Source organism: Pogoniulus pusillus, chromosome 33 (assembly GCF_015220805.1).
Source record: "Pogoniulus pusillus isolate bPogPus1 chromosome 33, bPogPus1.pri, whole genome shotgun sequence".
Lineage (NCBI taxonomy): Eukaryota > Metazoa > Chordata > Aves > Piciformes > Lybiidae > Pogoniulus > Pogoniulus pusillus.
In genome coordinates, this window is record NC_087296.1 from 14,261,264 (window position 1) to 14,376,263 (window position 115,000).

At 54.9% G+C, this 115,000-nt stretch overlaps 1 protein-coding gene across 1 annotated transcript; it reads left to right on the plus strand.

The window, feature by feature from the left end:
* The first annotated feature begins 39,814 nt into the window (after window positions 1-39,814).
* Window positions 39,815-105,054, plus strand: TMEM200A (transmembrane protein 200A). Its single transcript, XM_064170418.1, has 2 exons — window positions 39,815-40,461; window positions 100,885-105,054. Exon 2 carries the CDS (start codon window positions 100,901-100,903, stop codon window positions 102,368-102,370), a length of 1,470 nt encoding a protein of 489 aa, XP_064026488.1. The 5' UTR covers window positions 39,815-40,461; window positions 100,885-100,900; the 3' UTR covers window positions 102,371-105,054.
* The last annotated feature ends 9,946 nt before the right edge of the window (window positions 105,055-115,000 follow it).

Genomic DNA, 115,000 nt, shown 5'->3' on the forward strand with positions numbered 1-115,000 from the left:
CTGAGCTGAGCACTGCCCATGTCTCCCAAACTCACAGCCAATAGAGAAGCTGGAGGCTGTCAGGGCTGGCCAGGAGACATGTTCTGCCTGTGACTGTAAGCCTGCTCTGAGCAAACTGCTTCTAGGCACTGAGCAGTAAATGTGCTACACAGCACTCAGGAGCTACAGAGCCTGCTTTTTTAGGGAGGGTAAATGTGTAAATAAACCTGCACCAGGACATCACTGCTGGAGGAAAGCAGCTGGACTGTCATGGTGGGAAAATGGGCAATGGGATGCATTAGGAAGGCCATTTGGTAAGCAAACACCTTGAGGAAAGGCAGACAGGACATATGGACCAGGCAGACCAGCAGAGGGTGGGTTCTCACGGCAGGATCAGGTATTTACAAGGCATAACAGCCTCTGTCGTAGCAACAATACAAACACCAGGCTGGCAGCAGCCAGCAGCCTGCTGGTCCCGAGAGACAAAAGCAGGAAGAAGGAAAATACATTTATTGAATCATCCTCTGCAGCCCTCTTGCTGTCCCCACAGAAAAGCTCCACTGCAAGATGAATCTCCCTGGGAGAACACAGTGCTGGCAGTGCTGACCCTGGAGCTGCTAGCAAGAACTTACTCCACTGAGGAGACCTCCAAAGCTCATCTGCTTAAACAGGCACAAGTTCGGTGCGAGATAAATGCAATCATGCAGTTGCTGCATGCACTCACTCTTTATTTTTGTGTTTAAACAACCTTCCTTGATATTCACAGAGCCACAGGATGGTAGGGGCTGGAAAGGACCTCCAGAGATCATCCAGTGCAACCTCCCTGCCAGAGCAGGGGCACCCAGGGCAGGGCAACAGGGACACATCCAGGTGGGGCTTGAAAGTCTCTGCAGAAGGAGACTCCACAGCCTCTCTGGGCAGCCTGCTCCAGGCCTCCAGCACCCTCACACCAAACAAGTTTCTCCTCATCTAGGTTCCAGTTTGTGTCCTTTGCTGCTTGCCCTACCCCAGGACAGCACTGCACAGAGCCTGGCCCCTGCTTCTTGCCCCCCAGCCCTCAGCTATTTGTAACCATTGCTCAGATCCCCTCTCAGCCTTCTCCTCTCCAGGCTACCCAGCCCCAGGGCTCTCAGCCTCTCCTCCTCACAGAGATGTTCCAGGCCCTTCAGCATCCTCATAGCCTCCATTGGACTCTCTCCAGTCTATCCCTGTCCCTCTAGAACTGGAGAGCCCAGAACTGAACACAATCCTCCAGATGTGGTCTCACCAAGGCAGAGTAGAGGGGCAGGAGAACCTCCCTTGCCCTGCTGGCCACACTCTGCTTGATGCAATAGTGAGTTTCCTGTCTCTCTCTTTGACCAAACAGCACTGAATTTAGAATCATTGCCTTCAGAGTTGTCTCCTTCCTCAGGCCTGTGGGCACCACCCTAAGGCTCAGAATGCAGCACTTGCCTTTTGCAGCATGAAGGAACCATCTGGTTTTTCTCCTACACATTTCAAACTGCCAAAGTGCTATAGCAGAGCCTGTTTAGCACAGCTGTTAGGACTGTCTGTCTACACAGCAAACACTGAGGCACCCTGAGCCAGTTCACCACTGCTGATAATCCATAACAGCACCCACAGACCCATCTGGAGCAAAAGTGAAGATGCACTGGGATGGATCTTCGGGGGGAAAACCCCAAAACACCTAAACCCCACCCCAGATAATTTCAAGTTCTTTTTCAGATTGCCTGAACTGAATCTGAGGCCTGGAGCACAGCCCTGTGAGGAGAGGCTGAGGGAGCTGGAGGTGTGCAGCCTGCAGCAGAGGAGGCTCAGGGCAGAGCTCATTGCTGTCTGCAGCTCCCTGCAGGGAGGCTGTAGCCAGGTGGGGTTGGTCACTGCTGCCAGGCAGCCAGGGACAGAAGAAGGGGACACAGCCTCAAGCTGTGCCAGAGCAGGTTCAGGCTGGATGTTAGGAAGAAGCTCTTCACAGCAAGAGAGATTGGCATTGGAATGGGCTGCCCAGGGAGGTGGTGGAGTGCCCATCCCTGGAGGTGTTTAAAAGGAGGCTGCATGAGGCACTTAGTGCTAGGGGTTAGTTAATTAGAACCTAAACCTCCCCTGCCTCAACCTGAGGCTGCTTCCTCTTGTTCTGTCCTTCTCTCACCAGAGATTAGGGAGCAGAGCCCAGCCCGCACCTGACTGCAGCCTCTTCTCAGGGAGCTGCAGAGAGCAATGAGCTCTGCCCTCAGCCTCCTCTTCTCCACACTGCACACCCCCAGCTCCCTCATCTGCTCCTCCCCAGCCCTGCTCTCCAGACCCTTCCCCAGCTTTGTTGCTCTTCCTTGGAGTGAGGGGCCCAAAACTGAGCAGTGAAGTAGTTAGTGTTAGCTGAACAATCTGTTTGTGCCCTGCTCAGAAGGTAAGGGAACTGTAGTGAACGCAGGAGAAGCTCACTTTGCTTCAGCACTCTGCACTCACTCAGTCCTCCAGCGTTTTTGGGTAAGCAGAGAGAGTGGTTCTGTTCCACAGCAGCTGGGGAGTGCAACAGTGACCTGCCTGCAGCCCTGCAACTAAACAAAACCAAACAGCAGCAATGGAATGAGAGGGGGGGAAAGAGAGGGGGGGAGAAAAGGCGGTGGGGGAAAGGGAGGGAGAAGGGGAAGAGAGGGAGTAAAGGAAAGAAAGGGGGGAAAGAGGGCGGAGAAACGGGGGGAAAGGAGAGGGGGAGGGGAGGCGGGGGTGGGAGGGACGCAGAGCTGGGGGAGAAGAGGAGAGGGAGAGAAAAGCTTTCACTGTCAGGTTTTGCACAGCTTGCAGAAAAGAGGTGTTTTAGGGCTGTAAGGCAGCAGTGGCCGAACCAGAGAGGCATTACCCTGTCACATAGTCACAGGTTTGTCTGATGCTGAAGGCTCTCACCAGAGTCAGTTCAGGGCTGAAACGTGAGGAATCAAAAGGAGATCTGTAACTAATGCTGCCTAGAGATGCACCCAGCTGCAGAATGCCAGAGGAGAGGCTACCAGCACCTGAAGGGGGTATAGGAGAGCTGGGGCTGGCAGTGCCAGGGTGAGGGACAATGGCTTTGAGCTGGGGGAGGGGAAAGGGAGACTGGAGATGAGGGAGAAATTCTTTAGAGTGAGGGTGGTGAGACACTGGCACAGGTTGCCCAGGGGGGCTGTGGATGCCCCTGCCTGGAGGTGTTCAAGGCCAGGTCGGATGAGGCCTTGAGCAAGCTGTGCTGGCAGGGGGGTGCCCCTGCCTATGGCAGGGTTTTGGAGCTGGATGATGCCCGAGTTCCTTTCCAGCCCAAACCATTCTGTGATTCTCTGATTCTGTGCAGTCTTCTCAGGGCTGCAGGGGAGCTGCCAGCCTCAGGGCCTGCCTTTGCCAAGTCTCTAGGACTTACCTACCATTAAATGTTCAAGGGGTGGGGAGCAAAGAGTCTCACCCAGTGTTGTAGGGCAGTTTCCATTCAGCTGAACCCTGACCCCTTGCTTTGTCTGGAGGTTTATCTTTCTTCAACCTTTGACTCAGCTTTGTGTTATTATTCCAATCACCAGAAGATCCTCAGATGCTACCTGGGCTCTTGTCCTGCCTTTCCTGATTACTTACTCCAACTCCAGTCTGTCATTAGCACCAAAAACTCCAGGTACCCACTTCCCTCTCTGGCAATCCAGACACTGCTTCCCATGTGACCTTTGTGTCCACTTCTCTCCCTCCTCTCTGGTGAGTCCCCACTTGGGATGCTATCTCCAGCTCTTGAGTCCACAACACCAGAGAGACGTGGATCTGTTGCAGGAGGACAACAAAGATGATTAGAGGGCTGGAGAACCTCCCCCATGGGGACAGCCTGGGACAGTTAAGGTTGTTCAGCCTGGAGAAGGCTCCAGTGAGACCTTAGAGCAGACTTCCACTACCTGAAGGGGCTCCAGGAGAGCTGGGGAGGGGCTTTCAACAAGAGCTGGGAGTGACAGGAGAAGGGACAATGGCTTTGAGCTGGGAGAGTGAGAGTGGAGATGAGGAAGAAATTCTTTAGAGTGAGGGTGGTGAGACACTGGCACAGGCTGCCCAGGGAGGTTGTAGATACCCCTGCCTGGAGGTGTTCCAGGCCAGACTGGATGAGGCCTTGGGCCAGCTGTGCTGGCGGGAGGTGTCCCTGCCCATGGCAGGGATCGGAACTGGACATCTCTAAGGTTCCTTCCAACTCAAACCATTCTGGGATTTTATGGTTTTGCTGTTGCTTGTTCTGTTGGTAGGAGCCAACATCAGCAGCTCTGCCTTGCACCAGTGTGAGAGGCAGGGGCTGCTCTCTGCAGCCAGGAGTTCATGGGAGCCAGCAACCTTTCCAGTTTTGTTCTTTGCTTCTTTTCTGTTCCTCATCTCTTCAGAACTTCCAAAGTCAGAGATGTTTTCTAAGCTCTGCATGCCTCAGCTGCACTCCCACATGAAAAGCTGTTCTGGGAAGTGCCACTGACATTTGGGGAGTTTCTAGTGGAGGACTCCTTTTGGTGAGTCAGTCCATCTTCTGCAGCTAGCCACTCAAAGCCAGCCACATCCAGTCTGTGTTCTCTGTGTGCCCCCTGGACACCACTGATCTTGGAACTGGAAAACCTCTTGATACTTACTTGGACCACCTGTATGAGCTCCTCACGGCCACATAAACACAGCTTCTGCTGCATGAACTAGAAGGCTTCCAGCTTACCAGCAACAGACACAAGCTGCTGTTCCTGTGTCCTAACCATAGCTGCTGGAGATGTAAGCCCCATCTGGAGTCCTTTCACAGGTCCACTGCTTCCACACAGGATGTGTTCAGTTATCATACTCAGAGCTCCATGTCCAGCCAACAACTTCATTTCTGTCCCTAGCAGAGCGAGGAGCAGAGCAGGCAGAAGTGCTGAGGGCACCTGAATCACAGGGGCAGCAGCCAGGAGTGAGCCAACCAGCCCAGGGAGAGCATTCAGGAACCCTTGAAGGTCTTCTTGTCCAACCCCCTGCAGGCAGCAGGGACACCTCCAACTAGGTCGGGCTGCCCAAAGCCACATCAAGTCTGATCTGCAATGTCTCCAAGGATGGAGCTCTGCAACCTCTCTGGGCAGCCTGCTTCAGTATTTCACCACCCTCACCATCTTCCTGATGTCCAACCCAGATCTCACCTGCTCCAGTTTCAAACCATTGCCCTCGTCCTGTCTCCACAGGTCCTTCTGAACTGCAGCACTGCAGCCTGGGCAGAGCAGGGCAGGAAGAGCAGGGCAGGAAGGGAGAGGTTGAAGGGGACTGAGCTGCCTGACAGCCACCTCTGCTCCTGTGCTCCCTGGAGCCTTCTCTTCTCCAGGCTGAACAAACCCAACTCTTCCAACCTGTCCCCATAGCACAGGTTCTCTAACCCCCAGATCATCCTCAGCAGCCCTCCTCTGGACCCTCTCCAGCAGGTCCATGTCTGTCTTGTGTTGCAGACTCCAGAGCTGGCCCCAGCCTTGCAGATGAGGTCTCCCCAGAGCAGAGCAGAGGGGCAGGATCCCCTCTCTCCATCTCTGCCCATGCTGCTTTGGATGCAGCCCAAGCTGCCCTTGGCCTTCTGTGCTGCCAGTGCCCACTGCTGGCTCCTGCCCAGCTTCTCCCCCACCAGCACCCCCAAGTCCTTCTCTGCAGGGCTGCTCTCAATCTCAGCATCCCCCAACCTGGAGTGATAATGACAATTGTCCTAAGCCAGGTGTATGACCTTTACTTCACCTTACTGAACCTCATGAGGTTCAACAGGGAGATACAACATGGAAATACTGCAGACAGCTCCTGGAAGCTTCACAGCTGACCCAGAAAGAGAGAACTATGGTGTTGGTTTCTCCTGTGTCCTGTGGCCAAGCAATGCCTTCGCCACCCTGGCCCTGGACATTGCAGAGTGAACCAGTTCTAGGAACTAGCCTGACTCAGAAATAATTCAGTTGAACAGAAAAGGAGATTTGGTTTCCCCTGGGCTTAAGCACAAGAGGAGCTGAGCAGACTTTGCTGTCAGAGTAGTCCCTGGTCATGGAAGATCCATGTCCTGGCTTACCCAGGCGTGACCCCAGGGTCCCCTTCCCTCTGCTGGGGGGAGCAGAGCGCAGGGAGAACACAAAGGGCTTGGAGACAGCCACTTGGAGGGCCCAAGAGCTGCCCAGGCTTGTTCCTCCCAAACAGGGGTGAGCAAGCTCCTGACTTCACCCAACGTACTCAGGCTTGCAGGGTGCCCTGCTGCCTGCTGAGTCTCTGTGGCCAAAGGGCCACTGCTCTCGGGCCAGCATCCACAGGCTTTTGCCACATGCCTGCTGCTGCTCTTGCTCTGCCTGCTCTGCCCTGCCACGTTCTGCTCTGCTTTGCCTGCAGTGGCTTTGGAGACACCCACAGAAGTCCTCTCAAGTGTTTGGGTGCTGTCTGGTACTGTTGTGGGTAAGCAGTCAAAGCTCTCTGTAAGGAACTCTGTCACTAGAGTCTGTTGTGCCTTCTGCCTTCGCAGCAGGAAGGAGCCTCTCCAGTCCCCTAGGGGGCAAGAGGTGTCCTTGAGCCCCAGAACCTCTTCCCAGCTCTGAGCTGAACGTTTGCATTTGCTGGCTGTTTCCTGAGTGCTCTACTTTTGCCTGTCCCCTCTGTGCACAGATAGCCAAACCCTGCCTTCCAAACCTTGCAGCTAAGGTTCCTGGCCAGAGGTACTGCTAGGAAACAATTGCCACAGTTATTTCAAACCACATGAGCAAGAGAAGCTCTCCAGAGGCAAGCAGGAGCAGTCACAGCTCCCACCTCAGAGCATACAGCTTGTGGGTCGAGAACAAAACACTCTCTGTACTGCAGGAGCTTCTCCTCATGCTGCACCCCAAACTGCACAGGAGATCTTTGTTCTTGCCTCATCCAAAGCCACCTGGCTGAAAGCATTTCTTCAACCAGCTACAGGTTTATTCTGTGGTCACAGAATCACAGAGCATTAAGGGTTGGAAGTGCCCTCAGCAGATCAGGCAGTGCAGCCCCTCTGCCACAGCAGGATCACCAGGGGCAGATCAAACATCCACTCCTTCACTCTCACAAAACACAACTGTTTCAGAAAGAGCAGCTTGGTTAGGCCTCACTGCCCTGGGAAGAGAATCAGTCAGAGAATGGTTAGGGTTGGAAGGGACCTTAAAGATCATCCAGTTCCAGCCTCCTACCGTGGGCAGGGACACCTCCCACCAGCCCAGGCTGCTCAAGGCCTCATCCAGCCTGGCCTTGAACACCTCCAGGGTGTCAGTGCCTCCTGAACTTAATTGTGCAGAACTTCCTCCTGCTAAATCTCCCCTGCTCTAGTTTCAAACCTTTGCTCCTCACCCTATCCCCACAGGCCCTTATAAAATGTCCCTCTCCATCTTTCCTGTAGCCCACTTCAGGTTCTGGGAGTCATCTATGTGGTGACATTTTCTTCTTGCATCACACACACCCATTCCCTCCAACAGTGCAGGATCATTCACCCAAGAGGTCTCATCAGTGCTTTCTCAAGGGCATGAGGAGCTCTCTGCAGCAGCAGTTTAGCTCTGCTCATAGCTGCAGTCTGGTTAGAATTAACCCACCCATCACCATTTACCATGCTTTGGTTTGCACTGTGGAATCATCTCAGGGTGCACAACCTGGGCACCTTTTGGATGTGGGGTGATCGACAGATGTACTCCTGGGCTGGTCCTGTGCACCAGTGCTAGTCCTTCACCACAAAAGCACTGTGCACCCATGGCAAGCCAAGCTCTCAGCTTCTTGGGCTTAGAAGAGACCACTCTGAGAGGTCAGCCAAGGCATGCAAAGAAAGCAGACCTGAAAGAGTTAGAATACAGGATCACACAGGATCACACAGGATCACAGGGGTTGGAAGGGACCCAAAGAGCTCATCCAGTCCAACCCCCCTGCCAGAGCAGGACCACACAATCCAGCTCAGGTCACACAGGAACACATCCAGACAGGCCTGGAAAGGCTCCAGGGAAGGAGACTCCACAGCCTCTCTGGGCAGCCTGTGCCAGGGCTCTGGGACCCTTCCAGTCAAGAAGTTCCCCCTTGTGCTGAGCTGGAACCTCCTGTGCTGCAGCTTCCATCCATTGCTGCTTGTCCTATCCCAGGGAGCAGTGAGCAGAGCCTGTCCCCCCCTCCTGACCCCCAGCCCAGATAGTTATAAACATTGATTCAATCCCCTCTCAGTCTCCTCCAGACTAAGCAGCCCCAGGTCCCTCAGCCTCTCCTCACCAGGCAGTGCTTCAGTCCCCTCATCATCCTCATAGCCCTTCACTGGACCCTCTCCAGCAGATCCCTGTCCCTCTTCAACTGGGGAGCCCAAAACTGAAGGCAGTACTCAAGATGAGGTCTCAGGAGGACAGAGTAGAGGGGGAGGAGAACCTCCCTTGATCTACTGGACACACTCTGCTTAATGCCCCCCAGGATCCCATTGGCCCTCTTGGCCAGCAGGGCACATTGCTGTGCCATGGATGTTCTCCCCCAGCACCCAACCCAAACCCAAAAAGCTCCACCCAACCCACACCAGAACATCCAATGATGACAGCAAAATAATACACTCAGGCCCTGTGAAGGGAGACTGAGAGCCCTGGGGCTGTTTGGTGTGGAGAAGAGAAGGCTGAGAGGGCTCCAATCAATGTGTACAAGTATCTGAGGGGTGAGAGACAAGTGGAGGTGACCAATCTCCTTTTGCAATGACAAGGAGCAAGGGATACAAACTTGCACACTGAAGGTTTCACCTCCACATGAGGAGAAACTTCTTTACAGTGAGGGTGACAAAGCCCTGGAGCAGGCTGCCCAAGGGGGTTGTGGAGTCTTCTCTGGAGACTTTCAAACCCTTGCTGGATGAATTCCTGTGAGGACTGCCCTGGGTGGTGCTGCTTGTGGCAGGAGGTTGGACTGGGTGACCCCTAACCCTAAGCCTTCCAATCTCTAATATTCTGTGATTCTGCAACCTCTGCTCCCTCCCACACAAAGCAACCACAAATGAACAAACCTTAACCAACAGACACTTTCCTCTGGCCAAATCATGGTGGTGCTCCAAGAGCTGCAAGCATTCCAGAGCAAGTACTTCAAAAGCTTCATGAAGAAATAAGCACAGCAAATGGGAGCTGCAGGCACAGCCTGACCATGCCTCATCCCGGTGCAAACTGGGTCCTAGGACTGGCAAGCAGAGAGCAGTTTGCTTTAATCAGGGGCAGTGTGCAGGGATGCTGAAGGTAGCCTGCTGAAGAGCACAAGCTAATGACCTTATCTTGCATTGACCATGCAGTTAGAGGTACCCAAAGTGTAAGAACCAGTCCCAAGTGGCATCTGAAGAGACAGCAAATGCCAGGTTAGGGGGCAGTGAGAAGCCAGCGATACCCAGACTGGGGTGTTCTGGGCCATGGCAGACTCACCCACTGAGGGCTCCTGGAAGTCTCAGAGAAGCTGTTTCACAGCAGCAGGTGAGGGCTTCTAGCCCACTGTTGGATTGCTGGTATTTGTTAATCAGGCCCATCAGCACTGCCTGGTGCCCAATCTGCTTCACCAGCTGCTGCCCCATACGATGGTTGAGAGCCAGGAGAGCTGCTCCACTCCCTTCTTCTTCTGCAGATTGAAGGGGACTGGGAATTACTGCACAGCAGCCCCATGGGCACAGCAACACTCCCAAACAACCTGCTGGTGGGGGACAGGTCACAGGCAAGAGTCACAGAATGGGAGGGGTTGGAAGGGACCTGCAGAGCTCATCCAGTCCAACCTCCCAGCAAAGCAGCATCACCCAGGACAGGGCACACAGGAACACATCTAGGTGGGTTTTGAAGACCTGCAGAGAAGGAGACTCCACAATCTTTCTGGACAGCCTGGTCCAGGGCTCTGTCACCCTCACACCCAGGAAGTTTTCCTTCATGTTGAGATGGAATTTCCTGTGGTTGAGTTTACATCCACTGTCCCTTGTGCTATCCCTGGTGCATAGGGTTAACCCTCCAGGGGGAGTAACCCTGAACCTGACCCTAGGTGGTCTTGACCCCTCCCCAGGGGTGGGTCTGAACACCACCAGGTGATGGTTAGCTCACTCCCCCTTCTTGTCCCATAAAAGCAGGGGGGCTGCCTGTGTCTCACTCTCTGCATCACTCTGCTCCATGTGTACCACCATTACCATCTGCTCCTGGGTTCTCTTTGTTTCACCTCATGGCCATCACCCACAAGGTGGACAAAGCCATCACAGTTGGGTTGTATTTATACATTTTGTATTTGCTTTCCCTTCCCTATATCCTTTGTAACTTCCCTACCTCAGATACCTCTTTTAAGTTATGGTTAAACCTTTTCCTTTTTAACTTCCAAATGGAGTGAGATTCATTGATTTGGGTGTGCTTACCTCCCTCTCTCCCTCTCTCTCTACTTCTAATCCCTTCCTTTTGGGAAAGGAGGGGAAGAGGGAAGGGCACTCTACAAATTGTTATTGGTTCTATCACATTTATTGGAGTCTGGGAATTTAAATTAGAACCAAGAGACCTGGCTAACACTGCAGAGAGCCTGGCCCCATCCTCCTGATGTTTGCAGGTAAGGTCCCCCTCTCAGCCTTCTCTTCTCATAGTATCATAGTATCACAGTATCATCAGGGTTGGAAGAGACCTCACAGATCATCAAGTCCAACCCTTTAGCACAGAGCTCAAGGCCAGACCATGGCACCAAGTGCCACGTCCAGTCCTGCCTTGAACAGCTCCAGGGACGGCGACTCCACCACCTCCCCGGGCAGCCCATTCCAGTGTCCAATGACTCTCTCAGGGAAGAACTTTCTCCTCACCTCCAGCCTAAATCTCCCCTGGCACAGCCTGAGGCTGTGTCCTCTCGTTCTGGCGCTGGCCACCTGAGAGAAGAGAGCAACCTCCTCCTGGCCACAACCACCCCTCAGGTAGTTGTAGACAGCAATAAGGTCTCCCCTGAGCCTCCTCTTCTCCAGGCTAACCAATCCCAGCTCCCTCAGCCTCTCCTCGTAGGGCTGTGCTCAAGGCCTCTCCCCAGCCTCGTCGCCCTTCTCTGGACACGCTCAAGCATCTCAATGTCCCTCCTAAACTGGGGGGCCCAGAACTGAACACAGCACTCAAGGTGTGGTCTGAGCAGTGCAGAGTACAGGGGCAGAATGACCTCCCTGCTCCTGCTGGCCACACCATTCCTGATGCAGGCCAGGATGCCACGGGCTCTCTTGGCCACCTGGGCACACTGCTGGCTCATGTTCAGGTGGGTATCAATCAGCACCCCCAGATCCCTCTCTGTCTGGCTGCTCTCAGCCACTCCGACCCCAGCCTGTATCTCTGCATGGGGTTGTTGTGGCCAAAGTGCAGCACCCTGCACTTGGAGCTATTGAAGCCATCCCCTTGGACTCTGCCCATCTGTCCAGGCGGTCAAGGTCCTGCTGCAGAGCCCTTCTGCCCTCCAACCCAGCCACATCTGCCCCCAGCTTAGTGTCATCTGCACACTTGCTGATGACTGACTCCATGCCCTCATCCAGGTCATCTATGAAGATGTTAAAGAGGATGGGGCCCAGCACTGATCCCTGAGGGACACCACTAGTGCCAGCTGCCAGCTGGATGTGGCACCATTCACCACCACTCTCTGGGTCCGGCCCTCCAGCCAGTTCCTAATCCAGCACAAGCAGCCCACAATCTCCAGACCAAGCAGCCCCAGGGCTCTCAGCCCTTTCTCATATGAGAGAAGCTCCATTCCCTTAACCATCCTCATGGCCTCCATTCAACTCTCTTAAGCAATTCTCTGTCCCTCTGGAACTGGGGAGCCCAGAACTGGACACAGTATTCCAGATGTGGTCTCACCAGGGCTGAGCACAGGAGAAGAAAGATGATTTCTACTGCTGCTGGTCTTTTTCAACTGCTGAAATGATGTTTCAGCTACTGTCCTTGCCCAAGCAGTGCCAGGAGTCCCAGGCACTGGCCAGACAAGGCAAAAAGGCAAGTCTGAGACACAGAAGCAGGGAGCTGGCTGCTTTAATGCTTTCAGGCAGGCCTTGCTCAGACCACAGCAGACTGGGACTTTGTTAATGAGGGAAAGCAAACTTCCTAAGAATCAGAGAATCAGAGAATTGCTTGGGGTGGCAAAGCCCTCTGAGGTCATCCAGTCCAACCAGCAACCCAACCCCACCATGGCCATCAAACCATGGCCCCAGATGCCGTGGCCACACTTTTCTTGAACACTTCCAGGGGTGTGGGCTCCAGCACCTCCCTGGGCAGCCTCTGCCAGTCCCTGACCACTCCTGCAGCAAACAAAATTTTCCTCATCTCCAACCTAACCCTCCCTTGGCACAATTTCAGGCCAGTTCCTCTCATCCCATCACTTAATACGAGGGAGCACACAGCAAACTGCCTGCTCACATAGCAGCTTCTCATGCACTAAGAGCATACAAACCCTCTACAAAGCATTTACACACTACAGTGTACTACACTGTCTCAGGTTTGTACAGCATACAGGCCCTGTCCAGCCTGCTCAGCTGCCAGCTCTGCTCCAAGGTGCAGCTATTCATATTCAGGCTTCATACCATCCCCCAGCACTTCTCAGAGACACAATAAACCTGCACTCTCCTTTTAGCAAATCTCTGCCAGCTCTTACCTGTAGCACTATCACAGAATCAGAGAGTCACAGAATCACTCAGGGTTGGAAGAGACCACAAGGATCAGCCAGTGCCAACCCCCCTGCCATGGGCAGGGACACCTCACACTAGATCAGGCTGGTCAGAGCCTCATCCAGCCTGGCCTTAAACACCTCCAGGCATGAGGTTTCCACCACCTCCCTGGGCTACCTGTGCCAGGCTCTCACCATCTCATGCTCAACAGCTTCCTCCTGATATCCAGCCTGAATCTCTCCACCTCCAGCTTTGCTCCTACAAAGTCCCTCCCCAACTTTCTTGTAGCCCACTTCAGACACTGCAAGGCCACAAGAAGGTCACCTGGGAGCCTTCTCCTCTCCAGACTGCACAGCCCCAACTCCCTCAGTCTCTCCTCACAGCAGAGCAGTTCCAGCCCTCTGCTCATCCTCGTGGCCCTTCTCTAGACACCTTCCAGCTCCTCCATAGCCCTCTTGTCCCAGGGGCTCCAGCACTGGATGCAGTCCTCCAGGTGGGGTCTCAGCAGTGTGGAGTAGAGGGAGAGGATCACTTCCCTCCACTATCTATAAAGTCTGAATTTGGCACATCTACACAAGCCCCAGATCAAGGCAGGCTGTGTCAGTTAAAAGCAGAAATACTACCCCCTCCCCCAACCCACCCAGGTGCTTACCACGGAACCTGGGGACCAGTTCTCCTAAATTGCTCTGTCTCAACCAGCTGCAGACTTGATCCACTGTCCAGTTTTCCATCTTGAGCTGGATCAGTGCTAATGGCATTGTGAAACCAGAAGAGAGATTATTTTGATGCTGAACTCCAATTGCACTTAGGAAATAAAGTCATATTTACCTGCCCTGAGTAAAAGCAGTGCAAAATAATCCAGCTGCTGCCTGTTGAAAGCAGCTGCTCCCTTGGATCCCTTTCTTCACTTCTCTCCCTTTCCTGCTCTAAGAGACAGGCTCATTGCTTATAAAGCAGGACCTGCTCCAGCAGCATTAGCAGGCAGGTGTCCACCAAGAGAAGAGAAAGAGAAAGAGAAAGAGAAAGAGAAAGAGAAAGAGAAAGAGAAAGAGAAAGAGAAAGAGAAAGAGAAAGAGAAAGAGAAGAGGTGTGACATTCCCCACCAGCAGCTCCTGGCGTTTTACAGAGACAGACCCCCCCAGGCACCACCAGACGAGGGTTGGGCACAGAGATGCTGACAGCAGACCAAGCTCCTTAACCCTCTCTGCGCCACCCAGCAGGTTCTCCAGCAAATACTAACCCTGAGTACCAAGAATTAGGGGCAAAAAAGCTCCTGGGAAATGGAGGGGGGGGGAAGAATTAGTGCCCCTGTTGTTTGCTTGTCCACCCCTTCAGGCTCCAGCCCACCCCAACATGCAGTGGGGGCCCCGGGGAGGAGGAGCTGCAGGAGCCCTGCTCCATCCCTCTTCCCAAAGGAGATCACTTAGGCAGGGCTGGTCCAGCTCTGCCTACACCTCCACAGCAGCAACCTTCTGAGGCTGGTTTCTTCACTTACAGTTTTCAGCTCTCCTTGCTGCAGGAGGACCATGCTGGCAGTCCCCAGAGAACAGCAGAGGAAAGGGTTCCAGGCTGTTCTGCAGCTGAGAGCACATCTGCTATCCCTGGCCTCACCTTCCCCTCCTAAAATACATCCTAGGAGCACAGAATCACCTGGCTGGAAAAGCCCAAGTCCAGCTGTGACCTGACACAGCCTGTACACATCTCTGAGACCTTGTCTCTGAGCTCCTCACCCAAATGTCTTTCACACACCTCCAGGCGTGGTGAATCCAGCACCTCTCTGGGCAGCCTGGGCCAGGGCCTGATGAACCTTTTGGTCAATTTATTTTAGAACCTCTCCTTGTGTAACCTAAGGCCATTTCCTCTTGTCCTACCTCTTATTACCCAGGAGAAGAGACCATTCTCCTCCTTTCTACAGCCTCCTTTCAGGGAGTGGAGAGCAAAGAGCTCTCAGCCTCCTTTTCTCAGCCTGCAGTGGACTCCAGGCCAACATGAGGATTTCATAGAATCATAGAACCATAGAATCAGGCAGGTTGGAAGAGAGCTCCAACCTCATCCAGTCCAACCTAGCACCCAGCCCTGCCCAACCAACCAGACCATGGCACTAAGTGCCCCAGCCAGGCTTGGCTTCAACACCTCCAGCCACAGCCACTCCACCACCTCCCTGGGCAGCCCATTCCAATGCCAATCACTCTCTCTGACAACAACTTCCTCCTAACATCCAGCCTCAACCTGCCCTGGCACAGCTTGAGGCTGTCCCCCCTTGTTCTGCTGCTGGGTGCCTGGCAGCAGAGCCCAACTCCACCTGGCTACAGCCTCCCTTCAGGCAGCTGCAGACAGCAACGATTTGCCACCTGATCTTCAGCAGGACCTGGTCCACTGCACTATAAAGAAAAATGGTCACCACCCTTCCATAAAAACCACTTCCAGTTTCACCCTTCAGCATCAGAGGTCCCCCAAAATAGCTGTGTTCCATCTCAGACTCCTGAGCCAGCAGAGACTGAAGCCAGATGACCTTTAAGGTCCCTTCCAACTCAAGCCATTCTGTGTTTCTGTGCTTCAGCAACTTAAAAGGGTTAAGCTGAAGAACTTCCTTCTGAGTGACACCAGTGGGTTTAAATTGATATGACAACAGTAGCCATGCAACTCCTCCTCCAGGCTAAGCAGCAATAACAGGGTGTGAAAAGTCATTTGCTGAGAACTCTGGTGTAAATTAAAATCACACCTTGCTGTCACACTGCTTACTTCCTGGCAAGGAATGGGTGGGGGAAGAAAAAACCCAAACTCCCCAAACTCCAAAACATAGAAGAGAAAACTAAGAGCAAAGCAGATAGAGCCTTGCCTTAGCCCAGCTCTGGGAAAGCAGAGCTACAGAGAATCAGAGAATGACACAATCATAGAGTCACACAGGTTGGAAGAGAGCTCCAAGCTCATCCAGCCCAACCTAGCACCCAGCCCTGGCCAAGCAACCAGACCATGGCACTAAGTGCCCCAGCCAGGCTTGGCTGCCTGCTCAGTGCCCATCCTTTGTGATGGTAACATGACCTGTATCAGGCATTCATCATCTGGCATATGATGGGAGCAGAGCGAGAAAGGAATATCTGGAGAGCTACCAGGAGAAAGGACAGCACAGAAGTGGCTGAGACTTCTTAAGGCTGAGCAGCAGAGCAGAGTCACCACAGAGCTGCTGCTGGCAGTGTGCAGTGTCCTAATGGCCTGAATCTCCCCTTCACAGAGTCACAGCACTGACCAGGCTGGAAAAGACCTCTGAGATCATCCAGTCCAACCTAGCACCCAGCCCTTCTAATTAACTAACCCTGGCACTAATGCCTCATGCAACCTCCTCTTAAACACCTCCAGGCACAGAGACTCCACCACCTCCCTGGGCAGCCCATTCCAATGCCAATCACTCTCTCTGACAACAACTTCCTCCTAACATCCAGCCTGAACCTGCCCTGGCACAGCTTGAGGCTGTGTCCCCTCGTTCTGTTGCTGGTCTGTGTAAGCATTTGATGCAGTGACAAGGGGTAAGTTTCCCAGCCTGAGGATCTGCTCAGTCAGTCCATCCATCAGTGGGCCCAGTGCCTGCTGTCACCTGCACTTTGCACAGCTTCTGAATCCTGCCTGTGAAGAGGACCCCTTCACTTTCAGAGGTTCACTGCAGCTTGCCCCAGAGGCTGTAGCTTAGCACACAGGAGACATGAAAGCTGCCCTTAAATCCCTGCTTCAATTGCAGAGAGGAGGGGGTTGGGCTCTTCTCCCCACTCTTGCCTTAGAGGGGTGAGAGGAAATGGCCTGAAATTGTGCCAGGGGAGAGTTAGCTTGGAGATGCTGCCAGGGCTGGAGCAGCTCTGCTGTGAGCTCAGGCTGAGGGAGCTGGGGGGATGCAGCCTGCAGAGGAGAAGGCTCCAGGGGGACCTTAGAGCTGCTGCCAGTGCCTGAAGGGATCCTGCAGGAAGGCTGCAGAGGGACTTGTGCTGAGGGGGTCTGAGACAGGCCAAGAGGCAATGGTTTGGAGCTGAGCAGAGCAGGGTGAGACTGGAGCTGAGGAAGAAGTTCTGAAGTGTTAGGGTGGTGAGACTCTGGCACAGGCTGCCCAAGGAGGCTGTGGCTGCCTCCTCCTTGGAGATGTTCAAGGGCAGGTTGGATGAGGCCTTGAGCAGCTGAGTCTAGCTGAGAGGTGTCCCTGCCCATGGCAGGGAGGTTGGAGGCTGTTTCCCCAAAGAGCCAAAAGCAGTCAGCTTTGTGATTCAGCAGTGCATGAGGGAGGAGGGAAGGGTTCACTGATGGAGCTTTGTTGTGCTCATCCTGTGCCTCCTGAACCCACACACTGTATAAATAGCTCCTCTCTGACTGCAGGTCCTGTGTGCACTGCAGGCAGGCTCCAGCCAGGCAGCGCTGAAAGGGGGGAGAGATTCTTCTGCGTGGGGCTTAAGCAGAGTGCTGATGGCAAAGCATCACTCTGGGGTCAAATGCATGCCCCAGACAGCTGCACACACTGTAGGGCCTTTGAGATCCACACTGGGCAAGGCAGGAAAGCAGACTTTAGGTACATGGCTCAGCAGTCAAGCACAAGCAAGACACCAAGACCTTCCCCCAGGTCACACTGACCTGCTCTGATGAAGGCAGGGATGAAGGCAGGGCTTGGTGCTGGCACCACTGCTGCTCCACATCTCTGCCAGGGACATGGACACTGGGGCTGGGGCACCCTCAGCAAGTCTGTGGATGACACCAAGCTGTGTGCTGTGGTTGACAGTGCTGCAGGGAAGGATCTGTCCAGAAGGACCTGGACAGGCTGCAGAGCTGGGCCCAAGACAACATCATGATGTTCAACAAGGCCAAATGCTAGGTCCTGCAGCTGGGTCAGGGCAATCCCAAGCACAAATCCAGGCTGGGTGGAGAATGGCTGAGAGCAGCCTTGAGGAGAAGGCCTTGGGGGTGTCAGCTGGTGCCAAAGTGCCCAGGAGCCAGCACTGGTTGCTGGCAGCCCAGAGGCAGCTGTGTGCTGGCTGCAGGCAGAGCAGGGAGAGCAGCAGCACAGGGAGGGGATTCTGCCCCTCTGCTCTGCTCAGCCCTCACCTGCAGCACTGCCTCCAGCTCTGGGAACAGAGCACAAGGATCTGGAGCTGCTGGAGAGGGTCCAGAGGAGGCCACAACGATGCTCAGAGGGCTGGAGATCCTGTTCTGTGGAGGACAGGATAGGCCTGAAATTGTGCCAGGGGAGGTTTTAGGTTGGAGGTTCAGGAAGTTTCTGTACTGCAGGAGTGGTCAGGGACTGGCACAGGCTGCCCAGGGCTGTGGAGCAGTCCCCATCCCTGGAGGTGTTCGAGGAACCTCTGGCCATGGCACTTGGGGCCATGGTTTAGTGGCCATGGAGGGGCTGGGCTGCTGGTTGGACTGGGTGATTTTAGAGCTCTTTTCCAATCCTCACAGCTCAGTGACTCCAGGAGGCAAAGCAGATTGCTGAGAATGCCAAATTGGCTTTGCTACCTGAGCTAAAATGACAGAAACAAAACACTCATGGCTGGGAGCAACAGGGGCAAAAGTGACAACTTGAGATGTTCAAGAGCTACAAGAACAATGCAGAACAGAAATGGCTTTCAACAGCTCACAGCCAAGAGTGAGCCAAGATCCTTTGTGCCAAGAACCTGGCACAGGTAGTGCTGCCTTTGAGCAGTGATCAGCCCCTGCAGCATTTCAGCACCCTGAGAGGACACTGCTGGAGCCTTTGACAGCACAAACAGCTGCTTACAAACCAGGGGCATGATCTCAGGTGTTGCTGACAGTGGATCTTGGCTCGCTGCCTTCCTCCTCCCCTGGCATCATATAGGGCATCCTCGTGTCTTTGGCAAGCCATTTATTCCTGCTGGGCTCCATGGGCTGCCAGTGTGCCCAGGTGGCCAAGAGAGCCAATGGCATCCTGGGCTGGCTCAGGAGCAGTGTGGGCAGCAGGACAAGGGAGGTTCTTCTGCCCCTGTGCTCAGCTCTGCTCAGGCCACACCTTGAGTGCTGTGTCCAGTTCTGGGCTCCTCAATTCAAGAGAGATGTTGAGGTGCTGGAAGGTGTCCAGAGCAGGGCAGCAAGGCTGGGGAGGGGCCTGGAGCACAGCCCTGTGAGGAGAGGCTGAGGGAGCTGGGGGGGTGCAGCCTGCAGCAGAGGAGGCTCAGGGCAGAGCTCATTGCTGCCTGCAGCTGCCTGCAGGGAGGCTGTAGCCAGGTGGGGTTGGGCTCTGCTGCCAGGCAGCCAGCAACAGAAGAAGGGGACACAGCCTGGAGCTGTGCCAGGGCAGGTTCAGGCTGGATGTTAGGAGGAAGTTGTTGTCAGAGAGAGTGATTGGCATTGGAATGGGCTGCCCAGGGAGGTGGTGGAGTGGCTGTGGCTGGAGGTGTTGAAGCCAAGCCTGGCTGGGGCACTTAGTGCCATGGTCTGGTTGATTGTTTGGGGCTGGGTGCTAGGTTGGGCTGGATGAGGTTGGAGCTCTCTTCCAACCTGCTTGGTTCTATGATTCTGTGATTCTATGCTGCTCTGAGTTCTCCCCAGAGCCTTCTCTTCTCCAGGCCGAGCAGCCCCAGCTCTCCCAGCCTGCTGCAGCCCTCTGATCATCTTTGTCGAGCTCTCTGCAGCCACTTGGACAGGTCCAAGTCCTTCTTGTGTAGAGGACTGCAGGGCTGGACACAGCAGAGCTCTTTGGACTCATGCACCTGCAGAACTGTACCCCAGGGCGACAGCAGTGGAAGTCACTGCTGCTGCTGCCAGAACCTTGCTGGGGATGCCTTCTGAAAGAGCTCCTCCTGAACCCAGAGAGCAGCCAGCCTGAGCTTTCTGCTTGCTGTTGCTGCTAGTTAAGAGCTTTCCTAAGTGCAGAAGTGGCTGTGAAGTCTGTGTGAAGGGGCAGGTCAGTGCCATGCTGCATGAGGTTAGCACACTCCGTGGCCCTGGCTCCCAGGGTGCCAGACATTCCCACCTTTGGGATTACCTGCCATGCTCTGCCACTGGCTTAGCAGAAATAAAAGCAGGTAGTTGCCTGTTGGGAAGAGGCAGGTCTGGGAGAGCTTACACTGCCTAAGGAAGGTTCCCAAAATGTTTGACAAACCCAAGAACTGCTCCTTCTCCTCTTCCTGTTTTCAGCTGCTCTGAATAGAAACCAGCAGCCTTTGTTCCCAGGAGCCTTTCTTCAGTGCTCCACAGCTGCTTTTGAACAGAAAGGAGGTGAAAAATAACTCCAGCAGTTGATGTCTTTGTTAGGCTAAAAGACAGGGCACAGCCATTAGCAACCAGCCCTGCAAAGCAGGAGTGCTTCACAGGTTTAGCCTGGCTTGCATCAGCAGTAGCCTGGCAAACAGCTCTAGGGCTCTGGTGGTCACCCTGCTCTTGGCACTGGTGAGGCCACACCCTAAATACTGGGTTCAGGTTTGGGCCCCTCACTGCAAGAAGGACGTTGAGGGGCTGGAGAGTGTCCAGAGAAAGGCAACCAAGCTGGTGAAGGGCCTTGAGCACAAGTGCTGAGAGGAATGGCTGAGGGAACTGGTTTTGGGAAGCGCAGGCTGAGAGGAGCCCTCCTCACCCTCTGCAGCTCCATGAAAGGAGGCTGGAGCCAGGTGGGGGTTGGGCTCTTCTTACATGCAGCAAGTGGCAGCACAAGAGCAAACAGCCTCAAGCTGTGCCAGGGGAGGGTCAGGTTGGATATTAGAAACCATTTCTTCCCAGCAAGGACTGCCCAGGGAGGCACTGGAGTGCCCATCCCTGGAGGTGCTTAAGAGCTGTGCAGATGTGGTGCTGGGGAACATGGCTTAGAGGTGGACTTGGTAGAATAGGGTTAATGGTTGGACTCAATGATCTTACAGGTCTTTTCCAACCTAGAATGATAGAATCATGTCAGGGGCTGGAAGGGACCTCCAGAGCTCAGCCAGGCCAAGCCCTGCCAGAGCAGCAGCACCCAGAGCAGATCACACAGGAACACATCCAGGCAGCTCTGGAATGTCTCCAGAGAGGGAGACTCCACAGCCCCCCTGGGCAGCCTGTACCAGGCTCTGGCACATTCACAGGGACAAAATTCCTCCTCCTGTTTCCATGGAACTTCCTCTGCCTCAGCTTCCACCATGGCCCTTGTGCTGTCCCTGGCATTACCAGCAGAGCTGGCTCCAGCCTCTGGCACTCAGCTGCACATCCTTATAAAGGGTGACCAAAGTGGTTCTAAGATTCCTATTAAAAAGCAGTTTGGCAAACATCTGGGTCAAGCCTTGCAGCTGCAGCAGAAGCCCTTTTGATTCAAGGGAATGGTATCTGCAGTGCTTTAGTGGTGTAGGAGCCCAAAGATGGTGGGTAAAAGGCTGATGTTTGAGCCATTAGAGACAACACAAAGACTGAACCCAGACAGTTACATGTCAGAGAATTTATGATTATGATATTTGCCTGCTCCCTGGAGGTGTTCGAGGCCAGGCTGGAGGAGGCTTTGAACCACCTGTGATAGTGGGAGGTGTCCCTGCCTAAGGACAAGCCCTGCAGGAGGCTGGAACTGAGCAATCACAGAATCACAGAATCGCAGAACTAACCAGGTTGGAAAAGGCCTCTGAGATCATCCAGCCCAACCTAGCACCCAGCCCTGGCCAATCAACCAGACCATGGCACTAAGTGCCCCAGCCAGGGGCATTGAACACCTCCAGGGTGTGCTCCAGGCCCCTCCCCAGCCTTGCTGCCCTTCTCTGGGCACTTCCAGCACCTCAACATCTCTCTTCAATTGAGAAGCCCAGAACTGGACACAGCACTCAAGGTGTGGCCTGAGCACCCTGGGCTGGACCATCAATGCTGTGGCCAGCAGGAGCAGGGATGTGATTTGTACCCCTTGGCACCAGTGAGGCCACATCTCCAGTACTGTATTCAGCTTTAGGCTCTTAAAGAAGGACACTGAGGTGCTGGAGCATGTCTGGAGAAGAGCAATTGGAAAGGCTTTGGACACAGGTTCTGTGGGGAGCAGCTGAGGGAGCTGGGGTTATTTACTCTGCTGGTTGCCTGGGAGCAGAGCCCAACCCCACCTGGCTACAGCCTCCCTTCAGGTAGCCGTAGAGAGCAATGAGCTCTGCCCTGAGCCTCCTCTTCTCCAGCCTAAATCCATCCTAATCTTTAAGGTCCCTTCCAACCCAAACCACTTTACAATTCTGTACTTTTTTATTTTTCTTTAGTTCTGACCCCTTGGATGATGAATTTTGGGGGTACAGTGTGGGAATTTTGTTGACCCTTGTAGGATGCTCCTAACAGTGAAGGCTACCAAGAGTGAGTGAGCTTGGAGCAGGAGCATTTTGCTGCAGCTGTGTCTGGTTATTTCCAATCCATTATTAAAGGAAACTCTTTTGCCCTTCATAAATGCCAATCCTCTTCTTTTCCAGAAGCACTTCTCCAAACAGGCTTTCCCTGTCCTCAAAAACAAACCAACACAAAAAAGGAGTCATTGAATCAACCAGGTTGGAAGAGACCTCCAAGCTCTTCCAATCCAACCTATGAACTGATGCAGTTTTCTCCTGTCCCACAGTCCTCTCTTGCACGGTTGCTGAAGGACTCCTACCTTAATGAGAGGGAGAAGCTGCTGTTAAGACACAGGTTTTGTCAGAATCGTGGTGGTCTGCATTGAACTGTGATGAGTGCAGTGACTTGCAGCGTGGGTTGCTGCCAGTGGTTGCCCACTGGATCCAACTCTGCTTTCTTAAAACATTACCAAATGAAAACTTGCATTGCCAGGTACTGTACCAGCATGTCCCAGTCTCTGCAGGCTGAAACAGTTCTGCCTGCAACAGGAATGAGAAGCCTCAATGATCTGCTCTGGAAATGGCTGTAAAGCCAGGAAATGCATGCACTGAGCAAGCCAGCCTGGCTGTGCTGTGTCCCAGTGAGCAGCCTGCCCTGTGCTGTGTCCCAGGGAGCAGTCTGCCCTGTGCTGCGTCCCAGTGAGCAGCCTGCCCTGTGCTGTGTCCCAGTGAGCAGTCTGCCCTGTGCTGTGTCCCAGGGAGCAGCCTGCCCTGTGCTGCGTCCCAGTGAGCAGCCTGCCCTGTGCTGTGTCCCAGTGAGCAGTCTGCCCTGTGCTGTGTCCCAGGGAGCAGCCTGCCCTGTGCTGTGTCCCAGGGAGCAGCCTGCCCTGTGCTGTGTCCCAGGGAGCAGACAGCCTGCCCTGTGCTGTGTCCCAGGGAGCAGTCTGCCCTGTGCTGTGTCCCAGGGAGCAGTCTGCCCTGTGCTGTGTCCCAGTGAGCAGTCTGCCCTGTGCTGTGTCCCAGGGAGCAGCCTGCCCTGTGCTGTGTCCCAGTGAGCAGTCTGCCCTGTGCTGTGTCCCAGGGAGCAGACAGCCTGCCCTGTGCTGTGTCCCAGTGAGCAGCCTGCCCTGTGCTGTGTCCCAGGGAGCAGCCTGCCCTGTGCTGTGTCCCAGGGAGCAGCCTGCCCTGTGCTGTGTCCCAGGGAGCAGCCTGCCCTGTGCTGTGTCCCAGGGAGCAGACAGCCTGCCCTGTGCTGTGTCCCAGGGAGCAGACAGCCTGCCCTGTGCTGTGTCCCAGGGAGCAGTCTGCCCTGTGCTGTGTCCCAGTGAGCAGCCTGCCCTGTGCTGTGTCCCAGGGAGCAGCCAGCCTGCCCTGTGCTGTGTCCCAAGGAGCAGACAGCCTGCCCTGTGCTGTGTCCCAGTGAGCAGACAGCCTGCCCTGTGCTGTGTCCCAGGGAGCAGACAGCCTGCCCTGTGCTGTGTCCCAGGGAGCAGTCTGCCCTGTGCTGTGTCCCAGGGAGCAGCCTGCCCTGTGCTGTGTCCCAGTGAGCAGACAGCCTGCCCTGTGCTGTGTCCCAGGGAGCAGTCTGCCCTGTGCTGTGTCCCAGGGAGCAGACAGCCTGCCCTGTGCTGTGTCCCAGTGAGCAGCCTGCCCTGTGCTGTGTCCCAGGGAGCAGCCTGCCCTGTGCTGTGTCCCAGGGAGCAGCCTGCCCTGTGCTGTGTCCCAGGGAGCAGACAGCCTGCCCTGTGCTGTGTCCCAGGGAGCAGACAGCCTGCCCTGTGCTGTGTCCCAGGGAGCAGACAGCCTGCCCTGTGCTGTGTCCCAGGGAGCAGTCTGCCCTGTGCTGTGTCCCAGTGAGCAGCCTGCCCTGTGCTGTGTCCCAGGGAGCAGCCAGCCTGCCCTGTGCTGTGTCCCAAGGAGCAGACAGCCTGCCCTGTGCTGTGTCCCAGTGAGCAGACAGCCTGCCCTGTGCTGTGTCCCAGGGAGCAGACAGCCTGCCCTGTGCTGTGTCCCAGGGAGCAGTCTGCCCTGTGCTGTGTCCCAGGGAGCAGCCTGCCCTGTGCTGTGTCCCAGTGAGCAGACAGCCTGCCCTGTGCTGTGTCCCAGGGAGCAGTCTGCCCTGTGCTGTGTCCCAGGGAGCAGACAGCCTGCCCTGTGCTGTGTCCCAGTGAGCAGCCTGCCCTGTGCTGTGTCCCAGGGAGCAGACAGCCTGCCCTGTGCTGTGTCCCAGGGAGCAGCCTGCCCTGTGCTGTGTCCCAGTGAGCAGACAGCCTGCCCTGTGCTGTGTCCCAGGGAGCAGACAGCCTGCCCTGTGCTGTGTCCCAGGGAGCAGCCTGCCCTGTGCTGTGTCCCAGTGAGCAGCCTGCCCTGTGCTGTGTCCGAGGGAGCAGCCTGCCCTGTGCTGTGTCCCAGGGAGCAGCCTGCCCTGTGCTGTGTCCCAGTGAGCAGCCTGCCCTGTGCTGTGTCCCAGGGAGCAGACAGCCTGCCCTGTGCTGTGTCCCAGGGAGCAGCCTGCCCTGTGCTGTGTCCCAAGGAGCAGACAGCCTGCCCTGTGCTGTGTCCCAGGGAGCAGACAGCCTGCCCTGTGCTGTGTCCCAGGGAGCAGCCTGCCCTGTGCTGTGTCCCAGTGAGCAGACAGCCTGCCCTGTGCTGTGTCCCAGGGAGCAGACAGCCTGCCCTGTGCTGTGTCCCAGGGAGCAGCCTGCCCTGTGCTGTGTCCCAGTGAGCAGCCTGCCCTGTGCTGTGTCCGAGGGAGCAGCCTGCCCTGTGCTGTGTCCCAGGGAGCAGCCTGCCCTGTGCTGTGTCCCAGTGAGCAGCCTGCCCTGTGCTGTGTCCCAGGGAGCAGACAGCCTGCCCTGTGCTGTGTCCCAGGGAGCAGCCTGCCCTGTGCTGTGTCCCAAGGAGCAGACAGCCTGCCCTGTGCTGTGTCCCAGGGAGCAGACAGCCTGCCCTGTGCTGTGTCCCAGGGAGCAGACAGCCTGCCCTGTGCTGCACATCTGGGCAGGTCTGGGTCACACACTGCAGGCTGCGGCACTCTGCGCTGTGCCAGCAAGAGCTGTGAACTGGACTGGGAAGTGCCTCTGCTCTGAAACCCTGATTTCACCTGTGCGGTAGGAAGCTGCTGTCTACCCTCTCTCTGGAGAGCACTGCCAGGTTCCCAGGACAGCCTCACTAGGTGGCAGCATGGGTAGGAACTGGCTGGAAAATCCACCTCGCAGACCGGTCAGAGCCTCCTGAGCACTTCTGGGCAGCCTGCATGTAACAACGGAGGGGAACAGCTCCTTGCAAAGCCACTCCGAATAAACCACACTGAACCGAACCAAACTAAACTCAAGTCAACTAAAACAAACGACTAAACTAAACCAAACTGAACTAAACTAAACCAAACGGAACTAAACTAAACTAAACTGAACTAAAATCATAGAATCAAGCAGGTTGGAAGAGAGCTCCAAGCTCATCCAGTCCAACCTAGCACCCAGCCCTAACCAACCAACCAGACCATGGCACTAAGTGCCTCATCCAGTCTTTGCTTGAAGACCCCCAGGGACGGTGCCTCCACCACCTCCCTGGGCAGCCCATTCCAATGCCAATCACTCTCTCTGGGAAGAACTTCTTCCTAACATCCAGCCTAGACCTACCCTGGCACAACTTGAGACTGTGTCCCCTTGTTCTATTGCTGGTTACCTGGGAGAAGAGGCCACCCCCCACCTGGCTACAGCCTCCCTTCAGGTAGTTGTAGACAGTAATAAGATCACCCCTGAGCCTCCTCTTCTCCAGGCTAAACAGGCCCAGCTCCCTCAGCCTCTCCTCATAGGATTTGTGTTCCAGGCCCCTCACCAGCTTTGTTGCCCTTCTCTGGACATGTTCCAGCACCTCAACATCTCTCTTGAATTGAGTGGCCCAGAACTGGACACAGCACTCAAGGTGTGGCCTGACCAGTGCTGAGTACAGGGGCAGAAGAACCTCCCTTGTCCTGCTGGCCACACTGTTCCTGATGCAGGCCAGGATGCCATTGGCTCTCTTGGCCACCTGGGCACACTGCTGGCTCATCTTCAGCTTACTATCTATCAGCACCCCCAGCTCCCTTTCCTCCTGGCTGCTCTCAGCCACTCTGGCCCCAGCCTGTAGTGCTGCTTGGGGTTGTTGTGGTCAAAGTGCAGAACCCTGCACTTGGCCTTGTTAAATCTCATCCCATTGGCCTCTGCCCACCCATGCAGCCTGGCCAGGTCCCTCTGCAGGGCTCTCCTACCTTCCAACAGCTCCACACCTGCTCCTAGCTTGGTGTCATCTGCAAACTTACTGATGCTGGACTCAATGCCCTCATCCAGGTCATCAATAAAGATATTGAACAGGACTGGGCCCAGCACTGATCCTTGGGGCACACCACCAGTGACAGCTGCCAACTGGATGTGGCACCATTCACCACCACTCTCTGGGCTCTGCCATCCAGCCAGTTCTTGATCCAGCACAGAGTGAATCTGTCCAAACCATGAGCTGCCAGCTTGGCCAGGAGCTTCTTGTGGCGGACAGTGTGAAAGGCTTTGCTGCAGTCCAGGCAGACTCCATCCACAGCCTTCCCCATATTCACCAGGCAGGAACCTGATCATAAAAGGAGATCAGGTTGGTGAGGCAGGACCTGCCCTTCCTAAACCCATGCTGGCTGGGCCTGAGCCCTTGGCCATCCTGTAGATGCTTTGTGATGGCACCCAAGATGACCTGTTCCATGCCCTTGCCTGGCACTGAGGTCAGGCTCACAGGTCTGTAGCTTTCTGGCTCCTCCTTACGACCCTTCTTGTGAATGGGTAAACTAAACCAAACTGAAACAAACTAAACTAAATTGAACTAACCTAAACCAAACTGAACTGAACTAAATTCAACTAAACTAAACCAAACTCAATTCAACTAAACTCAATTCAACTAAACTAAATTAAACCAAACCAAACTAAACTAAACTCAACTAAACTAAACCAAACCAAATTGAACTAAACTAAACTCAGTTCAACTAAACTAAACCAAACTGAAATCAGCTAAAGTAAACTCAACCAAAGTGAACTGAACTAAACTAAACTGAACTAAATTAAACCAAATCGAACTAAACTAAACCAAACTGAACTAAACTAAACCAAACTGAACTAAACTAAACCAAACCAAACCAAACAGAATTCAACTAAATGAAATTAATCTAAACTGAACTAAACCAAACTGAACTAAACTAAACTGAACTAAACCAAACCAAACTAAACAGAATTCAACTAAATGAAATTAAACTAAACTGAATTAAACTGAACTAAACTAAATTCAACTAAACTAAACTAAACCAAACCAAACTAAACTAAATTAAACTGGATTCACCTAAACTGGACTGAACTGAACTAAACTGAAGTAGGATGTGTGCAGATTTAGACTGTAGCACCCCAAAGTGAGAGGGACCTGGAGCTGTTGGAGTGGGTCCAGAGGAGGCCATGGAGCAGGTCAGAGGGCTGGAGAACCTCCCCTGTGGGGGCAGGCTGAGAGAGTGAGAGCTGCTCAGCCTGGAAAAGAGAAGGCTGCAGGGAGACTTCTAACTCAGTCTGGAGGTTTGGGCTGGAAGACAGCTTCATGATCATCCAGTTCCAACCTCCCTGCCATAGGCACGGACACTTCCCACCAGCACTGCTTGCTCAAAGCCCCATCCAGCCTGTCTTGAGCATCTCCAGGCAGGGCCATCCACAGCCTCCCTGGGCAACCTGTGCCAGTGTCTCACCACCCTCACTGTCAACAATTTCTCCCTCATCTCCGCTCTCCATCTCCCCTCTCCCAGCTCAAAGCCCTGTCCTGTCACTCCCAGCCTTGCCAGAAGTCCCTCCTCAGTGTCCTTGCAGCTCCTCTGCTCAGCACATTCTGTGCTTCTGTGCTCCACAACCTCCCTGGAGGTGCTGAGGACCAGGTTGGATGAGGCCTTGAGTGCCCTGTTCTAGTGGAAGATGTCCCTGCCTATGGCAGGGAATTGGAACTGGCTGAGCTCTGAGGTTCCTTCCAGCCTGAGCCACTCTGTGACTCTATCATTCCCAGTGTAGTTCAGGGCAGTTTCTTGTGGCCTTGGCAACTCTCTTTTTGCCCTGGGAAGTGAAGCAGCTTGGTGGCTGACAGACAGCAGCACAATCCTGAGTGAGCTAAATGCCAGTCCTTGCGTTTAATCCCAGGGCTTGGCTACCATCCACACTGCTTGAGCTGTGCACTTGCTGTGCAGGATCTCAGCATCAGCCCCTGGTGAAATGACAGTGGTGTGCAGTCAGGACTGACTCATGCTTCTAGGCTGCTGGTGAGCAGGAGACCTATGGCTCAGAAATCACAGAATCACAGAGTAGTTTAGGCTGGAGAAAAGCCTTTAGGATCCAGGCCAACAGCATGGAGGAGGCTGCAGTTCCCACAGCTGCATCTTCTCTGTGAAGCCCTCTGGTTCCAGCCTCCCTGCCATGGGCAGGGACACCTCCTGCTAGAACAGGATGCTCAAGGCCTCATCCAGCCTGATCCTCAACACCTCCAAGGAGGTCATGAGCACAGAAGCACCAAATGTGATTGAAGATCCCATTCTATGCTTCTGTGCTCCACCACCTCCCTGGGCAAACTCTGCCAATGTCTCACCACCCTCACTGCAAACAACTTCTTCCTGACACCCAGTTTCAGTCTCCCCTCTGCCACTTCAAACCCATTCCTCCTCCTCCTGCCATTCCCAGACCTTGTCAATAGTCCCTCCCCAGCCCTCCTGAGCCCCCTGCAGATCCTGCAAGGCCACTCCAAGGTCTCCTCCAAGCCTTCTCCTCTCCAGGCTGCAGAGCCCCAACTCTCTCAGCCTGTGCTCAGAGCAGAGCTGCTGCAGCCCTCTCAGCATCTTGGTGGCCTCCTCTGCACTGGCTCCAACACTTCCATGTCCTTGGTGGTGTGACCAGGTCCAAATTGCAGTGGCACACCTATTGGAGGCTTATGGCACATCCAACTTCTGTTGCCTATGGCATGCTGTTGTGCTGGTGTCCTGAGAATCCCTTTTGTGCCCTGCACAGCCATTTCTTATCCAGAGCTGGCACTTAGGATGCCAGGGGGGGCTCACTGCCCTGCAGTAAAGGACTTCCTCTGTTGACATAATTGATGTGGTCAATGATTGACATAATTTCCACAGCAGATCACTTCCTGTATTTACATCATTGACACAGTCAGTTTGACTCCCATCTACACTCAGAGCACTTCATTACAGTGGGATATTTCCCACTGGAAAATTCCTACAGACCCTTGTTGTTCCCTGTGGTACAGCAGATGACTACTCTGAGGGCAAACCTCCCCTGCTGCCCCTAATGCCATTGCCTGTGTAAAGGTTCCACAGAACCAGGGGGGTTGGCAAAGCCCTCTGAGCTCAGCAACCCAACACCACCATGGCCACCAAACCCTGTCCACAACTGCCATGGCCACACATTTCTTGCACTCCTCCAGGGATGAGGACTCCACCACCTCCCTGGGCAGGGTGAGCCAAAGCTGGTGAAGAGCCTGGAGGAGAAGTCATGTGAGGAGCAGCTGAGTGAACTGGGGTTATTTCACCTGCACAAGAGGAGGCTGAGGGCAGAGCTCATTGCTCTCTACAGCTCCCTGAAAGGAGGCTGCAGCAAGGTGGGGGTTGGGCTCTGCTCCCTAGTATCAGGTGATAGAAGGAGATTCACAGGCTCACAAGATATTAGGGGTTGGAAGGGACCCAGGGAGATCACTGAGTCCAAACCCCTGCCAGAGCAGGACCACATAGTGTAGCTCAGGTCACAGAGGAACACATCCAGGCAGGCCTTGAAAGTCTCCAGGGAAGGAGACTCCACAACCTCTCTGAGGAGGCTGTGTCAGTGCTCTTGGACCCTTACAGTCAAGAAGTTCTCCCTTGTGTTGAGGTGGAACTGAAATTTCAGGTGGCCTGAAATTGTGCCAGGGGAGGGTTAGGCTGGAGAGGAGAAAATGTCTTCTGCAAGAGTGGCCAGAGACTGGCACAGGCTGCCCAGGGAGGTGGTGGAGTCCCCATGCCTGGAGGTGTAGAAGAAACCTGTGGCCATGGCCCTGTGGGACATGGTTTGATGGCCACAGTGGCCTTATGATGGCAGTTGGACTTGGTGGTCTTAGAGAGCTTTTCCAACTGGAACAGCTCTGTGCTGCTGTGATCCACGCTGAAGCCCATGGGGCCGTGGGTGCGGGTGGGCATGTAACCAGCTGCACAAATACCTGCACCACAGCTGCTCTCCTGGGGAAGGTGTTTGGGTCCAGCTGCGGAGAAAAAAGCCATCTTCAGAAGAGACAGCAAAAGCCCCAGACAGCTACTGACGAAACTGCCGTGCTTCATCTCAGCACAAGGCATGAGCTGTTGTTTTGGCACCCCCCGCAGCAGAGGCTGCAGCCCTCCCGCAGGGCGCTTGCCTGCAGATGTGCTGGAGCCATTAGCAAGCTCTTAACTCGGTTAAGCTCATTCTGCGGAGCAGTTTGTTCCAGAGGCTCTCCTGTGACTCCCAAACGTCTTTGGCAAAGTGCTTTAAAACCTCTTCCACAGGAGGTTCGTTGAAGCTTTGCTTCCCCTAGTACCAGGTTCATCTCTTCTGTGGAGTCTCCATCTCTGGAGCCATTCACAGGTTGCACTGGGTTGGAAGGGACCCTCAAAGGTGGTCTTGTCCAACCCCCTGCAGGCAGCAGGGACACCTCCAAGTGGAGCAGGCTGCCCAGGGACATATCCACTCTCATCTTGAACGCCTGCAGGGACAGGGCCTCAGTCACATCCCTGGGCAACCTATTCCACTAGTTCATCACCCTCACTGTGCAGAGCTTCCTCCTGATGCCCAACCTAAATCTGCTCTGCTCCAGTTTCAAACATTCCCTCTCCAGCCTTCCTGTAGATCCTCTTCAGGTACTGGAAGGCTGCTCTAAGGGCTGCCTGGAGCCTTCTCCAGGCTGAGCAGACCCAATTCTCACAGCTTGTCCCCACAGCAGGGATTCTCCAGCCCTCTGATCATCTTTGTAGCCGCCTTTGGACCCTCTCCAGCAGCTCTATAGCTCTATGTCTCTCTTGTGTTGGGGGTCACAGTGCTCTAGATGAGGTCTCACCAGAGCAGAGGGGCAAAAGTACCTCTCCATCTCCTGGCCACGCTGCTTTTGATGCAGCTCAGAATGCATCAGACATGGGGGACAAGACAAGAGGGACATGGACCTACTGGAGAGGGTCCAGAGGAGGCCATAAAGATTACCAGAGGGTTGGAGCACCTCTCCTATGTGCACAAGCTGAGAGAGAGTTTCATTTGTTCAGCCTGGAGAAGAGAAGGCTTCAGGCAGACCTTAGAGGAGCATTTCAGTATCTGCAGGGGACCTACATGAAGGCTGAGAAGAGACTGTTCAGAAGGGTTTATAGCGATAGGACAAGGGACAGTGGTTTGAAGTGGAGCAGGGCAGAGTTAGGTTGGACATCAGGAGGAATTTCTGCACAGTGAGGGAGGAGAAATACTGGAACAGGCTTCCCAGAGAGGTGGTGGAGGTTCCATCCTTGGGGACATTGAAGATCAGACTTGATGTGTCCCCGGGCAGGCTGCTCTAGTTGGAGGCATCCCTGCTGCCTGCAGGGGGTTGGACAAGAAGTCCTTTGAGGGTCCCTTCCAACCCCAAGCAATCTGTGCAGCTGTAGCATGTAATTACTCAGATGCTCTACATGATCAGGTTGACTTTCTTCCTCGGAGCTGGCTTGGTTTGCTGCCCAGGTGGGCGAGAGAAGGTCTGACTGGCTCCAGTGCTGGCTTGGGGCCACCAGCTACCCAGTGCCAGAGACAGGAATGCTCCTTGCTCCTCTGGGGGACTGAAACCAGCAATGCTGCACATCGAGGGGGCCATGAAGGCAGATTCTATTCACAGGTACGTGAGAAAAGAACTCACTCTGAACTTCAAGGAGAAAAGGTTTATTACAAAAGAAAGGGAAGCAGCACTGAGTGCGGAGCAAAAGCGCTGGAAGCACAGTGCTAAAGGCAGGGAGAGTGCTCCTGTAGGCGAGGGTGTGCCACTGCCTCACCACCCCCAGCCTGTGCCACTGCCTCACCACCCCCAGCCAGTGCCACTGCCTCACCACGCCCAGCCTGTGCCACTGCCTCACCACGCCCAGCCTGTGCCACTGCCTCACCACCCCCAGCCTGTGCCACTGCCTCACCACCCCCAGCCAGTGCCACTGCCTCACCACCCCTAACCTGTGCCACTGCCTCACCACCCCCAGCCAGTGCCAGTGCCTCACCACCCCCAGCCTGTGCCACTGCCTCACCACCCTCAACCTGTGCCACTGCCTCACCACCCTCACTGCAAAGAACCCTTCCCTAACAACCACTTTCAGTCTCCCCTCTGCCAGTTCAAACCCATTCCTCCTCGTTCTGGCATTACCAGACCTTGTCAATAGTCCCTCCCCAGCCTTCCTGGAGCCCGCTGCAAGTTGAAAGAGAGCTCAAAGCTCAGCCAGTTCCAACCTCCATGCAACAGGCAGGGACACTTCCCACTAGAACAGGTTGCTCAAGGCCTCATCCAACTTGGTCCTGAACACCTCCAGGGAGGTTGTGGAGCACAGAAGCACAGAATGGGCTCCACAACCTCCCTGGGAAACCTGTGCCAGTGTCTCACCACCCTCACTGCAAACAACTTCTTCCTAACACCCAATTTCAGTCTCCCCTCTGCCACTTCAAACCCATTCCTCCTCCTCCTGCCATTCCCAGACTTTGTCAATAGTCCCTCCCCAGCCCTCCTCTAGCCCCCTGCAGATCCTGCAAGGCCACTCCAAGCTCTCCTCCAAGCCTTCTCTTCTCCAGGCTGCACAGCCCCAACTCTCTCAGCCTGTGCTCAGAGCAGAGCTGCTGCAGCCCTCTCAGCATCTTGGTGGCCTGCTCTGCACTGGCTCCAACACTTCCATGTGCTGCTTGTGCTGGGGGCTCCAGAACTGCCCCCAGGACTGCAGGTGGGGTCTGAGGAGAGCAGAGCCAAGGGGCAGAATCCCCTCCCTTGCCCTGTGCCCACACTGCTCTTGCTGCAGCCCAGCACAGGGTTGTGTCTGGGCTGCACTCCCACTGCAGGCTGCTGTTGAGCTTTGCCTCACCCCAGACCCCCAGGGCCTGTTCCTCAGGGCTGCTCTCAGCCATTCCCCACCCAGAATACCTGCACAAGATCATTAACAGTGAGACTGTTTCATACTGGGGAGACTTTTTCTTTCCTCTGTATTGAAATTTTCATTCAGAACAGCAGCAATGTTCATCCCAAACAGAGTTCTGCTTCACTTGCTCCTAATTTCCTGTAAGCCCCCAGTGGAGTTTTATATGGAGAGAGCATGAGTGCTGCTCACCACTCTGCCTGCATGGGAAGGCTGTTATGAAACCAGCACATGAAAACAAGAGGATTGTTGCTGGGATTAGCCTCCTGATGAAAATTCCTGGTGCACAGTGAGTTTAGATTAGTCATTAGGAGAAAGTTTTTCAGAGATTGGTCAGGGACTGGAATGAGCTGTGCAGGGAGGTGGTGGAGTCACCCACCCTGGCTGTGTTCAGGATGGTTTGGATGTGGTGCTTGGGGCTATGGTTTAAGGTGAATCTTGTAGAGTAGGGTTACAGGTTGGACTTGGTGATGCTGAGGGGCTGTGCCAGCCTGCATGTGTGACCCATGGGACAGGAATGTGCCCTTGTGGCCAAGAAGGCCAATGCCATGCTGGGGTGCACTAAGAAAAGTGTGTCCAGCAGGTCCAGGGAGATTCTGATCCTCCTTTACTCTGCCCTGGTGAGACTACACCTGGAATCAGTATCCAGTGCCCAGTTTTGGGGCTCCCCAGTTCAAGAGACAGGAATCTGCTGGAGAGTCCAACAGAGAGCTATGAGGCTGCTGCAGGGCCTGGCACAGCTGTGTGAGGAGGAGAGGCTGAGAGCCCTGGGGCTGGGTAGCCTGGAGAGGAGAAGGCTGAGAGGGGATCTGAGCAATGGTTACAAAGAGCTGAGGGCTGGGGGGCAAGAAGCAGGGGCCAGGCTCTGTGCAGTGCTGTCCTGGGATGAGACAAGCAAGCAGCAATGGACACAAACTGGGACCCAGGGAGTTGCACCTGAAGATGAGGAGAAACTTGTTGGGTGTGAGGGTGCTGGAGCCTGGAGCAGGCTGCCCAGAGAGGCTGTGGAGTCTGCTTCTGTGGAGACTTTCAAGCCCCACCTGGATGTGTTGCTGTGTGCCCTGCCCTGGGGGATGCTGCTCTGGCAGAGGGTTGCACTGGATGAGCTCTGCAGGTCCCTCCCAACCTTTAGCACCCTGTGATTCTGTGGACAGCTCTTCCAGCCCTCTGATGGTGAGGGAAGCTGGCATTTGTTTGAAGAGCCAGACAGTGGCAGGCAGGCATAGAGCCACCCATGAAAACAACCACCCCTGTGGCATCACTCCTCTCATAATCATTTAACAGCCTCAGCTGAAGGCAAACCAGAGTGGAGCCTACAGAGGCATTCTGAGTGCTCCAGAGGTAAATTACAGAAACACCTACATTGTTAACTCCATTTCCTGCTGGAAAACATTGGGATGATTCAGACCCTTTAGGCTGAATCCTGGTGACTAGCTCCTGCCTCCCGATGACTTGCAGCAGGCTTGTGCTTTCATGTGTAGTCTATTTGGGGCTTTGATTGCTCAAGCACCTCCTCATGCACAGACTAAAGACCCCAGATATTGTGGGGGCAGAAAGCAGCCACCAAGCCAGGGACCTGGCCATGGTTTGCAGTTACACTGTTATTAGTCACTAAGTAACATGCAATTTATTCTCACCGAGGAGCTCTCCATGCCATTATTCACTCCTTATTGTCACTGATTACACTGGGGGGGAGGCATAAAGGAATCAGGACGAACGAATGATGGAGTGGAGATTCATTTCATGTCTCAAGCTCAATTAAAGAGATGGCTTTAGGCTGTTGTTTTATTTGGATGCAATCTGAAAAGTGAGCTCTGCAAGGGAAGTGATTCACATTAAAGCAAAGGAAAACAACAGTGTGGTTAATTCCCATTAATTAATTAATCAAGCCCAGGCTTGATTACAGCTCTTCACCTCTGGTGGGGATCCTTCAGCTCTCCAGCAGAAAGCTGCCTGCTCATGCCTTGGTGGGGTGGGTGCTTGGCTGGGGGAAGAACTGGCTGTGTGGTCAGGCCCACAGAGCAGTGGGGAGCAGAGTCACGTCCAGCTGTGGGCTGGTCACGAGTGGGGTTCCCCAGAGCTCACTGCTCTTTAATGCCTTTACCAGTGACTTAGGGGGTTGAGGCACCCTCAGTAAGTCTGACACTAAAGTGGGTGGGATTTTTGACATGCTAGAGGGTAGGAAGGCTCTGCAAAGAGATCTGAATAGGAGATGGATGGGTGGGCTGAGGCCAGCGGGACGAGGCTCAACATGGCCAAGTGCTGAGTCCTTTGCCTGGGTCACAGCAATCCCTCCAATGCTCCAGGCTTGGGCCAGCAGAGAAGGACCTGGGATGATGGTTGACAGCCTGGGTGATGGCTGAAACGTGAGCCACTGTGTGCCCAGGTGGCCAAGGCCACCAGCATCCTGGCCTGGATCAGCAACGGTGTTGCCAGCAGGAGCAGAGGTGTGATTGTCCCCATGTGCTGGGCACTGAGAAGGCCACAGCTTGAATTCAGTTTTGGAACCATCCCTTCAAGAACAACATTGAGGGGCTGGAGCAGGTCCAGAGAAGGGCAGCCAAGCTGGAGAAGAGTCTGGAGAACAGGACTGGGGAGCAGCAGCTGAGGGAACTTGGGGTGTGCAGTGTGGAGAAGAGGAGGCTGAGGGCAGAGCTCATTGCTCTCTCTACAGCTCCCTGAAAGGAGGTTGCAGTGAGGTGGGGGTTGGGCTCTGCTCCCTAATCTCAGGTGATAGAAGGAGAGGAAATGTCGTGAAATTGTGCTAGGGGAGGGTGAGGTTGGAGATGAGGAAGAACTTTGCTACAAGTGATGAGGGACTGGCACAGGCTGCCCAGGGAGGGGGTGGAGTTACCATAGCTGGAGGAGTTCAAAAAACGAGTAGATAGGGCATGTCAGGGCATGGTCTGGTGGTCACGGAGGTGCTGGACAGAAGGCTGAACCTGATGATCCTAGTGGCCTTTTCTGACCTTAGCGAATCTGATTCTGCATTTGAAATGCCAGCACTTCCCAAAGGACACAAAGCAGCTGAGAAACATCCCACAGCACGAGGATGTGTGTAGAGGTATGGTGATGCTGCCCCTGCTCCAGTGATGCTGCCTCTGCTCTGGAGACACTGCCCCTGCCCCTGCTCTGGCCATGCTGCCCCTGCTCCGGCCATGCTGCCCCTGCTCGGCCATGCTGCCCCTGCTCTGGCGACGCTGCCCCTGCTCCGGCCATGCTGCCCCTGCTCGGCCATGCTGCCCCTGCTCGGCCATGCTGCCCTGCGATGCTGCCCCTGCTCGGCCATGCTGCCCCTGCTCCGGCCATGCTGCCCCTGCTCGGCCATGCTGCCCCTGCTCTGGCGACGCTGCCCCTGCTCCGGCCATGCTGCCCTGCAATGCTGCCCCTGCTCGGCCATGCTGCCCCTGCTTGGCCATGCTGCCCCTGCTCGGCCATGCTGCCCCTGCTCCGGCCATGCTGCCCTGCAATGCTGCCCCTGCTCGGCCATGCTGCCCCTGCTTGGCCATGCTGCCCCTGCTCCGGCCATGCTGCCCTGCAATGCTGCCCCTGCTCGGCCATGCTGCCCCTGCTCCGGCCATGCTGCCCTGCAATGCTGCCCCTGCTCAGCCATGCTGCCCCTGCTCGGCCATGCTGCCCCTGCTCCGGCGACGCTGCCCCTGCTCCAGTGCAGCAGGAACCTGGAGGGCTGTAGCAAGAGCTGTACAGATGATTTTCCTTGTCGATTTTCAAGCCCCAGGCTTTCCAGAGAGAGTGCAAGAGCAGTGCTGAAGCTGGCACTGGCTCACATCACATCCTTGGTCCACCTTTTATCATCTACTGGCAGCACAGGAGAGTGAAGTTTGCTGATCTCTTCCACAGCAACATTTTCCATAAACCACTTCCATAATCCATTTCCATTTCCCATTTTCTGATTTTTCACTCGCAGAGCTACTGGATCTAAAAGATTTGGTGGGCATATCTAATCCTCTCATTCATTCCCTCTGTGGGGCACAGCTGGCTCCTACAGTGTGAGGCCTCTGATGTGCACAGCTAGCTGCAGACCTCTCCTCTCAGCAGCTGACACCGACTATGTTTTGTCATGCACCAACCAAACGACAGATCCAGCAGCAGCTGAGCAAACAGCAACCTGACGCCCCAGCGTGATTCTTGGCTCCTTGGATCAAAGTATGGCAAGCAGCTGGGAAGGCAGTGCTCCACCTCCCGAGGAACTGACTTCCCTTTGCCAGTTCAGATGGCTGGCACGTGGCACGTGTGTCTCCTGCTGCAGACAACATGGATTCAGTGTGGGAACTCAGGCAGTATAGTCATAGGACCCTACAATGGCTGGGGCTGGAAGGGACCTTAAAAATCATCCTGTTCCAACTCCCCTGCCGTGGGCAGGGACACCTCCCACCAGCACAGCTTGCTCAGGGCTTCATCCAGCCTGGCCTTCAATACCTCCTGGCAGGAGCATCCACAACTTCCCTGGGCAACCTGTGCCAGTGTCTCACATGCTAAAGGATTTCTTCCTCCTCTCCTCTCTCACTCTCCCCTCTCCTAGCTCAAAGCCATTGTCTCTCATCTGGTCACTCCCAGCCCTTGTTGAAAGTCTCTCCCCAGCTCTCCTGGAGCCCCTTCAGGTACTGGCAGGCTGCTCTAGGGTCTCCCTGAAGCCTTCTCTTCTGCAGGCTGAATAGTCTCATCTCTCTCAGCCTAGAATCATAGAATCAGTCAGAGTTGGAAGGGACCACAAGGAGCAGCCAGTTCCAACCCCCCTGCCATGCCCAGGGACACCCTACCCTAGAGCAGGCTGCACACAGCCTTAGCCACCCTGGCCTCAAACACCTTCAGCCATGGGGCCTCAACCACCTCCCTGGGCAACCCATTCCAGCCTCTCACCACTCTTCTGCTCAACAACTTCCTCCTCACATCCAGGCTGAAATCTCCCCACCTCCAGCTTTGCTCTGTTCCCCCCAGTCCTGGCACTCCCTGGCAGCCTCAAAAGTCCCTCCCCAGCTTTTTTGTAGCCCACTTCAGATACTGGAAGGCCACAAGAAGGTCACCTGGGAGCCTCCTCTTCTCCAAACTGAACAGCCCCAACTCTTTCAGTCTGTGCTCATAGCAGAGGTGCTCCATCCTCGTGGCCCCTCTCTGGACACTCTCCAGCATCTCCACATCCCTCTTGTCCCAGGGGCTCCAGAACTGGAGGCAGTACTCCAGGTGAGGTCTCACAAGAGCAGAGTAGAGGGGGAACCTGTCCCCATAGGGGAGGTTCTCTAGCCCTCTGATCATCTTCATGGCCTCCTCTGGACCCATTCTAGCAGTCTCATGTTCTTGTGCTGGAGATACCAGAATTGGATGCAGTGCTCCAGTTGGGCTCTCAGAGCAGAGGAGCAGAACCCTGTCCTGCTGCTCTCTCCTCATCGGATGCAGCCAGCACACAGCTGGCTCCAGGCTGCCAGCTCCTCTTCAATGTTTCACAAACTAACATCTCCAAATCCTTTTCCTTAAGACTGCTCTTGAGCCATTCTCTACCCAGCCTGGATTTGTGCTTGGGTCTGCCCTGACCCAGGTGCAGAACCTTGCTCTTGGCCATGTTGAACTTCACGAGGTTGGCCTGTCCAGGTCCCTCTGGATGGGATGACAACTCTGAAGTGCATGCCGAGAGCTGGCAGCACACCACACAACCACAAAGGGACAGCACAGCCAGGGTTTGAAGTCCTACGGCAGGGTGGCTGGACGCTCCTGAGTCACCGCTTGTCTCGAAGGGAGCACTACCTGAGCTAATGTTTGATGCACTTACTCACAGCTCTGCGTCCTTCTCTTTTGGGATGCACTGGGTAGAGTTTTGGTAAGCCACAGGGACGGCAACGACACTGCACGACCAGCTTTGGAAAATGAGGGCAGCTGCCGACTCAGGATAAGCGCAGGCTTGGCTTTGTTCGATCCAAACACAGCCACTCTCCCGCGCAGGCTGCTCTGCCCTCTCCCAGCCCCACCTTCTGCATTACCTGGCCCGAGAGGTGACAGCAGCCGGAGAGGTTCAGCTCCGCCAGCCCTGGCCGGACACGGTGGGGGACAGGCACAAAGAAGTAAGACACACTGAAACCCACCCAGCAAACCCGGCTGATTCACGAGAGCAGAGCTGCCTCCCACGTAGCCCCCGGGCAGCGGTGAGCCGCTCCGCGCCCCGCGGTGCCCGTCCGGCTCTGGCACGGGAAGCAGGGCGGGCACCCCGCGGCGGCACCCGCGCCCCCGCCGCCCGCCAGGGAAAGCCCTCCCGCCAGTCCGCGGCTGCCAGTCCAGCTTCGCCAGTCCGCGGCTGCCAGCCCAGCTTCGCCAGTCCGCGGCTGCCAGCCCAGCTTCGCCAGCCCAGCTTCGCCAGTCCGCGGCTGCCAGCCCAGCTTCGCCAGCCCGGGGCCGCCAGTCCCTCCGCCGCCAGCACAGCCCAGCCCCGGCCGCGGCGGACCCGCGCCCCCCGCGCTCGCCTCCTCCCCCGTGCCAGCCCTGCCGCTAACTCCTCCTTCCCTCTCGGCGCCCTCCGGGGCGGAACCGCTGCCCTACAAATCCTCGCCGCTCCGGCGGGGCCAGCGCAGACCGGCACGGGGAGGTTCTGCCCTGGGAGTGCCCCCGTCCGCTGGCTCTGGCGCGGAGAACCTTACCGGCAGGCGGGAGCTGGCGAAGGAGCTGCGTCCCCGGCCCGCGGCTCCGCCTGCTCCTCTCCCCGGCCTGCCGCGGCACTCCCGTCTCGGCCACCGCCCGCCCTGGCGGGCTTCGGGAGCTCCTCAGGGCTCCGCTGCCGCCCGCCATCCTCCTCCGCCGCTCTCCTCCGCCTCGTCTCGGCCGGGTCCCGTGGGGAGCGGCGGGAAATGGGGAGGTCGTTTCTATGGAGACCGGGCCGCAGCCGGGAGGTTTCGAAGTGAAACTTTGCAGCGGGCGGCGGGGCCCGTGGGCAGGGCTGCCGAGCCCCGGCGGCGCCAGCGAGAGCAGGCGGGCCGGCGGCAGGGACCCGGAGGCTGAGGGTGTGCCCGGGGCCGGCGGCGAGCGGCGCCCGGGCAGCTCACGGAGGAGCCGGGAAAGTTTCGCGGCGCGGAGCCGCCGCCCACCCCCTCGCCCTTAAGCGGCTGCTCGAGGCCGTCCCCCTCTGCGCTCCCGGCGGCCCCCGAAGCCCGCTGCTATGGCAGCCGCCCGTCGCCGCGGGGCGAGCAGGGGGAGGCCGCCTCCGGCTGGCCGTGCGGCGGCAGCGGGGGGGCGCGCAGCCCCCGGTCGGCGGGCGTCCTCCTCCTCCGGCCGGCAGTGACCGCCCCGGCCCCCGCTCTCCGCCTGCTCGCCATGCCTTTCGCCGCCCGCGTCTCGCCGAGGACCGTACTGGGGAAGGGCGACGGAAGCCACCGCCCTGCCACTCCTTGAGCCAGCCGCCGCCTCACCGGAGCAGCCCCATGTCGCCCGGCCGCCGCGCAGCCCCGCAGCCCGCTGCGCTCTGAGGGCGGCGAACGCCTCGCACCTCCCCACAGGTAAGCGGCGGCGCAGCGAGAGGTGCTTGTGGCGAGGCTCTCCCTTTCACCCCAAACTTCAGCCCGTCCACAGCCCTTACCCATCCCGAGCAGCGGCCGGGCCGGGGCCGTTCCCGGCGGCGGGTGGGGACGGGCGGCAGGGGGCAGGTCGGGAGGCGACCCGGGCCGGGCCGGGCGCGTTGTGAGCACCCTGCCGGAGACGCCGTTTCGCCTGCCGTGCGGAGCGGGCTGGTAGCCGGCGGCTGCCGCGCTCCGAGCCGCTGCCACACACCCTCTTTGTCTGCTCTGGGCTCCGCCGTACTTCAGGCGCTGCCATCGCCGCCCGCAGCCTGCCCTGCCGGGCTGCGCTCACCTCTCCTGACCGCTGCCGCCTCGCCAGGCTCCGCTCAGCCTTCATTTCCACACAAGTTGGGCTTGCCGTCACCTTTGTTTGAGGTAAAAAATGGTGGTGCGGTGGTTCTCTGGAAGGATGAGCGGCAGATGAGGACGACAAGGAAGAGCTGCCCTCTCCCCTTGCGGGCGAGCACAACTCGCTGCTGAATAAATGGCTGGTGGGGTCGGCTTTGACTCCGGAGTGCCGCAGCAGGTTGGGTGTGTGGCGAATGCTCTCCCGTCTCGCTGGCAGGAGCCCTGGCGGTGCCGGCGCTCGGCTTGGGTGCGTGCGGCTCTGCCCGGGCTCTGGGGGTGCGGTAGCGGCGGCCGCTTGACGCTCCGGGCTGTCAGGAGCCGCTGCTGGCTGCTCCCTGCGGCAGGTATGAAAACCCCGATTTCGCTGCTCAAAGGCAAAAAAGCCTGCGGGCAGCACTGTTCCCTTCTGTGTAAGGTGAACTGCAGAATAACCTGTAGCAGGCTGGTGAGGCTCGCACTTCATAAAGCATTTCGGGACAGGGGGGCTGGATCGTTCATCAGAGTCCTGCCAGCAAAGGCTTTGTCTTTGGTGCTGGATCAATGCCCTAGCAACTGCTCTGTTCCTGTGCTGTAATTAGCTGGTGTTTCCAGCCCAGAGGTGGTGGAAATTAAGTGTCCAGATAGAAAGAAACGGTGCTTTCCGCCCCCCCATGTAGCTGTGTCTGTGCTGCTGTGTAGGAAATGAGGAGGGGAGGGGAAAAAAGCCTGGTAAAGTAGAAAATGGCATTTCTGTTGAATGCAACTTAAATTACTTGGTAGTGAAGCCAAAGGGTCTTTGAAGTGTGGAACATTTTGATGTGCTTCTGGTGCTGCCAGTGAATGTACTCCTAGCAAAATACTTGTTAGAAGATAATTACCAGGCAATTTGAGCAATTTGAGCAATGAGTTACAACTGCAGATTTGTCCTGAGCACAACCTCTCTCGTGGGAAAAAACCCAAGGATTTCGTGGTGCTTCTGTATGATTTTGTTTCCCAAATCACTGTTCCACTTTGATTTTGTTGCCATTGAAACCTGCCTGATTTGTCGCTGCTTTGTTGGGTTGCAGCAGTGATCCAAATAAAGTTAGCAGAGGAGTGGTGCTGCAGGAGTTCAGGGTGCTGGAAGTGTTTTATTCCGTGTGCAGAAGTGCTTTTGCCTTGCTGGAATTGGAGCAGAGGTTGGTTTTGTGGCAGCTCTGGAACGGGATTGTAAGAGGTGTGCTGTCTGAATTCAGTCCTGTGAAGCAGGGACTAAGCAAGCCCTGCTCTGAACGGTGTGATGGGCTGCAAACAGCCAGCTCCAACCCTGGCCCTAGTGGTCATGGCACATGGCCGTAGGTCCTGGTGCCTTCAGTCAGACTGTTCTCTGGTGTAACTGTGTTCCTGGGCCCTGCCTGCACCAAGCTCTCTTTAAGTCTTTTCTGCTTCCATTTCCTTGAATGCTGGGCAGAGGACACAAAATACCTGTGCCATACCTGTCAGATTGCCTCAGCCACCTCTCGGGGGTTATGTGTTCTTAACTGGTTCCTACTTCTCCTAACTGCCAGCAGGTCCAGGGAAGTGATCTTACCCCTGTGCTTGGCACTGCTCAGGCCATATGTTGAGTCCTGGGTTCACTTTTGAGCCCCTTACCACAAGGAGGACATTGAGGAGCTGGAGCATGCCCAGAGAAGGGCAGCAGAGCTGGGAAAGGGTCTGGAGAACAGGGCTGGGGAGGAGCAGCTGGGGGTGTGCAGTGCAGGAAAGAGAACGCTGAGGGCAGAGCTCATTGCTCCCTGGAGCTCCCTGGAAGGAGGCTGGAGCCAGGTGGAGGCTGGCCTCTTCTCCCAGGTAGCAAGTGATAGAATGAGAGGAATGGCCTCAAGGTGCACCTGGGGAGACTCAAGGTGGATGTTAGGGAATATCTCTTCACTGAAAGGATCATCAGGCATTGGAACAGGCTGCCTAGGGAGGTGGTGGTATCATCATCCTTGGAGGTGTTTAAAAGACATTTGGATGAGGAGCTTAGGGCCTATGGTCTAGGACCTGTGTACAGAGAGATGTTAGGTTATGATGGGACTTGATCATCTTAAGGACTTTTCCAGCCAGGCATTTCTGTGGTTCTGTCTGGATGAGAGGGGAAAATGAAAAGGGAAGGTTGTTAAGAAGTACATGTAGGGAACAGCAGGAGGAGACTGTGACTTCTTGTGCTTTGCTCAAGTATATTTTAGGAGCCAACAGTCTGAAAATGGTGAAAATCCATGAAAACTCCCACTAAGATTGCTGAAAGCAGACAAAGTTACCAGACAAAAGCCATGAAACCTGGAGGTTGCTGCCAGATTCTTTTACAGCAGAATGCTGCTGTTCCATTTTGTGCAGGAGAGTGCTGGGGAATGCAGTGGCCATAAGGTCCCCTGGCTTGGTGCCTGCCTTTGCTTTGGTGCCATCATGCTCTACGTGTTTGATCCTCTTACACTGGAATAAAGGGGAAGTAGCAAATCACTTAGTGATGTCCAAGATTATGGACTAAAAGTAAGGAATGATCTGTGAACGTGTGGGCACCTCGTGCCAGTTCAGCCACTCGAGGTGTTTGAGACCTCTGTACCATGAGCCTGGCAAACAGGGGCTGAACACTGCTAGGAAGGTGGCTCAAGAGCAGGTAGAAGTGTGGTACAGACATTGCCTACACGAAAGCCTTTAAGAGGACTTGAATCTGTTCACCTAAACCTTGTCATTAAGGTTTCTGATGCTGCAGTATGATGTGTCTGGGAAGACATCCTAAACATCCCAAATTCTTGACAGTGAGGGTGGTGAGACACTGGCACAGGTTGCTCAGGGAGGGTGTGGAGCACAGAAGCACCCAACGTGATCTTTGATCACGTTGGGTGCTTCTGTGCTCCACACCCTCCCTGGAGATGTTCAGGACCAGGCTGGATGAGGCCTTGAGCAAGCTGGGCTAGTGGGAAGTGTCCCTGCTTATGGAGCTGGATGATCCTTCCCACCTAAACCATTCTATGAATCCAGAGAAGAATCATAGCTGTTACTCTGCTTGCCCAGGGAGGGGATTCTGCCCCTCTGCTTTGCTCAGACCTCACCTGCAGCTCTGCCTCCAGCTCTGGGCAACCCAGCACAAGAAGGACCTGGAGCTGCTGGAGGGAGTCCAGAGGAGGCCATGAAGATGATCAGAGGGTTGCAGAAGCTTCCCTGTGGGGACAGACTGGGAGAGTTGGGGCTGTGGAGCCTGGAGAAGAGAAGACTCCAGGGAGACCTTAGAGCAGCCTGCCAGGAGATGCAGGAGAGCTGGGGAGAGACTTTTGGCACGGGTTGGGAGTGCCAGGCTGAGGGATAATGGCTTGAGCTGGGAGAGTGAGAGTGGAGAGAAGGAAGAGATTCTTGAGAGTGAGGATGGTGAGACACTGGCACAGGTTGAAGGTGGTGAGACACTGGCACAGGTTGCCCAGGGAGGTTGTGGAGCACAGAAGCACCCAATGTGATCTTTGATCTTTGATCACATTGGGTGCTTCTGTGCTCCACACCCTCCCTGGAGGTGTTCAGGACCAGGCTGGATGAGACCTTGAGCAAGCTGGGCTAGTGGGAAGTGTCTGTGCCCATGGCAGGGGAATGGAACTGGATGATCTTAAAGGTCCCTTCCCACCCAAACCTTTCTGTGGGCCTATGGGTTTTAAATCACAGCTCTGTGCACTCCCCAAGCTCTCTAGAAATAGAAGGGAAATGGCAGGCAGTGTTTGGTTTGTGCTTCAGTCTTAGTCATTACTTCAGGTTTCAAACAAAATCCTCTAAGGAAGAGTTTCTGGTTTTCTTCTTTGCTTAGTAACACAACTCACAGAGTCTCTGGGTAATTAGGTTCTGAGTAACTGGACTGTCAGAGCATGGAGAGGTGAAATGCTGGCAAAAACCAGTTTCTGAAGTACTGAACAGATGTTTTACACAGCTGCTACCCTACCCACTGCTTTCACTGACTCCTGGGTGCCAAATTTTTGTGTGGTTGGTGTGAATGAGTGCTGGTCTGAACCTCCATAGTAGGACTTTGAGAAGGAACTTCTTCACAGAAGGGATTCTCAAAGACTGGCAGAGGCTGCTCAGGGATGGAGGTTAAATCCCCATCCCTGGAGGTGGTTCAGAGAGGTGGTGCTGAGGGCCATGGGTTAGCCCCAGCCTCAGCAGAGCTAGAGAATGCTTGGATTTGATGATCTTGAAGATCTTTTCCAACCTGAATATTTCTATGACTTTATTCTAACTGTGCAGGGAGAAGTTGTTGCTTGGTTCCACAGTTAACCATTTCCACATAACACAGTTCAGTGCCAGCTGTGTGTCACTGCTTCTCACACAGGGCAGTCCTGTGAGCAGCAGCTCGACTACACTTGGTGACTGAACTTAGTGCTGAGACACTGAAGCTTGCACTGCTCGTGGTGGGGGTGAACTATGGGGATGCAGAGGGGACTGGAACATCTCTGATGAGGAAAGACTGAGAGAATTGGGACTTCCAGAGAAGGGCAGCAAGGCTGGGGAGGGGCCTGGAGCACAGCCCTGTGAGGAGAGGCTGAGGGAGCTGGGGGTGTGCAGCCTGCAGCAGAGGAGGCTCAGGGCAGAGCTCATTGCTGTCTGCAGCTGCCTGCAGGGAGGCTGTAGCCAGGTAGGGTTGGGCTCTGCTGCCAGGCAGCCAGGGCCAGAAGAAGGGGACACAGCCTCAAGCTGTGCCAGGGCAGGTTGAGGGTGGATGTTAGGAGGAAGTTGTTGTCAGAGAGAGTGATTGGCATTGGAATGGGCTGCCCAGGGAGGTGGTGGAGTCTGTGTGGCTGGAGGTGTTGCAGCCAAGCCTGGCTGGGGCACTTAGTGCCATGGTCTGGTTGGTTGTTTGGGGCTGGGTGCTAGGTTGGGCTGGCTGAGCTTGGAGCTCTCTCCCAACCTGCCTGATTCTATGCTTCTTAGGCTGGAAAAGAGAATGCTGAGAGGGGATCTCATAAATACTTACAAGTAGTTGAAGAGTGGTGTCAGGAGGATGGGACCAGGCTTTTCAGTGGTGCTCAGTGGCAGGACAAGGGCTAAAGGGCAGCAACTTGGATCAAGACAGTTCCATCTATACATGAGGAGGAACTTCTCTGATTTAAGGGTGACAGAGCACTGGAGCAGGCTGTCTAGGGAGGTGGTGGACTCTCCATCTCTGGAGCTCCAAACCCACCTGCATGTGTTCTGTGACCTTCTCTAGGTGATCCTGCCTTGGCAGGGGGGTTGGACTCCATCTCCAAAGGTCTCTTCCAACCCCTACCATGCTGTGATTCCATAGAATTGCATTCTCCTTCCCAAATTCCAATAAAGGATCAGTGGGTTTAAGCTCCAGAGGCTCAGATGCCCTTTCCTAATAGTGCAGGCTTTCCTTGCTGGCCAGATGAGGTGGAGGTGCTGTAACAGCTGCTTGAAGCAGTAGCAGAAGGTGTTTGTGTCACTCCCTTTTCTGATTCTGGGCTTTTGGTGACAGAAATATTGCAGAGAGCACTTAGTGTTTTCTGAACACAGTTCAGTGGCCTGAGGAAGGAGGATGCTTGTCCTCAGTCACCTCCTCTGCTGAGGTCTTTTCTCCAGGCTGCAGTCCCCAGGCAGCGTGAGAGTGCTGCAGGGGCTGCCTCACCAAAACTGGGCTTCTGTGGAGGCTTGTCAGAGAGGGAATGATGCAGCAGAGAGATCCAGGACACAGACTTGTGGAAAACGAAGGCTTTTAGCCTGTGAAGCCTCTAGAAAGTCTTGTGAGGACTGTGAGGCAGTTGTCACTTTGCTCTCTTGTCTCTATTTATATCAGCATCTCGTTATTTATATCCCACAGGAATTGTAGGCAGTTGTTCCTTTTGCTGGCAGTGTGACCATTTTCTCCCAATTAAAATAAGCCCAAACAAAGAACATTTTCTTCTGTATTGTTTGTTGATTCTACCCCACTGAGCTAAAAGGATGAGACCTCTACTGAGTCAGGGAGCAGGATTTTGTCACTTGGATGGAACGTGCTTTAGATGCATACAAGAACCAAAGAGATGTAAAGAATCACAGCCTGCACTTCACATCTCTTAGTCTGTCTGCCACAGACAGTTAAAAGACAAAGAACTGGAGAGGAAGAGGAGAGAAATCTTCTCTGTGACTTTAGTTTGTGCTGTTCCACAAAGACTGTTGGACTGAGCATCCACAGCCTCACAGAATGCATGGGGTTGGAAGGCAGCCTCAAAGCTCATCTTGTCCAAACCCCCTGCAGGCAGTAGGAACACCTCCAGCTAGAGCAGGCTGACCAGGGACACAGCCAGTCTGATCTCGAATGTCTCCAGGGATGGGACATCAGCCACATCCCTGGGAAACCTGCTCCAGTGTCTCACCACCCTCATTGTGAAGAACTTCCTTCTAATGCCCAACCTAAACTTCCCCTGCTCCAGTTTCAGTCTGTTGCCCATAGGTGTAAGCTGCAGCACAGGAGATTCCAGCTCAACACAAGGGAGAACTTCCTTGCTGTAAGGGTCCCAGAGGACTGGCACAGGCTGCCCAGAGGGGCCATGGAGTCTCCTTCTCTGGAGCCTTTCCAGGCCTGTCTGTTCCTCTGTGCTGTGTTAGATTGTGTGGTTCTGGTCTGGCAGGGGGGTTGGACTCTATCTCCTTGGGTCCCTTCCAACCCCTAACATCCTCTAATCCTGTGATCCCTCATCCTATCCCCACAGGCCCTTCTGAACAGTCCCTCCCCAGCCTGCCTGTAGGTCCCCTTCTCAGAATCACTGAAACAATCAGGTTGGAAAAGACCCTTGGGATCATCAGGTCCAACCATTAACCCTATTTACAGCATTCACCCCTAAAGCATATCCCAAGCACCACATCTAAACAACCTTTAATCCCATCCAGCACTGGTGACTCCACCACCTCCCTGGGTACTTCAGATACTGAAATACTGCCCTGAGGTCTCCCTGGAGCCTTCTGCAGGCTGCAGAGCCCCAGCAGCCTCAGCCTGTCTCCATGGCAGATGTGCTCCAGCCCTCGCATCACCCTTGTGGCTGCCTCTGGCCCTGCTCCAGCACGTCTGTGTCTCTTGTGCTGGGGGCCTCAGAGCTGGCCATAGGACTTCAGGTGAGGTCTGACCAAAGGAGGGGGCAGAATCCCCTCTGTGGAGGTGCTAGGGCTGGAAGGCCTGTTGGAATGGCATGGATCTGCAGCTTGCTTTGGCCGTGAGAGGGGACACTGCAAACCACGGACCCAGCTGGGTGCTGACCTGGGAGTTCTGCAGGGGGCTCCTAGGTCTGTAACTGCAGGTAGCAGAGGTTTGTGCTTTGACCTAGGCTGGCAGTCTGCAGCAGTAGCTGAGGGGGTGGGTATGAAATCAGACCCCTCCTGTAGAGCTCTCCAGTGGCAGTCACACTGCTCTCTGCCAACGCAGGGGCATTCCAGAAGCGATTGCAGCTGCTGGCACCTTAGGCAATCGTCAAAGCAGCTTAGTTAGGAGTGAGCTAAAAGGCTTCACCTCTGTTGGATTTGATATGCTGCTGGTAACTAACACAGCTTGATTTGATTTCTTAGTTTAATCTTTCTCCTTCCCCCCATACTCCATCTGAACATGCCTGAATAAGTATCTCTGCTGCTGTCTCATTAGCTGCCTGTTGTCGAGGAGCAAGCTAGTGTCAGGTGAGAGGAGCAGAGGACATGGCCTGAAATTGTGCCAGGGGAGGGTTAGGTTGGAGAGGAGGAATATGCTGCAGAAGTGGTCAGGGACTGGCACAGGCTGCCCAGGGAGGTGGTGGAGTCCCCATGCCTGGAGGTGTTCAAGAAACCTGTGGCCATGGCACCTGGGGATGTGGTTTAGTGGCCACGGTGGGGCTGGGTTGAAGGCTGGACTCAGTTATCCTAGAGGGCTTTCCCAACCCAAACAATTCCCTGGTCCTGTGAAGCAGTTTGTGTCTGATGAATCTCAGCACTTAGTTTGCAGTGCATTAAATGCCAGACACAAGTGCCAGCACTTCTGCAGCTGCCTGTGGAGAGGCACAGCTGGAAGCATTGCAGTTTCCTCTCTCCTTTGTGCATTTCAAAGGCCCAAAGCCCTCTCACAGTGAAACACAGAGGAGATGCACACCACAACAGGTTGTAATTAAAACAAAGTTGCACTTACTCCGTGTTTGTCATTGCTGAAAAGCTTCTAATGATTTGTTAGGATTCAGCCTGTGAGACACTACAGATAAATTAATAGCTCTTGAAGCTGCTAGGATATTAAACCATCTTCCTCTGTGCTGACATGGAGCTGCTGGAGAGGGTCCAGAGGAGGCCACGAAGATGCTCAGAGGGCTGGAGAACCTCCCTTATGGGGACAGGCTGTGTGTTGGAGCTGTGCAGCCTGGAGAAGAGAAGGCTCCAGGGAGACTTTAGAGCAGCCTTCCAGTAGCTGAAGGGGCTCCAGGAGAGCTGGGGAGGGACTTCTGACGGGCTGGGAGTGCCAGGAACTATGCTGTTGTGGGGATGTGAGTCTGGGGTAGGGTTGTTGGAGGTCAGCTAAATAAACCTGCTGGAGTGTCTGAGACTGAGCAGCTGTGTGCTGCTTGCTGTGAATTGCTGTGTACTGGACAGTTGGCTTCTTTCACCTCAGGTGTGTCTGTGTTGTTGTAGTTAAACGGCAGGTAGTGGGCAAAAGGACAGGGATGCAAGCAGGGGTGAAGGGAAAGCAGGGGGAAAAAGAGGAAATGAGAGGAGAGATACTGAAGAAAGAAAAAATAAATGAAGGCAGAGCAAAGTGAAGATGCAGCAAGTTGCAGCTGCAAGGATGGACGATGCTGCATCCAGTGCTACAGGCAGAAATAAGCTCAAGTAGTGAATGGCACAGTAAGAGCAGAGGAGATGGTGGGGCCTCTCTGGGAGCATTCCCATCTTCTGACTCTGCAAACTCAGGAGATTAATTCTTATCTCCCTAGGCTGCATTTTGAATGCTTTGTCTGTGCTGTGTGTCAAAGTGGGATGCTGTGCAAAAATGATGCTGAAGCACTTCTTGCAGAGGCTCTGCTGTAAGCAGCTCAGCTCGGAGCGAGGTGGGAATGGAGAGGGAGCTGGGCAGGGCAGTTTGCTCATGGAGAGAGAGACTGCAGCTTGACTAACTTGCAAGACAGGGGAGCTGTTTTTTCTTGCAAGCAAGGCCCTGAATACTGCAAGCATTGGCTGCAAGCAGGCATGACTCTGTGCCCAGAAGTCACCACCCTGCAGGCCTGTGTTACCTGCTCTTATCTCACTTAAGAGCAGTGAGCACAGTGGGCACTGCCTTCACAGTGTTGGATAATGCAGTGCATTTTGTCCAGCCACTCCCCAGCTGCCATTCTGCTACAGGTGTTTCTTTCTGATGTGTTTTTGCCATCTCTGTGCTGGGAAACTGAGGCAAGGGCCCATGAAACCAGCCAGAGTGACCCAGTTCTGGTGCTTCCAGCATAAGAGTGACATAGAACTGCTGCAGAGAGTCCAGAGGAGGCCACCGAGATGATCAGAGGATGGAGAACCTCTCCTTTGGGGACAGGCTGGGAGAGTTGGGGTGGTTCAGCCTAAAGAAGAGAAGGCTCCAGGGAGAGCTCAGAGCAGCCTGCCAGTACCTGAAGGGGCTCCAGGAGAGCTGGGGAGGGACTTCTGACAAGGGCTGGGAGTGCCAGGATGAGAGACAGTGGCTTTGAGCTGGGAGAGGGGAAACTGAGAGTGGAGAGAAGGCTGGTGGGAGGTGTCCCTGCCCATGGCAGGAGGTTGGAACTGGATGATCCTGAAGGTCCCTTCTATCCCAAACCATTCTGTGATTCCATGATCTAATTAGAGCAATCCTACTATACCCAGGTTTGGAGGAGAAGTCAGATTTGGAGGCCATTGTCTCCTCTGTATCCCTTACAGAAAACCTGTTGGTAAATTGCTGTCAGTGTAGTGGTTTTCTTATCATGGAAACTGCAATTTGGAACTTGGAGTTTGCATGGCCAGCGTGTGTGGAGCACCCTGGCACTTGGTACTCCCAGAGCAACGAGAAGGAGACCATAAATTACACACAGAAGACATCTGTGGCTGGCAGTTACTTAATGGGGCAATTATTACCTTGCTAATAACAGCCTGGTGCAAAGAGTGACTAGCCAATATCCAGATGCCCAAAAGCTCTTCTTGAGAAGGAATGGCTTAGGTCTAATACAGTTTGTGGGCATTGAGAGTAGGAGGATCACAAACGTCTGTGAGTTTGCAGAGGACACCAAGCTGGGAGCAAGTGTGGAACTGTTGGAGGGCAGGAGGGCACTGCAGAGGGCTTTGGGCAGGCTGCACAGATGGGCACAATCCAGTGCCAGGAGTTCTACCAAGGCCAAGGTTCTGCACTTTGGCCACAACAACCTCATGCAGACCTGCAGGCTGGGGACAGAGTGGCTGAGAGCAGCCAGGCAGAGAGGGCCCTGGGGGTGCTGCTTGGCAGCTGAAGATGAGGCAGCAGAGTGCCCAGGTGGGCAGCAGAGCCAATGGCATCCTGGGCTGGCTCAGGAGCAGTGTGGGCAGCAGGACAAGGGAGGTTCTTCTGGCCCTGTGCTCAGCACTGCTCAGGCCACCCCTGGAGTGCTGTGTCCAGTTCTGGGCTCCTCAATTCCAGAGAGATGTTGAGGTGCTGGAAGGTGTTGAGAGACGGGCAGCAAGGCTGGGGAGGGGCCTGGAGCACAGCCCTGTGAGGAGAGGCTGAGGGAGCTGGGGGGGTGCAGCCTGCAGCAGAGGAGGCTCAGGGCAGAGCTCATTGCTGTCTGCAGCTGCCTGCAGGGAGGCTGTAGCCAGGTGGGGTTGGGCTCTGCTGCCAGGCACCCAGGGACAGAAGAAGGGGACACAGCCTCAAGCTGTGGCAGGGCAGGTTCAGGCTGGATGTTAGGAAGAAGTTGTTGTCAGAGAGAGTGATTGGCATTGGAATGGGCTGCCCAGGGAGGTGGTGGAGTGGCTGTGCCTGGAGGTGTTCAAGAGGAGGCTGCATGAGGCACTTGGTGCCAGGGGTTAGTTCATTAGAAGGGTTGGGTGCTAGGTTGAACTCAATGATCTCGGAGGTCTTTTCCAGCCTGATTCATTCTGTGACTGTGATTAATTCACTGCTGCAGTTCTTTCCCAAACCCTTCTGCATCCCCCCTGCCCCAAGCCCTTGCTTTGCTGTTTGCCAGGAAGAAATTTCTTTCCAAGCCACTTTGCAGTCCCCTCTCTGGAATTTATTGCCATTCTTCTTCTAATTTGAGTTTCTCTCCTAGGACATGGCCTCATTAAGCGGTGCCTGTGGTGGGGTGTCTGCAAGGTCCCAGATACTGTTGGTGGAGCTTGGTTCAGTAGGCTCTGTAATAGGAGAGGAGACAGAAGGCAGAGTTTGCCAGGCCATGCACAGCAGTGGCACTGCAGGCAGAAGCCTTTGCTGGCTCAGGGGAAGCAGTGTGGTGGTTTGCAGAACGCCGCCTGGGGATCTCTTCATTGTCCTCTTGGCTGTAGAGCTGAAGCAGGGATGGAAGCCAGGTTATAGCTGAGGCCTGGGGGTCTTCTGTGGCAGTTCTTCAAGTTGTGAAGCTTTTCACACTTCATCTTTGCCCTTATGGCCATTTTTGGTAGTGTGCTTGTTGCTGGAGACTTGTCCTGTGCTAGGGAAGGCAAAGCCCAAAGGGAAGAGCCTGAAGCAGGAAAGGGACTCTGGGACATACTTCTGCTGCTCTTCTTCCCAGTCTCTAGGAGAAGTCTTTATCTCCCTGTGTCACATGAAGTGAGAGGACAAGGAGCAGTGATTTAAAACTGGAGCAGGGCAGATTTAGGTTGGACATCAGGAGGAAGTTCTGCATGGTGAGGGTAGGGAGACACTGCAACAGGTTGCCCAGGGATGTGGTAGAGGCTCCATCCCTGGAGACATTCAAGGACAGACTTGATGGCACCCTGGGCAACCTGATGTGGTTGCACATGTCCCTGCTGACTGCAGGGGGGCTGGACAGGACCTCAGAGCATTAACAGGAGTGTGTCCAGCAGTTCCAGGGAGGTTCTCCTCTGCCCTTGTGAGAGCTCACCTGGAATACTGCATCCAGTTCTGGGCTCCCCAGTTCAAGAGGGACAGAGATCTGCTGGGGCTCCTTAGGCTAGACCCAGTGCTTGGAGGTCTGAGTGCTGTTTATTGCATGGATTCTGATGTTTACTGTTAGCAGTCCTGTGTTGTGCCTGACTGCCTACATCTGGTTCAGCTGCACACATCCAGCTGCTCTGTGCTGTGCAGAAACCTCCCAGAAAGTGGCAGAGTTTTACTACACTGCCATACAAAAGGGTAGGCAAACAGTTTGCTCCTGGACAGCTGCAGGACTGTGAATCTAATGATGGAGCCAGGAGGGAGGTGGGGAGAACACAGGACAGTGGAATGCAGCAACCCCAGACAGGCGTTTTCTGTAGGGGCAGGACTGGTTTTGCAGATAGTGTCTGAGACAAGGAGTAGAGAGACTCCTCTCTGGTAGCCACAAGTAGCTTGAGGCTGTGTCCTCTTGTTCTGGTGCTGGCCACCTGAGAGAAGAGAGCAACCTCCTCCTGGCCACAACCTCCCCTCAGGTAGTTGCAGACAGCAATAAGGTCTCCCCTGAGCCTCCTCTTCTCCAGGCTAACCAATCCCAGCTCCCTCAGCCTCTCCTCGTAGGGCTGTGCTCAAGGCCTCTCCCCAGCCTCGTTGCCCTTCTCTGGACACGCTCAAGCATCTCAATGTCCCTCCTAAACTGGGGGGCCCAGAACTGAACACAGTACTCAAGGTGTGGTCTAACTGTGAAGTATGAGAAGGGTCTTACCACATAGTGTGAGTGCCTTGATGTCAGGGCACACAGGCTCACAGGGTGTTAGGAGCTGGAAGGGACCCAAAGAGCTCACTGAGTCCAAGCCTCCTGCCAGAGCAGGACCACCCAATCCAGCTCAGGGCACACAGGAACATATCCAGACAGGCCTGGAAAGGCTCCACAGAAGGAGACTCCACAACCTCTCTGGGCAGCCTGTGCCAGTGCTCTGGGACCCTTCCAAGCAAGTTTCCCCTTGTGCTGAGGCTCTGGAACCTCTTTTGGTGCAATTTACACCCATTGCTCCTTGTGCTATCCCAGGGAGCAGTGAGCAGAGCCTGTCCCCCACTCCTGACCCCCAGCCCTCAGATAGTTATAGACATTGATTCAGTCCCCTCTCAGTCTTCTCTTCTCCAGACTAAGCAGCTCCAGGTACCTTAGCCTCTCCTCACCAGGCAGTGCTGCAGTCCCTTCATCATCCTCGTAGCTCTCCCTTAGACCCTCTCCAGCAGATCCTTGTGCCTCTTCAACTGGGGAGAGGAAAACTGCAGGCAGTTTTCCTTCTTGTCTTGCAGTTAAATCCACAAGGAATGGAGAGACCATGGATAACAATTCAGAAAAGACAGGAGGTGGTAGGGGTTGCACTTAGGTCTTCAGCAGAGGCTTTGACACAGAGCAGTAAAAAGGGCCTGAGAAAAATGATCTCCTCTGCTTTGTGCCTTGTTCTCTCCAAAAGCTGCTGGGGACTGAACCCTTCACAAAGACTCCGTTTAAAAGCTTCCCCAGCAGCAGCTGTTTCACTGCACTGCTGCCCTTTGCATGGCCATATCCATGTGTGTGCTGCTTCTTGACTGCCTTTTGGCCATGCCTCTGCCAGGAAGGTTCTGGTGCACTTGGTTCTGGTATCACTTGGCGATAGGCTCTTGGTAGCATGTCCTGGGCACACAGTGCAGCCGAGCCGCAGCCTGCACAGCATCATAGACTGGTTTGTGTTGGAAGGGACCTGCAAGCTCAGCCAGTTTCAAGCCCCTGTGTGGGCAGAGACACCTCCCACCAGCCCAGCTTGCTCAGCCTGGCCTGGAACACCTCCAGGCAGGGACATCCACAGCCTCCCTAAGCAAACCTGTGCCAGTGTCTCCCCACCCTCACTGCCAAGAATTTGGGATGTTTAGGATGTCTTCCCAGACACATCATACTGCAGCATCAGAAACCTTAATGGCAAGGTTTAGGTGGACAGATTTGAGTCCTGCTAAAGGCTCTTGTGCAGAGCTGTGGCACAAACATTATCTAACAGGATGTTCTGCCTGCTCTTCAGCTGCCTTGCTGGGAGTGTTGAGGCTCTCCTCAGCCCCTGTTTGCCAGTCTCATCAGAAGAGGTCTGAGGCACCTCGAGTGGCTGAACTGGCACAAGGTGCCCACACGTTCTCAGATTTCTTCATCTCCAGCCCAAATCTCCCCTGTACCAACTGTCCTGGAGGCAGGGAGTTAATGTGGCCAAGTCAGGAACTATAAAACTAGAGTGGTTTTGTTTTCCTGAGCAGCCTGCCCCCACACCAGGTACAGAACTAGTTCAGGTTCACTGATGGATTCTAATTCCATCAGGAATTCTTCAAGGGATGTTATGGACAAATGTAGAGCTTTAGGAAGCCAGGAGATGGAAAAGCTAAGCTGTGACACAGCTCTGCCCCACTGCCAGTCAGGCTGAGCAGAGCACTGAGGGAGCAGCAGGCTTTGCTCACGGAGGTGAGATAGGAAGCTGGAGATGATCCCTTGCTGGAGTCCTCTGCAGCTCAGCTGCCTTCTGAGCTGTGAGCAATGTCCAACAGTGGATCCACCCAGCAGGAGCCCAAGGCCAGTGGCAAAGCCACCAAAGTCAGAAGTGTCTCTGGACATGGCTGTCACGAGACAGGGACTCTTGGAACGCTGCTGCCTCGGCAGCGGCAGGGGAGAGCCTTGCTGCTGGGTCTGCCCAGTGCGGGATGGCAGCCAGCAGGTTCGCTCTCTATGGTCCCAGAGAAGCCAGGCCTGGGTGCCACCAGCAGCTCTCCCCAGGGGACCCCAGGACTTGCCAAGCCTGCAAGTTTGCGCAGAGTGGTGCAAAAGTGAGGAGAGCTGTCCAGAGGCAGGGATGGGGTAAGACTGAGAGTGTGTAAGAAGGTAGGAGCTGTCCAAAACAGGGCCTTTGTCAGGGCAGGAACCTGTCCTGTGGAGAGCTCTGTCACGGCAGGACCCCCCTTGCCTTCTCCCTTGCTCTGTGTGTGCCTTCCTAGCCAAAGTGTCCCTTTGCCATGTTACGCTGGGCAGGAGAGCCCAGCCCAGCCCCACTGCAGCGCAGGCTCCCACGCAGCCTCCTGCTGCTCCTGCTTCAGGCCTGCAGAGTGTCTGGGGGGAGAAGTTTTCCTGTCTCCTTCTCCTCCCCATTCAAACCCGTGGGGGGTGGGAGGAGAAGAAAGGAGTCTGGAGTGCTGCAGACCCCCAACTCAGAGCCACTGCCCCCATCCTATCGCCACAAGCCTCTGTTCCTGTGTCTCGGCAGCCTGAGTGGTTCACAGCGTGGGAAGGGGGCAGGGGGAAAAGGGCACTTGCAGAGGTGGTTGAGCTGAGCACTGAATGCAGATTTATCAAGAACAGCAGCTGACATCTGGATCCCATGGGCCATGAAGTCTAGAGGCTGGGCAGATTTCAGTTCCTGGTAGGAAATGACCTTCCCAGGTGGAAACATCAGCGAGACCAAAGAGACAGAGAGTGTCTACAGCTCCTGCTTCTGTTACCTTCTGTTTTAGATGCAAGGGCGGGGAGGAGAATTTGAGATTTGGTCAAAATGGTGGACTGAAAAGGCATTTAAAATCACTTTCACATGTGTCAGATGTAGAACCACCCCTGGCTGTGATTACAAAAGCTCCAGGGGGAGGAGGGATTTTAACGAGGGCTTGTAGGGATAGCATGAAAGAGAAAGTGGTGAGCCTGGAGGAGGGCAGGTTAGGAAGAAATTCTTGAGACACTGGAAGAGGTTGGCCAGGGAGGTTGTGGAGGTCCCATCCCTGGAAGCTCTAAGGTCAGTTGTCTGTGTGCACAGGTAACTCTTGCTGGTTAAAGAAGACAGGGAGGGTGGGGAGACACTGGCACGGTGATGGTTTGGGAGTTACCCCCACACTCGAATGAAAGCACCCAGACTAGGCTCAGCTGGCTGGAGGATAAGGAATGAAGCTTTGTGTTCACAGCTTAGCACAACAGACAAGCAGAGAGTCACAATATCTACAGGAACAGACAAGTTAGAGGTAGTACAGAAACACAACAGCCCTCACAGAAACCAGGGTCCCCAGGAGGGGCTCCCAACCACCCTTCCACCTCCTTCCCACCCCTCTACCTTATCCCAGAGTCTGCCTTAGGTGCAGGGTGAGTTTGGAGGATCAGCAAGGGAGGGTTGGAAGCAGAAGGATGTTAGGATACATAGCAACAGCCCAGGGAGCAAAACACAGACACTGACTCCAGCAGATAGAGACTCTCACACCCTGTCTTGTCTGTGTTTGTGTCCTTGCTTTCACACACCTCAGCAAGCCTATGAGTGCAGCAGACATCACCACTGTTTCCTTGTCACAGCCTAGCATCTGATTTCTGTCACTGAAATATTCCAGCTAACCTCAAACCAGCACACACAGGCTGCCCAGGAGGGCTGTGGATGTCCCCTCCCTGGAGCTGTTCAAGGCCAGGCTGGATGAGGCCTTGAGCAAGCTGTGCTGGTGGGAGGTGTCCCTGCCCGTGGCAGGAGGCTGGAACTGGCTGCGTTGAAGGTCCCTGCAAGCACAAACCACTCTGATTCTGTGGCTGAGTAGAGCTTGGCTCACAGAGCTGTTTCAGAAGAGCTGTCAGTTGTAATGATCAAACAGAAAATGTGAGCCCCAGCAGAGATGTGCAGAACAACCTCAGAGAAACCATCCTGGCTTTCAGCAGAGCCCAGCAGACAGCACGACCTGATGGCAGGGCTTAGGGGGCATGGGAAGAGGGAAGCTGCTGAATGCTTGGGCTAATACTTTTATATTTGACTTGCCTCTAGTCTTCAGGTTCCTCTCAAATCAAACTTCTTTCTTGCTTATTCTCAGTGTGGGCTTTGTTTGTTTTCAACAAACAGACTCTGGTATGTTTGGTTGATGCAAAGCTCAACAGGAGCCTGCAGTGTGAGTGCAGCCCAGACACAACCCTGTGCTGGGCTGCAGCAAGAGCAGTGTGGGCACAGGGCAAGGGAGGGGATTCTGCCCCTTGGCTCTGCTCTCCTCACACCCCACCTGCAGTCCTGGGGGCAGTTCTGGAGCCCCCAGCACAAGCAGGACATGGAAGTGTTGGGGCCAGTGCAGAGGAGGCCACCAAGATGCTGAGAGGGCTGCAGCAGCTCTGCTCTGAGCACAGGCTGAGAGAGTTGGGGCTGTGCAGCCTGGAGAGGAGAAGGCTTGGAGGAGACCTTGGAGTGGCCTTGCAGGGTCTGCAGGGGGCTGCAGGAGGGCTGGGGAGGGACTATTGACAAGGTCTGGGAATGGCAGGAGGAGGAGGAATGGGTTTGAAGTGGCAGAGGGGAGATTGAAAGTGGATGTAAGAAAGAAGTTGTTTCCAGTGAAACACTGGCACAGGTTGCCCAGAGAGGTTGTGGAGCACAGAAGCACAAAATGTGATTTAGTGCTTCTGTGCTCCCCAACTTCCCTGGAGGTGTTTAAGGCCAGGCTGGATGAGGCCTTGAGCAACTTGTCCTAGTGGGGGGGTTGGAACTGGCTGAGCTTTGAGGTCCCTTCCAACCTAAACCATTCTGTGATTTACAGTGCAGCAGCTCTCTCCATCCTCTCTGGGTAGCTGCTGAGGAGGGGAACATGACAAGAGCATGGCTGTGCAGCCCAGCTGGGAGTGCATGGTTTGAGTGTGTCTGCATCTGCTGGGGCCCTTCTGGCTGATCCAGCAGCACCTTCTGTTTCTTCTCAAGCCCTTTCCTCTTTTCCCCTCACCTTTCCATACAGGTGTATACAATCATAGCATCAACAAACTCCCCAAACTCCAAAACTTGAAAGACAGAACTGAGTGCAAAGCAGAAGGATCTTTGCCTTATCAACCCAGCACTGGGAAGGCAGAACTACAGAGGATCATAGAATCACCCAGGTTGGAAGAGAGCTCCAACCTCATCCAGCCCAACCTAGCACCCAGTCCTACCCAATCATCCAGGCCATGGCACTAAGTGCCCCAGCCAGGCTTGGCTGCAACACCTCCAGGGGTACATAACCCTGGAAGGAGAGTGGGGACTTCATGCAACTCTTGCCCCTCTTTTTCTAACATAAACACAAGCAGTGCATGGACCTCACTTGGAGGCTTGCAGACCTTAGTTTTCTGGTGTGCTTCAGAGAGTAGCAGTGGAAGGACCTTACTGCTCTAACCCTGCTTTGTGATGTGGCCCCAGGCCAGCTGCAGGCAGGGTCCCCGGGTGCAGCACACGGTAGTGCAGGACAGCATGGGCAGCTTGTTAGGTTATGTAAAAGCTTTGGGAACAGCTGGCTTGCTCCTTTCCTCTTGAAATAGCCCTTTAAATCCTGCAGGATTTGGGTGCCCCTGCAGTGCTCTCTCTTCTCTTTACACTGTAGCAGCTCTAGTAGATTGCCCAGTGACAGGACAAGAGGCAATGGGTGGAAGTTGAGGCACAGGTTCCATGTGAACCCGAGGGGGAATTTTATCCCTGTGAGGGTGACAGAACCCTGGCACAGGCTGCCCAGGAGGGCTGTGGAGTCTCCCTCTCTGGAGAGATTCAAGAGTTACCTGGATGTGCTCCTGTGTGACCTGCTCTAGGGGGTTGTTTAGCCTGGAGCAGAGGAGGCTCAGGGCAGAGCTCATTGCTGTCTGCAGCTGCCTGCAGGGAGGCTGTAGCCAGGTGGGGTTGGGCTCTGCTGCCAGGCAGCCAGGGACAGAAGAAGGGGACACAGCCTCAAGCTGTGCCAGGGCAGGTTGAGGCTGGATGTTAGGAGGAAGTTCCTGTCAGAGAGAGTGATTGGCATTGGAATGGGCTGCCCAGGGAGGTGGTGGAGTGGCTGTGCCTGGAGATGTTGAAGCCAAGCCTGGCTGGGGCACTTAGTGCCATGGTCTGGTTGGTTGGGCAGGGCTGGGTGCTAGGTTGGGCTGGCTGAGCTTGGAGCTCTCTGCCAGCCTGGTTGACTCTATCTATTCTGTGCTGCACTGGCAGGGGGGCTGGGCCAGATGATCTTTTGAGGTCCCTTCCAGGCCCTGACATTCTGTGATTCTATGATCCACCCTCTTCTGCTTTGCTCCACTTCCTCCTTTTTGCCTTCCCCCCCACCCCCAACAGATCAGCAAATCCTGTGGGATGCAAACAGTATTTAGATTTGCTTCTATCTGGGATGCACAGAGCCAGGAACTGCAAACTGCACCACTGAACAACTTCTGCAAAGTCCATTTCTGGGGCTGCATAAATTACCCAGGTCAGCAGAGACTTCAGAACTGGGATTCTCTGCTGTCATTACTCATATTTTCCATCAAGAGAAATGTTTGAGTTTAATGGAAGTTTTAATACATGTCAGAAGAGTGGTGGAGTGTTAGAGATTACAGCTGAGAGCTGGAGATGAAAGTGAAGAATTGTATTTTCCTGCTGTCACAGTGCAAAGAGATTGAATTATTCTTCTTGTTGCTCTGGTAGTGTGGGGAGATGCTGACCATGTGTAGGCACAGCTCCTACATAGAAGCACAGAATGGCTTGGATTGAAAGGGACCTTCAAGATCATCCAGTTCCCACCCCCTGCTATGGGCAGGGACACCTCCCACCAGCACAGCTTGCTCAAGGCCTCATCCAGCCTGGCCTTGAACACCTCCAGGGAGGGGACATCCACAGCCTCCCTGGGCAGCCTGTGCTCTAAAGAATCTCTTCCTCCTCTCCACTCTCAGTCTCTCCTCTCCCAGCTCAAAGCCATTGTCCCTCATCCTGGCACTCCCAGCCCCTGTTGAAAGTCCCTCCCCAGCTCTCCTGGAGCCCCTTCAGGTACTGGCAGGCTGCTCTGAGCTCTCCCTGGAGCCTTCTCTTCTCCAGGCTGCAGAGCCCCTCATGACTTGGCAAGGTTAGGATTTCCTTCAGTGCTTTGGCCACTACATGGACCTGGTGCTGGTTCTTACATGGCCCCAAAATGTCAGAGATGTTTTCTGTGAATCATCCCTTTATTACCCAAGCAAGCCAGAGCAGCTCTCAGGAGCTAGAAGGGGTTTAGTTCAAAGCCATGACAATCCATTTCAGCTAATGAGCTGCCAGCCTGGAACCCCTCAAAGCCTTCCAGAATGTGCTTGCTGCAGAGCAGATACTGCTGTTTGTCTAAGCTACCTTAGGTGGCATTTCTCTTGTTTTAATGGCCTTAAACATCTGGCTGTGGAAACAGCTCTCTTCTCAATGTCTGCACCATGGATGCCTGAGCAGAATCTACCTGGGAAGTGGGAATGATCTTTTTTTTCCCTGCCTCATTTCTTGGATTTGAATAGAATATCATGAAAGCATCTGGTAGGTTAGGTAGGTTCATCAAGGTGTGGAGTAGATGTTTGGCTTGCCTGGCAGCGATCCAAACTCTAATGGAAGCAATGGGGAAGAGTCACAGATTAGATGGAGTTGGAAGGGACTCTCAGAGGGCATCTTGTCCAACCCCCTGCAGGCAGCAGGGACACCTCCAACCAGCTCAGCCTGCCCAGAGCCACACCAAGTCAGGTCTTGAATGTCTCCAGGGATGGAGCCTCCACCACATCCCTGGGCAGCCTGTGCCAGTGTCTCCCCACCCTCACTGTGCAGAACTTCCTCTTGATGTCCAACCAAACTCTGCCCTGATCCAGTTTCAAACCAGTGCCTCTCCTCCTATTCCCACTGGCCCTTCTGAACAGTCCCTTCCCAGCCTGCCTGTAGGTCCCCTTCAGGTACTGAAATACAGCTCTAAGGTCTCCCTGGAGCCTTCTCTTTCACTCCAGGAGAAACACTTTCTAGAGAAGCTGTAGAAGTGCCTTAGCAGAGATGGGAAAGGCTCCCTGAGGCCAGTGAGTGTCAGGAGGTGAGATGTTCACTGCACAAGGCTGCCCAGTGCCCCCAGCCCCCACACCTCACTGCGAAACTGGCAGTAAAAGCTCAGTAACCTGCACCTGTGTGCTTGAGCAATGAGACTGGAGTCAGAGGGAAGGTTCTATCAATGTGCTGTGGATTCAGTTTTTTGCTTCTGCAGTCCCATCTGCCTGGGGGAAACACTTGTGGCTGGCTGCCTCCTCTGATGGCCTGACCTGCTGCACAAGGCTGAGAGAGTGAAAGGTTTGTACCTAATGAGGCTCCCCTCAGAATGCACTCAGGCCTGTTAGCTGCAGTTTGCAGAAAGCCTTTTCTTTTGTGTACTCAGCAGTGTCCATTGATCCAGAAAAAGAATCTCCCCTTCCCAGGTCCAGAGGTGAAGAGAAGCAGCTGAGTGGGCAGACTCCTGCAGACCCAGGGTCCGGGTTATTGATCCTGAGGTCATGGTGCAGTTAAGAGACTAGTTGGGCTCATTCTAAAGAATCTCTTCCTAATCTGCTCTCAATCTTTCCTCTCCCAGCTCAGAGCCGCTGTCCCTTGTCCTGCCACTCCAAGCCCTTGTCAGAGGTCCCTCCCCAGCTCTCCTGTACCTGCTTCACACTGGAAGGAAGAGGTAGTGAGGAAGAGATGCAAAAGCCAGCAAAAGACATAGACAGTGTCAGCAGTGAGTTTGCTGATGACATCAAGTGAGGTGGCAGTGTTGATTTGAATGAGGGTAGAGAGGCTCTGCAGAGGGAATTGGATAGACTTAGATCCATGGGATGAGCTTCAACAAGGCCAAATGCCAGGTCCTGCACTTGGGGCACAACAACCCCAGGCAACACTGCAGGCTTGGGGCAGTGTGGCCAGAGAGCTGCTGGCAGAAAGGGATCTGAGGGGGTGTAATACAGGAGCTGAACATGAGCCAGCAGTGTGCCCAGGCAGCTGAGTGTGAGCCAGCAGAGTGCCCAGGCAGCTGAGTGTGAGCCAGCAGTGCCCCCAGGCGGCTGAGTGTGAGCCAGCAGTGCCCCCAGGCAGCTGAGTGTGAGCCAGCAGTGCCCCCAGGCAGCTGAGTGTGAGCCAGCAGTGCCCCCAGGCAGCTGAGTGTGAGCCAGCAGTGCCCCCAGGCAGCTGAGTGTGAGCCAGCAGTGTGCCCAGGCAGCTCAATGTGAGCCAGCAGTGTGCCCAGACACCTGAGTGTGAGCCAGCAGAGTGCCCAGGCAGCTGAGTGTGAGCCAGCAGTGTGCCCAGGCAGCTGAGTGTGAGCCAGCAGTGTGCCCAGGCAGCTGAGTGTGAGCCAGCAGTGTGCCCAGGCAGCCAAGAGGGCCAGTGGCATCCTGGCTGGCATTAGAAATGCTGTGCCCAGCAGGAGCAGGGAGGGGATTGTGCCCTTGGTGAGGCTTTGGGGAGGCCACACCTTGAGTGTTGTGTTCAGTTTTGGGCACCTCAATACAGGAGAGATGTGGAGGTGCTGGAGCAGGTCGAGAGGAGGGCAGGGAAGCTGTGAAGGGCCTGGGGAGTAAACCTGATGAGGAGCAGCTGAGGGAGCTGGGGATGGTTGGTGTGAGGCAGAGGAGGCTGAGGGCAGAGCTCATTGCTGTCTGCAGCTACCTGAAGGGACACTGTAGAGCGGCTGCTGCTGGGCTCTGCTCACAGGGAACTGGAGACAGAAGAAGGGGGAATGGCCTCAGGCTGAGGCTGGGGAGGTTTAGATTGGACATTAAGGGAAGAGATTTTCATGGAGAAAGTGGTCAGGGCCTGGAATGAGCTGCCCAGGGAGGTGCTGGAGTCCCCCATCCTGGCTGTGTTTCAGGGTGGTTTGGCTGTGGTGCTCGGGGCTGTGGTTTAAGGTGACTCTTGCAGAGCAGGGCTCTAGGTTGGGCTGGGTGCTGCTGAGGGGCTGTGCCAGCCTGCATGGTGCTGTGAGATCATAAAATCATCGTGGTTGGAAAAGACCTTTAGGATCACTGGGACTTCTGTGATGCTGTGAAACGCTGGGGTTAACTTTGTTCAGGTCAATCCTTACCGAGGTTCCTCCATGCTCTTCAGAGTGTTCAAGTGTTGATGTTGCCACTTAGCTCTCTGCATGCCCACGTTTGTGCTCTGAAAGCACCTAAGAGGGCAGGAGGTTGACTCTGCAGTTCAACAGGAGGTTGCTTGCAGTTTAAGTGAGAAGTGATTCAGACTGAGAAGAAAAAGGATGAAGTCATAAATTCTTGGTGTGACTCAGAATGGCTTTTGTTTTCTTCTCCATATTTGTTATGCTACACAGACTTTTTTTTTCCCTTTCTCAGTCATTTTTGATGTGGTTCAGAACTGGTTTTTCTTCTCCAGAATTTTTGATGTGATTCAAGAATTGAGTTTTTTGTGTTGTTTCCTTCTCAGTCATTTTTGATGTTATAAGGAATTGAGTTTTTTGTGTTGTTTCCTTCTCAGTCATTTTTGATGTTATAAGGAATTGGTTTTTTTTTTTTAGTTGTTTCCTTCTCAGTGATTTTTGATGTGGTTCAGAATTGTTTTTTCTTCTCCAGAATTTTTGATGTGATCCAGAATTGGGTGGGTTTTTTTTTTTTATTCCTTCTCAGTCGTTTTTGATGTGATCCAGAATTGGGTTTTTGTTTTGTTTCCTTCTCAGTCATTTTTGATGTGATCCAGAATTGAGTTTTTGTTTTGTTTCCTTCTCAGTCATTTTTGATGTGATCCAGAATTGGGTTTTTGTTTTGTTTCCTTCTCAGTCATTTTTGATGTGATCCAGAATTGAGTTTTTGTTTTGTTTCCTTCTCAGTCATTTTTGATGTGATCCAGAATTGGGTTTTTGTTTTGTTTCCTTCTCAGTCATTTTTGATGTGATCCAGAATTGGGTTTTTGTTTTGTTTCCTTCTCAGTCATTTTTGATGTGGTTCAGAATAGTTTTTTCTTCTCCAGAATTTTTGATGTGATCCAGAATTGTTTGGGGTTTTTTTTTTGTTTGATTCCTTCTCAGTCATTTTTGATGTGGTTCAGATATTTTGTTTCCTTCTCAGTAGTTTTTGATGTGGTTCAGAATTGGTTTTTCTTCTCCAGAATTTTTGATGTGATCCAGAATTGGGTTTTTGTTTTGTTTCCTTCTCAGTCATTTTCTATGTGGTTCAGATCTTTTGTTTCCTTCTCAGTCATTTTTGATGTGTTCCAGAATTGGGTTTTTGTTTTGTTTCCTTCTCAGTCATTTTTGATGTGTTCCAGAATTGGGTTTTTGTTTTGTTTCCTTCTCAGTCATTTCTGATGTGGTTCAGAATTGGGTTTTTGTTTTGTTTCCTTCTCAGTCATTTTTGATGTGTTCCAGAATTGGGTTTTTGTTTTGTTTCCTTCTCAGTCATTTTTGATGTGATCCAGAATTGAGTTTTTGTTTTGTTTCCTTCTCAGTCATTTTTGATGTGATCCAGAATTGGGTTTTTGTTTTGTTTCCTTCTCAGTCATTTCTGATGTGGTTCAGAATTGGGGTTTTGTTTTGTTTCCTTCTCAGTCATTTTTGATGTGGTTCAGAATAGTTTTTTCTTCTCCAGAATTTTTGATGTGATCCAGAATTGTTTGGGGTTTTTTTTTTGTTTGATTCCTTCTCAGTCATTTTTGATGTGGTTCAGATATTTTGTTTCCTTCTCAGTAGTTTTTGATGTGGTTCAGAATTGGTTTTTCTTCTCCAGAATTTTTGATGTGATCCAGAATTGGGTTTTTGTTTTGTTTCCTTCTCAGTCATTTTCTATGTGGTTCAGATCTTTTGTTTCCTTCTCAGTCATTTTTGATGTGTTCCAGAATTGGGTTTTTGTTTTGTTTCCTTCTCAGTCATTTTTGATGTGTTCCAGAATTGGGTTTTTGTTTTGTTTCCTTCTCAGTCATTTCTGATGTGGTTCAGAATTGGGTTTTTGTTTTGTTTCCTTCTCAGTCATTTTTGATGTGATCCAGAATTGGGTTTTTGTTTTGTTTCCTTCTCAGTCATTTTTGATGTGGTTCAGAATAGTTTTTTCTTCTCCAGAATTTTTGATGTGATCCAGAATTGTTTGGGTTTTTTTTTTTTTTATTCCTTCTCAGTCATTTTTTATGTGGTTCAGATATTTTGTTTCCTTCTCAGTAGTTTTTGATGTGGTTCAGAATTGGTTTTTCTTCTCCAGAATTTTTTATGTGGTCCAGAATTGGGTTTTTGTTTTGTTTCCTTCTCAGTCATTTTTGATGTGATCCAGAATTGGGTTTTTGTTTTGTTTCCTTCTCAGTCATTTCTGATGTGGTTCAGAATTGGGTTTTTGTTTTGTTTCCTTCTCAGTCATTTTTGATGTGGTTCAGAATTGGGTTTTTGTTTTGTTTCCTTCTCAGTCGTTTTTGATGTGATCCAGAATTGGGTGTTTGTTTTGTTTCCTTCTCAGTCATTTTTGATGTGGTTCAGATCTTTTGTTTCCTTCTCAGTCATTTTTTATGTGATCCAGAATTGGGTTTTTGTTTTGTTTCCTTCTCAGTCATTTTTGATGTGGTTCAGATCTTTTGTTACCTTCTCAGTCATTTTTGATGTGCACCTTGCTGCCTTTTCAGAGCAGTTGCTGCCGTGGAGCCTTGTGTTTGTGGTGAGCAGCCTTCAGGGGCTGTCCAGCTGAAACCTTTAGAGATCTGCTCCTGTTCTTCATTCTTACACATTCCTGCTTCAGCACTACAGCGGCTAATTAAACAATGGGATGGTAATTAACTGTGCAGCTTCAAAGCGCTGAGCTTCTCATCACCTTGCAAACTCAAAGGCTCCTTTTAATGCAGCCACAGGAACTAGGGCATCTGCAATTGTTACTGCTGTAGTGATAAAAGTTTGCTTCCTGGGTACAAAGCAGTGCTGGCACCAGTGCTGTGGAACATCTTTGTCAGTGCCATGGGCAGAGCAATCAGTGCACCCTCAGCAAGTCTGCACCTGGGTGGGTGCAATCCCAATCACAGCTCCAGGCTGGGTGGGGAATGGCTGAGAGCAGCCCTGAGGAACAGGACCTGGGGGTCTGGGCTGATGCAAAGCTCAACATGAGCCTGCAGGGTGAGTGCAGCCCAGACACAACCCTGTGCTGGGCTGCAGCAAGAGCAGTGTGGGCACAGGGCAAGGGAGGGGATTCTGCCCCTTGGCTCTGCTCTCCTCACACCCCACCTGCAGTCCTGGGGGCAGTTCTGGAGCCCCCAGCACAAGCAGGACATGGAAGTGTTGGAGCCAGCCCAGAGGAGGCCACCAAGATGCTGAGAGGGCTGCAGCAGCTCTGCTGTGAGCACAGGCTGAGAGAGTTGGGGCTGTGCAGCCTGGAGAGGAGAAGGCTTCCAGGAGAGCTTGGAGTGGCCTTGCAGGGTCTGCAGGGGGCTGCAGGAGGGCTGGGGAGGGACTATTGACAAGGTGTGGGAATGTCAGGAGGAGGAGGAATGGGTTTGAAGTGGCAGAGGAGAGACTGAAACTGGATGTGAGGAAGAAGTTGTTTGCAGTGAGGGTGGTGAGAGATTGGCACAGGTTTCCCAGGGAGGTTGTGGAGCCCATTCTGTGCTTCTGTGCTCCACAACCTCCCTGGAGGTGTTCAGGACCAGGCTGGATGAGGCCTTGAGTGACCTGTTCTAGTGGGAGGTGTCCCTGGCTATGGCAGGGGTTTGGAAGTGGCTGAGCTTTGAGGTCCCTTCCAGCCTAAACCAGTCTATAATTTCCTCACCTCTTCATACTTTTTCCTTTCCCAGTCAGTCGAATCTAAAGAAACAAAACCAAGGCAGCAGTGACCTCCCCATTGCCTTTCCCTCACCTGATGGCTGCAGAGAGCAGGCCCTTTCCTTCCTGAAGGCACAGCTGTGTTTGTGCTTCCACCAGATGTGTGTCTGGAGCTGCCCTGAGCTCACTCTAGACCTGCACTTTCTCCTACAGGTCAGCAAGTACCCTGTGAATCTCCTCCTCATGCAGCTGGAAGGTGCATTCAGCAGGGCCTGCTGCTCACTGAGCTGACTGCACTCAGGTGTGGCATGACCACAGGCAGTGTTTTCTCTGTCTTTTTAACCCAGGCTTCATGTGCTTCTGCACACTCCGAGCCTGCTTTTGGCTTGCTCCCAGCCTTCTCCTGACACAAAGCCTGCTCTCCTTGGCAGTGTGTCAGTGTCTGTGTGCACATCCCACAGACAGTGCTGCTGAGTTCTTTGCCTCTATGGAGGAAGCAGGACCCTGATGTGCCAGTTTCTATCACACAATCAACCAGGATGGAAGAGATCTACAAGATTGTCCAGTCCAACCCATCACCTAACCTGATTAACTAACCACTGGCACTAAGTGCCTCATGCAGCCTCCTCTTCATACTCCCAGAGATTCCAAGCTCCTTTCAGAGGAAATCCTTCCTCATCAAAAATGAAAGAGCACTTTGCAGGCACAGCAGCGAGAGGAGCACCAGCTCTGTCTGCTTCAGAGGCACTTAGGGGGCAAAAGTGGTCCTGGTGTCACAGCTGGTCTGTAAAATTGGTGTTGCCCCCAGGGTGCCACTCTCTGTACATCATTCATAGAACCATACAACTAACCAGGCTGGAAAAGACTTCTGAGATCATCCAGTCCAACCTATTCCCTAACACCTTCTCATTAACTAACCCTTGGCACCAAGTGTCTCATGCAGCCTCCTCTTGAACACCTCAGGCATGGGGACCACACCACCTCCCTGGGCAGCCCATTCCAATGCCAATCACTCTCTCTGCCAACAACTTCCTCCTAACATCCAGCCTGAGCCTGCCCTGCCACAGCTTGAGGCTGTGTCCCCTTGTTCTGTTCCTGGGTGCCTGGCAGCAGAGCCCAACCCCACCTGGCCACAGCCTTCATTCAGGTAGTTGCAGAGAGCAATGAGGTTTCCCCTGAGCCTTACAGGATCAGAGAATCCACCAGGTTGGAAGAGACCTCCAAGCTCATCCAGTCTGACCTAGCACCCAGCCCCATCCAGTCAACCAGACCATGGCACCAAGTGCCCCATCCAGTCACAGCCACTCTGAGATGCTGACTGCTAGAATGATACTCACAGAATCACAGAAAACATCCAGGTGGCAGAGCCCTCCAAGCTCATCCAGTCCAACCCTCACCCAGCACTGAAAGGTCAGCACCAAACCATGTCCCTGAGCACCAGCTCCACGCTGCTGGCACACCCCCAGGGATGGGCACTGCAGCACTGCCCTGGGCAGCCTGTGCCAATCTTTGAGAACCCTTCCAGTGCAGAAATACTTCCTGAGCTCCAGCCTGAGCCTCCCCTGGGGCAGCTTGGAACCATTGCCTCTGCTCCTGTCCCTTGCCACCAGGCAGCAGAGGCTGCCCCCTCCTCCTCCAACCTCCCTGCAGGCAGCTGCAGAGAGCAATGAGCTCTGCCCTCAGCCTCCTCTTCTGCACCTGGACACCCCCAGCCCCCTGAGCTCCTCCTCACCCCCAGCTGCTCCAGGCCCTTCTCCAGCCTCACTGCCCTGCTCTGGACAGGCTGCAGCCCCTCAGTGTCCTTCCTGCAGTGAGGGACCCAGAGCTGAGCACAGCACTCGAGGGGTGGCCTGGGCAGTGCTGAGCACAGGGGCATGGGCACCTCCTGTCCCTGCTGCCCACCCTGCTTCTGACCCAAGCCAGGATGCCAGTGGCTTCTTTGCCAGCCAGCACTCCCAGGCCTCTCTGAACCACAGCTGCCAACCACACATCCCCAGCTCTGTAGCTCCCCATGGGGTTGTTGTGACCCCGGTGCAGGACCTGGCCCCTGGCCTTGTTGAACTCTGAGCTTTCTCATGAACACCTATCACTGCCTCAGCTCCCTTCAGACAATGAAGGCCTCATGCAGAGTAACCTAAAGATAAAGCAGCTAATGAGCCAGTAAAAGGAGATTCCACCAGGGAGAACAAAGCCTTAATGAGAGTAGCAGCTCACTTCTCATTGTTCTCCTCTTCCTCTGCTACTTCATGGCTCGCTCAACTTGACCCCAGACCTTCAGAGTTTCTCTCAGCACGGCACTGGGCAGATCTCTTCGGTAAAGATGGTCATGCTCATTAGTACTTCAAATCAATGTGTGCTGCAGGGGTGCAGTGGCAGTGGAAATGGATGTGCTTTAGTGCCCATGTGCTGCTGTGCACGGTGGTGATGTGCTGATATTGCTGCTGTGCATCACACTGCCTGCGCCAGCCTAGTGACTGCTCTGCACTCTCTGCAGCTCCCCGAAAGCAGCCTGGAGCCAGGTGGGTGTTGGCATTTTCTCCCTAGTAACAAGTGATAGGGTGAGGGGAAATGGCTTCAAGATGCATCAGGGGAGGTTTAGGTTGGAAATTAGAGGAGATTTCTTCACTGAAGCAGCAGAAGTCCCGTGGGACACTGTGCCCAGCACTGGTGCCCCCAGCACAAGCAGGACATGGAACTGTTGGAGTGGGCTGGAGCTCCTCTCCTATGGACAGACTGAGGGAGTTTGGGTTGTTCAGTCTGGAGAAGAGAATGCTCCAAGGAGACCTTACTGTGGCCTTCCAGTATCTGAAGGGGGCTGTGAGAAAGCTGGGGAGGGACTTTTGAGGCTGTCAGGTAGTGACAGGACTGGGAGGAATGAAGCAAAGCTGGAGGTGGGGAGATTCATACTGAATGGTAGGAAGAAGTTCCTCAGCATGAGGGTGGTGAGACAGTGACACAGGTTGCCCAGGGAAGTGGTGGAAGCCTCATCCCTGGAGGTGTTTAAGGCCAGGCTGGATGTGGCTCTGAGCCACCTGATCTAGTGGGGGAACCCAGAGCAACCCCCTGCTGGAACTGGATGATCCTCCAGGCCCCTTCCAGCCCTGACAACTCTGTGGTTCTGTGATCAGAAGCTGGAGCATCTTTCCTGTGAGAACAGGCTGGGAGAGTTGGGGCTGTTCAGCCTGGAGAAGAGAAGGCTCCAGGGAGACCCCAGAGCAGCCTTTCTGTACCTGAAGGGGCTCCAGGAAAGCTGGGGAGGGACTTCTGGCAAGGCCTTGTGCCAGGGCAGTTCGTTTTAGCAGGTGTTGGTGCAGACTGCCCAGGTGTTGCTGCATTCCATTGCAGCTGGCAGGACCTTGGGCCCCTGCATGTCTGACTCTGCTGTTCCACAAGGACACTTCAGAGCTGCCCTGCTGAGGCCACCCCTGGAGAACTGTGCCCAGTTCTGGGCACCCCAGTTCCAGACAGTCCAACAGAGGGCTGTGAAGGTGACGAGGGCACTGAACATCTGTCTGTGAGGAGAGGCTGAGAGCCCTGGGGGGCGTTTAGCCTGCAAAAGCCTGGGAGAGTTTCTTACCGATGCTGATCGTACCCAAGGGCTGGAGATCAGGAGGATGGGGCTGGGCTCTTTTCACTGGTGCCCAGGGATAGCACCAGGGGCAGTGGGTACAAACAGGAGCCCAGGAGGTTCCAGCTCAACATGAGGAGAAGCTTATGGGGTGTGAGGGTGCTGGAGACCTGGAACAGAGCTGCAGCAGAGAAGTTGTGGAGTCTCCTCTGGAGACTCTCAATACTCACCTGAACGTGTTCCTGGGCAGCCTGCCGTGGGCAGCCTTGCTTTGGCAGGGGCACTGGCCTCCATGGTCCCCACAGGTCCCTGCCAGCCCTCTCCACTGTGGCTTTGTGCCCCTGTGGTTCCATGGGCTGGATGCGAGGAAGCAAAGCTCTGGACTTGGCATCGGGACAGTTGCGCTGGTAGCAGCGAGGAACCCTGCTGAGCTGCAGCTGGCCTGGCTTGGCTGGGAAGGGGAGCACTCAGTGTTGGAGCTGCCCTGTGCCCGTGCCCTGTCCGAGCTGCCTGTGCCCGTGCCCTGTCCGAGCCTCCTCCCTGTGCCCGTGCCCTGTCTGAGCTGCTTATGCCCGTGCCCTGTCCGAGCCTCCCTGTGCCCGTGCCCTGTCTGAGCTGCTTATGCCCGTGCCCTGTCCGAGCCTCCCTGTGCCCATGCCCTGTCGGAGCTGCCCTGTGCCCGTGCCCTGTCCGAGCCTCCCTGTGCCCGTGCCCTGTCGGAGCTGCCCTGTGCCCGTGCCCTGTCCGAGCTGCCTGGGCCCGTGCCCTGTCTGAGCCTCCCTGTGCCCGTGCCCTGTCTGAGCTGCTTATGCCCGTGCCCTGTCCGAGCCTGCCCTATGGCCGTGCCCTGTCCGAGCCTCCCTCTTGACTGTGCCCTGTCTGAGCTGCCCTGTGCCCGTGCCATGTCCGAGCCTGCCCTGTGCCCGTGCCCTGTCCGAGCCTCCCTGTGCCCATGCCCTGTCTGAGCTGCTTATGCCCGTGCCCTGTCCGAGCCTCCCTGTGCCCGTGCCCTGTCTGAGCTGCTTATGCCCGTGCCCTGTCCGAGCCTCCCTGTGCCCATGCCCTGTCCGAGCCTCCCTGTGCCCGTGCCCTGTCCGAGCCTCCCTGTGCCCGTGCCCTGTCGGAGCTGCCCTGTGCCCGTGCCCTGTCCGAGCCTCCCTGTGCCCGTGCCCTGTCCGAGCTGCCTGTGCCCGTGCCCTGTCCGAGCTGCCTGTGCCCGTGCCCTGTCCGAGCCTCCTGTGCCCCTGCCCTGTCCGAGCCGCCCTGTGGCCGTGCCCTGTCTGAGCTGCCTGTGGCCGTGCCCTGTCCGAGCCGCCTGTGGCCGTGCCATGTCCGAGCTGCCTGTGCCCCTGCCCTGTCCGAGCCTCCCTGTGCCCGTGCCCTGTCCGAGCCTGCCCTATGGCCGTGCCCTGTCTGAGCTGCCTGTGGCTGTGCCCTGTCCGAGCTGCCTGTGCCCCTGCCCTGTCCGAGCTGCCTGTGCCCCTGCCCTGTCCGAGCTGCCTGTGCCCCTGCCCTGTCTGAGCTGCCTGTGCCCGTGCCCTGTCGGAGCTGCCTGTGGCTCTGCCCTGTCTGAGCTGCCTGTGGCCGTGCCCTGTCGGAGCTGCCTGTGGCCGTGCCCTGTCGGAGCTGCCTGTGGCTGTGCCCTCTCGGAGCTGCCTGTGGCCGTGCCCTCTCGGAGCTGCCTGTGGCCGTGCCCTCTCGGAGCTGCCTGTGGCCGTGCCCTGTCTGAGCTGCCTGTGGCCGTGCCCTGTCTGAGCTGCCTGTGGCCGTGCCCTGTCTGAGCTGCCTGTGGCCGTGCCCTCTCGGAGCTGCCTGTGGCTGTGCCCTCTCGGAGCTGCCTGTGGCTGTGCCCTGTCTGAGCTGCCTGTGGCCGTGCCCTGTCGGAGCTGCCTGTGGCCGTGCCCTCTCGGAGCTGCCTGTGGCCGTGCCCTGTCTGAGCTGCCTGTGGCTGTGCCCTCTCGGAGCTGCCTGTGGCTGTGCCCTGTCGGAGCTGCCTGTGGCTGTGCCCTGTCGGAGCTGCCTGTGGCTGTGCCCTCTCGGAGCTGCCTGTGGCTGTGCCCTGTCTGAGCTGCCTGTGGCTGTGCCCTGTCTGAGCTGCCTGTGGCTGTGCCCTGTCTGAGCTGCCTGTGGCTGTGCCCTGTCGGAGCTGCCTGTGGCTGTGCCCTGTCGGAGCTGCCTGTGGCTGTGCCCTGTCGGAGCTGCCTGTGGCTGTGCCCTGTCTGAGCTGCCTGTGGCTGTGCCCTGTCTGAGCTGCCTGTGGCTGTGCCCTGTCGGAGCTGCCTGTGGCTGTGCCCTGTCTGAGCTGCCTGTGGCTGTGCCCTCTCGGAGCTGCCTGTGGCCGTGCCCTGTCGGAGCTGCCTGTGGCTGTGCCCTCTCGGAGCTGCCTGTGGCTGTGCCCTCTCGGAGCTGCCTGTGGCTGTGCCCTGTCTGAGCTGCCTGTGGCTGTGCCTCTGAGTCCCTTCGCTGCGATCAGTTTCGCCTCGCTGCGCTGAGCGGGAGGTGTGCGGAGGTTTGCTCCCTCCCTGCCCTCCGCCGCCCTGCGGAGCGCAGAGTGCGAAGCGCTGGAGCAGGTCGGAGCCGGCTGGGGCCAGCCCCCGGCGCCTCTGACGTAGCAGATCTCTATCTGGGCTCTTACAGCCCCTGCAGTGAGCATTGGCAGCTGAATGCTTCAGTGCTAACAGGGGAAAGCTGCGCAGGGCTGAGCCAAGAGGGGGAGCAAAGTGTGTGCAGATGGGATGGAGAAGGGCTGGGGACACACAGGCCACGGACTGAGAGAGGTGTGGGGAGAAGGGAGCTGTGCTGAGCCCCGCATCCCCTGCAGGAGAGCAGGGAAGCCTGGCAGCATGGTCGCAGGGATCCCTGGAGACCAAGGGGCAGTCAGGCCCTGCCTGAGGAAGGAGGCAGTTGTGGGCAGAGGGAGCTGCTGGTGGGTCCTGGTGAGAAGGTGGCACAGAGGAGCATGTACAACCGGGAGAGTGTAGAACACCTTTATTGAGGACCTTGGTTCAGGCACAGAGAGTGGCAGCAGTGAGTCTGCAGATGACACCAAGTGAGGTGGCAGGGCTGATTTGAATGAGGGTAGAGAGGCTCTGCAGAGGGACTTGGATAGGCTTAGACCCATGGGACAGCATTAATGCCATTCAACGAGGCCAAATGCCAGGTCCTGCACCTGGATCACATCAACCCCAAGTGATGCTGCAGGCTTGGGCCAGTGTGGCCAGAGAGCTGCTGGCACAGAGGGACCTGGGGGTTGTAATAGACAGGGGCTGAAAATGAGCCAGCAGTGTGCCCAGGCAGCTGAGTGTGAGCCAGCAGTGCCCAGGCAGCTGAGTGTGAGCCAGCAGTGTGCCCAGGCAGCTCAATGTGAGCCAGCAGTGTGCCCAGGCAGCTGAGTGTGAGCCAGCAGTGTGCCCAGACACCTGAGTGTGAGCCAGCAATGTGCCCAGGCAGCTGAGTGTGAGCCAGCAGAGTGCCCAGGCAGCTCAATGTGAGCCAGCAGTGTGCCCAGGCAGCTGAGTGTGAGCCAGCAGTGTGCCCAGGCAGCTGAGTGTGAGCCAGCAGTGTGCCCAGGCAGCCAAGAGGGCCAGTGGCATCCTGGCTGGCATTAGAAATGCTGTGCCCAGCAGGAGCAGGGAGGGCATTGTGCCCTTGGTGAGGCTTTGGGGAGGCCACACCTTGAGTGTTGTGTTCAGTTTTGGGCACCACTATCCAGGAGAGATGTGGAGGTGCTGGAGCAGGTCGAGAGGAGGGCAGGGAAGCTGTGAAGGGCCTGGAGAGTAAACTTGATGAGGAGCAGCTGAGGGAGCTGGGGATGGTTGGTGTGAGGCAGAGGAGGCTGAGGGCAGAGCTCATTGGTGTCTGCAGCTACCTGAAGGGACACTGTGGAGAGGCTGCTGCTGGGCTCTGCTCACAGGCAACTGGAGACAGAAGAAGGGGGAATGGCCTCAGGCTGAGGCTGGGGAGGTTTAGATTGGACATTAAGGGAAGAGTTTTTCATGGAGAGAGTAGTCAGGGACTGGAATGAGCTGCCCAGGGAGGTGCTGGAGTCCCCCATCCTGGCTGTGTTTCAGGGTGGTTTGGCTGTGGTGCTTGGGGCTGTGGTTTAAGGTGACTCTTGCAGAGCAGGGCTCTAGGTTGGGCTGGGTGCTGCTGAGGGGCTGTGCCAGCCTGCATGGTGCTGTGAGATCATAAAATCATCGTGGTTGGAAAAGACCTTTAGGATCACTGGGTCCAACCATAACCCAACTCCATGACCACTAAACTGTATCCTGCAGTGCCACATTTGCAGCTTCCTGAAGCCTTCCAGGGATGGTGACTCCAGCACCTCCCTGGGCAGCCTGTTCCAGCACCTCCGATGCCACCTTCTACAGAAGCACCACAGGCATCCAGGGGAAACATTGGGCATGTCCTGCCTGTGTGACCTGCTCCTGGCCCTCCCCAAGGATTCTGTAATCTGCAAGTTAGAAAAGAATTTTGTTATTAGTCAATGTAAAGGCTCAGCTCCTGTAGCTGTGCAAGCAGTGACTGAAATCTGGCTCAGACAGCCTCAGGCAGTTCCACTGAAGTGTCTGCAGCAGAAGCAGGTCCTACTTGGCATCAGGAAGGGTTCCAGAGTGGTTCCTGTGAGCTACTGTGGTACTCTTAGGCTGACCAGACTGTAGGTCCCAGCAGGACTGCTCCTGAGGCACGGTGATGTCCCAGCAGAGTCACAGCAACAGCAGAGTGCCTGCAGCAGCGAGCCCCTGCGCTGTGCTCGCTGTGGCCACAGCCCAGCTCTCTGCCCATGCCACCTCTCTCTTAATGTCTTCACTGCAGGGAGCAGTTTTGCAGCCCCTTTCCTCTCCTGGGCTTTGGTTCTTCTCCCCTGCTGACAGGACGTGTGTGGCCTGGCCTGGAGCTGTGCATCTCTATGACCTTCTGTGTTTGAATTAATTTCCAGCTGTTACTGCCTTAGAGCCACACAACTGCTGAGGGTGGAAGAGACCTCTGAGCCCATCCCGTGCAGCCACTCCCCTAGAGCTCACAGCCCCACCACTGCTGCTCACCTCTGCCACTCAGGACTCCAGCACCTCCCTGGGCAGCCTGTGCCAGTGCCTGAGAACCCTTACTGGGGAGAAATTGTTCCTGATACCCAACCTGACCCTCCCCTGGCACAGCTTGAGGCTGTTTCCTCTTGTGCTGTCACTTCTTGCATGTGAGAATAGACCAACCCCAACCTCACTGCAGCCTCCTTTGAGGGAGTTGTAGAGGGTGAGGTCTCCCCTCAGCCTCCCCTTCTCCAGACTGAACAACCTCAGCTCCTGCTGCTGTTACTTACAGGACTTGTGCTCAGGACTCTTCCCTGTCTTGGTTGCCCTTCTCTGGACCTGCTCCAGCCCCTCAGTGTCCTTCTTGGAGTGAAGGGCCCAAAACTGAGCCCAGTACTTGAGGTGTGGCCTCAGCAGTGCCAAGTAGTGGGGAACCATCACATCCCTACAGCTGCTGGCCACACTCTTCCTGATGCAAGCCAGGATGCTGTTGGCCTTCTTGGCCACCTGGGCACAGACTGGCATCAGTCAACAGCCTCAGGTCCTTCTCTGCCAAGCAGCTCTCCGGGCACTGTGCCTCAAGGCTGTGCCATTCATGGGGTGGCTGTGGCCCAAGTGCAGCATTCTCAGTCTGTTTCTGTCGTGTGTCTAAGGTGAGGAGCAGCATTCAGGGGCTCTGGCTCTGTGCTGCAGTGGTTCTCCTCTGGGTGTTAGCAGAGTGGAACGCTGGCGTCTGAGGCTGCCTCAGGTGATCCATCAGCTGTGATGGCTGCATGCCTGGGACAGGTGAGATGGCTGAGAAGGGACCAACGTGAACATTTGTCCAAAGGGAACTGTGTATATTTCAAAACACTCCTTGAGCACCAGGAAAGCCAACACCAATCTCTTTAGAGGTAGGAGTCTGACCCTGGGCTCTTCTGGCCACCGCTTGGGCCACTAGTCAGTACTGTGGCCTCTCCTGTGAGGAAAGGCTGAGAGCCCTGGGGCTGTTTGGCCTGCAGAAGAGAAGGCTGAGAGGGGATCTGGGCAATGGTTACAAATAGCTGAGGGGTGGGCTAGGAGGATGCTGAAGGGCCTGGCACAGCTGTGTGAGGAGGAGAGGCTGGGAGCCCTGGGGCTGGGTAGCCTGGAGAGGAGAAGGCTGAGAGGGGATCTGAGCAATGGCTACAAACAGCTGAGAGATGGGGGGCAAGAAGCATAGAATGAGTCAGGGTTGGAAGGGACCACAAGGAGCAGCCAGTTCCAACCCCCCTGCCATGCCCAGGGACACCCTACCCTAGAGCAGGCTGCACACAGCCTCAGCCAGTCTGGCCTCAAACACCTCCAGCCATGGGGCCTCAACCACCTCCCTGGGCAACCCATTCCAGCCTCTCACCACTCTCCTGCTCAACAACTTCCTCCTCACCTCCAGGCTGACTCTCCCCACCTCCAGCTTTGCTCCATTCCCCCCAGTCCTGGCACTCCCAGACAGCCTGTAAAATCCCTCCCCAGCTTTCCTGTAGCCCCCTGTAGTAGCAGTATCTACTGCAAGGCCACAAGAAGGTCACCTGGGAGCCTTCTCCTCTCCAGCCTGCACAGCCCCAACTCCCTCAGTCTCTCCTCACAGCAGATGTTCTCCAGACAGGCTCTGTGCAGTGGTGTCCTGGGACAGGACACGGAGCAAGAGAACCCAGGAAGTTCCACCTTAACATGAGGAGGAACTTATTTGGTGGGAGAGTGCTGGAGCCTGGAGCAGGCTGCCCAGAGAGGCTGTGGAGTCTCCTGCTCTGGAGACTTTCAAGCCCCACCTGGATGTGTTGCTGAGTGCCCTGCCCTGGGTGATGCTGCTCTGGCAGGGAGGTTGGGCTGGATGATTTCTGGAGGTCTCTTGCAGCCCCTCCCGTGCTGTGATGCTGTGATTCTCCTTACCTTACCTTCAGCCCACAGTGCACAGCTGTGGCTGTGCCACCTGCCAGCTATTCTCAGTTGTTGCTTCATGCAACTACTTGAAGCAAAGACCTGAATTGTTCGCTACAGGTTTGTGGTGCTTTCAGCAGGGAGTGAGACCGAACAAGGCCAAGTGGGGTTGGGCTCTGCTGCCAGGCAGCCAGCAACAGAAGAAGGGGACACAGCCTCAAGCTGTGCCAGGGCAGGTTCAGGCTGGATGTTAGGAGGAAGTTGTTGTCAGAGAGAGTGATTGGCATTGGAATGGGCTGCCCAGGGAGGTGGTGGAGTGGCTGTGGCTGGAGGTGTTGCAGCCAAACCTGGCTGGGGCACTCAGTGCCATGGTCTGGTGCTCGGCCAGGGCTGGGTGCTAGGTTGGGCTGGATGAGCTTGGAGCTCTCTTCCAACCTGCTTGATTCTGTGATTCTGCAATTCTAATTCACAGTTTTGGCTCTGGAAACCAGAGCTGAGTGTTTGCCACTTGGCTGGAGGCCTCCCACAGTTATCTTGAGGTCTTCCCTGGAAGAGAGGCATTTTATTTTCCATTGCCAGTTTTATGGCTGGGTGTCAGTGTAAATAATTCTCAAGTGCTTCTAGCTTAAATATCTATTATCTGGGTATTAAAGGAGACTAAATGCAGCCAAGTTACTTACCTAGAGTAAGTTTCCAATGCTTCTGGGCTCTGGAGTGCTCCTGAAAATGGGAAGACTTTATTTTCTGCTTTCCCTACTGCCACATAAAGTTCTCTTCCAAATCACACTCCAAATGACCAGGTGAGCAGGGAGCTCTTGGAGAAGAATACTGTCAAAATCACAGAACAAAGGGGAGGTCAAATGCATCCTTCTGTGAGTTGCTCCCAGGTGTTGCTGCAGTAGGTAAGGCAGGCAGTAGCAAAGAGTTCCTTTTGATGGCTTAATTTCATTGGCTGTGTTTCAATTTTGGTCATGGAGTCAAGCAAGGTCTCACCCAGGATTTGCTCACAGTTGGAAGGTTCCTGTCTGGCTCTGAGGATCTGCTTCCACTCCTGGTGATGTGTCCCAGGCTAAAATTTCAGAGTGCTTAGGGCCAGATCTCAGTTTTTTGCTGATCCCACACCAAAGGCTGCAGGAGGTGCTGTAGACAGCATTGAGCTCATTGCTGTCTGCTGCTCCCTGCAGGGAGGCTGTAGCCAGCTGGGGTTGGGCTCTGCTGCCAGGCAAGCAGCAACAGAACAAGGGGACACAGCCTCAATCTGTGCCAGGGCAGGTTCAGGCTGGATGTTAGGAGGAAGTTGTTGGCAGAGAGAGTGATTGGCATTGGAATGGTCTGCCCAGGGAGGTGGTGGAGTGGCTGTGGCTGGAGGTGTTGCAGCCAAGCCTGGCTGGGGCACTTAGTGCCATGGTCTGGTTGGTTGGGCAGGGCTGGGTGCTAGGTTGGGCTGGCTGAGCTTGGAGCTCTCTTCCAGCCTGCTTGATTCTATGGTTCTGATACTGCCTTCAGTTGGAGGTCTGCATCCAAAGCAGGGAGAGCAGCAGGACAAGGGACGGAATTCTGCTCTGCTCTGCTGGGACCCCACCTGCAGCACTGCCTCCAGCTCTGGGGACCCCAGCACTAGAAGGACCTGGAACTGCTGGAGCAGGTCTAGAGAAGGCTTTGAAGATGATCAAAGGGCTGGAGAACCTCCACTGTGGGGACAGGCTGAGAGAGTTGGGGCTCTGCAGCCTGGAGAAGAGAAGGCTAAAGGGAGACCTTAGAGCAGCCTTCAGTATCTGAAGAGGCTCCAGGACAGCTGGGGAGGGACTTTTGTGAAGGGCTGGGAGTGCCAGGGTGAGGGACAGTGGCTTTGAGCTGGGAGAGGGGAGAGTGAGAGGGGAGGGGAGGAAGAAACTCTTGAGAGTGAGGGTGGTGAGACACTGGTACAGGCTGCCCAGGGAGATGTTGAAGGCCAGTTTGGATGAGGCCTTGAGCAAGCTGTGCTGATGGGAGATGTCTCTGCCCATGGCAAGAGGCTGGAACTGGATGATCTTGAATGTCCCTTCCAAACCAAACCCATCCATGATTCTGGAGGCCTTCCCAGTGGTCACTGCCTCAGCTCTGAATGCCATTCTTTGTGTAAATATTTATTCAGTGCCAACTCGATGCAGTTCCACACTTTGTTTTCTGCAGGTTGATATGCCAAGCACAACTCCAGGCTGGGCAGTGAGTGGCTGGGGAGCAGCCTTGAGGAGAGGAACTTGGGGGTGCTGGTGGAGGAGAAGCTCAGCAGCAGTGTGCACTTGCAGCCCAGAAAGCCAAGCAGAGCCTGGGCTGCAGCAGCAGCAGTGTGGCCAGCAGGGCCAGGGAGGTGCTCCTCTCTGCTGAGACCCCACCTGGAGTGCTGCATCCAGCTCTGGAGCCCCTGGGACAAGAGGGCTGTGGAGATGCTGGAGAGTGTCCAGAGCAGGGCCAGGAGGATGCTCAGAGGCTGCAGCAGCTCTGCTGTGAGCACAGACTGAAAGAGTTGGGGCTGTGCAGGCTGGAGCAGAGGAGGCTCCCAGGTGACCTTCTTGTGGCCTGCCAGGATCTGAAGGAGGCTAAAAAAAAGCTGGGGAGGGACTTTTGAGGCTATCAGGGAGTGCCAGGAGTGGGGGGAATGGAGCAAAGCTGGAGGTGAGGAGGAAGTTGTTGAGCATGAGAGTGGTGAGAGCCTGGACTGGGTTGCCCCATGGCTGGAGGTGTTTGAGGCCAGGCTGGCTGAGGCTGTGTGCAGCCTGCTCTAGGGTAGGTGTCCCTGGATATGGCAGGGGGCTTGGAACTGGCTGCTCCTTGTGATCCCTTCCAGCCCTGACTGAGTCTGTGATTCTGTTCTATGAACAGAAGTGATTTTAATTGAAGTTAATCATGAAGCTGAATATTGTAACCACTGTCAGAGCTGGAAAATGGGACTGCATGGAAGTTAAAAGGTACAGCTGGAGTGGGAACAGGGGACCACTGCCAGTGCCAAAGGATAGTTGTGACCATATGTGGGGTGAGAAGGGCTGAGGGAAAGCTGTGAGCTGTGGGATTGAGAGCTTAACCATGGCCTTTCACCCCTGTCTAGAAATGGCATCTGCTGCCTCCATCTGTTCTAATTCTCTGCCTAGCTTCCCACATGCAGAACAGCATCATGGAATCAGAACTGCCTGCTTGGAAGAGCCTTAAGACCATCAGGGCCCACCACAATGTAACATCTCCCTGTACCCATCTCCTAGACCATGTCCCTGAGCTCCTTGTCCAGCTTCCTTTTGGGCACCTCCAAGGCTGGTGACTCCACCACCTCCCTGGGCAGGCCAACATAAACCTTTCCAGGGTGACTTGGGGCCATTCCTTCTTGTCCTGTCACTTGTTACCTGGGAGAAGAAGCCAGTGCCATGCTTTCTGCCACCTCCCTTCTGATTGTTGCAGGGGGCAGTGTGATACTGGGAACCCAAAAAAGAGCACACTTGGATGCAAGGGAGATGAATGCTGCTCAGAAGTCCCCAGGCAGCAGTCACAGAACATTAGGGGTTGAAAAGAACCTCAAAAGACCAAGTCCAACCCCTATGCAAGGGCAGGATCACCCAGAACAGGTCACAGAGGAACACATCCAGACTTGTTGTGGAAGTCTCTAGAGAAGGACACTCCTCAACCTCTCTGGGAAGCCTGCTCCAGGACTCCAGCACCCTGGGACCACTCAGGGCTAGGTTCTGCTCTCTGTTGCAGCTGCCCAGGGTACTGGGCAGTTGGAAAGGAAGAAAAGAAAGCAAATGTGCCTGTGCTTGGAGGTGATTAAATGGCCATCCAGATGAGGCTGCCCTTGCTGCCACTAGGGCATCCACCAGTCACTGAGCTGGGGCAGAAAATCATAGAATCATGGAATCAAGCAGGTTGGAAGAGACCTCCAAGCTCAGCCAGTCCAACCTAGCACCCAGCCCTAGCCAAGCAACTGTATCTTTGTTGCAAGAACACAACTTATGGGAATGAAGCCCCTGTAAAATCACATCCTTTTATGTTCAACTTTCACACAGATCTGTGTTAGGAGCTGGAAGAGACCTCCAGAAATCACTGAGTCCAACCCCTGCCAGAGCAGGGCACCCAGGGCAGGGCACTCAGCAACACGTCCAGGTGGGGCCTGAAAGTCTCCAGAGCAGGAGACTCCACAGCCTCTCTGGGCAGCCTGCTCCAGGCCTCCAGCACCCTCACACTGACAAAGGTTCCCCTCCTGTTCCCCTGGCACCTCCTCTGCTCCAGCTTGCCCCCAGTGCCCCTTGTGCTGCTTTGGCCACCCCTGGGCAGAGCCTGGCTGCCTCCTGCCCACACTGCCCTGCACATCTTTAGCACAGCACTGAGGGCAGCCCTCAGGCTGCTCTGCTGCCAGTTCCCAGCCCCAGCTCCCTCAGCCTGGCCCCAGCACGGAGGTGTTCCACATCACAGCTTCTGTGGGTACCTCTGGTCTTTGCCTGGCAGAGAGGGAGGTGCAGCAGAGCTGCAGCAAATGTGGTCAGTGTCCTGCAGAGAAGCTCTCCTGACCGAGCTCCTCCCAGGGAGGAGCAGTATATGGCTGACAAAAAGCTGCAGTGAAAGGGGGGCTCAGAAGGGCAGTCACCCCTGGAGAATGTCCATTTGCTGGAGCTTCCTGCTGGAAAGCAGCTCTGCAGCTACTGCTGGGCAGTCCATCCTCCCATCCTTCACCAGGCCCAGCCAACTGGGATGTGGGAAAAACCTGGCACCCAGGAGCAGCTCTCAGTGAGAGAACAATGGGACACAGGAAGGGAAAGGAGCTGGGCACTGCCACAGGCATCTTAGCTCTTCTCGTACATCTCCCCTATTTGGGCAGCAACTTCTCGGCTCTTGGCAAGCCTGTTGGGTGCTCCATGGGAAGAGCAGCTCGGTGGGAAGCCTGGCTGCAGGCTGTGACTGCTGGTAACACATCAGGCTGCAAGGTGGGGCTGTGAGCTGCTGAAGTCTCACACAAGCAGTGGGAGTTGTGGAGATCATAGTCTGAGAACGGCAGGGGTGGGAAGGGACCTGCAGAGCTCATCCAGCCCAGCCCCCTGCCAGAGCAGCATCCCCCAGGGCAGGGCACACAGCAACACATCCAGGTGGGGCCTGAAAGTCTCCACAGAAGGAGACTCCACAGCCTCTCTGGGCAGCCTGCTCCAGGCTCCAGCATCCTCACACCAAACAAGTTTCTCCTCAGATTGAGGTGCAACTCCCTGGGTCCCAGTTTGTGTCCACTGCTCCTTGTCCTACCCCAGGACAGCACTGCACAGAGCCTGGCCCCTGCTTCTTGCCCCCCAGCCCTCAGCTATTTGTAACCATTGCTCAGATCCCCTCTCAGCCTTCTCCTCTCCAGGCTACCCAGCCCCAGGGCTCTCAGCCTCTCCTCCTCACACAGCTGTGCCAGGCCCTGCAGCAGCCTTATAGCCTCCCTTGGACTCTCTCCTGTCTATCTCTGTCCTTGAACTAGACAGCCCAAAGCTGGACACAGTCCTCCAGGTTTGGTCTCACCAGGGCAGAGTGGAGGGGGAGGAGAACCTCCCTTGGAGATCAAACTCACCTTTGATAAAAGCAGGAGATGTCTGTCAGCAGCTGTCAGTGCTCAGGGAAATGCCTCTCTCTCTGATGTGATTCACTCTGTACATGCAATATTTTGGTTAAGGAAATCACTTCTACAAGCGAAACATTTTACTGTGACTCAGTGTTGACAATAGATGAAGGAAGAGCTGCTGTACACTTCCCTTCCATCATCTCTGTTATTTGGTCCTTGTCAAAACTTTGGAGTGTGATGAGGCTAAAAGTGAGGATTCCCTGCAGCCCCCAGCACAGCTCCAGGCCATTTCCTCTCCTGCCACCTGAGCCTGGGGAGCAGAGCCCAGCCCCAGCCTAGCTGCAGAGAGCAGTCAGCTCTGCCCTCAGCCTCCTCCAGACTAACCCCCCCAGCTCCCTCAGCTGCTCCTCTCCAGCCCTGTTCTCCAGACCCTTCCCCAGATTGATTTCTCTTCTCTGGACCTGCTCCAGCTCCTCAATGTCCTCCTTGGAGCAAGGAGCCCAAAACTGAACCCAGTGCTTGAGGTGTGGCCTCACCAGTGCTGAGTACAGGGAGACAGTCACTGCCCTGCTGCTGGCCACACCACTGCTGATCCAGCCCAGGATGCTGGTGGCCTTGGCCACCTGGGCTCACCCTGCCTCATCTTCAGTCTTTTCCACCACTTTCCAGCCACTCAGACCCAATCCTGGGGTTGTTGTGACCCCAGTGCAGGACCCAGCTGTTGGCCTTGGCTGTATTTCATATGACTGACCCCAGCACATCCACCCAGCCTGTCCAGATCTCTGTGCAGAGCCTTCCTACCCTCCAGCAGATCAGAGCTCCCATCCAGTCCTTACATGGCCACACCTTGAGTGCTGTGTCCAGTTCTGGGCTGCTCAACTCAAGAGAGATGTTGAGGTGCTGGAAGGTGTCCAGAGAAGGGCAGCAAGGCTGGGGAGGGGCCTGGAGCACAGCCCTGTGAGGAGAGGCTGAGGGAGCTGGGGGTGTGCAGCCTGCAGCAGAGGAGGCTCAGGGCAGAGCTCATTGCTGTCTGCAGCTGCCTGCAGGGAGGCTGTAGCCAGGTGGGGTTGGGCTCTGCTGCCAGGCAGCCAGGGACAGAAGAAGGGGACAGAGCCTCAAGCTGTGCCAGGGCAGGTCTAGGCTGGATGTTAGGAAGAAGTTGCTGGCAGAGAGAGTGATTGGCATTGGAATGGGCTGCCCAGGGAGGTGGTGGAGTGGCTGTGGCTGGAGGTGTTGAAGCCAAGGCTGGCTGGGGCACTTAGTGCCATGGTGTGGTTGGTTGGGCAGGGCTGGGTGCTAGGTTGGGCTGGCTGAGCCTGGAGCTCTCTGCCAGCCTGGCTGATTCTATGATTCTTTGTCTCAGCCTTGCAGTACAAAGGGTTGTATGAACAATGTGAGAATCTCAGCGTGGTTGGGGTTGGAAGGGGCCTCCAGAGAGAGCTCTGAATGCTGCTTAAAACAGTTAGCAAGTGGATTCCAAACCTGCCTTTGTTGTGCAGCAGGAGGGCACATTTGTACAGTGGTGTTGTCATCCTTCAAGAGGTCTCCTCTCCAGTGTCCACAGTGCAGTTGTTTGGTATTAATAAACCTAATTCATGTCAGAGGAGCAACTTAATATCCCTTAATACAATTTTGTCATCCTTGCACATTCAGAACCTTCCATAAAAGCCAATCAGAATTTTCAGTGCACTTAGAAAAGCAGGACTGAGCCTCTGATTGTAGATTCAGTTTGTCTAATCTGGTTTGGCTAAATGATGCTAAGCATAATCCTAGCAGACATTTCCAGAGCAAGATTTAGTCCCTTCACTGTGATGGGAGTGAGACACCAAGAAGAGCAGCACTTGCTTCACATCTATCTTGGGAAACATCTTCCTGTAGCACAGCAGGGAAATTGCAGAGACAAAGAAGAAACTCCCCAGGAGCCAGCACTGGTCCCTGGCAGCCCAGAGCCAGCTGTGTGCTGGCTGCAGGCAGAGCAGGGAGAGCAGCAGCACAGGGAGGGGATTCTGCCCCTTAGCTCTGCTCAGACCTCACCTGCAGCACTGCCTCCAGCTCTGGGGAACTCTGCACAAGAATGACCTGGAGCTGCTGGAGAGGATCCAGAGGAGGCCATGAAGATGATCAGAGGATTGCAGAAGCTCACCTGTGGGGACAGGCTGGGAGAGTTGGGGCTGTGCAAGCCTGGAGAAGAGAAGACTCCAGGGAGACCTTAGAGCTGGGGAGAGACTTTTGGCACGGGTTGGGAGTGCCAGGCTGAGGGACAATGGCTTTGAGCTGGGAGAGGGGAGAGTGAGAGTGGAGAGAAGGAAGAGATTCTTGAGAGTGAGGGTGGTGAGACACTGGCACAGGTTGCCCAGGGAGGGTGTGGAGCACAGAAGCACCCAATGTGATCTTTGATCACATTGGGTGCTTCTGTGCTCCACACCCTCCCTGGAGGTGCTCAGGACCAGGTTGGATGAGGCCTTGAGCAACTTGTTCTAGTGGGAAGTGTCCCTGCTTATGGAGCTGGATGATCCTTGATGTCTCTTCCCACTTAAACCATTCTATGAATGCAGAGAAGAATCATAGCTGTTACCCTGCCTCCTCTTGGCAGCTCATGATTAAGTCCAAAGGTTCTGAAGCAGAGCTGAGTGTGTTACAGGATGTCCTCCACAGCAGTAAATGAAATCAATCAGTCATTGCCTTATTAAGGAAAAGGAATTAGCTGCAGACAAAACAGTTTGCTTGCCATTAGTCATGTCAAGATGCAAATGGGAGATAAATGCATCTTTGCATAAAGGTTCACAGGGAAACAAACTGATTCAATTCCCTCTTGCTGTGCAGCAGATACTCTGCAGAAGGGATCTGCTCTGTCAGAGCACACAGCAGGGTCTCTCTCTGTGTTTTGTCCCCAGCCATAAGGGAATTTAATTGCTGCTAATCTGGGATTGCCTGAATGCAGGAAGTGACTCTAGAATAAAGCATCCTGAAAAGAGGGGGAGCAGCTCCCCAGGAGCCAGCAGTGCCCCCAGGCAGCCCAGCAGGCAGCTGTGTGCTGGCTGCAGCCAGAGCAGTGTGGGCAGCAGGGCAAGAGAGAGGATTGTGCCCCTTGCCTCTGCTCTGCTCAGACCTCACCTCCAATCCTGCCTCCAGTGCTGCTGGCCCCAGCAGAGGAAGGACACAGAGCTGTGGAGTGAGGCCAGAGGAGGCCACAGAGATGCTGCCAGGGCTGGAGCAGCTCTGCTGTGAGCTCAGGCTGAGGGAGCTGGGGGGGTGCAGCCTGCAGAGGAGAAGGCTCCAGGGGGACCTCAGAGCTGCTGCCAGTGCCTGAAGGGATCCTGCAGGAAGGCTGCAGAGGGACTTGTGCTGAGGGGGTCTGAGACAGGCCAAGGGGCAATGGTTTGGAGCTGAGGCAGAGCAGGGTGAGACTGGAGCTGAGGAAGAAGTTCTTCAGTGTTAGGGTGGTGAGACTCTGGCACAGGCTGCCCAGGGAGGCTGTGGCTGCCTCCTCCATGGAGATATTCAAGGCCAGGCTGGATGAGGCCTTGAGCAGCTGAGTCTAGCTGAGAGGTGTCCCTGCCCATGACTGAGAGGTTGGAGTAGATGATCTCTGGAGTCCCTTCCAACCTAAACCATTCTATGATTACCATTGCCTCTTCCTTACTACCTCCACAAGGCAGCAAACAGGTAGTTGTTGCTACCTCACAGCTAGCAGGGCTCCTCAGGAGCTGGCACTGTGTTACATAAAGGCTTTGGATCACTCAGCCACAGGTGCTGTCAGGAAGGAGGGACAGGAATAAAGATGTAGATGTACCAAGATGCTCTGAGCAATATCTGCCTGTGCAGAGGGAAACAAGAGGGGGGAAAAGGGTGGAAAACTGGGGGGGGAGGTGAGGAGGTGGTGAATGTGTGCATTCATCTGCTTTCCTCTCTGCTCATGGAACCACAGCATGGGTTGGGTTGGAAGAGATCTTAAAGCCCAGCTTGCTCAAGGCCTCATCCAGTCTGGTCCTGAGCACCTCCAGGGAGGTTGTGGAGCACAGAAGCACCCAATGTGATCAAAGATCACATTGGGTGCTTCTGTGCTCCACACCCTCCCTGGGCAACCTGTGCCAGGGTCTCACCACCCTCAACCTGTGCCAGGGTCTCACCACCCTCAACCTGTGCCAGTGTCTCACCACCCTCACTCTGCCCTCTCCCAGCTCAAAGCCATTGTCCCTCAGCCTGGTACTCCCAGCCCTTCTCCCTCCCCAGCTTTCTTGCCTGCCCTTCCTTTGTCTTGTCCTTTCTGCCTCTTTTCTTCTCCCAGCAGCAGGTTTCTGTGAGGAGAAGGAGGTGGTGTGGGGCATCTGGTGAGTCAGGGCTGCAAAGGGTGGGCAGCTTCCCTGGCAAGGAGTGGGAACAGATCCATGCAGAGATGTGAGAACAGGATTCACTGCAGGGAACCAGAGCAGGGCTGGATGAATCAGCACCAGTGTGAGCTAGCAGGAGGGCAGGGCAAGCCCAATTCAGTTGAATTATCAGCAGGTCACAGCTCCCCAGGCCAGAGTGTGTAACTACATTAAAAGTCAGTGTCAGTGCTCGGGTGGGTTGCAGAAGGTGATCAGAAAGTGCTAGAAAGTGGAAGGTTTCTCTGCCATGTTCTGTTGGCTCCACTGCACTTCAGGAAAGCTTTTGCCCAGCAGGCACTGCAGGAGGTGCAGTGCAGTCAGGGCTGTCTGAGCAGGGGGCACTTGGCTTGCTCACCAGTGCAGCAGCAGGGCAGTGGAACAGGGGGCAGAGGGCTTGTGAGCTTCCAGCCTAGGGAGCGATGGCACAGAGCCCCCCCAGCTGCTGGCACCATGGTCCTGCTGTAAGAGCTGCATGCTCTGTACCAGGCCTCAGATGGAAAGAAGATGAGAATCACAGAATGGACCCTCAAAGGTCATCTTTCCAACCCCCCTGGAGGCATCTCCAAGCAGAGCAGGTTGCTCAGGGTGAGGCAACCTGTTCCAGTGTTTCACCACTTCCTGCTGATGTCCAACCTAAGCCTCTCCTGCTCCAGTTCCAAACCACTGCCCTCATCCTATCCCCACAGGCCCTTATAAAATGTCCCTCCCCAGCCTGCCTGTAGCTCCCTTCAGCTGCTGGAAGGCTGCTCTCAAGTATCCCTGCAGCCTTCTCTTCTCCAGGCTGAGCAGCCCCAACTCTTTCAGCCTGTCTTCATAGGGGAAGTCCTTCAGCCCTCTGATGATCTTTGTGGCCTCCTCTGGACCCTCTCCAGCAGGTCCATGCCTCTCTTGTGTTGAGGATTCTGGAGCTGGACACAGCACTGCAGGTGGGCTCTCAGCAGAGCAGAGCAGAGGGGCAGAATCCCTCTGTGCATCTGCTCACTTATGCAGATGTTCTCTCCTTCCATGTGGTCCATGAGCAGCATCCCATGGATGTTCCTCATGGTACCAGGCTGTGACCATGTCATTAGCACTGACTGCTGGCATTCCTGCAAGTGAGAATATTCCACCCAGAAAGGTTTCTGCCAGAGACTCTTGTTGGGTAAAACCTGTGAGCCAGAGAAGCAATGATTCCTTCCAGGAGAATGGAAGGCTTATTTAGGAGCCTGTTCCACTGGGCTGGCTCAGCTGGGCTGGGCTCCTTCCACAAGCTGCTGAGGTTCTGCCCTGCCTCCTTGTCCTGGGCACACACAGGCTTCCTCTAAAATGGGTCAGACTTTGGTTCTCAGACGTTCCAGGCTGGGTTTGTGGATCCATGTGGGTTACAGACTGAGCAGCCAGGAGAGGAGTGGACAGCTGGGCAGGATGGCAGCTCTGAGTCAGCTGAAATGAAGTGGTCAGGCATGGCACAGGCTGCCCAGGGAGGTGGTGCAGTCCCCATCCCTGGAGGTCTTGAAGAAGCTTCAGGCTTAGTAGTAGTTGGGTTACAGTTGGACTTGATGATGATAAAGATCTCTTCCAGCCTTAATGATTCCATGATCTCCTTACTCCACGTGTGGCCATGGCACCTGGGCACATGGCTTAGTGGCCATGGTGGTGTTGCACTGAATCACAGAATTAACCATGTTGGAAGAGACCTCCAGGATCATCGAGTCCAACCTAGCACCTAACACCTCCTGATTAACTAAACCCTGGCACCAAGTGCCTCATGCAGCCTCCTCTTAAACACCTCCACCACCTCCCTGGGCAGCCCATTCCAATGCCAATCTCTCTTGCTGGGAAGAACTTCGTCCTGCCCTGGCACAGCTCGAGGCTGTGTCCTCTTGTTCTGTCGCTGGGTGCCAGGGAGCTGCTGGCATCCCATCCTTGGAGAGGTTTCAAAGCTGCATGGATGTGGTGCTGAGGGAGGTGGTTGGGTGGCAGTGGTTATCAGCAGTGGTGGGGCTGCTCTGGGGGAGCACTGGATGGGCTCAGAGGTCTCTTCCAAGCTCAGCAGTTCATGGCTGGGACAGTGGCTCAGAGCTGTCTGGATTGGGCTGGCCAGGTGAGAAGTGTAGTCAGCTTTCAGCCACTCTGAAGTGCTGGGGGATATTGGTGGTGGCAGAGTGCAGCTGGTCAGAAGTCCTTCAGAGACCCTGAATAAACAAGGTGACAATCAAGTTTGCCAAGAAGAGCTGAGAGCTCTGTTTTCTGATGGCTCAGCAAGTGCAGCTCTCACTCTGCAGGAGGTGTCTTCTCCTGGGCCGTGTCTCTTCTGAATTTAGCTGCTGAGGGCTTGCAGCAGCGATGCTGTGACTGCCCCCTGCCCTGCCCCAGTCTTTCACCCACTCAGCAGCTCAGCTGTGAAGAACTGCAGCAGGCAGTGTTAAAACTCTCCTCCATCACAGCTACTTTGAAGGCAGAGCTTACTCCCTCTGCAAGTTTGCAGCAGGTTTGCAGATGACACTAAGCTGAGCAGGAGTGTGGATCTGCTGGAGGGCAGGAAGACTCTGCAGAGGGATCTGGCCAGGTTGGATCCGTGGGCTGAGGCCAGTGGGATGCAGTTGGACAAGACCAAGTTCCAAGTCCTGCACTTGGATCACAAGTAACCACTGATAGGACAGGAGGAAATGAGCTTCAGATGTGCCAAGGGAGGTTTATGTTGGCAGTAAGGAAAAGTTTTGTTCCTGCAAGAGTGGTCAGGGACTGGCACAGGCTGCCCAGGGTGGTGGTGGAGTTCCCATTCCTGGAGGTGTTCAAGAAGCTGTAGATGTGGAGCTTCAGCCTATAGCTCATTGGTAGCTGGGTTAAGTAAGCTTGGACTTAATGATCCTAAAGGTCTTATCCAGCCTCAATGATTCATGAGTGGCTGTGGCCACATTGGGTGCTTCTGTGCTCCACAACCTCCCTGGCAACCTGTGCCAGTGTCTCACCACCCCCAACCTGTGCCAGTCTGTCACCACCCTCACTGCAAAGAACCCTTTCCTAACACCCAGTTTCCATCTCCCCTCTGCCACTTCAAACCCATTCCTCCTCCTCCTGCCATTCCCAGACCTTGTCAGTTGTCTTTCCCCAGCCCTCCTGCAGCCCTCTTCAGATACCACCGAAGGCCACTCCAAGGTCTCCTCCAAGCCTTCTCCTCTCCAGGCTGCACAGCCCCAACTCTCTCAGCCTGTGCTCAGAGCAGAGCTGCTGCAGCCCTCCCAGCATCTTGGTGGCCTCCTCTGGGCTGGCTCCAACACCTCCATGGCCTTCTTGTGCTGGGGGCTGCAGAGCTGCCCCCAGGACTGCAGGTGGGGTGTGAGGAGAGCAGAGCCAAGGGGCAGAATCCCCTCCCTTGCCCTGTGCCCACACTGCTCTTGCTGCAGCCCAGCACAGGGTTGTGTCTGGGCTGCACTCCCACTGCAGGCTCCTGTGGAGCTTTGCATCAGCCCAGACCCCAGGTCCTGTTCCTCAGGGCTGCTCTCAGCCATTGGCTTCCAGCAGCTCTTAGTGAACTGCCACAAGCCCTACACAGTCCCTGCAAACCAACCACTTCTCCCACCCAGCTGCTGCTTTAGCCTTCCCTTGGGCTTTGTTCTCTGACATGTTTCCTCGTGTTTTGCCTCAGTCTCTTTGTTGGTTTGACTTTCCCTTGCCTCCTAGCATGTCCTCATTTGTCATCTCCATTCCTTTGGGCACTGGCAGTGGGCAGGTGTCATCCTAGCCCTGACATTGCACCCTCTTTGCACATACTTGCACCATCTGCTTCATCTCCCTGCGTGCTCCTCTAGCTCTTTGTTCTCTCTGGGTGGTCCTCAAGGTTTGCAGCTCTCTCTCAGCCACTATTCCAAATGTGAAGCTCAGTTCATGTTGTGCAGAACTTTTTTCCCTGCTAATATTTGCTCTGCTAGTTCCTGAGGAGAAAAAAAGCAGTTGTTGTCTTCCTTTCTGTTGGATCTGGCTGGCTGTGGCATTGCTGCAGGACTTCCCCTGCTTGGACAAGTAGTCATTGCTTTATTCACATCTCAGCCCCTGTGGCCTGCCCTGGGTGTTCCTGCTCCAGCAGGGGGGGGACTCGGCGGTCTGCAGAGGTCCCTTCCAACCCCTACCATTCTGTGATCCCAGTGAGCCTGAACTGGTGCAGTCATCTCCTAATCCAGCTGTGCAGCCCCTGTCCTCCACCTGTGCCTATTTTACTTTGCCCAGGAGGAATTTGTTCACAGTGAGGGTGGTGAAACACTGGAACAGGCTGCCCAGAGATGTAGTGCAGACATTCAGGGTCTACCTGATGTAGTAGGAGGTGTCCCTGCTACTCCAGGAGGGCTGGATGAGATGAGCAGCAAGGGTCTCTTCCAACTCAATGCATTCTGTGGTTCTGTGGTTTTCACAGTGTCAGGGGATGGAAGGGACCTCCAGAGCTCAGCCAGGCCAAGCCCTGCCAGAGCAGCAGCACCCAGAGCAGGTCACACAGAACACATCCAGGCAGCTCTGCAATGTCTCCAGAGAGGGAGACTCCACAGCCCCCCTGGGCAGCCTGTGCCAGGCTCTGGCACCCTCACAGGGACAAAATTCCTCCTCCTGTTTCCATGGAACTTCCTCTGCCTCAGCTTCCACCACTGCCCCTTGTGCTGTCCCTGGCATCACCCAGCAGAGCTGGCTCCAGCCTCTGGCACTCACCTGCACATCTTTATCAGTATTGCTGAGGGCAGCCCTCAGGCTCCTCCTCTCTCAGCTCCCAGCCCCAGCTCCCTCAGGCTCTCCTCCTACCAGAGATGTTCCACTCCCTTAACCATCTTTGTGGCTCTGTGCTGGGCTCTCTCAAGCAGTCCCTGAGGTCCTTCTTGAACTGGGGGGCTCAGAACTGGATGCAGTACTGCAGCCTCCTGACACTCACCTTTACATCTATATCCACATTGATGAGGTCACCTCTCAGTCTCTCTTCTCCAGCTCCCTGAGGCTCTCTCTAGCAAGTTTGCTAGGAAGTGCCTCTTCTGCAGGACCCTCAAAGCTTCCACAAGGAAATGGAAGAGGTAACTTAGTGCCTGTCTTCAGCTCTGACCAGTTGAGGCAGTAGCTGGCAAACCCAGGGACTGGTCACTGCTCTGCCATGCTCTGGTGGGTGTTAACTCTGCTAATCTGGCTGCTCCCAGCTGTTCCACGACTACTTCAGTGTCTCTTGCCTCTTCCTCCATCCTTACCCTTGCCTTGCTGCTCTTCTTGCCACTCGGAGGGGCAAGCATGGAAAGGTGACCTTCAAGCTCATCTGTGAGAAAAGAGGAGTCATTAATCATAGAAGCACAGAATGGGTTAGGCTGGAAGGGGGCTCAAAGCTCAGCCAGTTCCAACCCCCTGTGCCATAGGCAGGGACACCTCCCACTAGAACAGGTCGCTCAAGGCCTCATCCAGCCTGGTCCTGAACACCTCCAGGGAGGTTGTGGAGCTCTGTGCTCTGGGCAACCTGTGCCAGTGTCTCACCACCCTCACTGCAAACAACTTCCCAACATCCAGTTTCAATCTCCCCTCTGCCATTTCAAACCCATTCCTCCTGGTCCTGTCATTACAAGCCCTTGGGTTGGAAGGGACCTTCAAGATCATCTGCCATGGGCAGAGACACTTCCCATAGGAGGACAATAGGAAATGGCCTCAAGCTGCCCCAGGGGAGGGTTAGGCTCACAGATTCACACAGAAACATTGCAGGTGGAAAAGGATCACCAAGCCCAGCCCATAGCCTTACTCTGCAAGGCTGCCCCTAAACCACATCCCCAAGCACCACAGCCAAGCTACCTCTAAACACCTCCAGGGTTGGTGACTCCACTACCTCCCTGTGCAGCTCATTCTAGTCCCTGACCACTCTTGCTGGGAAAAATGTTTCCTAATGTCCAATTCCTAAACCTGCCCAGTGGCAGCTTGAGGCCATTCCCTCTTGTTCTATCCCTAATGACCTGTGAGCAGAGCCCAGCAGCAGCCTCTCCACAGCCTGCTCTCAGGTAGCTGCAGACAGCAGTGAACTCTGCCCTCAGCCTCCTCTGTTTCACACCAACCATCCCCAGCTCCTCCAGTCTCTCCTCAGCAGATTGATTCTCCAGGCCCTTCACAGCTTCCTTGCCCTCCTCTGCTCTCACTCCAGCACCTCCACGTCCTTCTTGTAATGAGGTGCCCAAACGTGAACACAGTACCCAAGGTGTGGCCTCACCAGAGCTGAGGACGAGGGGAGACAAGGCAAAATGTCTGCTGCAAGAGTGGTCAGGCACTGGCAGAGGCTGCCCAGGGAGGTGGTGCAGTCCCCATCCCTGGAGGTGTTCAGGAAAGGTGTGTGCATGGCACCTGGGGACATGGTTTGATGGCCATGGTGGGGTTGGGCTGAGGATTGGATGATCTCAGAGGGCTCTTCCAAGCCAAACAACTCTATCATCCTGCCTGCTGCCTCCCTCTGTTTCTGCAGGCTGGCAGTCAGCCCCCGGCAATGCTGGTGGCCACAAGTGCCCTCTGTCCCTATCTGGGCATCAGGCAGCTGCTGTCCTGGTGGAGGAGAGAGACCTTTGTCCAGCAGAGCTGGGTGAGGCTGTGGTTATTTACACAGTGACTCTACCATTGATTGATTTGAGCTGTTTGGCCTCCTGACTTGGTCAGGGAAATGCTTTGTTCTGGGGTGTGAAAGCTGCTCCAACCCTCTGTCTTCAGCTTCCTTGCTGACAGCCTTCCCTTGAGCATCTGAGCAACCTTTCCCCTGTGAAAAGGTGAAAAAGGAGGATGCCTTCAGAGCAGAATCTCTGGCAGACTTGGCTTGGGCAGCCCTTGAGATGAGAGGAAGGAGCAGCTGAGATGAGAGGAAGGAGCAGCTGAGATGAGAGGAAGAAGCAGCTGAGATGAGAGGAAGGAGCAGCTGAGATGAGAAGAAGGAGCAGCTGAGATGAGAGGAAGAAGCAGCTGAGATGAGAGGAAGGAGCAGCTGAGATGAGAAGAAGGAGCAGCTGAGATGAGAGGAAGGAGCAGCTGAGATGAGAGGAAGAAGCAGCTGAGAGGAAGGAGCAGCTGAGATGAGAGGAAGGAGCAGCTGAGATGAGAGGAAGGAGCAGCTGAGATGAGAGGAAGAAGCAGCTGAGATGAGAGGAAGGAGCAGCTGAGATGAGAGGAAGAAGCAGCTGAGATGAGAGGAAGGAGCAGCTGAGATGAGAGGAAGGAGCAGCTGAGATGAGAGGAAGAAGCAGCTGAGATGAGAGGAAGAAGCAGCTGAGATGAGAGGAAGGAGCAGCTGAGATGAGAGGAAGAAGCAGCTGAGATGAGAGGAAGGAGCAGCTAAGATGAGAGGAAGGAGCAGCTGAGATGAGAGGAAGAAGCAGCTGAGATGAGAGGAAGGTGCAGCTGAGATGAGAGGAAGGAGCAGCTGAGATGAGAGGAAGGAGCAGCTGAGATGAGAGGAAGAAGCAGCTGAGATGAGAGGAAGGAGCAGCTGAGATGAGAGGAAGAAGCAGCTGAGATGAGAGGAAGAAGCAGCTGAGATGAGAGGAAGGTGCAGCTGAGATGAGAGGAAGGAGCAGCTGAGATGAGAGGAAGGTGCAGCTGAGATGAGAGGAAGGAGCAGCTGAGATGAGAGGAAGGAGCAGCTGTCACTGCCTGTCCTAGGGGACCCTCCTTTTGTTGTTACTCATCTTGCATCATGGCTGCAAACCTTTCCTGCCTGAACTTATCCATCCAGCTCAAGGATTCTCTTCTCAGATGGGCTGCAGCCCCTCTCATGCCTCTTCAACCCCCCAGGCAGCTGCAGGTGCTGCTGTGCTGGCTTCACATGGCAAGGTGCAGGCAGGAGAAGGGCTCTAGGGGTGGCTTCTGTGAGAAGCTGCTAGAAGCTTCACCTGTATCTGACAGAGCCAGTGCCAGCCACTTCCCAAATGGACTCACCACTGGCCAAGGCCAAGGCTGAGCCCATCTGTGATAATAGCAGCACTTCTGGGATATTTAAGGAGGAGGAAGAGCCATGACAGATAGTGGTGAGTGATCTCTGTCCTTATCTCCACCCACAGAATCACAGAATCAGGCAGGCTGGAAGAGAGCTCCAAGCTGATCCAGTCCAACCTAGCACCCAGCCCTGGCCAATCACCCAGACCATGGCACTAAGTGCCCCAGCCAGACTTGGCTTCAACACCTCCAGGGAGGGTGACTCCAGCACCTCCCTGGGCAGCCCATTCCAATGCCAATCACTCTCTCTGGCAAGAACCCACAAGATTTCATTACATTTTGTCTCCCCTGTCCAGCTCAGAGAGGAGTGATAGAACAGTTCTGGTGGGTACCTGGTGTCCAGCTAGGGTCAGCCCACCACAGTTATCCAGGTCTCTGTCCATTTCTCTGTCCTTGCTCTCTGTTGGCCCTGCTGAGGCTACAGTCACCTGAGATAACTACCAGTAGTAAGTGCTGAGGGGTTCATGCCTGAATGCTCTCTTTGCTGCTGGAGTTTCTCAAGGCATCTCCTAGAAAGCAGGCCAGCAGCAGAGCACTGGGCTTGGCCTGAAGGCTGGCTGCAGAGGTGGCTTGCTGGTGGACATTGAGGAGCTTACAAGTGGAGCATCAGGAGCCTGAGTCTTCCTGTGGCACAGGACATCCTGGTCACCAAGCTGGAAGAACAGGGACTTGCTGGGTGGAGCACTGCTGGATAAGGAACTGGCTGGATGGTGGCACACAGAGAGTGGTGACCACCTGCAGATCAGCGCCAAGTGGCTCCCTCAGGGGTCATTGCTGGCACCAGTGCTGTGGAACATCTTTGTCAGTGCCATGGGCAGAGGAATCAGTGCACCCTCAGCAAGTCTGCAGGTGTCACCAACCTGTGTGGCAGTCGACTTGCTAGAGGGCAGGGATCCATCCAGAGGCACCTGGACAGGCTGCAGAGCTGTGCCCAGGCCAACCTCATGGCATTCAACCAGGCCAAGTGTAAGGTCCTGCACCTGGGTGGGTGCAATCCCAAGCACAGCTCCAGGCTGGGTGGGGAATGGCTGAGAGCAGCCCTGAGGAACAGGCCCTGGGGTTTTGGGGTGGTGCAAAGCTCCACAGGAGCCTGCAGTGTGAGTGCAGCCCAGACACAACCCTGTGCTGGGCTGCAGCCAGAGCAGTGTGGGCACAGGGCAAGGGAGGGGATTCTGCCCCTTGGCTCTGCTCTCCTCACACCCCACCTGCAGTCCTGGGGGCAGTTCTGGAGCCCCCAGCACAAGCAGCACATGGAAGTGTTGGAGCCAGTGCAGAGGAGGCCACCAAGATGCTGAGAGGGCTGCAGCAGCTCTGCTCTGAGCACAGGCTGAGAGAGTTGGGGCTGTGCAGCCTGGAGAGGAGAAGGCTTCCAGGAGACCTTGGAGTGGCCTTGCAGGATCTGCAGGGGGCTGCAGGAGGGCTGGGGAGGGACTGTTGACAAGGTGTGGGAATGGCAGGAGGAGGAGGAATGGGTTTGAAGTGGCAGAGGGGAGACTGAAACTGGGTGTGAGGAAGAAGTTGTTTGCAGTGAGGGTGGTGAGAGACTGGCACAGGTTGCCCATGGAGGTTGTGGAGCACAGAAGCACCCAATGTGATCGCATTTGGTGCTTCTGTGTTCCACAACCTCCCTGGATGTGTTCAGGACCAGGCTGGATGAGTCCTTGAGTGACCTGTTCTAGTGGGAGGTGTCTCTGCCTATGGCAGGGGGTTGGAACTGGCTGAGCTTTGAGGTCCCTTCCAACCCAACCCATTCTGTGATGCTGTCTGAGCTCTTTGCATCAGCTTTACATACCTCTGCCTCAGGCTGCTGAGCCTTTGTGTGTTCAGGAGTCTGAATTCAGATTTCAAGGTCAATCAAAATCACAGGAGCAGAGGTTGGAAGAGCTTCTGAACACCTCCAAGGATGGGGACTCCACCACCTCCCTGGGCAGTCTGTGCCAAAGCTGGTGAGGAGTCTAGAGGAGAAGTCATATAAGGAGCAGCTGAGTGAGCTCCACCACCTCCCTGGGCAGCCTGTTCCAGCAGGCAGTGTGGATTCAGCACTAACCTGGCTGAGAAAAGGACAGGGGGGCTTGATCCATAGATTCCTAGGTTCATGGATTTATGCATTTATAGAAGGGTTTGAGTAGGAAGGACCTTAAAGATCATCTACTTGATTGTGGGAACTCCTTCTGCCCCCTGCATCTGGGCTCTGGGTTAGAGTAATGGAACAAAGCAGATCCTAGCTGTGGAACAAAGCAGATCCTAGCTGTGGAACAAGCCAGATCCTAGCTGTGGAACAAGCCAGATCCTAGCTGTGGAACAAAGCAGATCCTAGCTGTGGAACAAAGCAGATCCTAGCTGTGGAACAAGCCAGATCCTAGCTGTGGAGCAAAGCAGATCCTAGATATGGAACAAAGCAGATCCTAGCTGTGGAACAAAGCAGATCCTAGCTGTGGAACAAGCCAGATCCTAGCTATGGAACAAAGCAGACCCTAGCTGTGGAACAAGCCAAATCCTAGCTGTGGAACAAGCCAAATCCTAGCTGTGGAACAAAGCAGATCCTAGCTGTGGAACAAAGCAGATCCTAGCTGTGGAACAAGCCAGATCCTAGCTGTGGAACAAGCCAGATCCTAGCTGTGGAACAAAGCAGATCCTAGCTGTGGAACAAAGCAGATCCTAGCTGTGGAACAAAGCAGATCCTAGCTGTGGAACAAAGCAGATCCTAGCTGTGGAACAAGCCAGATCCTAGCTGTGGAACAAAGCAGATCCTAGCTGTGGAACAAGCCAGATCCTAGCTGTGGAACAAGCCAGATCCTAGCTGTGGAACAAGCCAGATCCTAGCTGTGGAACAAAGCAGATCCTAGCTGTGGAACAAAGCAGATCCTAGCTGTGGAACAAAGCAGATCCTAGCTGTGGAACAAGCCAGATCCTAGCTGTGGAACAAAGCAGATCCTAGCTGTGGAACAAGCCAGATCCTAGCTGTGGAACAAGCCAGATCCTAGCTGTGGAACAAAGCAGATCCTAGCTGTGGAACAAAGCAGATCCTAGCTGTGGAACAAGCCAGATCCTAGCTGTGGAACAAAGCAGATCCTAGCTGTGGAACAAAGCAGATCCTAGCTGTGGGGCAAAGCAGATCCTAGCTGTGGAACAAAGCAGATCCTAGCTGTGGAACAAGCCAGATCCTAGCTGTGGAACAAAGCAGATCCTAGCTGTGGAACAAAGCAGATCCTAGCTGTGGGGCAAAGCAGATCCTAGCTGTGGGGCAAAGCAGATCCAAGCTGTGGAGCAAAGCAGATCCTAGCTGTGGAACAAGCCAGATCCTAGCTATGGAACAAGCCAGATCCTAGCTGTGGAACAAAGCAGATCCTAGCTGTGGAACAAGCCAGATCCTAGCTGTGGAACAAGCCAGATCCTAGCTGTGGAACAAAGCAGATCCTAGCTATGGAACAAGCCAGATCCTAGCTGTGGAGAAAAGCTGATCCTACATATGGAACAAGCCAGATCCTAGCTGTGGAACAAAGCAGATCCTAGCTGTGGAACAAGCCAGATCCTAGCTGTGGAACAAGCCAGATCCTAGCTGTGGAACAAAGCAGATCCTAGCTATGGAACAAGCCAGATCGTAGCTGTGGAGAAAAGCTGATCCTACATATGGAACAAGCCAGATCCTAGCTGTGGAACAAGCCAGACCCTAGCTGTGGAACAAAGCAGATCCTAGCTATGGAACAAGCCAGATCCTAGCTGTGGAACAAAGCAGATCCTAGCTGTGGAACAAGCCAGATCCTAGCTGTGGGGCAAAGCAGATCCTAGCTGTGGGGCAAAGCAGATCCTAGCTAAAGCATCATTCATTTCAGCACAGTTCTCTGCACTGGTCTGGAGTTGCTTTGTTGCTTTATTTCCCTGGGAAGACAAATGCCATGGAAATGAGTCATGACAGAGCCCAGCAGCTTTCCAATGGCTGAATCCTGATGGCTTCTGCTGGAGATTCCAAGCCTTGTTTTGCAGCTTCAGGAGCTTTAGTTTCATCAGAAAGGCTGTAAGCAGAGAGGCATGGGAGGTGTTTGCACCTGTACAGACTGCCCATGCCAAAGGACTGTCTGGGGTAATTGTTGTGTTGAAAAGCAGACTTTGTGTGAAGCATTCAAGAAGTTTCTCAGCAGTGAACTCCTGAAGTTGCTCAGTCAGCATAAAAGTGGAAGTGAATTGAGAAAGGTGAAGATTTCCAGAGATGAGGAATGGAGACCTGACCCTGCAGGGCAAGTGTCAGAGTTTTGGAGTAATGTTCTGGATCTCTGAGGTTCAATAAGGCCAAGTGCAAGGTCCTGCACCTGCCTGGGGCAATACAAGATACCAACTCAGGCCGAGGAGTGATGAGATTGAGAGGAGCCCTGAGGAGAGGAGCCCCTGACTTGGGGGTGCTGGTGGGAGAGAAGCTGTGCAGGAGCCAGCAATGGGCACTGGCAGCACAGAAGGCCAAGGGCAGCCTGGGCTGCATCCAAAGCAGTGTGGGCAGGGATGGAGAGAGGGGATCCTGCCCTCTGCTCTGCTCTGCTCTGGGGAGGCCTCACCTGCAGGGCTGGGGCCAGCTATGATGCCCCAGCACAAGAGAGGCATGGACCTGATGGAGAGGGTCCAGAGGAGGGCTGTGAGGAGGATGAGAGAGCTGGAGCCTGGCCCCTGTGGGACAGGCCAGGAGAGTTGGGGCTGTTCAGAGTGGGTGTCAAGATGAAGGTGCCAGTCTCTGGTGGTGTCCTGTTCAGCCTGGAGAAGAGAAGGCTCCAGGGAGACCTCAGAGCAGTCTTCTAGTACCTGAAGGGGCTACAGAAGAGCTTGACAAGGGCTGGGTGTGACACAATGAGGGGCAATGGCTTTAAGCTGGGAGAGGGGAGAGTGAGACTGGAGATGAGGAAGAAATTGTTGAGAGTGAGGGTGGTGAGACACTGGCACAGGCTGCCCAGGGAGGCTGTGGGTGTCCCTGCTTGATGATGTTCAAGGCCAGGTTGGATGAGGTCTTGAGCAACCTGGGCTGGTGGGAGGTGTCCCTGCCCATGGCAGGGGGTTGGAACTGGATGAGCTTTGGGGTCCCTTCTGCCCCAAAGCATCTTGCAGAGCTGGCTGCAGTTGCAGGCAGTGCTGTGTGTTTGCAGACGCAGCCTTTGCTTGCCTCAGTATTGCTCCAGCTTTTCTTTCTTTTGTCCCCACAGGGCACGACCCAGAACTATGATAGCAACAGGAGGAGTTATAACAGGACTGGCTGCCTTGAAAAGGCAAGACTCTGCCAGATCTCAGCAGCATCTCAACCTCGCCACAGCACCAGCGCCCGAGGAGAAGAAGCCAGTGCGGCGCCGGCCCCGGGCAGACGTCGTCATCGTCAGGGGCAAAATCCGCCTCTATTCTCCGTCGGGATTCTTCCTGGTCCTGGGGGTGCTGATCGCCGCCTTCGGCATCGCCATGGCCATCCTGGGCTACTGGCCGCAGGGGGAGCAGCTGCTGGGCTCGGCGGAGGCGCTGCCGGCGAACGGGACGCAGGAGCTGCGGGGCCAGGGCGGTGCACTGCTGCGCTTCTTCGAGCAGCACCTGCGCTCCGACAAGATGAAGATGCTGGGGCCCTTCACCATGGGCATCGGCATCTTCATCTTCATCTGCGCCAACGCCATCCTGCACGAGAACCGCGACAGGGAGACCAAAATCATACACATGAGGGACATCTACTCCACTGTCATAGACATCCACACCCTGCGGCTCCGGGAGCAGCAGCAGCTGAGCGGTGCCTTCGGCGGGCTGCTGGGGGAGGGAGAGCTGCGGCAGGCTGGCAGCTCCTGTGCCTCCCAGCTGGCTGCCCACACCGTCGCGCCTTTCTCTGGCTTCAAGAGTAGCTTTAGAGTGGACAGTCCTGCTGAAGAGGATGAGGTGACCCTAACTGAAGTCAGGACCACTGGCAGCCTCCTGCCGCCTCTGCTGACCGAGCAGCCTGGTTCGGTGTTTGGGCTTCACCCGCAGCGCAGCAAGGCTCAGGACGACAGAAGCTCTATCAGGTGTGAGACTAAATCCATCGTCTCCTCTTCCATCAGTGCTTTCACACTGCCAGTGATCAAACTCAACAACTGTGTGATCGATGAGCCCAGCATAGACAACATCACCGAGGACTCCGAGATCTCCAAGAGTGGCTCCAGGAACCTGTCCATGGACTCCCTGCCCCTGCCGGTGCCCGACACCCGCGAGCCCTGCAGGCCCCCCGCTGCCCTGCTGCCGCGGCACAGCTCCCTGCTGGACGCTCCAGCTGCTCAGTCCAGGTCTTCTATGGCTCTTGGAGCAAGCGCAGGAAAGCTTTTGTCTCCGGGTGCTGCCAGGAAGCAGTTTGGGTCCAACACGTCTTTGCATCTTCTGTCCTCACATTCCAAGTCCCTGGACTTGGACAGAGGTCCCTCCACGCTCACGGTGCAGGCTGAGCAGAGGAAGCATCCCAGCTGGCCCAGGCTGGACCGCAGTAACAGCAAAGGGTACATGAAACTGGAAAACAAGGAGGACCCCATGGACAGGTTGCTGGTGCCCCAGGCAGCAGCCAAGAAAGACTTCACCAACAAGGAGAAGCTGCTGATGATTTCCAGGTCTCACAACAACTTGAGCTTCGAACACGATGAGTTTTTGAGTAACAACCTGAAGCGAGGAACCTCCGAAACCAGATTCTAACACTGAGACTGCAACCCAGGGGATGCCTCACAGTATTTTTAGAACAAAAATAAACCCCCAGCGTTGGGACAAGTGTTTCCTTTTCAGTCAGACAGTACAAGCCTGTATCTAACCCAGTGCTTGCCAGCCTACTGCACTGGTTTTGTGTAACGAGAGGTCTTTGTCTTTGTAATGCCAAGAGGCTTTGTCCTGGTACCATACAGCTGCAATTCTGTGCATTGCCATTGCCCAGAGAGTTTTGGAGTGACTGATTGCAGTTCTCCCCAGGTCACTGTTTCCTTTGTTCTGTATAAGCATGTTAGGTTTGATCAGTTGGACGCCAGAAGCTTGCATTAGGGAAAACAAACAAACAAGAGCTTCATTTCCCTGTCAGATCTGGTTAGGGAATGACTGCAGGAGTCTCAAAGCAGCTCTTGCGGTCGGGAATGGGAAGTGAGCAGGAACACACACTGCACTTATCCACTCTGCTGCTGTCTTCCACATGGAATTGTCAGGATCTGAAGGGACCTCAAAGATCAGCCAGCTCCAGCCCCCCTGCCATGCCCAGGGACACCTCACTCTAGGGCAGGTTGCCCACAGCCACATCCAGCCTGGCCTTAAAAAATTCCAGGGGTGAGGCTTCCATCACCTCCCTGGGCAACCTGTGCCAGGCTCTCACCACCCTCATGCTGAAGAACTTCCAATCTGAATCCCACTTCTAGTTTTGTTCCATTCCCCCCAGTCCTATCACTGCCTGGCATCCTAAAAAGTCCCTCCCCAGCTTTCTCGTAGCCCCCTTCAGATACTGGGAAGTCACAATAAGGTCTCCTCGGAGCCTTCTCCTCTCCAGACCAAATAACCCCAACTCCCTCAGCCTATCCCCATAGCAGAGCAGCTCCAGCCCTCTGATCATCCTCTTGGCCCTTCTCTGGACATGTTCCAGCACCTCCACATCCCTCTTGTCCCAGGAGCTCCAGCACTGGATGCAGTACTCCAGGTGGGGCCTCAGCAGAGCAGAGCAGAGCAGAGGGGCTGGATCACCTCCCTGGCCCTGCTGCCCACACTGCCCTTGCTGCAGCCCGGGATCAGGTTGGCTCTCTGGGCTGCCAGAGCACACTGCTGGCTCCTGCTGACATCTCAGCCATCATGACTGTAAGAAACTTGTTCCCTTGTTGGGGTGGTGGATAGAGAAGAGTGGGTGTGACTAAAAGCTTTAGTGTGAGTTGCTTGTGAAGGCTGAACAGCAGCGTTGTGACTCAGGAGCTGCTTTGTACGGTAACCTTCCTTCAGCCACTGTAACTGAGCCCTGGGGTTCTGGGAATGCAGAGACACAGTGAAAACCCTGAGCCTCCTTCTGGGATCAGCAGCAGTTTGAGTCAAAATAGGCAGATTGAGTTGAAGCCACAGCATGGCAGGAACACGGTGGGTGATGAGGTGATGGCTTCCACTTGGTAAGGTTGGTGGCTTTGAGCTGGGAGAGGGGAGGTTTAGACTGCACGTTAGGAAGAACCCAAACCAACTGATGCTGGTGATGATAATATATAGAGTCACATAGAATGGGCTGGAAGGGACCTTCAGCATCATCTGGTTCCAACTCCCCTGCCATGGGCACAGACATCTACTAGCCCAGGTTGCTCAAGGCCTCGTCCAGCCTGGCCATGAACACTTCCTGGGAGGAGGCATCCACAGCCTCCCTGGGCAACCTGTGCCAGTGTCTCCCCATCCTCACTTTGAACAATTTCTTCCTAATCTCCAAACTCAATCTCCCCTCTCCCAGCTCAGAGCCACTGCCCCTCCTGTCACTGCATGCCCTTGTAAAAGTCCCTCCTCAACTCTCCTGTAGTCCCCTTCAGGTGGGCTGCTCTAAGGTCCTCATGGAAATAAGGGTGAGGAGGAGGAGAAGGAGGAAGAAGAAGAGAAGAGGATGATGATGTAGCTTGCATCTGGAGAGAAGAATGGGAAATGAATGCATTGCCACTCATTACAGCAGCAAGAAGCTAACCAAGTAGCTCTCCACGCCCACGGTACAGACACAAAGCACCCCAGTGAGTGCCTGCCCTAGCTGAGAGCAGAGCCCCTGGGCTGCCTGCTGCTGTGCTGTGCACAGTGGGTGCAGTGCAGGCTCCCTGCACTTTGCATTAGGAGGTCTTGTGAGAGGAAGTGACCTTTAGCAGCAGAGCAGAGCAGCCCAGCTGGCAGGCCTGCAGCCAGTGCTGAAGCAAAGACTTGCAGCATGCCCAGCAGAAGGCTTCCATGTCGTTCCTGAAGGCTGCAGTCCTGCCCTGCCAGCCCTGCTCCAGGAGGTCACTTCAAGCTCCCAGGCTCAGCTAACAGGAAGCTGCTCCGAGCCCTCTGGGTTTGATACATTCACTGCAACCTAAACACTCAGGAATTATTTCTAATGGCTTTGCCCAAAAGGAGTCAAACCTGTTAAAGTGTCTTTGTTCTTCAGTTACTTTAATAATGAAAGAGAAAACTGCCCCTTTTTTGTTGCCCTTTGGTGAATTACTGTTGAGCTCCAGTGCCAGCTGCCTGCCTGATGCACCAGGAGCATCCCTTGCCAGGTGAGCTGAGGTGTGGTGTTGACTGGTAGAGCCTCTGTATTGTACCAGAGTTAGCTCAGTATTTTGCTATGAAGCCTTTAATAACTTTCTCATTTGTGTCCTCAAGACAGTTGCTATTTTTGGAAATAAAATGTCTACCTAGATGCATCCCCTGCCAGGCCTGGTCCTGCTCTGTCAGCTCAGCCCTCCCAGGGCAAAGCATGGTGAGGTGCCATAACAGTGTGTGGAGCCTGGTGCCTCGGATCTTAGCCTGCTGCTAGAGAGTGGGTTCTGGTTAATCACAGAGCCACAGGATCATTGGGTTGGAGAAGGCCTCTAAGGTCATCCAGTTCAACCTTCAACCCAACCCCACTGTGGCCATCAAACCATGCCCCAGACTGCCACACCTTTCTCCTGCACCTCCAGGGATGGGGACTCCACCACCTCCCTGAGCAGCCTGTGCCTCACTACTTGCAGCACAGAAATTCTTTCTCATCTCCAACCCAACCCTCCCCTGGCACAGTTTCAGGCCATTGCCTCTCCTTCTATCACCTGATCCTAGGCACAAAACCCCAACCCCCACCTCACTGCAGCCTCCTCTCAGGGAGCTGTGCAGAGCAAAGAGGTCTCCCATCAGCCTCCCCTTCTCCACACTAAACACCCCCAGGTCCCTCAGCTGCTCCCCAGCCCTGTTCTCCAGGGGTTCTCCACCTTCCCCAGCTTTGGTGCCCTTCATGGCTCTTTGTTCCAGGGGTTCTCCACCTTCCCCAGCTTTGGTGCCCTTCATGGCTCTTTGTTCCAGGAGTTCTCCACCTTCCCCAGCTTTGGTGCCCTTCATGGCTCTTTGTTCCAGGAGTTCTCCACCTTCCCCAGCTTTGGTGCCCTTCATGGCTCTTTGTTCCCGTCAGCTTCAGTAACATCCCCATGCAGGTGAAGGCTCCATGCAATGTGAAATGCATTCAGAGTGGGTTTGACAAAGGCAGTTTGGTATAAAAAAGGCATCCTGTCCTCCTTAGCTTGGCAGGGAGGGCTCCTGCACAAACGGGAGAGGCTGCTGGAGAAGGCAGGAATGATGTCAGCTTTTGTGTCCTCCGTGGCTACATTAAGTCATAGCTTAGAAGCCTGGGGGTTGGATACCATCGTGTGTGGGAGGTGTGTGAAGTGCAGCAGGGCACAGAATCACAGCACCACACAACTGCTGAGGTTGGAAGAGACCTCTGAGCTCACCCAGTCCAACTCTCCCCCAGAGCTCACAGCCCCACCACTGCTGCCAACCACTGCCACCCAACCACCTCCCTCTGCACCACATCCAGGCAGCTTCGAAACCCTTCCAGGGATGGGGACTGCAGCAGCAACCTGGGCAGCCTGTGCCAGTGCCTGAGAACCCTTGCTGGGGAGAGATGGTTCCTGATATCCAGCCTGACCCTCCCCTGGCACAGCTTGAGGCTGTTTCCTCTTGTCCTGTCACTCACTGCATGTGAGAAGAGCCCAACCCCACTCCAGTCTCCTTTCAGGAGGTGCCAGCCCCATGGCAGGGGTTGGACTCTGATCTTCAGAGGTCACTTCCAACCCCTGCCATTCTGTGGTTCTAACTGAGCAGGACTCTAAAGGCTGCCAGTGCTGGAGGTAGGCATCTAGAGCTGCCCTGCCTCATGTGACAGCTAAGGGATGGGTTTTGCAGCTCTGTTGGTGTCTTTCTCAGACCTGGAGCTGATTTTGCTTATCTCTAAACCACAGTGTTTAGTACTTAAGATTCTGCTGAGTGAAAACTGGGAACAGTTTCACCTGCAGCAGTTTTCCCTCTGAAGAGCTTTTCAGGCAGCTTTTAGAGTTCCTGGGCTGCTTTAGTTGTGCACTCTTAAGTCCTTCCTTCCCGTGGGACTTCTTCTGACCCTTTCCATGACCTTCTGCCTTCTTCCCAGCACTACTGTGTTAATTTTCCTACCAAACACTGCAGGTGGGAATCCCTCAGGCAGGCTGTGAGCAGGTCTGTAGGAGAATGGCAGTGGGATGAGAGCTGTGCTGCCATGCAGGAGTGCTTCAGTTGGTGTGGTGTGGCCACTCGAAGGCAGGTTCGTGGCCTTTGTTTAGAGCTTGTCAAATTAACCAGTGGGGCAAATGAATTGCAGTGACCACAGCTTGCACATGCCTGGCATTCAGCTCAGCAGTCCTGCCAGCACTGTGCTGTGTGCCACAGCCTTGAGTTCTGCCATGGCCTAGGACTCAGCATTTCAGTGCTGAAGTGTTTTATGTGTTCAGTAAAGTCCAGCTTTTAATCACAGAATGGCTCAGGGTGGGAGGGACCCCAGAGCTCATCTGCTCCAACCCCTCTGCCACACAGCTAGACTCAGCTGCTCAAGGCTTCATCCAGCCTGGTCTTGAATATCTCCATGGAGGAGGCAGCCACAGCCTCCCTGGGCAGCCTGTGCCAGACTCTCACCACCTTCACACTGCACAACTTCTTCCTCAGCTCCAGTTTCTGCCTCAGCTCCAAACCATTCCCCCTTGGCCTGTCTCAGACCCCCTCAGCACAAGTCCCTCTGCAGCCTTCCTGCAGGATCCCTTCAGGCACTGGCAGCAGCTCTGAGGTCCCCCTGGAGCCTTCTCCTCTGCAGGCTGCACCCCCCAGCTCCCTCAGCCTGAGCTCACAGCAGAGCTGCTCCAGCCCTGGCAGCATCTTTGTGGCCTCCTCTGGACTTGCTCCAACAGTTCCAAGTCCTTAGCAGTCTTAATGAATGAATTAATAGCATTCCTTATCTGAGTGACACCTGGCAGAATTCCAGGTGTGAGGCCCACAAAGGGCAGGGCTCTGACCATGGCAGTGAGAGTTTGCTGAAACTGGAATGTCAGAACAAAAAGCTGCATGCCTCACCTGTTACCAGACAGAGAATGCTTTAGAGGAGAGCCACTCAGCTGTCCATGGGAAGGCTCAAAACCACTGGTACAGAGTCACAGAATTCATTGTTTTGGGAGAGCCCTCCAAGAGCATCCAGCCCAGCCAGCAGCCCAACCCCACTATGGCCATGGCCACTAAACCATGGGCCCAGGTGCCATGGCCACAGGTTTCTTGACCCCCTCAGGGATGGGGACTCCACCACCTCCCTGGGCAGCCTGTGCCATTCTTGTCCCCTATCAGATTTTACTCTACCCAGGCTAATGATTCAGGCTGGCATCCACAGAGCCATCTGATCCATTGCTGAATCCCACTGAGCCCCTCACTGCAATCATCTTGGGTTTGCAAATGACTGCAGGTTCATTATGAGCTGCCAGAAGATGTATTCCCCTTATCAGCTGCACATTCTTATCAGCACTTCAGTTTCATTGCCCCAGCCAACTGCTCCCCTATGAAATCAATGCACCAGGAGCCAGCTGATCCCCATGGTAAATATGTTGCTATTCCTAGGGGATTGGGGCTTGTACTTTGGAAGAGATTCATCACTCCAGGTGCTCAGCTGTGCCTCCTGATTCTCTGTACAAATGGTCCAGCACCAAGGGCAGGTCTGTGCTCGGTGCCAAGCACCCACAGCCCATACTGGCTGCATTTCAGAGGGTCTGTAGGACAAGCTCCCACCTGGGCTGGTTGAGCTCAACAGCCTTTGGTGCCTAGACCATGTCCTACAGAACCACAGGGTCACTGAGGCTGGAAAAGACCTCTAAGATCACTGAGTCGTCACTAACCCTACTGACCAAGTCCACCACTAAGACATGTCCCCAGGCACCACATCCACACAGCTTCTAAACCCCTCCAGGGATGGGGACTGCAGCAGCTCCCTGGGCAGCCTGTGCCTGAGAACCCTTTCAGTGAAATGGTTTTTTCCTAATATCCAGCCCAAACCTCCCCTGGTGCAGCCTGAAGCCTTCCCCTGGCATTCTATCACTTGTTACCTGGCAGTAGAGCCCAACCCCCACCTCACTGCAGCCTCCTCTGGGGGATCTGCAGAGAGCACTGAGCTCTGCCCTGAGCCTCCTCTGCTGCAGGCTGCACCCCCCCAGCTCCCTCAGCCTCTCCTCACAGGGCTGTGCTCCAGGCCCCTCCCCAGCCTTGCTGCCCTTCTCTGGGCACCTTCCAGCACCTCCACATCTCTCTGCAATGGAGGAGCCCAGAACTGGACACAGCACTCCAGGGGTGGCCTGAGCAGTGCTGAGCACAGAGGCAGAAGAACCTCCCTTGTCCTGCTGGCCACACTGCTCCTGAGCCAGCCCAGGCTCTGCTTGGCTTTCTGGGCTGCAAGTGCACACTGCTGGCTCCTGTTGAGCTTCTCCTCCACCAGTACCCCCAAGTCCCTCTCCTCAGGGCTGCTCTCCAGCCTGGCACTGCCCAGCCTGGAGTTGTGCTTGGCATTGCCTCAACCCAGCTGCAGGACCTTGCCCCTGGTCTTGTTGAACCTCCTGAGCTTGGCTTGTGCCCACCTCTGCAGCCTGTGCAGCTCCCTCTGGATGGATCCCTGCCCTCCAGCCTGGCTGCTGCACCACACAGCTTGGTGTGGGCAGCAAACTTGCTGAGGCTGCACTCAGTGCCTCTGTCCATGGCACCCACAGAGATGTTGAACAAGCCTGGTGCCAGGACTGATCCCTGAGGGACTCTGCTTGTCACTGGCCTGCACTTGGCCATGGAGCCATTGACAGGCACTCTTTGGGTGCAGCCATCCAGCCAGTTCTGAATCCATCAGTGCTGCACCCCTCAAACCCATGTGTCACCAGCCTGGAGGCCAGGATGTGGTGTGGCACAGTGCCAGAGGCCTTGCTCAGGGCCAGGTGAATGCCATCAGCTGCTCACCCCTCAGCAATGAATGTTGTGAGCTGTCCACAGAAGGTTGCTTGCCCTTGGTGCAGCCATGCTGGTGGTACCCAATCACCTCTTCACTGCTCTCCTGTCTCAGCAGTGCCTCCAGGAGGATCTGCTCCATGACCTTACCAGGCACAGAGGTGAGACTCCTGGCCTGGAGCTCCCTGGCTCCTCCTTCCTGCCCTGTTTGACCACGGGAGCTCTGTTTCCCCTGGCTTTGTTTGAAGCTCCTTGGCTCAGCTCAAGAGCACTTCAGCTGCCAGGAGCACAGGCAGTGCTTAACAAAAGCCACTCAGAGTTTGCTGCAGCAACTGTTTCTGGCAGACATCTGCTGGCTCCTCTGCCTGGGGCCAGCTCTGCTCAGGTCTCTCAACCATTTCTTCACAGCAGCCTTTTTTTTTTTGTCTTTTCTGGGAGATTGATTTTTCTACAGGGCAAAGGTGGAAAACTCAAGCTAAAGCAAATATTTGGCTTGGTTAGCAGTGAGAAATGTCCTGCTGCTTTGTCACTCACTTGTCGTGGGGATAATTATTCCTCTGCCTTCAAGTTACTTATCTTGGCTGTCTGGAGACCTGAGATGTTCATGCAGAGGAGCTCTGGAATGGGGAGCTCAAACTAAGCCTCCAGCACGAGAGCAACAGATTTAATGCTCCTCTAATGTGTCTGGGCAAGCCACTGCTGCATGCAGCTGCCTGGAATCTCTTCTGGAGATGGACAGAGATCCACAATGGCAGCAGCTGCTCACAGGAGGTGATCCTGCCCCTGTGCTCAGCACTGCTCAGGCCACCCCTGGAGTGCTGTGTCCAGCTCTGGGCTCCTCCATTGCAGAGAGATGTTGAGGTGCTGGAAGGTGTTTGGAGCAGGGCAGCAAGGCTGGGGAGGGGCCTGGAGCACAGCCCTGTGAGGAGAGGCTGAGGGAGCTGGGGGTGTGCAGCCTGCAGCAGAGGAGGCTCAGGGCAGAGCTCATTGCTGTCTGCAGCTGCCTGCAGGGAGGCTGTAGCCAGGTGGGGTTGGGCTCTGCTGCCAGGCAAGCAGCAACAGAAGAAGGGGACAGAGTCTGAAGCTGTGCCAGGGCAGGTCTAGGCTGGATGTTGTTAGGAAGTTGTTGTCAGAGAGTGATTGGCATTGGAATGGGCTGCCCAGGGAGGTGGTGGAGTGGCTGTGGCTGGAGGTGTTGAAGCCAAGCCTGGCTGGGGCACTTAGTGCCATGGTCTGGTTGGTTGGGCAGGGCTGGGTGCTAGGTTGGGCTGGCTGAGCTTGGAGCTCTCTTCCAGCCTGGTTGGTTCTATGATTTTATGATAAGCTTCTCCACACCTGCTCACCAACAGGCATCTGCTCTGGTGAAGAGAAAGTATCTCCAGATCAGAGGCAGCTGAAGTGCTGTGGGTTTTGAATGCCTCTGTAACAGCAGGGGAAAGTTACTGACTGAAGTTAGCAGCAGCAGCAGAGTGGTAAGAGAGAGTCTGACCCAGGCTGAAGCCCTCACAGCTGTTTGCTATATGCTGCTGACCAGGATGGGTGATAACAGTGCATTGGCTTGGGAACATTAGAATCATGGAACCACAGAACTGTTAAGGCTGAAAGAGACCTCTGAGCCCATCCAGTCCAACTCTCCCCCAGAGCTCACAGCCCCACCACTGCTGCTAACCACTGCCACTCAACCACCTCCCTCAGCACCACATCCAGGCAGTTTTCAAACCCCTCCAGGCATGGGGACTCCAGCAGCTCCCTGGGCAGCCTGTGCCAGTGCCTGAGAACCCTTGCTGGGAGGAGATTGTTCCTAATGTCCAACCTGCCCCTGCCCTGGCACAGCTTGAGGCTGTTCTTGTGCTGTCACTTCTGTGTGAGAAGAGCCCAACCCCACCTGGCTCCAGCCTCCTTTCAGGGAGTTGCAGAGAGTGAGGAGGTCTCTCCTCAGCCTCCTCCTCTGCAGGCAGCTTTGGTACCTTGGGAGCTTTGTCGAGCTGATAGGAGCTTCTGTTCAATACCAACTCTGTGTGTAGTAAGGTCTGAGCAGTGCTGCAGGGAGATCTTCAGGCAGCCAGGCACAGCTGCTACCGATGCAGGAGCTGGCATCAGAAACGTCTCAGGCATTTCCAAGTGCCCTTTGCAGTCTGGCAGAGCTGATGGACACGCCAGGGTCTGGCCTGCCAGCTGAGCACACGAGAAGCACTGAGCAGAAAAGGCACCCAACAGAGCCAGTGGGGCCCAGAGTAGCTGTGAGCTTCCAGCTACAGTCACTGGAAAGCAGAAGAAAGAAGGATGTGATGGCTGCAGCTAGCTGGAGCTGAAGCACTCCTCTGAGCAGCTGCCCAAAGCATCCTTCCTGCACGAGGGGGGGATAGGTAGAGCAACTTAACCTCTGCATCAGCTGCTCTGTGTTCTCACCTCTGTCACAGAAAGAGAAGCTCAGCAGCAAGCTTTAGCCAGCTCTGAAGCTGAGGCAGCCAACGACCCTGGCATCTCCAGCCCATTTCTCTCTCTCTCTGACCCAGTGTCACTGAACTGGCACTGACTGCCTCCAGAGCTGCCTCAGGCCATGGGCACCAGCCTAGAGCTCAGCAGGCAGCGCTTGCCTTTGGCAGCAGGAGGTACCAGCTGCTTTTTCTCCTACAGGAGCACTGATACCCCCCCACCCCCCCGCCTGCCTGCGACGTCTGCATGCTCCAAGGGGCACAATCAGCACCTCGGGGAGGATGTGCCCATCCCAGCACACCTGCGGCTGGCGGCGGCAGAGCAGCGAGGAGCCAGAGGAGCAGAGACGGAGCTGTCCCCTGGCGGGCACTGAAGTGTGTCCTGCTGTGCTCTCGCCCTGTCGCCACTCTGTTCACTGTGGCAGTCGCTGTTGGCTGTCCCAGCATCACAGGGTGTTAGGGGCTGGAAGGGACCCCCAGAGCTCATCCAGTCCAACCCCTGCCAGAGCAGCATCACCCAGGGCAGGGCACACAGCAACACATCCAGGTGGGTTCTGAATGGCTCCAGAGCAGGAGGCTCCACAGCCTCTCTGGGCAGCCTGCTCCAGGCTCCAGCACCCTCACACTGACTAAGTTTCCCCTCCTGCTCCCCTGGCACCTCCTCTGCTCCAGCTTGCCCCCAGAATCACAGAACTAACCAGGCTGGAGAAGACCTCTGAGATCATCGAGTCCAACTTACCACCTGAGCTAATTAACCAGCCCCTGGCACCAAGTGCCTCATGCAGCCTCCTCTTAAACACCTCCAGGCACAGCCACTCCACCACCCCCTCGGGCAGCCCATTCCAATGCCAGTCTCTCTTGCTGGGAAGAACTTCTTCCTGTCCTCCATCCTGCACCTGCCCTGGCACAGCTTGAGGCTGTGTCCTCTTGTTCTGTTGCTGGGCACCTGGGAGCAGAGCCCAACCCCAGCTGGCTACAGCCTCCCTGTAGAGAGAACTTGTGCTGCCCTTGGGCACCCCTGGGCAGAGCCTGGCTGCCTCCTCCCGACACTGCCCTGCACATCTGTAGCACAGCACTGAGGGCAGCCCTCAGGCTGCTCTGCTGCCAGCTCCCTCAGCCTGGCGTCCCAGGAGACCTTCTACTGCCTGCAGCAGCTTGGGGGCTCGAGGCTGGACTACATCAAGCAGTTCCCTGAGGTCCTTCTTAAACCAAGAGGCCCAGAACTGGACATTCTGCTTCTGCTGTTTGCTGTCTCTTGCACACCTTTGTAGGCTGTTTCTTTCCTGCAGCTTTGCCACTGCAGGAATGGCTGAAGTGCTGTGGGGTTTTTCTGCTTAATCCTACCTCTGCTGCAGGGGTTCTGCTCTTGCCCTTCACAGCCTGCCCCTGGCCACGGTGAGCTCCCCAAGCCTCGGGCTGCACAGTTCCTTAGCTCAAAGGTGCCACCCAAGGCAAAGTGTGCTGCAAAGCACAGCTCCCTGGGGGTGTTCAGGAAGGGTGGAGCTGGCACCTAGGGCTGGGGTTTAATGGCCATGGTGACCCTGGCTTGAGAGTTGGACTCCATGTTCTTGGAGGTCTCTTCCAACCAAACCCATTCCATGGTCTGTTGGTAGAATCCCACCTGTAACCCATGTTGTGCTTGGGGGATAGAATCCCACCTGTGACCCATGTTGTGCCTGGGGGATAGAATCCCACCTGTGACCCATGTTGTGCCTGGGGGATAGAATCCCACCTGTGACCCATGTTGTGCTTGGGGGGTAGAATCCCACCTGTGACCCATGTTGTGCCTGGGAGGTAGAATCCCACCTGTGACCCATGTTGTGCCTGGGGGATAGAATCCCACCTGTGACCCATGTTGTGCCTGGGAGGTAGAATCCCACCTGTGACCCATGTTGTGCCTGGGAGGTAGAATCCCACCTGTGACCCATGTTGTGCCTGGGGGGTAGAATCCCACCTGTAACCCATGTTGTGCTTGGGGGACAGAATCCCACCTGTAATCCATGTTGTGCTTGGGGGATAGAATCCCACCTGTGACCCATGTTGTGCTTGGGGGTAGAATCCCACCTGTGACCCATGTTGTGCCTGGGGGTAGAATCCCACCTGTGACCCATGTTGTGCCTGGGGGATAGAATCCCACCTGTGACCCATGTTGTGCTTGGGGGTAGAATCCCACCTGTGACCCATGTTGTGCTTGGGGGATAGAATCCCACCTGTGACCCATGTTGTGCTTGGGGGATAGAATCCCACCTGTGACCCATGTTGTGCCTGGGGGGTAGAATCCCACCTGTAACCCATGTTGTGCTTGGGGGGTAGAATCCCACCTGTGACCCATGTTGTGCCTGGGGGGTAGAATCCCACCTGTAACCCATGTTGTGCCTGGGGGGTAGAATCCCACCTGTGACCCATGTTGTGCCTGGGAGGTGGAATCCCACCTGTGACCCATGTTGTGCTTGGGGGACAGAATCCCACCTGTAATCCATGTTGTGCCTGGGGGGTAGAATCCCACCTGTGACCCATGTTGTGCTTGGGGGACAGAATCCCACCTGTGACCCATGTTGTGCTTGGGGGGTAGAATCCCACCTGTGACCCATGTTGTGCTTGGGGGGTAGAATCCCACCTGTGACCCATGTTGTGCTTGGGGGTAGAATCCCACCTGTGACCCATGTTGTGCCTGGGGGGTAGAATCCCACCTGTGACCCATGTTGTGCTTGGGGGACAGAATCCCACCTGTGACCCATGTTGTGCTTGGGGGACAGAATCCCACCTGTGACCCATGTTGTGCTTGGGGGACAGAATCCCACCTGTGACCCATGTTGTGCTTGGGGGTAGAATCCCACCTGTGACCCATGTTGTGCTTGGGGATAGAATCCCACCTGTGACCCATGTTGTGCCTGGGAGGTGGAATCCC

What these genes read in the sequence shown, in the direction of transcription:
- TMEM200A (XM_064170418.1), top strand. Translation starts at nt 100,901, where the DNA reads ATGATAGCAACAGGAGGAGTTATAACAGGACTGGCTGCCTTGAAAAGG.